This window comes from Electrophorus electricus, unplaced genomic scaffold (genome assembly GCF_041902795.1).
Source record: "Electrophorus electricus isolate QZ-2024a unplaced genomic scaffold, ASM4190279v1 Scaffold101, whole genome shotgun sequence".
Classification (NCBI taxonomy): Eukaryota; Metazoa; Chordata; class Actinopteri; order Gymnotiformes; family Gymnotidae; genus Electrophorus; species Electrophorus electricus.
The window spans coordinates 166998-311176 of NW_027658383.1; the positions used below are offsets into that span (position 1 = coordinate 166998).

Here is a 144179-nt window from a genome sequence, read left to right on the forward strand (position 1 = left end):
ATTTAGAGTTTGTTTTTGTCTTGTCATTAAAAGAGGAGCTCAGCAATGTTCAGTAACAGCATTACTACTGTAACTAAATCCAGCTCATCTACCTACAGCTTGATCCTGCCCCAACTCCTCTTCTTAAGTGTTCTTCTGCTATTTCTCCCATGTCTTCTCATTAATACTTCCCTTCGGATTCTGTCCCTACAGCTCTCAAAACCTCAGCTTTAACTGCCATTCTTTATAAAACAGGACTAAATGCTGCACTACTTGATAATTACTGACCCATTTCCAATCTCCCCTGTCTAATCAGGGTTCCAGCCTCTCAACTGCAATCTTTCTTAAATACTCAGGATCTATTTGAACCTTTCCAATCTGACTTCCATACTATGCACAACACTGAGAGAGCCCTGTTACATGGTTTCAATGATCCCCTTCTCTCTACTGACTCTGGTGCCCTGTGTGTTCTCCTCCTTCTAGATCTTCTAGATAGAAGTGCTGTGTTTGACACAATTAAACCATAACATACTTATCAGCTGCCTCTCAGACATTGGGATTACTAATACAGTTCTTGAATGGTTTATCTCCTATATCTCTAATAGATCACATTTTGTCACACTTGGTAAACACAAATCACACACTGTTATCGTTACCCAAGATGTTCTCTAGGGATCGGTGCCTGGTCCTCTCCTATTTAATCGATATGTTGCCCCTTGGTCAGATTATCCGCAGGCATGGTCTCCGTTTCCACTGTTATGCTGATGACACTCAGATTTATAGTAACACCAAAGGTAACACTACCTTACCACTTCCTGCTTTACTCTCTTGTATCAAAGATCTCAAACAGTGGATGAACATAAACTTCCTAGAGTTAAATCCTTACAAAATAAAATTTTAGTTATTGGTTCTAAATCCATAATCGCTAAATTAACTGATTTTAAACTCAGTCTAGATGGGTCTTGGTCAAATCATCAACTGCATTTTGGAACTTTGGTGTACTCCTTACTCTTTCAACCCCACATCATGTCAATGGTTAAAAATGCCTTTTTTTTTACAGTCACAATATCAGTAGACTTAGGCCCATGCTCTCCAGACAAGGTGCTGAAACTCTGGTTCATGCTTTCATCACATCCCATCTTGATTACTGCAACTCTCTCTTCATTTACATCCCAGAATTCTCTTAGATGTTAAAAAATGTCAGCCCACAACACCCCGATTCTACATCAGTTACACTGGCTCCCTGTCCCTCAACACATTCAGTATAAACTCGTCCTGCTTACATTCAAAGCTCTGCATGGTCTTGCACCTCCCTACTTAGCTGAACTCCTACATCCATACTGCTCCACCCATACACTTAGGTCTTCTGATGCAGGTCTTCTCTCTATCCATAAGTTAAGATTGGTCTCTGTAGGGGCAGATATTTTAGTGTCATGGCCTCAAAACTAAAACTATGGATGAACTGATGGAGCTCATGAAGGGCTTCATAATGAGCTGAGTGAGTTTGATCAGGTGGGATTGGGAGTGAGGAACACTGTCCTAAACCAGGAGATCATCAACTCTCATCAGAACACTCTCCCTCTCTGAAGTGTAAGTGGAGGACTCCATCTTACCTGAGCTCAGGAGAACAGTCACATTCCCTACATCATCCTAACCTGAGCTCAGTAGAACAGTCACATTCCCTACATCATCCTTACCTGAGCTCAGTAGAACAGTCACATTCCCTAAATCATGCTTACCTCAGCTCAGTAGAACAATCACATTCCCTACATCATCCTTACCTGAGCTCAGTAGAACAGTCACATTCCCTACATCATCCTTACCTGAGCTCAGTAGAACAATCACATTCCCTACATCATCCTTACCTGAGCTCAGTAGGACACACTCCCTCTCTGAACTGACGTTTAGGGTCCATCGACTTGTCACTCTTCATGGACACACAGCTGGGTTCCGGGGAGTCTGATCTCTTACCCTGCATCAGACTAACATACACAATTAAAAACATATTGTTGTAATGCCAAAATACTAATGTGTGTATAAATGGTGCAAATATAAATTAATATGTATTTATCTCTATCGATGGTCTATCAAGACCATCACCTCTCATCAGAACACGTTCCCTCTCTGAAGTGTAAGTAGAGGACTCCATCTTACCTGAGCTCTGGAGAACAGTCACATTCCCTACATCATCTTTACCTGAGCTCAGAAGGATACACTCCCTCTCTGAAGTGTAAGCGGAGGACTCACTCTTACCTGAGCTCAGTAGAACAGTCACATTCCCTACGTCATCCTTACCTGAGTTCAGTAGGATACACTCCCTCTCTGAACTGTAATGGAATGTCCATTGACTGGTCACTCTTCATGGATACACTGCTGGGTTCCGGGGAGTCTGATCTCTTACCCTGAATCAGACTAACATACACAATTAAAAATATATTATTTTAAGGCCAAAATACTAATGTGTGTATAAATGGTGCAAATATAAATTAATATGTATTTATGTCTATCGTTGCGATTTTTATTGAATGTTTTTTAAAGAATTCATACAAAGATGTTGAAAACACTAAATTCATTATTATGTTTCTTGTTATTTACTAAGTGATCTTCAAGTTGACCAGAGTTATACCAGAGAGCAACTTTACATTACATTAAGCTGGTCTTAAACTTTCTGAAGTTTATACTTATCTTTCATCTTTGTATTATGCATTGTGTCTCTGTCTCAGTAGAGACAACTGTTTCTGGCAGTATCTGATTTAAGATTGTTACCTGCTGGTACTATTCAAGGGTTTTGTGAATGGATATCAAAGCACTTTTAAGAGGTCTGTGTGGCTAAGAACATCTACTAAATGCAATAAATATAGATTTATTCAGATATCCCAAGTAAATAAGTGCACAAACCTATGCACTGCAAGTATGTTTATTTATGTTCTCTCACCTGTCTCTTTTCTGTGTGTGCTGTTCCCCAGAGACACGTATTTTGGAGGTCATGTCTCCTCCTACAGATTATAGCTGTACACCTGCAAACACGCACATGCAGATTAATAATCAGAACACATATCCAATTACAATATTTACATTTACTGCATATGGCAGACACCCTTGTCCAGAGAGACTTACAGAAGTGATTTGTTGTGTCGCTACAAAAAACATAAATAAAGCACCTTTGTAAGTCGCTCAGGATAAGAGTGTCTGCTAAATTTTATAAATGCAAATGTAAACATCCTCATGTGATCACAGAGAGGTTAGTGTCAAGATCACTACCAGGCTAAAGCCCTGGCTAAACTGCAAAAGAGGGCAGTAAAGATGTGTTTTTATAATAAGTGCATACTCCAAATCACTGTCACACAAATAAACAGCGCAGAACTTCATAAATTATTAGCTAGATTTACATGCGCACCGTTGGTACAATACTAGTCTGACACTGTTAGTTGAACTAACACACGATCGTATAAAATCACTGTCTTAGCCAGTTCAAAACACGTAGCCGAGTTGGACGTGTAAACACGTTCTGTCAGATCTACTGGTTCACAGTCCGAACTGCAGCCAAGATCTCCGTTTAACGAGTCACGACCAAGACATTCACGTGCCTATAAGTGAAACATTACAGTATTTTCTCGCTTAATGTTCTCAGAAGAGAAACAGTCATTCATGTTTTTGAAGAGCTTTGGTGTAGACAGGCACCTTTACTAACTTTATAAGTACAAAATATAGTTTATTAAAATGAGCAAATAATGCATAAAGTTTAAACTGTAATCTTACAGCACTAAAACAAACTCAAAAACGTGGGTGTAGTGAAGAGTATCACTGCAAAGTGGAAAAGAAGACAGAGGCAGGAAAAATGTGTTCTATAAGTGCATAGTGGGTCACAGACTAACTCAATCACTGTCATACAAAGAAACAGTGTCGAAATATCACTTAATAATATTACTAATAAATATTATAAATATTACTTCTTTAGTTACACTGACATGCACACTATTGGTACAATACTAACCTCACACTGTCAGTCTAATTACGACATGATCGTGTAAACAGCACGGTCTTAGCCTGATAAAACAACTAGTCTACATCTAGTTGGACACCTAAACACTTACTGTTAGATCTACTGGCTCACAGTCCGAGACATTTGTGACACTTCCTGCAGTACGACGCCTGTTCTATTTGCGCAGTTTGTTTCTGCGGAGAGGACAAAATAGAAATATATGAAGTATATAGTGCGTTTATTAGTACTTTTTATACAGTTCATGTAAACATGTTGATTCGGAACAATTTCTTAGATGAGCCTAGAACGACTTTAGTTTGGTTATTCTGAATCAGACGACCTCAGTTCTATTGCTCTATTTCGCGTAAACGAAGACACCTACTGCAACAGAATAGCGGCTAAAAGCTTTACGTTTTCAGACATTAACCTTGTTAATATTCAATTCTGTTAATATTAAATTTAAGAACTTGTTCTTTGAGTAATATAAGTTCATATAATTCTTGATTGACAGCTCAGATTCAGATACTCAACGGCTTTGTTTTCTAAAGATATTTGTATTCCGCTTCTTAAAATGGAGCACAAAAATTTCACTTTCGCGTTAAACCGGACTGAACCGGTTTTGTCAAGGATAATTGTTTTTTAGGGGCCGGACTGCTGTGACCAGTCACAACACTTTATCCAACCTTCTGCGGGAGAGAGAAATCAGAGCTACAGTATAGAACTGTATTTAAATAACACAGAATAGCGTAGAACAGTGACAGTAAATTACCAGTGGATTTTGACTGTGGGAGAATTTTATTTGTCATGGAGCTTATACAGCACAGCTGTTCTGAGCAGACGTTTACTTAGGTTTTCACACACACACTCACACACACACACACACACACACACACACACACACTCACACACACACACACACACACACACACACACACACACACACACACACACACACACACACACAGAGAGAGAGAGACAGGTTATTAGTTTGTGTGTAATACCTATTCTGTGCTCACAAACTCTATATAAAATGACTATTTTTTGTCATTAAGTTTCGTTTCTAGCATACACTCGCCTGAGATGACAGTTCAAACCATTTTGAGTGTTTGAATTAACCATTTTAAAATGGTATCTTGGGTCTCTCCTCTGCTGATCGCCATGTCCAGAGCATATGCCCAGTGATGTAGTGGTATAAGACAGTATGTGAACGTTTAGTTTGTGCCAAGACATGTATCTGAGAAGAAGACGACCCAAAGACGTTAATCAGGCAGATCTATTTACTAGTAGGTAACATCTAAGGTCAAGGTTATGATGGAGCTGTAGACATAAGTGAATGTTTTAAGGGACTTCAGACAAAAATTCTGAATAAAAGGTCAAAACACGACAAGGGACATAATCTGCATTAATTGGAAAAAGCGCAAAATCAAACATCTGTTTTGTTTTTTGTTTTTTTCACACAGTATTGACGTGTAACTCGCAGCATTCACGGATCTCCTTTGCTCGCATGCAAAATCTACATGTGCTCACTCATATTTGCTCTGCTCTCGCTTACATTTACTTTGCTCTGCTACAAAACTGCTTGCACGTGTTTAGATATATCCTGCTCTTACACAAACTTGCTCTTCTGCACACACAAACACATACTGTACGCTCGCGAATGTTTTTGTGTTCTTGCGCACAAGAACACAATTCTTTAATTTCATTATTATTAACTGTGAATGAAAAGGAAAGTCATTCATGATCATGATACAAATGTTATTATAAAACAGTTAGAACTTTAAAATAATTGCGGCACATTCATATACATAATATTATGTGCCATTTCACAAAACAAAAATATGAATGTATTTAACACATATTGTTCTTATACTGTATAATATGTATGACTGTGGAATTTGCTCAAATAGATAAAGAAATAATATGATTTGAACTTACAGTAATATGCTCTGCTATATAAAGGAAAATTACCAATCTGCTACCATTTAGTGTTAGTAACCAACTTTGGTAGAGTACAAATTCAGTCATTAGCCACATTATTTACCACTAATATCTGTAGCTCTGAAATTGACCACCTTGTGGTTTCCGTTACGTCTCCTTCCTGATCAGGTTTATCAGAGGCATGACAATGGTTTTACTGCTTGATAAAAGTCAGACACTTAAAGTCAAATTGCCACTGCTGGCGTTACTGCGTCAGTGAACTGTTCCACTAAGACGCATTAATGTAATTATGACATCACAACCTAAGGAAAGTGTAAGTTATTTAAAAGCGTTCCAACACACTAAATACCTACATGCTTTTCTGAAGGAGGACAAGGTGATTTTCAAGGTATAGTGCGACCAGAATTATTGCATATTCTAATAGTTTTCAGCAATAGTATCAATATTACTTGCATTATTTATTATATCATTAAATTAAGTGCGCCGTTAATTATAGAAATATCTAAAATATTTTATATTATCCGTGTATCCCCTGGATTCAGGAACGATCGTGAAAGGCCAAATTAAATCAATAGAGAAACATGATGAGTTTTCCTCAACATGGGAAATTGTTGACCAGGAACAAAACGTGGACACTAAAAGAAATGACGCAGGTATGCAATTTTACTGCCAAGCTGCCAAATAATATTTGTCTGTCTGAACATCCATCCGATCTGTTTGCTCTTTTTTTTAATCCAGACGATATCCGAGCTGCAGAAGGACAACTTTAACCTGCGCATGCGTATAAGCTTCCTCAAGTATGAGGGCGGCTCGCAGAAGTGCAGCAGTTGTACAGAACAGATTTACAACGCGGCAGAGGAGCGTTTCCCAGTGGCGACGCAGCAAAACTTAGACGTGAGGAGACCCGAGTCTAGTTTTTGTAATCAGAGCCGGTTAATTGAGCGGACGAGACTGGGGACACTTGTTAATCACACTCCGCACCTAGATAAAGGGAGGGCGCTAAAAAATCTAAATACAACTTGAAAAGGCAATAAATTGACCTTCTCAAATGCATAAATTATTCTGCCCAAGCCTCTTTATTCTCTTCCTTTTTAGAATAGTTTTAACTGCTACTGCAGTAGGAGGACCAGACACGTCTCTTGAATTGAATTATTTGTTCATTTCACGTAATGCTCTTCATCCACCTGTCAGGAGCTGAGCAGGTGCAGAGAGGAACTGGAGAAGATGGAAGCGCTTTTCCATCAAGAGAAGACTCTCCGCCTACAGCTAGAGAACCAGCTACAAGCCTACACATTACAAGACCCGCCCTCTGAGGATCAGAGCCAATCAAAGGAAACCTTTGAAGAGCTGCACAGGTCGGTACAGGCCTATATTTAATTCTGATAAGAAACATTGTTCATGGAAGATTTCCCAGTTAGAAACTCGGGCTGTTTCTCCAGGACAACCACATCAAAACAACAAAATTATTTGACATATTTCCATTTTAAATGCTAATTTCTGACCACTTAAGTTAAACCTTAGGGCCTTCATTAAACAATAATAATCCTTAGCTAGTAAATCGCTGTACTTTAATTATAGAAGAAATTATCCTTAGAAATGCTTTGTTTTTTATTCTTAGCAAAAGACAATTATATTATAGTACCTAGTCCTGAGCTGGCACACACCATTCTAATGTGACAGTGATTTCAGTGGAGTTTCTCCATGTAGTTCCATGTAATTGGAATGTAATTCCAAGATGAATCTGTGTGCAGAGAGTCCATCTCATAGCTCTAAATGAACATGTGAAATAAAATGTAGCCTAATCGAGTGTGTGTGTGATGGCTGTCAGGTACATAGAACAGCTGCAGGGGGAGCTCAAGGCTCAGAACACCATAATCAATCAGCTGAGGAACAGGAGCACCAATCAGAGCAGTGGACACCAGCCTGGCCACGCCCACAACTCCACACTCACCACCCTGAGAGAGGATGACATACGTGTGAGTGTGTATGTGTGTGCAGGTGCATGTTCCTGCATACATGTATGCTTATTAAACTGTTACTTTAAGACACTAAAAACTTTAATGTTTTAATTAGGCTATGAGAATACATTAAAAATTATAAATTGTATACTATATAGGGAAATCCATTTGTACTAAATGTTTAGTATATTTGTACTCTATGTATTCTCTCTCTCTCTATTTAGGATCTGAAGAACTTGTTGGAGTTGAAAGACTTTGAGCTGCAGGAGACCAAAATCAATCATGAGGCCAGTAAAAACGACCTCCAACAGGTCCTGATGGACAAAGAGAAACAGATTCAGGTGGGTGTCTCCAAACACATGGCAACCTACAGGTAAAAACAGGCGTCCAAAAATATGCTCTTAATACAAAAGACCTATAGAGCCTCATTTAACCCCTGCCTGAACTCTGACCCCTGCAAGAGAAGGACTCTGCACCAATATTCCTCATCACACCAGGGGGGTCAGCAGGGAGTAACACTGCAGCAGGGGTTGTGTGCATTTATGAGGGTGATTGTTGATGTGTGTGAGCAGGGGCTGCATGACATTCTGGAAGGTTACATCCAGGATCTAGCTGAGAAAGATGCTGCGCTAGCAGAGAGCAGGTCAGAGCTGAAGAATCTGGAGGCTGATGTGAGCAAACTCACTCTACAGCTTGAGAACAGAAAGCAGCAGTTCCAGGTAGCAACCCGACGTTTCATTCAGTCAGACCAGGTGCAGGGCGGAGTTTAGTGTTTTTAACATACTAAAAATACACCTGATTCACAACTCATCTGATATAATGGACCGGTACTCTAAAGATTAAGACTAGGTTTAGTCTGGATGCAAAGAATGGTTCCTTAAGTTGAATTGACTCTATTGAATCTCACACTCTGAATTTGATGTTTATTTACTTTGTTCATGTTTATATTCAGACTAAGGAGCTAAACTAAGGTTTAGAATCATCACAAAGGGAAGTGATGCAACTAGTGCTGTCCTAGACAATAAAATGTATAATATCATTTACCCAACATAAGACATTTCTGATTATTTCAGTATAAGGGCTCTGATCCTTGTTTGGAGTCATTATTTCTAATTACTGGTTTCTCTGTGTTTATGATTGCACACACACATACAAGGAAGAGGATCCAATTGCAAGAGGTTTTATTAGTGAAATCAAACAGATCAGAGGGGTCAGGCATGTATTCGTAGTCCTGTTGATTCAAGGTCCATAACATGGGGCAGAGTCCAGGGGTGTCCAGGGGTCAGGCAGAAGTCGAAAACCAGAAAGACAAAACCATAACTGAACCACTTGGTATGCAAAATAAGGTTGGCAATACTTCATGACGTGAGTGTGAGGGAGGGGAGCTTAAGTAAGGGAGCAGTGATGAGAGAAACAATGATCAGGTGTGTGCTAGTATTCCAGTAAACCAGATTGGAGGCATGTGTGGGAAGAGGTAGGCGTGGCAGTGCAGGGCTGAGCGTGATTCCTGGGGTTTGTAACACTCTGTCTCTCTGTGATGATCTTAGCTCATGTCTGGGCAGCTACAGGAGAGTGTGAGTGAAAGTCAGCTCCTGAAACAACGCCTGAGATACACAGAGGCCTTTACACATCCTACATACCAGATCCAAGGTGCACTCTGCACTGTGGGACTGATGGGGTCTTTCATTTTTGTCAAACTACTCTTGCTAAGTTATTTTCAAAGTGAAAAACCAAATATAGATGTAACATATATCTATAGCAACCTTGTAACCTGCTGCTAAAGATTTTTCTTATTTTAATACCCTGTACATAATTGTTTGCATTATAACTATTAAAAATGCTGTTGACAAAAATATAAGAAGCTCCTGATGTGGTTTTATCAGCAGTGGAGAAGCATATGTTGGAGATTCATCAACTGAAACCAACACTGCTGGGGACCATCAGGAGGACCCAGGACCTGTACAGACATCTGCAGGGCGCTGAGCGAGGTGCACACACCAGTTCTACAACACGAGGACACAATCCAGAATTAGCCAAGCTATCCTCATTTACTAAAAATGTTCTCTTGCGGAACCTGAAAAATCATGTCTTCCATTTCCACTTGAGAGTAGATGAAGATGGTGGTGAGTGTAATGATTTAATGAAGGTGTAACAAATGACTTCAGCAGAAAGATAATGACTTAATAGAATTTGTACAGTTACACCTGCAAGGTGTTTTAAGTGGCACCATTTAATGAAAGGTTGTCAGAAAACAGATGCACATTACAGAAATGACTGGAGGTGTGGAAGGTATACTTTTAATAACCTCTTTACCGTTGCTCATCGTTGTTTTGTTGTTTTGTGCTGTGTAATCATGTCACATTAATGCACTCTTGTTCATCTTGCTCTCGTAGCTTCAGTAAAGAAGGACCATTCTGGGAGGGACAGTGGCAGTGTGTGCAAGAGCAGCTTCAGATCAGTGATCAAAGCGTCGGTCTGCTGCTCAGATCCTGCCCAGCCCTGCCTCTCCTCCAGGGCCCATGTTCATGGCCTCCACGTCCTGGTTCCACGTGAGATCTATGACACGCTGCTGGAACAGATGTGTGAGGGGAGGGGTCTGATCAGTCATGCAAGCGAACTGATCCAGCATCGCCTGCAGACCCAAGGCCGACATCACATGCAGGTCCACGTGAGCCCAAGCACGCGACACACAGATTCAATTGGTTAATCGTCACATTTCATGGATAATTTTCACTGAGCTGATTTTCCTATTTCAAATGGACCATTTGTCACTGACTGTGAAGATTATTGAAGGATAAAGAGGCCCAGCGGAGGGCGAGTGGGGAATATTAATCCTTCATGTCTGTTTCAGCCAGTGGACCAGAACCTGCTCAGAAGCCTCTTAAACATCATCAATGTCACTCAGACAACTCTAGAAGAGGCCAGTAAACTGTTGACATCTTCATCAGATGTCTCTAAAGAACAGAACCACGACAGAGAAAGAGATGATGTAGGAGTTATTTACCACTTTTTGCATCTTTCATAAGTACCACACCAGTAAGAAGTGAAATTCATTTAGCTGTTAGCTAAGTCTATTTACTGGAAGAACTTCATATTGGACTAAATTATGTTTTTTTGATTGACACATACGAATAATATGATTATTTTGGATTTTTGCACATTTGTAAATTATTGATTTATTTATTTTTCTTTAGTTCTGCCATCCTCAAAACCTCAAAATGAAGAACAAGCTGAAGAAACCAAAAGTGGAGAAATCATATAAGATGAATAAGATGCTTTCAAAACACTACGGCGATTCAAACATTGAGCAACACTGACATTAAAATGATCTCCTGTGATTATTTTCTCTGTGATGGTCATATTCCACCCCTCTATCATCCATCAGTCTGTGCACCATCATACATTCACTCTTTCATTGTTGTTGTTTTTAGTAATTAAAATAAAATAAGTGTTGAAATAAAACTACATTCTGAGTATAGATTTTTTTCAGACTTATTGATGATTCTTCATTATGATTTAATTTTTTTACACCCTTACATACTAATAATTAAAAATTGGACAATTCCATGCAACATTTATTTATTAGAATGAATTTTGAATGTCCAAAAATAATAGCATTCTGCAGCAGTCAAGACAAACTTGCAAAAAGTCAGCAAGTTTATTTCTTTTAAAGATCCTTAAGAGACTCAAAATTATGCAAGTACAATAAAACTGTGCAAGTATAAAAGCAATGTAAGAAAAATAAATAAATTTAGCTAAATCAAAATAAATTCAACAATACCTCTTGATAGTTTTTCCTCATGTGAAACGCTTCTACATCACTAAATCAGGGTTTTGCAGTCTCAAAGTTGTAGCTACTATAATAGTTTGCTAAATGAGTAGAAATTAAATAATTTTCACACATCAGGCTACAATCTCTTATGTAGTGATTTAGATACAGTAAACTAAAATATGTAATAATAACACTAGGGAAGCTTAAAAGTGAAGGAACTGAACCAGTTAGGAAGACAAGCAAGACTGGTGTTAATAAGAAATGTTTTACCAGCCAAAGCATGTGCTTTTGTGAATATAAGGATGTGTATTTCACAGTGCAGGGTGAGGTAATAATATGATATTGTAGAATATGGATGGTTGGCTTCAGCATAAAGCCTCAGAAGGCCTCTTTGACAGGCCTCTAGGGGCCTCAGTTGGGGGATCCTTGGTTCAAGGATGGGACACCCCGGCCCAGCACCGGAAGAAAGAATATGGGCATCTGGTGCTATGAAAAAGGATCACCAGAAGAAGCAATATGGGCACCTGGCGGTAGGAAATAAGATTGCCTTTTTAAAAAAAATAGAAGTAGTTTAGGTTGAACATAATGATACCAAGAACCAGTTGGTGTAAGTATTGAATATCAATTTGCATATATTGAATAAAGTATGATTTGAACATAATAGTGTAAACCTGGAAAAGTATTATAAATGTCACGGGACGCCCCCCCCACCCCACACACACAAGTCACATGGTACGGCCTGCCGCGTGCAGGGGGTTTAATGTTTGTAACCATGCCCTTTGTAATTGTATGCACCTGTATGGGGCTTAATGTCTTGTGTCTTTTGTCTATTTAAATCTCTGATAGTGTGTGTACTGTGTTGGTCATTGTTAGTCTGCTGTTAAATGTAAAATGCGTATGTAATCTTCGTTCAATGTTACTAGAGTCTGTGTTTTGTTACGTGTATGATTCATGTCTTTCCTTCATGTTGTATATGAGTGCCACTATTGTTGTTTGTGTCTTTTGTTAATAAACGTGTCACTTCATCGAGGGAATCTGTGCATCCTGCTCCACGCCCATCAGCACTCAGGCCAGCAGATTCGTTACAATAAAAAAATTTAAATGGTTATGTAAGTGTCCTTGAAGAAAATATATAAAGGTCATGCCCACCTGACACTGTTAGACATTCTCCGGACAATGCCTCGTTTGTAACATTGAGCTCAGAATAAAGACGGGACCAGCTCTTCTCTTCAATTCATTCCAGAGTCTGCATCTTTATTTCTATTTAATGTGTATTGAGTAAACAGTCTTGAATTTAGGAAAATCTATGAACACCATTAATTGGTGGCTGTACCACAGGGATCAATTGGATTGACTGGCAACGGACCCACGCTGTCAGCAGGACAAAGCACCAGCTGACGGACAACCCAAAGCTGCACTGTTCTGTGAGTCTGAATCCACACGCGCACTACCAAAGGTACTTAAATCCCTGTTAAAACATTCTGCATAGGTGGTATTCAGACCTGGTCCACAGAGCTTTGTAGTCAGGTTTTGGGGGTCTTAAGGGTGCAGACTGGGAATTGAAGGAGTGAGAATTGTCTGCTAAAAATATAAAATAACAAAAAATGGAGTAACAGTTAGAAAATCAACCGGTAAAAGTGAAAACAGTTTCACAAAAACTTACTGTAAAGGGAAATAGTGAAAAAAAAAACAGTTGAATAAAGAAAGATAAAATAAAGAAAAATGTGCAGTGAATAAAGAGAATAAAGAGAAATAAATAGAGCTCCAGAGAAAAAAAGCGCTGAAGAGATGAATGTTAACAGGTATGTTTGTTCCAGTTGTTTCTGTATAAATGTGACCACAACAAGTGAAGTAAAGAAAATGTGCAGAATAAAGAGAATAAAAGAATAAAAGAGAATAAAGAGAATAAAATAATAAAAGAATAAAAAGAGAATAAAGAGATTAAAAGAATAAAGAGAAGAATAGTAGATCTCGTGAGTAAAGCAGCACTAAGAGAAAAGTGTTAAATGTTTTGTCTGTAAAAACTGTTTGTGTTGATGTGGCCAACGCGAGTTAACAGATTATCAACAATGACGTATTGCATGACGCATACCAGCATAACAGTTTTTTCTGGATTATAATTAAGATTATTTTGGTTTGGTCATTTAACAAAGGAAGTGAATGGATATGCAGACAGATCTGTCTAAACGTCATTATTAATATCTCATTATAAAATGCGTGCATGCAAAACATATAGACATTGTTTTAGTAATAAATATAAAGTAAATGATAGAGGTATCGTATACAAAACTGGTAACAGTTAAAGCAGTAGCGAGCATACATATGATGGACATTTTAAAATAGCAGCAATAGGAGAAGAGTAAAGTTAAAATATACAGGATAAGAAATTTAACCAGAGCGAGTGGCGGTTAATAGTATTTTTGGAACACTGAATATCTAATTTACCCAAGTAAGTTCTGGCTAAATCAATATTCAATAATCAATAAGCAGTTAAATCTAACAAAATAACTTAGAATCAAGTGAATAGATTTGCGACTAAAATAATCACATGGATAGCAATTTGTTAAATGAGATGCAGGGAGTGCAAATGCATTTTTGGCTTGAGAAAATATATAGAAACTCTGCAGGTGTGGCGTGTCGGAAATCGCTAGACTTAATACATTTTAAATTGTATCGGCTGACTAAGTGACATAAATTGGATGAATAAGGAATAAGGAGGATTTGGAAAAGTGCTCTGTTGGCTGCAGTTGTTGTTTAGCCAAGTGCCTGTAAGAGCAACAGATGGAGTGGAGCGTTTGCCATTGGGACCGTTTGAACCACGGCCAGTGCTGGATGATGGGAGGCGGTGTGTAGGGTTAAAGATTTGAATAATGACAGACAAGAGACAGGTTTACTGGGATAGAGGGCTGGCTACGTCCATATTGGTGAACAGAATTAACTCATTGAGCTCAGAGAATTGGAGGCAGACACCTGTGCAGAAAGCTACAACTGTAAGAAAAAAAGTATTACTGTGATGAATTCCACAGTGTGTCCTGATTGTTTTTATTGTACAGGAGGAAAAATGTGGGAAATTTCACAAGGAAATGTTGTAGGATTTGGATTATGGATTACACTGAACCTGTTATATTTCAACTTTTAACAATACCCATTATTTTGACAACTCCAATGGAACTTTTGTAGAACAAGACCTGGTTAATCATGCACGTCTCATGCAGAAATATGATGGTGTCGTAATTCCGGATGCTCATTGGGTATGTGGGGGTAAGAGTCATGTTGATTGTGTCATTTCCTATGGTTCCTGTACCTGAAGCTGTACTTCCCACACAACGATGCTTATCATTGTGTTCAGCAACGTGAGGCACCGAAGGGTAGTTTGGATGATAAAGTATCATTGATGCTATTGGAGTTCATAGGGGGGCTTCGGATTAATTTAAGGCTAGAAATCAAATTGCTGCGGGATCTGAATCAATTCTCTGGTGGTTTACTATAAACATAACTATTGATTGTATAAATTACATATACTATAATCAGCATCATTTTATTAATTATACTGATGCACTAATAGCAGTGGCGGTGCAATTGGAAGCTATGTCATTAATGACCTGGCAAAATCGTATAGCTCTGGATAAGTTTTTGGCCGAGAGGGGAGGTGTATGTGTTCTGTTCAGAGAATTCTGCTGGAATTTTATTCCAAATAACAGTATTAACATAATTTATAAACTGAAGTAACTGTATAACCTAAGATATTTGTGTGATAATATAAGAAACCTTCGCCATGCCCAATGGATGTTGGCCACATAAGTAAGAAAAGAATGTTACAGGGCACGCAGTTAAATTCAATAGTTCATATTAGAAATAATAAACTAAAGTCACAACATTGTTAACATTTATATAAAACAATGACACATTAAGTAGAGACAGCGGGACAATAGTTCATGACAAAATCGTGAAAGGGGGGAATGAGGTGATCAAATGTTTTGAGGCAAAGGAAAGGCCAAACGTTAATCTGTATTTTCATGAGACGATCTGTGATCTAATTAAAATAGGCTTTGAAGCTCCCTGTCACACGTGCAGAGTGGTGCAAGACTGTCTGAAAGCATAAAGATGAATAATGTTTCTGGGGTATCTTAAGGTCAGAGACCTTTTTGAGTCTATATGTGCAAAACAGAGGCTCTGATGCAGGTGGTTTCAAGGCCTCTGTATAAGTCTAAGGCAGATCACACTGGATTGTTCCCATGAGAAATAAATTCATTAGTGTTGGAAAAGATCTCTGTTTTTAAAAGACTAGAAAGCTTCCATAAACTGTAAAATATGGTCTTTAGCACTTTTCTTATAGATGATTTCAGTCTTACATCAAATAGTGAATTCCACTACATGCACAATGCTACATTTTCAGGGTGGGCGTGGCCTGGGGTGATGGGAAGGTGGAGCCCAGTGTCATATCTTTTCATGGGGCCCAAAATCCCTGACGGCGCCCCTGAGTCAGCTTCAAAAGCTTCCACAACCAGCATTGCTCTAAGGGATTATTAAGAGTACACCACCCACTTTAATTAAGAGAACACCACCCATTTTAATTAAGAGTACACAACCCACTTTAATTAAGGGAACACCACCCACCTTAATGAAGAGTACACATAATTCAGCCTCTTTATAACTGAGTGAATCTTAGCTCAACCAGCTGGAGTTTTGGACACACTATTTTGTCATCGATAAGATTTTATTGGGGTCCATTTTCCTGTTGAAGAGACTCTTGGTCAGAGTCAGATGGCTCAAACATGGAGCTAAACCACACTGATCCTGCCAGCTGTTTCTCTCACGCAGCAAGCAGGATCAGTGTGGTTTAGCCCAATGTCTGAGCCATCTCTCACTAACACTGGGATGTTTACATTGCCAGGGAGACACCACTATTAAACATTATGTGAACAATATGAATGTAAACATGTCACTAACATCTACACATGTGCACACAAACATATGCCTGTAGGGCACTATGCTTGTTCTCATCCTAATACCTTTTCACTTATGAGGTCATACTGACCTCAGCATGCAGAAACAACAGGCGATGACCCAGGTGTTCATTAATGCAAACCACAGGCTTTATAAAGCTAGGAGCCTCTCCCCTCTTTCTGTCCACAAATATCACACACCACAAGGCAGAGGAGCACTGCTGGGCATATACAGTGCCTGGCCAAAAAAAAGGTCACACACTCTAAAATTTCGTTGGACCGCCTTTAGCTTTGATTATGGCATGCATTCACTGTGGCATTGTTTCCACAAGCTTCTGCAATGTCACAACATTTATTTCTGGCCAGAGTTGTATTAATTTTTCCCCAAGATCTTGTATAGATGATGGGAGATTTGGACTACTGCACAAAGTCTTCTCCAGCACATCCCAAAGATTCTCAGTGGGGTTCAGGTCTGGACTCTGTGGTGGCCAATCCATGTGTGAAAATGATGTCTCATGCTCCCTGAACCACTCTCTCACAATTTGAGCCCGACGAATCCTGGAATTGTCCGTGCCGTCAGGTAAGAAAAAATCCATTGATGGAATACCCTGGTCGTTCAGTATATTCAGGTAGTCAGCTGACCTTATTCTTTGGGCACATAACATTGCTGAACCTAGACCTGACCAACGGTAGCAACCCCAGATCATAGCATTGCCCCCACAGGTTTGTACAGTAAGCACTAGGCATGATGGGTGCATCACTTCAGCCGCCTCTCTTCTTACCCTGATGCGCCCATCACTCTGGAAGAGGGTAAATGTGGACTCATCAGACCACATTACCTTCTTCCATTGCTCCAGAGTCCGATCTTTATGCTCCCTATCAAATTGAAGCTATTTTTGCCAGTTAGCCTCACTGATAAGTGGTTTTCTTAAGGCTACACAGCTGTTTAGTCCCAATCCCTTGAGTTCCCTTCACACTTATATTCAGCTTTTCTATTGTAACACGCCTAGCTCTACATGATTAGGTAACATTGACATCATCTAACACATTCAGAATTAAGACTTTATGAATGAAAGACCCAGCAGGAATAAGCAAAATGCTTTTTGCTTATTGCTTGTCACACTGAATAATGTTGCATTGCTCTTCATTTAACACAATAAATCCAAGCAATGACTAAGAATTTGCACATTATTACAAACTAATACATTTTTATTTATTGTATTTTTTGAGTTGAAGATTGTTCCATTAACTGCTCTGACCAGATGTAGCCATTTCATTATCATGAGCCCCCACCCTCTTCTTGTGCATATAATATAATCTCTGTTAATCCCCTCCTGTATAAACTGGTATTTTCAGAGACTTGCAAGTGTTTTTGGGAACTGTAGGCAGTGAGTGGAATTAGTTGAGGTTGCAGTTTCCTTGTACTTGGTTCTGCTGATGGTGTGAGGTGCTCTTTGTGCTTTGGGGGTGGAGCACCCTCTTCACACTAGGAGGGGCCACTGCTGTGCTGGTCTGGGTTTATGGACTCTTTAGACTTCTAATCTGAGACATCACATCATCCTGAGACATCAACTATAACCTTGAGTGGAACATATTTTTCCTAATAATGTAGCATCTAATAAATACAGAAACCGAGCAACATCTGTAAACAGGAAGGAGTCTGAGAAAAAAAAGGATCTGGTAAACAAAGACAGCAAAGAAGGTTTTCACGTGTCATCAGGATCTCATGAGGATATTACCTGTGTAAGGTTGTGATTATATGAGGATATTACCTGTGAAAGGTTGTGATCATACACATATATGAGGATATTACCTGTGTAAGGTTGTGATTATATGAGGATATTACCTGTGAAAGGTTGTGATCATACACATATATGAGGATATTACCTGTGTAAGGTTGTGATCATACACATATATGAGGATATTACCTGTGTAAGGTTGTGATCATACACATATATGAGGATATTACCTGTGAAAGGTTGTGATCAAACACATATATGAGGATATTACCTGTGTAAGGTTGTGATCATACACATATATGAGGATGTTACCTGTGTAAGGTTGTGATCATATGAGAGTATTACCTGTGAAAGGTTGTGATCATACACATATATGAGGATATTACCTGTGTAAGGTTGTGATCATATACATATATGAGGATATTACCTGTGAAAGGTTGTGATCAAACACATATATGAGGATATTACCTGTGTAAGGTTGTGATCATACACATATAGGAGGATATTACCTGTGTAAGGTTGTGATCATATGAGGGTATTACCTGTGAAAGGTTGTGATCATACACATATATGAGGATATTACCTGTGTAATGATGTGATCATACACATATATGAGGATATTACCTGTGACAGGTTGTGATCATACACATATATGAGGATATTACCTGTGAAAGGTTGTGATCATACACATATATGAGGATATTACCTGTGTAAGGTTGTGTTCATACACATATATGAGGATATTATCTGTGTAAGGTTGTGATCATATGAGGGTATTACCTGTGAAAGGTTGTGATCATACACAAATATGAGGATATTACTTATGTAAGGTTGTGATTATACACATATGAGGATATTACCTGTGTAAGGTTGTGATATGAGGGTATTACCTGTGAAAGGTTGTGATCATACACATATATGAGGATATTACCTGTGTAAGGTTGTGATCATACACATATATGAGGATATTATCTGTGTAAGTTTGTGATCATATGAGGGTATTACCTGTGAAAGGTTGTGATCATACACATACATGAGGATATTACCTGTGAAAGGTTGTGATCATACACATATATGAGGATATTACCTGTGTAATGATGTGATCATACACATATATGAGGATATTACTTATGTAAGTTTGTGAATATACACATATGAGGATATTACCTGTGTAAGGTTGTGATATGAGGGTATTACCTGTGAAAGGTTGTGATCATACACATATATGAGGATATTACCTGTGTAAGGTTGTGATCATACATATATATGAGGATATTACCTGTGTAAGGTTGTGATCATACACATATATGAGGATATTATCTGTGTAAGTTTGTGATCATATGAGGGTATTACCTGTGAAAGGTTATGATCATACACAAATATGAGGATATTACCTGTGTAAGGATGTGATCATACACATATATGAGGATGTTACCTGTGAAAGGTTGTGATCATACACATATATGAGGGTATTACCTGTGAAAGGTTATGATCATACACAAATATGAGGATATTACCTGTGTAAGGATGTGATCATACACATATATGAGGATGTTACCTGTGAAAGGTTGTGATTATACACATATATGAGGATATTACCTGTGAAAGGTTGTGATCATACACATATATGAGGATATTACCTGTGTAAGGTTGTGATCATACACATATATGAGGATATTACCTGTGTAAGGTTGTGATCATACACATATATGAGGATATTACCTGTGAAAGGTTGTGATCATACACATACATGAGTATATTACCTGTGAAAGGTTGTGATCATACACATATATGAGGATATTACCTGTGTAATGATGTGATCATACACATATATGAGGATATTCCCTGTGAAAGGTTGTGATCATACACATATATGAGGATATTACCTGTGTAAGGTTGTGTTCATACACATATATGAGGATATTATCTGTGTAAGGTTGTGATCATACACAAATATGATGATATTACCTGTGTAAGGATGTGATCATACACATATATGAGGATATTACCTGTGTAAGGTTGTGATCATACACATATATGAGGATATTACTTATGTAAGGTTGTGATTATACACATATGAGGATATTACCTGTGTAAGGTTGTGATATGAGGGTATTACCTGTGAAAGGTTGTGATCATACACATATATGAGGATATTACCTGTGTAAGGTTGTGATCATACATATATATGAGGATATTACCTGTGTAAGGTTGTGATCATACACATATATGAGGATATTATCTGTGTAAGTTTGTGATCATATGAGGGTATTACCTGTGAAAGGTTGTGATCATACACATACATGAGGATATTACCTGTGAAAGGTTGTGATCATACACATATATGAGGATATTACCTGTGTAATGATGTGATCATACACATATATGAGGATATTACCTGTGAAAGGTTGTGATCATACACATACATGAGGATATTACCTGTGAAAGGTTGTGATCATACACATATATGAGGATATTACCTGTGAAAGGTTGTGATCATACACATATATGAGGATATTACCTGTGTAAGGTTGTGTTCATACACATATATGAGGATATTATCTGTGTAATGATGTGATCATACACATATATGAGGATATTACCTGTGAAAGGTTGTGATCATATGAGGGTATTACCTGTGAAAGGTTATGATCATACACAAATATGAGGATATTACCTGTGTAAGGATGTGATCATACACATATATGAGGATGTTACCTGTGAAAGGTTGTGATCATACACATATATGAGGGTATTACCTGTGAAAGGTTATGATCATACACAAATATGAGGATATTACCTGTGTAAGGATGTGATCATACACATATATGAGGATGTTACCTGTGAAAGGTTGTGATTATACACATATATGAGGATATTACCTGTGAAAGGTTGTGATCATACACATATATGAGGATATTACCTGTGTAAGGTTGTGATCATACACATATATGAGGATATTACCTGTGTAAGGTTGTGATCATACACATATATGAGGATATTACCTGTGAAAGGTTGTGATCATACACATACATGAGTATATTACCTGTGAAAGGTTGTGATCATACACATATATGAGGATATTACCTGTGTAATGATGTGATCATACACATATATGAGGATATTCCCTGTGAAAGGTTGTGATCATACACATATATGAGGATATTACCTGTGTAAGGTTGTGTTCATACACATATATGAGGATATTATCTGTGTAAGGTTGTGATCATACACAAATATGATGATATTACCTGTGTAAGGATGTGATCATACACATATATGAGGATATTACCTGTGTAAGGTTGTGATCATACACATATATGAGGATATTACTTATGTAAGGTTGTGATTATACACATATGAGGATATTACCTGTGTAAGGTTGTGATATGAGGGTATTACCTGTGAAAGGTTGTGATCATACACATATATGAGGATATTACCTGTGTAAGGTTGTGATCATACATATATATGAGGATATTACCTGTGTAAGGTTGTGATCATACACATATATGAGGATATTATCTGTGTAAGTTTGTGATCATATGAGGGTATTACCTGTGAAAGGTTGTGATCATACACATACATGAGGATATTACATGTGAAAGGTTGTGATCATACACATATATGAGGATATTACCTGTGTAATGATGTGATCATACACATATATGAGGATATTACCTGTGAAAGGTTGTGATCATACACATACATGAGGATATTACCTGTGAAAGGTTGTGATCATACACATATATGAGGATATTACCTGTGAAAGGTTGTGATCATACACATATATGAGGATATTACCTGTGTAAGGTTGTGTTCATACACATATATGAGGATATTATCTGTGTAATGATGTGATCATACACATATATGAGGATATTACCTGTGAAAGGTTGTGATCATATGAGGGTATTACCTGTGAAAGGTTGTGATCATAAACATATATGAGGATATTACCTGTGTAAGGTTGTCACCAAACACATATATGAGGATATTACCTGGTTGTTGGTTAGTTCTCGTCGGTCTTTGTTTCGCTTTGTTTTGGTTAGAGTGTGTTTGTCTTTCATTGTGTTTGTGATAAGAACCTGTGATATACCTAGCTCCTTGCTCCTGTTTTGTTTGTTTACATCTCATTTGTGCTCTCCCTCTGTATTTGCCGTCTACGCTGCCTTTCCCGTAAATGCTTACCCGGTATTGCTGTCTGTCTTTGATTTTGTTCAGTGTTTGTTTGTTTATTAAAACTAAGTGTTTCTTTATCCTATTTGTCACGATCGTTTTGGTTTTACTTGTTAGTTCCATTTCACGTAACACGCAAGGTGTCGGCACTTCACACGTGTGTTCCTGTTGTTTTTCTATCCTTTATATTTCATTTTGTTAAAATCATGCTATATGGAGCTGTCTTTAATCGTATTAGCTTTTCAAAGCTTCAAATGTGAAGTTTTACATTCATTTTTGTAGACATTTGTTAATCCCAGTTATCTCACTCTTTCTTGCATTATGCACTGGCTCACCGTATCACTGTATGTGACAGTTTCTCTTTCGAAAGCTTGCCTGAACGTTGGCATATTTTGACAGTTTTCAGTCTGTTCTGCCTTGCTTTCCTTTATGCAGTTTTCCATGCTTGGTTAAATATGTGGGTTCAGAGCTGGAATAAATAATAACATACCCATTAAAGATGCTCCTACATGCTGCAGTGTGTCTTTCCATTTTTTATTTTGGTTTATTTATTTTTTTTGGCAACTAATAAGTTAAAAACAATTTGCAGACACTTCAATACTGAACAAAGCAGAATATCCCGATACATTTTACATCAGTGTCCAGGATACATTCCAAGAACAGATCTTAAGCTTTACAGCATTTGGCAGGCGCTCTTATTCAAAGCAAATTACATTTTAAAGCAAATTCTAGCTGGTTATTCATTAATAGGTCTTTGTTATTGCTGTACATCAAAAAAGCTGTAATACCAATAATATACAAGAATCTTTCTAAAAGAGCAAGAATTTGCCTCTCAAAAACAAGACATGCCTCTCTTGTCTGCATCAAAATTTCTGTTTGTCTTAAAAGTCAAATCCTAAAACCTTAGCCGGTTACTTGTGCACAACCAGAATTTTTGATGCACTTTGTTCCTCACTGCACTAGTGCTCTGCATATGTAAAAATGAAGACCCAGAACATGCAAAGATGTCATCAAAATATAGAATAGTTGTTTTGAGGAATCTAACATCTATGATTGTCAATATTTGTTTATCACAGCATAATCACAGCTGCTAGCTAGTGTAACTAGTTAAGAGTGCATTTTGACCAATATCTACCTAAAGTAAGCTACTTTGAGTGGTTAACTACCTAACCTAGCTATTTCCTTTACTTAGCTATTTTGTCTTGACATGTTTGAATCAAAACAAAATGAAAATCTATCCTGATTGTTTGCTAAATCAATTCTTGATGATTCAGGGTAGCTAGCTAACCTAGTGAATTTAGCCACCTGGTCAAAGTGTAAAAGCCATGATTATTAAGGTTGTCTGCCAGATTTAATTAAAAAAAAGAAAGAAACAAGTTCACATGAAATGGGCCTTAATGAAGACATTGCTTTAGCCAAAAAAACAAAAAGTATCAGGGAGATGAGGAAGAAAATATGTTACTTGCAGGTTTGTCAGCATGGGGAGATTTACATGTGGGTTCTTATAATGCGCCACATAAAAAAGTGAACAGAGCTCGAATGATCTGATATTGTTAAGGGACTGAGGGGGCAAAACATTCAATTAATATTAGAAATACAAGAAATTTTATACACATTTACCGTGTATATGTGAATGGTTTATACATTGAAAAAATGCATCAAAAACAAATAAGATGAACAGTTGCATAGCTGGATAGGCCTAATATATTAATGGACAGAACACCGGAGCTTTTTGCCGAAGCAACGTCTGCGCTTGAGAGGAAATAAGATATTTTAACTTACACTAACTATCAATCAAAAGGTCCAGTAATACACAGTCCAGAAGTACATTTTAGTAATGCTAAAACGAGACAGCCGTGTTTATGTCGTCACACCTGGTGTTTGTGACGTCACAGAAAAAGGCTTAACTGGCGTCATGGTTACCATTTTGACAGAGTGCGCACACTGGACAAATCAAACTACGAACTACAAGGAAATTCAACAATTGTTATTTCACATTTTCCTGTGGATAAATTGGATTATTGTCAGTTATAGATTTCTCCGATATCAAAGGTAGGCCTAACTATCCTCTTTAAGGCAAACTGGGAAACGTCTATATGAAAAGAATGCACAAAGGAAATAATTTCCATGTGTTATTTAGATTGAGACGTCGTGTGTTTATATACAAAGCGTATTATTTCTCTTGAAAAGTGCTGGGTTTTGGATTCGTTTCTGATTTCCCTTAAATTCGCAACCCTTTTATCATCGATGGCACGTGCGTTCACTTAAATCAGCGCTTGGTCTAAAAGGAAGAACATCCACATTTATGGCGTTTGTATACTTGTCGGCATCAAAAAGTATCAGCAATGTAGTTTAAGATATATTTGTAATACAACTTTTGTATTTTGATTAAAATTAATTTTCGTTTCACGAAATATCAGTTGCGCTGCGTTTTGACATTGTGTGAAATTATAGGAGTTTTCAGATTATAATCATGAACGTTTTCAGATTCTGTCATTAGAAACACGGTGACTAAAACATGCGCGTTACTTAAATTAACTAATAAATGAAGGAAAGATTGCTTGAAGATGAAACATTAACATTTTTACTTTCAAAAAGTGGTGTGGATAAAAATAGCCATTTAGGAATGTTACAATCTCATTTTCAACCGTAGTGACATGTAGCATCCCCATCATAATTTACGCATATGTCCGTGAACAAATTAAAATTGTTACTTGTGTGCTGATCATTTTAAGAGAATATTGAATAGATTAAGAAAAGTGTCATGGCCCGAGTCCTGCAGGGCAAGGAGCAGAACTCACAGACCTCTCTCGTCCCAGACAAACATTTATTAGACACGAAAGATTAGTAATCAACGGTAACTGCACTCATATGTAACAAACCATTGAATATAGGGACAGGCAGAAACACACACAACGAGTACAACCAGTAAACAATGAACAATAACACTAACACGAACCTGTACACATGTACGATGACCGACATCGAACGAAACACACACAGTTTATAGAGGTATAATTTAATATTTATCTGTAAAGTATTAAAAGATTTAATATATTTTCTGGTTTTCCCCAGTGAGATCATCATGAGGGGAACAGGAAGTACAAAGAAGAACTTCTTCCCTGATGTGAAGACCATCCCAGCTCCACAAAAAAGCCACAAAAAAGAGGCAATGGCCAACCCAAATATTTCTCCTTTTCATTTTGTTAATTCGCAAAGAGGAGGAAGCAGCCACTATTTCCCAGAAATTTCTGGAGTCCCCCAGAGGAAGCCATATAAACCTCAAGTCTCTCAAAACCTGAGAAAATCTGGCACGGGCACAACATTAGCGGCACTGCTGAAGGCCACCGATGGAAATAATGGTGGAAAGTCAATAGGCAGACTCCTGGATGAAGGTCAGCGATGCAGCAAATCCCGGTTCCCTTCTCTGGTTGTAGAGCCACACACCAAGAGCAGTGCTGTGAGTGTGAAGGCTGATCACACCCCACCAGCTCCATCCATCTCAAGGCTACCCGCCCTCCACCCAAAGCTGGCTGCTCTCAAACAAAAAAGCCCAAAGCCTGCTGTGACCCTGCATGTCCCCCACAAACATGTCAGGGAAGTCCCAGGAAAGGTGCAGGACAAGCACAGTGAGGTGAACTCCACATTTTACACCAGGCCAGAAGTGGGTGAGGTCCTCTACCAGGACCTGGAGAGGCTAACGTCAGCCCGTCAGTGTGCCTCCAAGGTCGAAGCTTCCCAGCACCAGTATGACCTGAGCTGCCACAAACCGCTGCTCATCAGGAGGGCGACCTTACATAAGGTAGAGAGCAGAGCTGCGCGCCCAGCTCCGCCTGCCCCCTCCCTGGTGCCACGTCGCAACCATGTGCCCCGGCCATGCAAGACTGAGGATAAAAACAAGAGGCAGGACAAGTGCCAGGATGGCCAGGCTGCCTCTACTTCCCCTGGAGCCAAAGAAACATCTGTCGTGAAGATTTATTTCTCTCTGTTGTTAACAGGGAGAAGGAACTGTGGGCTTGACCAGTTGGGACAACAGACAGGTGAGCATAGGGGCATCAATGGGTTAAAAAAAATGACTTCGTTTGACATTTATTTCACCATCGAATACTAGAGTATTGAGTATTGAGTCAGATTTGTTTTATTTGTCTGTTGTGTCTCAGCACCTGCACCAGTGCATGTGAAATGAATGGACTTCACCTGCTCTGTAGATGACCACGGTCAGTTGCCTTACAGCCTTTGTAAGCAACAGAAACCTTCAGGGCCATGTTTGCACATTTGCTCTCCCACCTGAGATTGTCTGACATCCAGAATTCCTGACACTTATTACTTCCTGAGAGAGAAAAAAATAAATAAAATCTTTAAATAAATGCAATTTTAAATGTATGCCGAGATGTTTTTCTGTGATATTTCTTTTTCAGTTATCTTGAGTGTGTTTAAAAATGGGTGTACGTTTGTTATCTTTCTTCACAACTGCTTCCTCTCCAACATACATATACTTGTGTTCTTCTTTCTACTGGACAAATACAACACACATTACATTTACTTTGACTTAAAGCACAAAGTTACACATCTGACTCTTGGTCTCTTCTGATTCAGCAAACACCAGTTCTCTTCTGCTGGTTGATAATCAGGGAAAAAAAAACTTTATCAGCTATGTAATGAGTTATGTTTTAGAAAGTCACAAATGACACCAAACATAATTACCCAAAGCTGATTTTAAAGACTGCATAGACCTATAGAACATTATGTAAATGACCACATTACTTAAAATAAGTAATTTATAGATAACTGTCTCTAAGCCCCATTAACCACATTAGTATTTTAATACTGGTTTTTGAAAAAAGAAAAAAAGAAAAAAAATAGTACAGTAGAAATTGCCAAATCTTACAGCTGTGAAAGTCAAAGGCTGTCACTCTTTGGTGGTAGTGGAACTGATTTGGCATTATGGGAAAATTCATAGATATAGTAATCATACGTTCTCTGTATGAGTGAGCATTTAAACCCCATTAAAAGTAGGACTTCAATATAAATAGATTTTTTTTAAAAAACTGGCACAGTAGAGTTTTTTCAAATTTGATCTGATAACCAAGTGCCTTCAAGCTGTATGATAAACCTCTGAGAAGCACTCTATAGGAAAATCATTTTGAGCCGTGCTTATTATGCTACTTTAACATATTTTTAATAGTGTTGATGCAATATCCATTCAAAGTATACATACCAGCAATGTGTACTTTCATGCAGCAGCATATCTTCCTACATTATACACATTATATATATATAACATCAGTATTCTGATGGCTAAGGGGAGCCTTGGAAGGGAGACAGATTAGAGGGGGAAAACTGGAGATGGGAAGGGATGCGTAAAAACACAGACACCATTGCAGCACAGAAGTGAGGTGTATCACAAGGGCTCACAGACCTCAATACCTGAAGGTAGCAGCTAGGAGCTTTGCTCAGAACTTTGGCAAAAACCCAGCACTGAGTGACTAGGTCACTGGGCTTATATAGGCCTAGCCCAGCTGTTGGGCGTTAAGTCTGATTAGTGGTATGACTAAGTCGAGGCCTCCCTCTGGTGGCCGGAGGGCCATCGGCCTGCACCGAGCCTTACAGATATTTATTGTTTGATTTATGTACAGGTACAGGTTCGATGACCATACTTGATATGCAGTTGCTTGGGTATGTTGTTTTATGTATGTTCTAAGAAAATGACACAAAGAGGTAAATTACAGCACTATAAGCAGGACACATAGAATATCAACAAATATATTCAACCACAAAGGCTAATTATTTACATTAATGGCATTTAGCTGATGCCTTTTGATTCTGTTATTTGCATGTATTATTTATTGTCACTTTGACAATTACAGCCTTGTCCATTAGGGATGTGCTTCAGAGATGACACTGCAATTTAGTTCCGCATTAGTCCAGGACTAGATTATTATCTAGGAAAACAACACTTGGTCAACCCGCAGAGAAGCCATTCATGAATCGCAGCAAAAGACTATAGAAAGAGTCTGAGTCCCATGTTATTTAAATAACATTGAAGTATTTAGTAAGTAAATTTTAGTGTATGTCCTATTCATTAATGTAACATTCAGATGGAACTTCATGCCTATATTCCTTGAAAGCATATATGAATAAATGAGAACATTAGATCCTTTTAAATGACCCATTGACTCACTGATTAATTGACACGCAGAGATGTCAAGGCGCAGTGTACATTTACTAACAAGTTGGTACTAACGCCACGATAACGACACTGCAGGAACCTGTTCTAATGGATCTACTCGACCAATCTCTTACAAAGAGACACCCTTCAGGTGTGTGTGCATACATGTGTGTACATATGTGTAAGAGTGCATGTGTATTTGGTGTACATCAGCCTCTCTTTCACTGTCTCTTCCTCTTTCTCTGTTTCTGTCTCTGTTTCTCTCCAGAGGAAGGCACCTGAACACCTGAAGCCATGCTGGCAGCCTTACCCAATCACATGGCCCATACACCAGTGAGCTCATCAGGCAGGATGAATTTACAGGTCAGTGCTGATGTCATATTCAACTGTTTATAACCAGTTCATGACAAGCTATAATCATTGTTTTTTCTTACACACACACACACACATTTATGAAAGTCTGTATGTATTATAGGCATGTATGTACTAAATTAGTATTGCTGTAATAAACTTTTTAAGCATATTGTCAATACATCAATTCATTTACTTAATACTCATCATAGACCTTATATGCACCAAATACTTAAATTCCATCTCCAACTCCCCCGGTCCAATTGAATTTGCTTCATTGTACTTCATTGAACTGTTACTAAAGCAGTGTTAAAGTGGCATTAATGCTATACTAAAGCTATTCTAAAACTATACTATAGTTATACTAAAAAAATACTAAAGCAGTAGTAAATTAGTACTGCAGTAGAATCAACATGTCCCATGTTTTCATAAAATGTTTACTTTCTGCTGCATTCTGTGTTTACTACGGACAAAGCATCATTATCACTTGTTTTAATGATGTATTGTTTGTTTGTTTAGCTCATGCCTTTGCATTGCTCTACTGGTGGCTGGGAACAGCATGGCACAGCCTGACCTCTGGAATCTCTCTGCTTGATGTTTTTCTGCTCAGCAGGTAAGTTTGTGTTTGTGCATATACTCTGTATTGTACTCTGCATTGCTATGTTCTCCCTCTGTCTCTCCACAGACACACTGCATATGTGAGGAAGGCTATCTTCCTCTTCCTCCTCTTGCTGCTTTTCGGTGAGTCTGCATTTCTGAGTCACTACATATCAAATCATCTCATGTCCGAGCTCCTGTGTGGGTAAAAAAACATTTGTACTCAATACACAAAAGACACAATGACAGAAATGCACATGTAACGATGCAGTGTAAGCTGACAGGTCTGCTGGTAGCAGTTAGGAAATGACAGCAGATATATTGGTAAGAAATGTTTTGATAACTGGCATGTTAGTGACATGTGTAGTTGACAGGGACTTTAGTGATGGGTGTGTTATTTTTTTTTACTGGAGCACGGGACTGGTTCTCCTTAGTCACTGATTGATTGCACACACGTTCACACACCTGTCCGAGCCCCTCTGGTTGTGAGTACTCTCACTGGCTGAAGAGTAAATGCAGGAATGAAACCATACACGTTTATTGGATGCCTCCTATGTGCTAGAACATAAACTGTTAATACTGGTAATAAACCCACTGTTTCAAAATTCTTCTCTCTCTCTCTCTCTCTCTCTCTCTCTCTCTCTCTCTCTCTCTCTCTCTCTCTCTCTCTCTCTCTCTCTCTCTCTCTCTCTCTCTCTCTCTCTCTCTCTCTCTCTCTCTCTCTCTCTCTCTCTCTCTCTCTCTGCAGCCTGGGACCTACCCTGTTAAGTGTTGGGCATTCCGTGGTCCCCAAAGATTACTCACATTACCTTGGAACACATCCCTCATAACTTGTCATCCACTGGACACATCAACATTGCTCCAAAGGACTTCACCGTTCATGTGAGTCGTGAAAAACACACACACACACACCCGCACACACACAACACCAAATTATTTAATTAATAAGTTGCCCTGTCATCTCGTGATAGAGCTGCTCCTTTTTAAGGGGTTCCAGGGTGTAATGTTTTCACATTTCAAGTTCAAGTTCAAGTTCAAGTTCGGTTTATTCGTCACATACATAGTCATACACAGTATAACACGCAGTGAAATGGTGGAGAGTGCTCTGTCTAAACTGAGCAAGAGAAACAGGGGTACATAGAGAAAAATATATATATATGCAGATAAATATATATATTCTATGTATGTACAAAAATATATTAACAATGTATGTACAATATATGTATATTATGATTATATACACAATGTACAATGTATATGGTTGGGTATATATGTACACAATCTACAGAATGTACAGATCCATTTTGTATAATACCATATCTACAGTTGTTGTGTAACAGGGTAATTGAGTATAAATCTAAATCTATATATACAGATGTACAGATATACAGTCATGTTACATGGTGGTGGTGGTGGTCCCCACAGTTTATCAGTTTCCCTGATTCAGGGCCCGAATGGCCTGTGGGAAGAAGCTCCTCTTCAGCCTCTCTGTCTTGGTCTTCAGGGAGCGGAAGCGCCTCCCTGACCTCGACAGAGAGAAGAGTGTATTGTTGGGATGGGTGGGGTCCATCACAATTTTCCTGGCCTTGGTCTGGCACCGCTTGTAGTAGATGGTCTGCAGGTCAGGAAGTTCCGAGTGAGTGATGCGCTCTGCTGAACGCGCTACCCTTTGGAGTGCTTGTCTGTCCTGCTTGGTGCTATTCCCAAACCAGACTGTGATGTTCCCCGTGAGGATGCTCTCGATAGTGCAGGTGTAGAAGTTCCACAGTACCTTGGAGGGCAGTCTGAAGTCCCTTAGGCGTCTGAGGTGGTAAAGACGCTGACGAGCCTTCTTTGCCAGGGAGCTGGTATGGCGGGACCAGGACAGGTCCTGCGAGATGTGAACACCAAGGTACCTGAAACTATCTACTCTCTCCACCGTGGTCCCACTGATCCTCACAGGTTGGTAGTGCCGCTCCTGCTTCTTGCTGCAATCCACGATCAGCTCCTTTGTCTAACTGACGTTTAGGAGGAGATTATTTTCCTGGCACCAGTTTTCCAGGTGTTTAATCTCCTCCAGGTAGGCCCTCTCGTCGTTGTCCGAGATCTGACCCACGACAACGGTGTCGTCAGCAAACTTGACAATGATGTTAGAGCTGGAAGTGGCTGTGCAGTCGTAGGTGTACAGTGAGTAGAGCAGGGGGCTTAGGACACAACCCTGAGGAGCTCCAGTGCTGAGGGTGAGGGTGGTTGAGGAGCAGTTGCCCACCCGTACTGATTGTGGTCTGTCTGTTAGGAAGTTGGAGATCCAGTCGCACAGGGATGTATGCAGTCCTAGATCTCCCAACTTAGTAGTGAGTAGGGAGGGGATGATAGTGTTGAATGCTGAACTGTAGTCGACAAATAGTATTTTAACATAATTTCCCCTCCCTTCGTCCAGGTGAGTCAGTGTAGTGTGGAGCAGATGTGCAATCGCATCGTCAGTGGAGCGGTTGTGGCGATATGCAAACTGCAGTGGGTCCATGGAGGCTGGCAATGAAGATGTGATGAAGTCTCTGACTAGCTTTTCAAAGCACTTCATCACGACTGATGTGAGGGCGACAGGGCGGTAGTCATTGAGGTCGGAGGAGGGTCAAGGTTTCTTCGGGACGGGGACGATGGTGGACCGCTTGAAGCTGGACGGGACAATACCGAGCGTCAGGGAGAGATTGAAGATGTCGGTGAATACCGGGGCTAGCTGATCTGCGCAGGCTTTGAGGACCCTCCCGCAGATACCGTCTGGTCCCATCGCCTTCCTGGTATTCACCCTTTTAAACACTCTCCTCACGTCACTCTCCGTGATGATGAGAGGGCGCTGTTCTATGGTGGGCCCCGCGCATGTGCCATTGGCTGCGCCGATAGTGCCATTAGCACTAGCGCCGTTAGCATTAGCGCTGTTAGCACTAGCGCTGTTAGCACTAGCGCCGTTAGCATTAGCGCTGTTAGCATTGGCGCTGTTAGCACTAGCGCTGTTAGCACTAGCGCCGTTAGCATTTGTGCTGCTACCATTAGCGCTGCTAGATGTAGCCTCGAAGCGAGCAAAGAATGTATTCAGCTCGTTCGCCAGAGACTCATCCGCACTCATCATTTTTATACACTCCTGCTCTTCCAGGCACTGACACATGAAAACGAGGAAGGAAAACCTCTTGGAACATTTACTTATGACCAAGATGGAGAACCCATCCAGACCTACCAACTTCCTGTAAGAAAGTTGTACAGTAACTCACCAAAATATAGAAAGATGGAAATATTTACACATCACTTTTTATTCCGATAATGTTAGCAGTGTTCATATTATTAATAATGTATTATTGGTGTTAGTGTATTGAATGTATTTATATATACTTTACTTTATATATACACTATAATCTTTTGTACTCAAGTTGATAACATTTATTGACACTTTGGCCCTTTAAAACATCTACAGTAATACATCTCCCTCTGGTGGACAAATTAATGTACCACATCTCAAATGCATCTCTAAAGAAAAAGTTCAACATTGTTTCACTGATCTTAGGCCAGTTTTGCTGTTGCTCCACTTAAGAATAAAAAAAAATTAGGGGCAAAAATTTGTACAACACTCGAAAAATAGAACATAAATGGTGCCACACTAAGCTTGTAGTCTTCCAGCTTGCATGGAAGGAGAGCCTTCCATAGAATAGCACTTATTAACACTCCAACATCTTATCTCTCAAACCTCATAGAAAATAACTAAAATAATGCTATATTTCTTTTTAGTACAATTGCACATCTACTAAGAAATATTCTGCTCTCACACGTTTCATAAGGAAATCCTACCCGAAGTAACTGAACCTTTACTAAAAATGTAGGCTTTCAGTCAGTGTTTAGGCCTAATCATAGTACAGAGACAGCACAAATTAAAGTAGTTAATAACCTGTTGTTGGCTTCTGACCAGGATTATGTCTCTTTGCTTGTATTACTTGATCTGAGTGCAGCATTTGACAATATAGATCACATCATTTTAGTACATAGACTCAAAAATGTTGGAAATCCTGGCAGTGGATCTAGAACACATACACATACACACACACACACACACACACACACACACACACACACACACACACACACACACACACACACACACACACACACACACCTTTCCGTAACACCCCTCCCCATACACAAACAACAAAACATGCCCAAAATTTCAACATCTGGAAAGAGCATCTGCCACTACATTTTCTGAACCCTTTTTATGTTTGATGTCAATATTAAACACTTGTTTAATCAGAGACCAACGCATTAAGCGTTGATTGGCATTAGCCATATTCTGCAAGAACACGAGCGGATTGTGATCAGTGTATATGGTAATGGGGCCCGGAAGACCACCAAGGTACACCTCAAAATGTTGTAACACTAGGAGGAGCGCAAGGGCCTCCTTCTCAATAGTGCTATAGGCCAGTTCAGAGAGAGAGAACTGGTGTTTGCTGAATCAGAAGAGACCAAGAGTCAAATGTGTAACTTTGTGCTTTAAGTCAAAGTAAATGTAATGTGTGTTGTATTTGTCCAGTAGAAAGAAGAACACAAGTATATGTATGTTGGAGAGGAAGCAGTTGTGAAGAAAGATAACAAACTTACACCCATTTTTACACACACTCAAGATAACTGAAACAGAAATATCACAGAAAAACATCTCTGCATACATTTAAAATTGCATTTATTTAAAGATTTTTTTATTTATTTTTTTCTCTCTCAGGAAGTAATAAGTGTCAGGAATGCTGGATGTCAGACAATCTCAGGTTGGAGAGCAAATGTGCGAACACGGCCCTGAAGGTTTCTGTTGCTTACAAAGGCTGTAAGGCAACTGACTGTGGTCATCTACAGAGCAGGTGAAGTCCATTCATTTCACATGCACTGGAGCAGGTGCTGAGACACAACAGACAAATAAAACAAATCTGACTCAATACTCAATACTCTAGTATTCGATGGTGAAATAAATGTCAAAAGAAGTCATTTTTTTTAACCCATTGATGCCCCTATGCTCACCTGTCTGTTGTCCCAACTGGTCAAGCCCACAGTTCCTTCTCCCTGTTAACAACAGAGAGAAATAAATCTTCACGACAGCTGTTTCTTTGGCTCCAGGGGAATTAGAGGCAGCCTGGCCATCCTGGCACTTGTCCTGCCTCTTGTTTTTATCCTCAGTCTTGCATGGCCGGGGCACACGGTTGCGACGTGGCACCAGGGAGGGGGCAGGCGGAGCTGGGCGCGCAGCTCTGCTCTCTACCTTATGTAAGGTCGCCCTCCTGATGAGCAGCGGTTTGTGGCAGCTCAGGTCATACTGGTGCTGGGAAGCTTCGACCTTGGAGGCACACTGACGGGCTGACGTTAGCCTCTCCAGGTCCTGGTAGAGGACCTCACCCACTTCTGGCCTGGTGTAAAATGTGGAGTTCACCTCACTGTGCTTGTCCTGCACCTTTCCTGGGACTTCCCTGACATGTTTGTGGGGGACATGCAGGGTCACAGCAGGCTTTGGGCTTTTTTGTTTGAGAGCAGCCAGCTTTGGGTGGAGGGCGGGTAGCCTTGAGATGGATGGAGCTGGTGGGGTGTGATCAGCCTTCACACTCACAGCACTGCTCTTGGTGTGTGGCTCTACAACCAGAGAAGGGAACCGGGATTTGCTGCATCGCTGACCTTCATCCAGGAGTCTGCCTATTGACTTTCCACCATTATTTCCATCGGTGGCCTTCAGCAGTGCCGCTAATGTTGTGCCCGTGCCAGATTTTCTCAGGTTTTGAGAGACTTGAGGTTTATATGGCTTCCTCTGGGGGACTCCAGAAATTTCTGGGAAATAGTGGCTGCTTCCTCCTCTTTGTGAATTAACAAAATGAAAAGGAGAAATATTTGGGTTGGCCATTGCCTCTGTAGGGCTTTTTTGTGGAGCTGGGATGGTCTTCACATCAGGGAAGAAGTTCTTCTTTGTACTTCCTGTTCCCCTCATGATGATCTCACTGTGGAAAACCAGAAAATATATTAAATCTTTTAATACTTTACAGATAAATATTAAATTATACCTCTATAAACTGTGTGTGTTTCGTTCGATGTCGGTCATCGTACATGTGTACACGTTCGTGTTAGTGTTATTGTTCATTGTTTACTGGTTGTACTCGTTGTGTGTGTTTCTGCCTGTCCCTATATTCAATGGTTTGTTACATATGAGTGCAGTTACCGTTGATTACTAATCTTTCGTGTCTAATAAATGTTTGTCTGGGACGAGAGAGGTCTGTGAGTTCTGCTCCTTGCCCTGCAGGACTCGGGCCATGACACTTTTCTTAATCTATTCAATATTCTCTTAAAATGATCAGCACACAAGTAACAATTTTAATTTGTTCACGGACATATGCGTAAATTATGATGGGGATGCTACATGTCACTACGGTTGAAAATGAGATTGTAACATTCCTAAATGGCTATTTTTATCCACACCACTTTTTGAAAGTAAAAATGTTAATGTTTCATCTACAAGCAATCTTTCCTTCATTTATTAGTTAATTTAAGTAACACGCATGTTTTAGTCACCGTGTTTCTAATGACAGAATCTGAAAACGTTCATGATTATAATCTTAAAACTCCTATAATTTCACACAATGTCAAAACGCAGCACAACTGATATTTCGTGAAACGAAAATTAATTTTAATCAAAATACAAAATAATACAAGTTGTATTACAAATATATCTTAAACTACATTGCTGATACTTTTTGATGCCGACAAGTATACAAACGCCATAAATGTGGATGTTCTTCCTTTTAGACCAAGCGCTGATTTAAGTGAACGCACGTGCCATCGATGATAAAAGGGTTGCGCATTTAAGGGAAATCAGAAACGAATCCAAAACCCAGCACTTTTCAAGAGAAATAATACGCTTTGTATATAAACACACGACGTCTCAATCTAAATAACACATGGAAACTATTTCCTTTGTGCATTCTTTTCATATAGACGTTTCCCAGTTTGCCTTAAAGAGGATAGTTAGGCCTACCTTTGATATCGGAGAAATCTATAACTGACAATAATCCAATTTATCCACAGGAAAATGTGAAATAACAATTGTTGAATATCCTTGTAGTTCGTAGTTTGATTTGTCCAGTGTGCGCACTCTGTCAAAATGGTAACCATGACGCCAGTTAAGCCTTTTTCTGTGACGTCACAAACACCAGGTGTGACGACATAAACACGGCTGTCTCGTTTTAGCATTACTAAAATGTACTTCTGGACTGTGTATTACTGGACCTTTTGATTGATAGTTAGTGTAAGTTAAAATATCTTATTTCCTCTCAAGCGCAGACGTTGCTTCGGCAAAAAGCTCCGGTGTTCTGTCCATTAATATATTAGGCCTATCCAGCTATGCAACTGTTCATCTTATTTGTTTTTGATGCATTTTTTCAATGTATAAACCATTCACATATACACGGTAAATGTGTATAAAATTTCTTGTATTTCTAATATTAATTGAATGTTTTGCCCCCTCAGTCCCTTAACAATATCAGATCATTCGAGCTCTGTTCACTTTTTTATGTGGCGCATTATAAGAACCCACATGTAAATCTCCCCATGCTGACAAACCTGCAAGTAACATATTTTCTTCCTCATCTCCCTGATACTTTTTGTTTCTTTGGCTAAAGCAATGTCTTCATTAAGGCCCATTTCATGTGAACTTGTTTCTTTCTTTTTTTTAATTAAATCTGGCAGACAACCTTAATAATCATGGCTTTTACACTTTGCCAGGTGGCTAAATTCACTAGGTTAGCTAGCTACCCTGAATCATCAAGAATTGATTTAGCAAACAATCAGGATAGATTTTCATTTTGTTTTGATTCAAACATGTCAAGACAAAATAGCTAAGTAAAGGAAATAGCTAGGTTAGGTAGTTAACCACTCAAAGTAGCTTACTTTAGGTAGATATTGGTCAAAATGCACTCTTAACTAGTTACACTAGCTAGCAGCTGTGATTATGCTGTGATAAACAAATATTGACAATCATAGATTTTAGATTCCTCAAAACAACTATTCTATATTTTGATGACATCTTTGCATGTTCTGGGTCTTCATTTTTACATATGCAGAGCACTAGTGCAGTGAGGAACAAAGTGCATCAAAAATTCTGGTTGTGCACAAGTAACCGGCTAAGGTTTTAGGATTTGACTTTTAAGACAAACAGAAATTTTGATGCAGACAAGAGAGGCATGTCTTGTTTTTGAGAGGCAAATTCTTGCTCTTTTAGAAAGATTCTTGTATATTATTGGTATTACAGCTTTTTTGATGTACAGCAATAACAAAGACCTATTAATGAATAACCAGCTAGAATTTGCTTTAAAATGTAATTTGCTTTGAATAAGAGCGCCTGCCAAATGCTGTAAAGCTTAAGATCTGTTCTTGGAATGTATCCTGGACACTGATGTAAACTATCAAAAAATGTATCGGGATATTCTGCTTTGTTCAGTATTGAAGTGTCTGCAAATTGTTTTTAACTTATTAGTTGCCAAAAAAAATAAATAAACCAAAATAAAAAATGGAAAGACACACTGCAGCTTGTAGGAGCATCTTTAATGGGTATGTTATTATTTATTCCAGCTCTGAACCCACATATTTAACCAAGCATGGAAAACTGCATAAAGGAAAGCAAGGCAGAACAGACTGAAAACTGTCAAAATATGTCAACGTTCAGGCAAGCTTTCGAAAGAGAAACTGTCACATACAGTGATACGGTGAGCCAGTGCATAATGCAAGAAAGAGTGAGATAACTGGGATTAACAAATGTCTACAAAAATGAATGTAAAACTTCACATTTGAAGCTTTGAAAAGCTAATACGATTAAAGACAGCTCCATATAGCATGATTTTAACAAAATGAAATATAAAGGATAGAAAAACAACAGGAACACACGTGTGAAGTGCCGACACCTTGCGTGTTACGTGAAATGGAACTAACAAGTAAAACCAAAACGATCGTGACAAATAGGATAAAGAAACACTTAGTTTTAATAAACAAACAAACACTGAACAAAATCAAAGACAGACAGCAATACCGGGTAAGCATTTACGGGAAAGGCAGCGTACACGGCAAACACAGAGGGAGAGCACAAATGAGATGTAAACAAACAAAACAGGAGCAAGGAGCTAGGTGTAACACAGGTTCTTATCACAAACACAATGAAAGACAAACACACTCTAACCAAAACAAAGCGAAACAAAGACCGACGAGAACTAACCAACAACCAAGAGAGACATATTATCAAACACATATCAACGAAGGCACAAGGAGAAACAAAAGCTAACCATAAGCGAGGAGAAACAATAACTGTCAAACAAGATACATAGGAACGTTTTTTTTTTGTATAAGACTATAATCAGGGATACATCAGAAACAGTTGGAGACAAAGGGGAGGAGACAGGCATCCATAGAGAATGACAAAACCCCAGAAGTTACTAGGTTGCCTGGGAAACGGGGAATGCTCCGGTCTGTAGACGTGACAGGCACACAGCATCATGGGAGTCACCTTGCTCCCCTCCACTCTCCTGACTGGATCCCACGTCAAAGATCAGAGCAGATGTCACATATATAAATATACACTGTCATGGCATGGCCCCCTCCTCCTAGACTCCTCGCTGTTTGTTTGACGTCACGTGTGTGTGTCTTCATTGCCACACCCCACCCATGTGTCATACCTGTCTCTGGTTATCTCCCTTGTTAATGTGAGAACTATGACAACAGTAGTCTCCGGTCAGACGTGGATTCCGATCGCTTTATGTACTCTTCAATGAAGGTGAAGGAGTCCCTCCACGAGGATCCCACTTTTGGGGTTGGAAATGGAATCAGGAAACTCCAATGACGATGAGCCCCTTGAGTCTAAGTCTTCACCCAGAGCACTCTCATCAGCAGTCTCATTCAGAAATACCTCACATTATTTTCAGACGTTTCCACTCGTACAACTGTCCTTCAGCATGACATTGATGTTGATTCTCATTCACCCATTAGACAACACCCATATCACACCAATCCCCAGAAATGTACATTGCTAAATCAAGAAACCAAGTATTTGTTAGAAAATCATCTTGCTATCCCTAGTGTTAGTGCCTGGTGTTCCCCATGCTTTCTGGTGCTAAAACCAGATGGCACATACCGCTTCTACACTGACTACAGAAAAATTAATGCAGTTATTGTTTCTGGTTCCTTCCCAATGCCTAGAATGGAGGATTGTGTGGATAAGGTGGGGTTCAGCTAGATTTGTAAGTAAGCTTGATTTACTTTAGGGATATTAGCAAGCTCCATTAACCTCTCATGCATCTGACATTTTGGCATTTGCTACCCCTGACTGTTTTCTACAATAGACGGTAATGCCTTTCAGTCTTAAAATGCCCTTCTACCTTTCAGCGTTTGATGATTATGATTTTAGATGACGTGCCTAACTGTGAAGTCTGTTTGGATGATGTGGTTGTGTATACCAAAACTTGGGAACAACATGTGCAGTTGCTTGATCTTGTTTTTAAGAAGCTATTGGATGCCTCCATTGTGCTTAATCTTGAAAAATGTGATTTTGGTAAGAGTGAGGTTGCCTACTTGGGGAAACTGGTGGGTTGTGGTAGTGTGCGTCCTATTGATGCCAAAGTACAAGCAATCAAGTCTTTTCCTGCCCCAGAGATGAAAAGACAACTCCGACGCTTTTTGGGCATGGCAGGTTTTTATCGTTGCTTTTGTAGGAACTTCTCTGATGTTGTTTAACCCCTCACAAATTTGCTTTGTGACACCACCCTTTTTGAATGGTCACAACCCTGTCAAGATGCATTTGACTCAGTGAAAGCTGATTCAGCACTCCTGTTCTAGCAACCGCTGATTTTACTCGTCCTTTTACACTTGAGGTAGATGCCAGTGGTAGTGGAGCCGGTGCTGTCCTCCTGCAAGAGGACTCACAAGGTCTAGATCACCCTATTTGTAATTTTTCTAGAAAGTTTGTGAAACATCAGCTGGCCTATAGCACTACTGAGAAGGAGGCCCTTGCGCTCCTCCTAGTGTTACAACATTTTGAGGTGTACCTTGGTGGTCGTCCGGGCCCCATTACCATATACACTGATCACAATCCGCTCGTGTTCTTGCAGAATATGGCTAATGCCAATCAACGCTTAATGCGTTGGTCTCTGATTAAACAAGTGTTTAATATTGACATCAAACATAAAAAGGGTTCAGAAAATGTAGTGGCAGATGCTCTTTCCAGATGTTGAAGTTTTGGGCATGTTTTGTTGTTTGTGTATGGGGAGGGGTGTTACGGAAAGGTGTGTGTGTGTGTCATTGAGAGAGGATAATGACTGTGTGTGTGTGTGTGAGAGGATTCTGATGGTATGTGTGTGTGCGCGCGCGTGTGTATGAGGATACTGACTGTGAGTGTGATGATATTGAGTGTGTGTGTGTGTGTGTGTGTGTGTGTGTGTGTGTGTGAGGATACTGACAGTGTGTGTGAGAGGATACTGACAACATCCTCTCATGCTGTGTATGTGTGTGTGCTTGCGTGTGAGAGTGAGAAGATATTGACTGTGTGTGTGTCTGTGTGTGCCTGTGTGTATGTGAGAGAGAGCAAGTCAGTAACTCACTGTAGTTTCTCCAGTTTACAGTGTGGATTCTCCAGTAGAGCAGAGAGCTGCTTCACTCCTGAGTCTCCTGGTTTATTGGAGTTCAGATTCAGCTCTCTCAGATGTGATGAGGGGTTTGACCTCAGAGCTGAAGCCAGAGCAGCACAACCTTTATCTGTAATACTGCAGTTAACCAGCCTGCAGAGAGAAGGAGAAAAATTCCTCACACTTACAGATCAGTACATATGTGCAAACACACACAATACATGTTGTGATAGTGATACAGTGATAGTGTGTATATAGAAAGAATGAGTGAGTGAGTGAGTGAGTGAGTAAATGTGAAGCTAATTAATACAATGATGGTATGTGTGTGTCAGAAAGAGGAAGGGGGTAAAAGCAATTATATGTGTTTGTGTGTGTGTGTGTGTGTGTGTGTGTGTGTGGGAGAGAGAGAGAGAGAGAGAGAGAGAGAGAGAGAGAGAGAGAGAAAGAGTATAATGACAATGTGTGTAGGGGGTGAGAGGATTCTGACTGTGTGTGTGTGTGTGTGTGTGTGTGTGTGGGTGTGTGTGTGTGTGTGTGTGTGTGTGTGTGCCTGTGTGTGAGTGAGAGAGGATAATGACTGTGTGTGTGAGGATACTGACAGCGTGTGTGTGTGTTTGTGAGAGAGAGTGAGAGGACACCCACTGTGTATGTGTGCGTGTGTGTATGTGAGAGAGAGCGAGTAAGTCAGTAACTCACTGTAGTTTCTCCAGTTTACAGTGTGGATCCTTCTGTAGAGCAGAAAGCTGCTTCACTCCTGAATCTCCTGGTTTATTGAGGTTCAGGTTCAGCTCTCTCAGGATTGATGAGGGGTTTGACCTCAGAGCTGAAGCCAGAGCAGCACAACCTTGATCTGTAATACTGCAGTTATACAGCCTGTAGAGAGAAGGAGAAATTCCTCACACTTACAGATCAGTATACATACACATGTTGTGATAGTGATGCAGTGATGGTGTGTGTGTATATAGAGAGAATGAGTGAGTGAGTGTGTGAGTGAGTAAATGTGAATCTAATTAATACAGTGATGGAATGTGTGTGTCAGAAAGAGGAAGAGGGTAATAGCAATTATATCTGTGTGTATGTATTTGTGTGTGTGGGGATATTGACTCCATGTTTGTGTGTGCATGTGTGTGTGTGTGGATACTGAATGTGTACACGTGAGAGGATACTGACTGTGTGTTTGTGTGTGTGAGAGAGAGAGGGAGAGAGAGAGCTTAATGACAGTGTGTATTTGTGCGTGTGTGTTTGAGGATACTGACTGATGATATTGAGTGTGCGCATATGTGTGCGAGGATATTGGGTTTGACTGTATGTGTATGTATGTGTGCTTGTGTGTGTGTGTGTGTGTGTGTGTGTGTGTATATAAAGAGACAGTAAATCAGTAACTCACTGTAGTTTCTCCAGTTTACAGTGTGGATCCTCCAGTAGAGCAGAGAGCTGCTTCACTCCTGAGTCACCTGGTTTATTGTGGTTCAGATTCAGCTCTCTCAGGTGTGATGAGGGGTTTGACCTCAGAGCTGAAGCCAGAGCAGCACAGCCTTCATCTGTAATACTGCAGTTATCCAGCCTGCAGAGAGAAGGAGAAAAACCCCTCACATTTACAGATCAGTACACGCACACACACCCTATGCTAATGAGCATGTGCGCACACACATGCTTACACAAATGCAAACACATAATCACAATCACACTGCCTCACCCCCACACAACCACACACACAAAAAGTTACAATGTGTGGTGTTGGGGGGGGGGGGGGGTGACACACTGTGTGTGAGGTGTGTTAATTCAGAGCACTGTTAACAAGAAAATAAACAAATTAAAACTGCTTCTTTGTTAGCTCCACTGCTCACTAAGTTTGGAAACAGTCCCACAAGTCAACAGGCAAACAATACATTGACAGTGCAAACTGATTTACTATAAACTGATCAAAGACACTAACAGTATAAACAGCCACTGATTCAGACACTAAAGTATTGGAGGACAGACAGAAGTGTCATGGTACAGCCCCTAACCCCTCAAATGTGTGCGTGTGCGTGTCTGTCCGTATTGCCACGCCCTCTTGTGTTGTGCACCTGATCCTTGTTGTGTGTAATTGTCATGAGTGTATATAAGTCTCGTGTCGTATCGTCAAGGTTGTCGGTGTTTGACATATGTAGTGTGTTTGTGTGTGTTGAGTTGTGCTTATGATTAAAATGTATGTTATGTTTAACGTGCCTCGTCCCCGCATCCTCCTTAACCTGTTAAACATCACAGAAGGGTGAATACAATTTTATAATCATGGAGTTCCATATTCCTGTGGAGGAAACTGAACAAAACTGTTAGTTTGTGTAACAGAGAAAGAAGCAGTGTGATGATATTGTGCAGAGATTAAGTGCAGGCAGTTCACACTGAGCAGTGGGGAGTGATATCCACACAAACCCCAGAAGAGGAGAAAGCCCTGGATATACTGGCTCATCAGTGTCTCTTAGGATAAGAGGAGGAACTGATGTGTGTGGAGAAGAATGTCCATCTCCATCCCCTCAGCCTGTCTCTCCACAGTACCCTTCACCTGCTCTAGTCCTGCTGCATCTGCTGGGTGTCTCAGGCAGGACCCAGCTGAAGATCACCACTTGAGCCTGAGAGAGCAGCATTTGTGGGTGCAGCCAGGAGCTTATATTAATAGAAGACGAGAAGCTACTCTTTAACAAAGTTGCTCTTTTAGAGACACACTATGCAAGGCCTTCAATATCAGTTTCAATAATCTTGAACAAGGGAAATGTAAAATATTACCATGTATTCACTGAATAAACATGGATCAAAGATAAATAAATAAAGATTTATTTATTTAGTAAAGACTTGCTTAGTAAACTATACTTATTTTCAGACACATCAGTGACTAGTCAGAGAGAAGACCTGTCATTTCTTTTTTTAAACAGTTTTAAGGGATTGCTTATATTTGCCAGGTGTCACGGTTGGCCGGGCATCCAGAAGGAGGGACACGCCCACTCCTGCTAGGGAGCGCACTACATCCCTGCCTTGTTCCCAGTCCCCTGCCTACTAATCACCTTCACTTGTCCCGTGTTCTCTCTCTCTATTTAAACTCACAGGTCCTGAGAGAAAGCGCTGCATATTAGTGGAACGCCGGACTACTCACTTCCACCCTGTACATCGCTACACAGAGTGTTAGGACTGAGTATCGTTGATTATTTGTTGTGGTTTTTCACGTATTGACAATGCAGAATAAAAAGCACTTTGGCTCAACCTTGCCTTTCGCTTCCTCTGTGCCGCCACCGTCACAACAGGTATTTATGTTTTCAGGTTTGTCCATCAGCTGGTTTGAATATGTGGACTATTATGGGTCATATACAGAAGACTGAACCCATTATTCTGAGTTGTAGTCCAAACTCTGGTCTATGTAGTTTTGTTCTCATCTCCCCCCACTGCTGTGCTCATCTTTGTTCTCACTGTCAGCGGGAGGGCAGGAGCAGAGTCCAGCGCTGGTTTGTATAAAATGGGAAAAAGTCTCATTTAAATACGAGGAACAACAACCAGTCCACAGTCCAAAAAGCAAACAGTGTTAACAGGCAAAGGTCAGCACTAGGAAGACCAAACAGCAGACTTTGGTAAAAAGGGCAGACACACAGAAACAGAAACATGTTCAGGAAAAGTGGGAAAAAAAACAAGACTACTTTGCATACACCAGCTCAGAAATACAACTCAGATGAGTAATTTTCTAAAGTTAGTTACACATTCTCACCTACACTGGGCTACACAACAGAATTTACTCTAATATCTTTGTAATTATAATTAATTCAGGTAAATTTATTATGTTTTACACATGTTACATCTTGGCCTGCATCTGTTTCCATAACTGGCTGTGAAAATGTGAAAGAGAATGTTAATGTGGGTAAAAGAGAGGTGTGTGTGTGTGTGTGTGCGTGTGTGTGTGTGTGTGTGTGTGTGTGTGTGTAAATTCTTTAGGATTAATGAGTGGTTCAGCTAACACCTTAAATAGTAATTAGGGTACATGATACATTAGTTACAAAGGGGTTTAGGAAACACTTACAAATTAACAAAAGTACCTTATGATGGAGATCATGATGTACTAACACCAGTGCAGTAATGAGTTTATGAATGAAAATACTCACACAGCTTTTCTGGATGCTGTGACCACTGGAAGCAGTCTCAGTAGACATTCCTCTGATGGGTCATATTTACTCAGGTCAAACTCATCCAGCTCCTCTTCTGAGTTCAGCAACACAAACACCAGAGCTGACCACTGAGCTGGAGAGAGACTGGCTCCATGGAGACAATGGTCACCTCCTCTGCTTAGGTATGTCTGGACTTCCTGTACTAGAGAATGATCCTTTAGTTCATTCAGACAGTGGAACAGATTGATGGATTTCTCTGGAGAGGGATTCTCCCTGATCTTCTCCTTGATGTAGTTGATTGTTTCCTCTTTGCTGTGAGAGCTTCTTTTCCTCTGTGTCAGTAGGCCTTGTAAGAGAGTCTGATTGGACTCCAGTGACAGACCCAGAAGGAAGCGGAGGAAAAGGTCCAGATGTTCGTTCTCACTCTGTAAGGCCTTGTCCACTGCATTCATAAGGAAGTCAGACATGGTTGATCTTTTAAAGAGACCTTTCTTTTGCTGTTTCAACACATTTTTTCTTTTTGGAGATGAAGGAGAGATATGCATATAAAGCAGCCAGAAACTCCTGAATGCTCAGATGCACAAAGCTGAACACCTTCCCCAGGTGAAGCCCAGACTCCTCTCTGAAGATTTGGGTACACACTCCTGAGTACAGTGACACTACTTTGACATCAATGCCACACTCTCTTAGGTCTTCCTCATAGAAGATCAGGTTGCCCTTTTCCAGCTGTTGGAAAGCCAGTTTTCCCAGTGCCAGAATTGTCTTTTTAGTCTGTTGAGGATCAGTGTCAGTGTTTCCATGGTACTTTCTATCCTTGTGTTTGATCTGAAAGATCAGAAAGTGTGTGAACATTTGAGTCAGAGTCTTGGAGATCTCTCCACTCTCTGCTTCACCCAACATTCTCTCTAGAACAGTGGCTGCAATCCAACAGAAGACTGGAATGTGACACATGATGTAGAGGCTTCTTGATGACTTCATGTGTGTGATGATTTTGTTGGCCAGGCTCTGATCACTGATTCTCTTCCTGAAGTACTCCTCTTTCTGAGGGTCACTGAACCCTCGTACCTCTGTTACCTGATCAACACACTCAGGAGGGATCTGATTGGCTGCTGCAGGTCGAGAGGTTATCCAGAAGAGAGCAGAGGGAAGCAGATTCCCCTTGATGAGGTTTGTCAGCAGCACATACACCGAGGTCGACTCTGTTACATTCCACAAGTTCTCATTGTTCTGGAAATCTAGAGGAAGTCGACACTCATCCAGACCATCAAAGATGAAAATGACTTTGTAAGCATCACAGTGTATTAATTGTAATTGTTTTGTTTCTGGGAAAAAGTGATGAAGCAGATCCATCAGACTGAACATTTTCTCCTTCATCAAATTCAGCTCCCTAAAAGGAAGTGGAAATATGAAGAGGACGTCCTGATTTGCTCTTCCTTCAGCCCAGTCCAGAATGAACTTCTGAACAGAGACCGTTTTCCCAATTCCAGCAACTCCTTTAGTCAGCACTCTTCTGATGGGTTTGTCTTTAAAGAGGTCATTGCATTTGATGGGTGTCTCCTGTGTTGCTGGTCTCCTGGATGCTGTCTCAATCTGTCTCACCTCGTGTTCATTATTGACCTCCCCACTCCCTCCCTCTGTGATGTAGAGCTCTGTGTAGATCTCATTCAGAAGAGTTGAGCTTCCTTGTTGGGAAATTCCTTCATTAATTCTTTTAAATGTATCCATTAGTTTGTGTTTGAGATTTCGTTGATATTCAGAGAATAGCTCTAATAAACAGAAGAACATGATCACAAATATTTTATTTTCTTGTTATCTTTGATGTTGAAGTTTATCAAAACCATTTATCAAAACCATGAAACACTTTGCACAAACACAGAGGACAAAATTTAGTTATAGTGATACTGTCATCATAAAGCCATGATCCAGAGCTCTTACTGGTCTGTAGTGTGTTAGCGAGGTCTGTCTGGTTCATGTTCCCCAGCACATGCAGTGTGATCTTCAGCGCCCCCTCTCTGGCACTGCTCTGATCCTCCTCATCCTCCATCTCTCTCTCAGAGCATGCTGGGTAATCTGGACTCAGCAGCTTCTTAAACTTCTTCAGCTCCTTCTTCACCAGAGAGACGACTTTGTGCTCCAGCTCCTGGTTAGGAATAAACAGCAACAGACAATCAAAAAAACACCACCATGTTACAGAGAGAGATCACTACATGATTTTGTTTCATGATGGAGAACATTCTGGCAGTGTTTGGGTAGTTACTTAAAAAAAGTAATGCATTACTCATCACTTATCTAAAATTGTAATGGGATTACTGTACTCATCACTTAATGGAAAAAGTAATCTTATTACTTCTGTTACATCCTAAAACCCAAATATACTAGAAATCACCCCCACACTTACATACCTTGAATATGGACTCCAATTGTTTTCTGTAGGTGAGTTCTGCTTTTTCTCTTTGTACACTGTGGACAAACACAACAGACCTTTATGGAGGAATATGTAGCACATTCATACCTGCACAACACATGATTATACAGACAAGTAGATATTATACAAGATTATATATTATCAACACTTGTGTTTCTGCATTTCATAATAGATCTGTGATGCTGCCTGGTGTGCGGCAGCAGAAAGGATCAGGATGCAGGTGTGAGTGTAGAAACTCAAAAAGGCATTTAATAGAAAGTGAAAGTAAAGCAAATGTGCTAAACACACTCAGCCACAAGAAAACAAAGGTCAACAAACAAGAACAGGAAGACAGGAAACAGGAGAAGTATATACATGGAGGAATCTGGGAAGAGAACAATGCAGAGACTAAGGACAAGTGGCTGAAATGGCAGGTGGAGTTAGGTCAGAAAGTGGCAGGAATGGTGGGTGGAATTAGGCTGGAAAGTGGCAGGAATGGTGGGAGGAGTTAGGCTGGGGAGTGGCAGGAATGGTGGGAGGAGTTAGGCTGGGGAGTGGCAGGAATGGTGGGAGGAGTTAGGCTGGGGATTGGCAGGAATGGTGGGTGGAGTTAGGCTGGAGAGTGGCAGGAATGGTAGGTGGAATTAGGCTGGGGAGTGGCAGGAATGGTGGGTGGAGTTAGGCTGGGATGTGGCAGGAATGGTGGGAGGAGTTAGGCTGGAAAGTGGCCGGAATGGTGGGAGGAGTTAGGCTGGGGCTTTGGCAGGAATGGTGGGTGGAGTTAGGCTGGGGAGTGGCAGGAATGGTGGGAGGAGCAGGGAGAAGGACAACACACAGATGCAACAATAAACAAAGGACACGGGAAAGCAAAACAGACAAAAGGGCTCCTTTACAAGATGATTTGTTAGAAAATAATTACATTTTATTTATAGAGCACATTTACCACAACAGCAATGATCAAAGTGCTGTGGAAAGTTAGGAAAAATATCTTAACAAAAACCTGTGAAATGTAAAACAAAAGGAAATGTGCCATCAAACATAAACATGGACAGAGAAATGAAAATGTCAGAGTAAAAAGAAGTGTTTGAAATCTGCACAAGAGGGAGCAGAGCTGATATTCAGAGAAGGACTGTTCCACAGCCTCAGTGCTGCAACTGAACAGACACAGTCACACTTCAGCTTCAGTCGAGACTGTGGAACAGACACAGTCACACTTCAGCTTCAGTCGAGACTGTGGAACAGATACAGTCACACTTCAGCTTCAGTCGAGACTGTAGAACAGACACAGTCACACTTCAGCTTCAGTCGAGAATGTAGAACAGACACAGTCACACTTCAGCTTCAGTCAAGACTGTGGAACAGACACAGTCACACTTCAGCTTCAGCCGAGATTTTAGAACAGCCAACAGCTGATCTGAACAACTCTGAGTGCCAGTGAGTAGATGACTTGTTCCTAAGCATGAACAAAGAATTTGATTTTGGGAAATTTCTCTGAACTTGTAAAAATTATTCCTAATAACAGAATTGATTTGCTGATCAAATCTGAGCTCTGGATCAAAGATAACACCAAGATTTTTGTATTTCTAGGAATAATACAAGCAGATTAATCAACTGTTACACAAGTGTTAACCCCTCACTATCTATGTTTACATGTACACCCATGATCTTATATTAGTCTACAACTGTCTTACTTAGATATGATCATGTTAATATTACAGTCTGATTGTTATAGTGTGACATAGTGTCTTAGTTGACCTAAGCTTAGGCTGATTAAAACATGTGTTCTAGAATAATATTAGCCAGACTATGTGCACATGTAAACACACACTGATCCACGGACTAAACATTTGTGCTACATGTCTGGCAAAGCCTGATAAACATATTATACATATATTGTACATACATTGTTTTATATATATATATATATATATATATATATATATATATATATATATATATATATATAGAGAGAGAGAGAGAGAGAGAGAGAGAGAGAGAGAGAGAGAGAGATATTTCCTTATGTACCCCTGTTTTTTTCCCTCAGTTTGGACAGAGCACTCTCAAACCATTTCACTGCGAGTTATCTATGTACATGACAAATAAACCAAACTTGAAACTTAAACTGTAATTTAGAGAGTTTGTTTTTGTCTTGTCATTAAAAGAGGAGCTCAGCAATGTTCAGTAACAGCATTACTACTGTAACTAAATCCAGCTCATCTACCTACAGCTTGATCCTGCCCCAACTCCTCTTCTTAAGTGTTCTTCTGCTATTTCTCCCATGTCTTCTCATTAATACTTCCCTTCGGATTCTGTCCCTACAGCTCTCAAAACCTCAGCTTTAACTGCCATTCTTTATAAAACAGGACTAAATGCTGCACTACTTGATAATTACTGACCCATTTCCAATCTCCCCTGTCTAATCAGGGTTCCAGCCTCTCAACTGCAATCTTTCTTAAATACTCAGGATCTATTTGAACCTTTCCAATCTGACTTCCATACTATGCACAACACTGAGAGAGCCCTGTTACATGGTTTCAATGATCCCCTTCTCTCTACTGACTCTGGTGCCCTGTGTGTTCTCCTCCTTCTAGATCTTCTAGATAGAAGTGCTGTGTTTGACACAATTAAACCATAACATACTTATCAGCTGCCTCTCAGACATTGGGATTACTAATACAGTTCTTGAATGGTTTATCTCCTATATCTCTAATAGATCACATTTTGTCACACTTGGTAAACACAAATCACACACTGTTATCGTTACCCAAGATGTTCTCTAGGGATCGGTGCCTGGTCCTCTCCTATTTAATCGATATGTTGCCCCTTGGTCAGATTATCCGCAGGCATGGTCTCCGTTTCCACTGTTATGCTGATGACACTCAGATTTATAGTAACACCAAAGGTAACACTACCTTACCACTTCCTGCTTTACTCTCTTGTATCAAAGATCTCAAACAGTGGATGAACATAAACTTCCTAGAGTTAAATCCTTACAAAATAAAATTTTAGTTATTGGTTCTAAATCCATAATCGCTAAATTAACTGATTTTAAACTCAGTCTAGATGGGTCTTGGTCAAATCATCAACTGCATTTTGGAACTTTGGTGTACTCCTTACTCTTTCAACCCCACATCATGTCAATGGTTAAAAATGCCTTTTTTTTTACAGTCACAATATCAGTAGACTTAGGCCCATGCTCTCCAGACAAGGTGCTGAAACTCTGGTTCATGCTTTCATCACATCCCATCTTGATTACTGCAACTCTCTCTTCATTTACATCCCAGAATTCTCTTAGATGTTAAAAAATGTCAGCCCACAACACCCCGATTCTACATCAGTTACACTGGCTCCCTGTCCCTCAACACATTCAGTATAAACTCGTCCTGCTTACATTCAAAGCTCTGCATGGTCTTGCACCTCCCTACTTAGCTGAACTCCTACATCCATACTGCTCCACCCATACACTTAGGTCTTCTGATGCAGGTCTTCTCTCTATCCATAAGTTAAGATTGGTCTCTGTAGGGGCAGATATTTTAGTGTCATGGCCTCAAAACTAAAACTATGGATGAACTGATGGAGCTCATGAAGGGCTTCATAATGAGCTGAGTGAGTTTGATCAGGTGGGATTGGGAGTGAGGAACACTGTCCTAAACCAGGAGATCATCAACTCTCATCAGAACACTCTCCCTCTCTGAAGTGTAAGTGGAGGACTCCATCTTACCTGAGCTCAGGAGAACAGTCACATTCCCTACATCATCCTAACCTGAGCTCAGTAGAACAGTCACATTCCCTACATCATCCTTACCTGAGCTCAGTAGAACAGTCACATTCCCTAAATCATGCTTACCTCAGCTCAGTAGAACAATCACATTCCCTACATCATCCTTACCTGAGCTCAGTAGAACAGTCACATTCCCTACATCATCCTTACCTGAGCTCAGTAGAACAATCACATTCCCTACATCATCCTTACCTGAGCTCAGTAGGACACACTCCCTCTCTGAACTGACGTTTAGGGTCCATCGACTTGTCACTCTTCATGGACACACAGCTGGGTTCCGGGGAGTCTGATCTCTTACCCTGCATCAGACTAACATACACAATTAAAAACATATTGTTGTAATGCCAAAATACTAATGTGTGTATAAATGGTGCAAATATAAATTAATATGTATTTATCTCTATCGATGGTCTATCAAGACCATCACCTCTCATCAGAACACGTTCCCTCTCTGAAGTGTAAGTAGAGGACTCCATCTTACCTGAGCTCTGGAGAACAGTCACATTCCCTACATCATCTTTACCTGAGCTCAGAAGGATACACTCCCTCTCTGAAGTGTAAGCGGAGGACTCACTCTTACCTGAGCTCAGTAGAACAGTCACATTCCCTACGTCATCCTTACCTGAGTTCAGTAGGATACACTCCCTCTCTGAACTGTAATGGAATGTCCATTGACTGGTCACTCTTCATGGATACACTGCTGGGTTCCGGGGAGTCTGATCTCTTACCCTGAATCAGACTAACATACACAATTAAAAATATATTATTTTAAGGCCAAAATACTAATGTGTGTATAAATGGTGCAAATATAAATTAATATGTATTTATGTCTATCGTTGCGATTTTTATTGAATGTTTTTTAAAGAATTCATACAAAGATGTTGAAAACACTAAATTCATTATTATGTTTCTTGTTATTTACTAAGTGATCTTCAAGTTGACCAGAGTTATACCAGAGAGCAACTTTACATTACATTAAGCTGGTCTTAAACTTTCTGAAGTTTATACTTATCTTTCATCTTTGTATTATGCATTGTGTCTCTGTCTCAGTAGAGACAACTGTTTCTGGCAGTATCTGATTTAAGATTGTTACCTGCTGGTACTATTCAAGGGTTTTGTGAATGGATATCAAAGCACTTTTAAGAGGTCTGTGTGGCTAAGAACATCTACTAAATGCAATAAATATAGATTTATTCAGATATCCCAAGTAAATAAGTGCACAAACCTATGCACTGCAAGTATGTTTATTTATGTTCTCTCACCTGTCTCTTTTCTGTGTGTGCTGTTCCCCAGAGACACGTATTTTGGAGGTCATGTCTCCTCCTACAGATTATAGCTGTACACCTGCAAACACGCACATGCAGATTAATAATCAGAACACATATCCAATTACAATATTTACATTTACTGCATATGGCAGACACCCTTGTCCAGAGAGACTTACAGAAGTGATTTGTTGTGTCGCTACAAAAAACATAAATAAAGCACCTTTGTAAGTCGCTCAGGATAAGAGTGTCTGCTAAATTTTATAAATGCAAATGTAAACATCCTCATGTGATCACAGAGAGGTTAGTGTCAAGATCACTACCAGGCTAAAGCCCTGGCTAAACTGCAAAAGAGGGCAGTAAAGATGTGTTTTTATAATAAGTGCATACTCCAAATCACTGTCACACAAATAAACAGCGCAGAACTTCATAAATTATTAGCTAGATTTACATGCGCACCGTTGGTACAATACTAGTCTGACACTGTTAGTTGAACTAACACACGATCGTATAAAATCACTGTCTTAGCCAGTTCAAAACACGTAGCCGAGTTGGACGTGTAAACACGTTCTGTCAGATCTACTGGTTCACAGTCCGAACTGCAGCCAAGATCTCCGTTTAACGAGTCACGACCAAGACATTCACGCGCTTTAATCAATCACGATCAAGACATTCACGCGCTTTAACGAAGCACGACCAAGACATTCACGCTTTAGCTCGGAATGTGCCTATAAGCGAAACATTACAGTATTTTCTCGCTTAATGTTCTCAGAAGAGAAACAGTCATTCATGTTTTTGAAGAGCTTTGGTGTAGACAGGCACCTTTACTAACTTTATAAGTACAAAATATAGTTTATTAAAATGAGCAAATAATGCATAAAGTTTAAACTGTAATCTTACAGCACTAAAACAAACTCAAAAACGTGGGTGTAGTGAACAGTATCACTGCAAAGTGGAAAAGAAGACAGAGGCAGGAAAAATGTGTTCTATAAGTGCATAGTGGGTCACAGACTAACTCAATCACTGTCATACAAAGAAACAGTGTCGAAATATCACTTAATAATATTACTAATAAATATTATAAATATTACTTCTTTAGTTACACTGACATGCACACTATTGGTACAATACTAACCTCACACTGTCAGTCTAATTACGACATGATCGTGTAAACAGCACGGTCTTAGCCTGATAAAACAACTAGTCTACATCTAGTTGGACACCTAAACACTTACTGTTAGATCTACTGGCTCACAGTCCGAGACATTTGTGACACTTCCTGCAGTACGACGCCTGTTCTATTTGCGCAGTTTGTTTCTGCGGAGAGGACAAAATAGAAATATATGAAGTATATAGTGCGTTTATTAGTACTTTTTATACAGTTCATGTAAACATGTTGATTCGGAACAATTTCTTAGATGAGCCTAGAACGACTTTAGTTTGGTTATTCTGAATCAGACGACCTCAGTTCTATTGCTGTATTTCGCGTAAACGAAGACACCTACTGTAACAGAATAGCGGCTAAAAGCTTTACGTTTTCAGACATTAACCTTGTTAAAATTCAATTCTGTTAATATTAAATTTAAGAACTTGTTCTTTGAGTAATATAAGTTCATATAATTCTTGATTGACAGCTCAGATTCAGATACTCAACGGCTTTGTTTTCTAAAGATATTTGTATTCCGCTTCTTAAAATGGAGCACAAAAATTTCACTTTCGCGTTAAACCGGACTGAACCGGTTTTGTCAAGGATAATTGTTTTTTAGGGGCCGGACTGCTGTGACCAGTCACAACACTTTATCCAACCTTCTGCGGGAGAGAGAAATCAGAGCTACAGTATAGAACTGTATTTAAATAACACAGAATAGCGTAGAACAGTGACAGTAAATTACCAGTGGATTTTGACTGTGGGAGAATTTTATTTGTCATGGAGCTTATACAGCACAGCTGTTCTGAGCAGACGTTTACTTAGGTTTTCACACACACACTCACACACACACACACACACACACACACACACACACACACAATCACACACACACACACACACACACACACACACACACACACACACACACACACACACACACACACACACAGAGAGAGAGAGACAGGTTATTAGTTTGTGTGTAATACCTATTCTGTGCTCACAAACTCTATATAAAATGACTATTTTTTGTCATTAAGTTTCGTTTCTAGCATACACTCGCCTGAGATGACAGTTCAAACCATTTTGAGTGTTTGAATTAACCATTTTAAAATGGTATCTTGGGTCTCTCCTCTGCTGATCGCCATGTCCAGAGCATATGCCCAGTGATGTAGTGGTATAAGACAGTATGTGAACGTTTAGTTTGTGCCAAGACATGTATCTGAGAAGAAGACGACCCAAAGACGTTAATCAGGCAGATCTATTTACTAGTAGGTAACATCTAAGGTCAAGGTTATGATGGAGCTGTAGACATAAGTGAATGTTTTAAGGGACTTCAGACAAAAATTCTGAATAAAAGGTCAAAACACGACAAGGGACATAATCTGCATTAATTGGAAAAAGCGCAAAATCAAACATCTGTTTTGTTTTTTGTTTTTTTCACACAGTATTGACGTGTAACTCGCAGCATTCACGGATCTCCTTTGCTCGCATGCAAAATCTACATGTGCGCACTCATATTTGCTCTGCTCTCGCTTACATTTACTTTGCTCTGCTACAAAACTGCTTGCACGTGTTTAGATATATCCTGCTCTTACACAAACTTGCTCTTCTGCACACACAAACACATACTGTACGCTCGCGAATGTTTTTGTGTTCTTGCGCACAAGAACACAATTCTTTAATTTCATTATTATTAACTGTGAATGAAAAGGAAAGTCATTCATGATCATGATACAAATGTTATTATAAAACAGTTAGAACTTTAAAATAATTGCGGCACATTCATATACATAATATTATGTGCCATTTCACAAAACAAAAATATGAATGTATTTAACACATATTGTTCTTATACTGTATAATATGTATGACTGTGGAATTTGCTCAAATAGATAAAGAAATAATATGATTTGAACTTACAGTAATATGCTCTGCTATATAAAGGAAAATTACCAATCTGCTACCATTTAGTGTTAGTAACCAACTTTGGTAGAGTACAAATTCAGTCATTAGCCACATTATTTACCACTAATATCTGTAGCTCTGAAATTGACCACCTTGTGGTTTCCGTTACGTCTCCTTCCTGATCAGGTTTATCAGAGGCATGACAATGGTTTTACTGCTTGATAAAAGTCAGACACTTAAAGTCAAATTGCCACTGCTGGCGTTACTGCGTCAGTGAACTGTTCCACTAAGACGCATTAATGTAATTATGACATCACAACCTAAGGAAAGTGTAAGTTATTTAAAAGCGTTCCAACACACTAAATACCTACATGCTTTTCTGAAGGAGGACAAGGTGATTTTCAAGGTATAGTCCGACCAGAATTATTGCATATTCTAATAGTTTTCAGCAATAGTATCAATATTACTTGCATTATTTATTATATCATTAAATTAAGTGCGCCGTTAATTATAGAAATATCTAAAATATTTTATATTATCCGTGTATCCCCTGGATTCAGGAACGATCGTGAAAGGCCAAATTAAATCAATAGAGAAACATGATGAGTTTTCCTCAACATGGGAAATTGTTGACCAGGAACAAAACGTGGACACTAAAAGAAATGACGCAGGTATGCAATTTTACTGCCAAGCTGCCAAATAATATTTGTCTGTCTGAACATCCATCCGATCTGTTTGCTCTTTTTTTTAATCCAGACGATATCCGAGCTGCAGAAGGACAACTTTAACCTGCGCATGCGTATATGCTTCCTCAAGTATGAGGGCGGCTCGCAGAAGTGCAGCAGTTGTACAGAACAGATTTACAACGCGGCAGAGGAGCGTTTCCCAGTGGCGACGCAGCAAAACTTAGACGTGAGGAGACCCGAGTCTAGTTTTTGTAATCAGAGCCGGTTAATTGAGCGGACGAGACTGGGGACACTTGTTAATCACACTCCGCACCTAGATAAAGGGAGGGCGCTAAAAAATCTAAATACAACTTGAAAAGGCAATAAATTGACCTTCTCAAATGCATAAATTATTCTGCCCAAGCCTCTTTATTCTCTTCCTTTTTAGAATAGTTTTAACTGCTACTGCAGTAGCAGGACCAGACACGTCTCTTGAATTGAATTATTTCTTCATTTCACGTAATGCTCTTCATCCACCTGTCAGGAGCTGAGCAGGTGCAGAGAGGAACTGGAGAAGATGGAAGCGCTTTTCCATCAAGAGAAGACTCTCCGCCTACAGCTAGAGAACCAGCTACAAGCCTACACATTACAAGACCCGCCCTCTGAGGATCAGAGCCAATCAAAGGAAACTTTTGAAGAGCTGCACAGGTCGGTACAGGCCTATATTTAATTCTGATAAGAAACATTGTTCATGGAAGATTTCCCAGTTAGAAACTCGGGCTGTTTCTCCAGGACAACCACATCAAAACAACAAAATTATTTGACATATTTCCATTTTAAATGCTAATTTCTGACCACTTAAGTTAAACCTTAGGGCCTTCATTAAACAATAATAATCCTTAGCTAGTAAATCGCTGTACTTTAATTATAGAAGAAATTATCCTTAGAAATGCTTTGTTTTTTATTCTTAGCAAAAGACAATTATATTATAGTACCTAGTCCTGAGCTGGCACACACCATTCTAATGTCACAGTGATTTCAGTGGAGTTTCTCCATGTAGTTCCATGTAATTGGAATGTAATTCCAAGATGAATCTGTGTGCAGAGAGTCCATCTCATAGCTCTAAATGAACATGTGAAATAAAATGTAGCCTAATCGAGTGTGTGTGTGATGGCTGTCAGGTACATAGAACAGCTGCAGGGGGAGCTCAAGGCTCAGAACACCATAATCAATCAGCTGAGGAACAGGAGCACCAATCAGAGCAGTGCACACCAGCCTGGCCACGCCCACAACTCCACACTCACCACCCTGAAAGAGGATGACATACGTGTGAGTGTGTATGTGTGTGCAGGTGCATGTTCCTGCATACATGTATGCTTATTAAACTGTTACTTTAAGACACTAAAAACTTTAATATAGGGAAATCCATTTGTACTAAATGTTTAGTATATTTGTACTCTATGTATTCTCTCTCTCTCTATTTAGGATCTGAAGAACTTGTTGGAGTTGAAAGACTTTGAGCTGCAGGAGACCAAAATCAATCATGAGGCCAGTAAAAACGACCTCCAACAGGTCCTGATGGACAAAGAGAAACAGATTCAGGTGGGTGTCTCCAAACACATCGCAACCTACAGGTAAAAACAGACGTCCAAAAATATGCTCTTAATACAAAAGACCTATAGAGCCTCATTTAACCCCTGCCTGAACTCTGACCCCTGCAAGAGAAGGACTCTGCACCAATATTCCTCATCACACCAGGGGGGTCAGCAGGGAGTAACACTGCAGCAGGGGGTGTGTGCATTTATGAGGGTGATTGTTGATGTGTGTGAGCAGGGGCTGCATGACATTCTGGAAGGTTACATCCAGGATCTAGCTGAGAAAGATGCTGCGCTAGCAGAGAGCAGGTCAGAGCTGAAGAATCTGGAGGCTGATGTGAGCAAACTCACTCTACAGCTTGAGAACAGAAAGCAGCAGCTCCAGGTAGCAACCCGACATTTCATTCAGTCAGACCAGGTGCAGGGCGGAGTTTAGTGTTTTTAACATACTAAAAATACACCTGATTCACAACTCATCTGATATAATGGACCGGTACTCTAAAGATTAAGACTAGGTTTAGTCTGGATGCAAAGAATGGTTCCTTAAGTTGAATTGACTCTATTGAATCTCACACTCTGAATTTGATGTTTATTTACTTTGTTCATGTTTATATTCAGACTAAGGAGCTAAACTAAGGTTTAGAATCATCACAAAGGGAAGTGATGCAACTAGTGCTGTCCTAGACAATAAAATGTATAATATCATTTACCCAACATAAGACATTTCTGATTATTTCAGTATAAGGGCTCTGATCCTTGTTTGGAGTCATTATTTCTAACTACTGGTTTCTCTGTGTTTATGATTGCACACACACATACAAGGAAGAGGATCCAATTGCAAGAGGTTTTATTAGTGAAATCAAACAGATCAGAGGGGTCAGGCATGTATTCGTAGTCCTGTTGATTCAAGGTCCATAACATGGGGCAGAGTCCAGGGGTGTCCAGGGGTGAGGCAGAAGTCGAAAACCAGAAAGACAAAACCATAACTGAACCACTTGGTATGCAAAATAAGGTTGGCAATACTTCATGACGTGAGTGTGAGGGAGGGGAGCTTAAGTAAGGGAGCAGTGATGAGAGAAACAATGATCAGGTGTGTGCTAGTATTCCAGTAAACCAGATTGGAGGCATTTGTGGGAAGAGGTAGGCGTGGCAGTGCAGGGCTGAGCGTGATTCCTGGGGTTTGTAACACTCTGTCTCTCTGTGATGATCTTAGCTCATGTCTGGGCAGCTACAGGAGAGTGTGAGTGAAAGTCAGCTCCTGAAACAACGCCTGAGATACACAGAGGCCTTTACACATCCTACATACCAGATCCAAGGTACACTCTGCACTGTGGGACTGATGGGGTCTTTCATTTTTGTCAAACTACTCTTGCTAAGTTATTTTCAAAGTGAAAAACCAAATATAGATGTAACATATATCTATAACAACCTTGTAACCTGCTGCTAAAGATTTTTCTTATTTTAATACCCTGTACATAATTGTTTGCATTATAACTATTAAAAATGCTGTTGACAAAAATATAAGAAGCTCCTGATGTGGTTTTATCAGCAGTGGAGAAGCATATGTTGCAGATTCATCAACTGAAACCAACACTGCTGGGGACCATCAGGAGGACCCAGGACCTGTACAGACATCTGCAGGGTGCTGAGCGAGGTGCACACACCAGTTCTACAACACGAGGACACAATCCAGAATTAGCCAAGCTATCCTCATTTACTAAAAATGTTCTCTTGCGGAACCTGAAAAATCATGTCTTCCATTTCCACTTGAGAGTAGATGAAGATGGTGGTGAGTGTAATGATTTAATGAAGGTGTAACAAATGACTTCAGCAGAAAGATAATGACTTAATAGAATTTGTACAGTTACACCTGCAAGGTGTTTTAAGTGGCACCATTTAATGAAAGGTTGTCAGAAAACAGATGCACATTACAGAAATGACTGGAGGTGTGGAAGGTATACTTTTAATAACCTCTTTACCGTTGCTCATCATTGTTTTGTTGTTTTGTGCTGTGTAATCATGTCACATTAATGCACTCTTGTTCATCTTGCTCTCGTAGCTTCAGTAAAGAAGGACCATTCTGGGAGGGACAGTGGCAGTGTGTGCAAGAGCAGCTTCAGATCAGTGATCAAAGCGTCGGTCTGCTGCTCAGATCCTGCCCAGCCCTGCCTCTCCTCCAGGGCCCATGTTCATGGCCTCCACGTCCTGGTTCCACGTGAGATCTATGACACGCTGCTGGAACAGATGTGTGAGGGGAGGGGTCTGATCAGTCATGCAAGCGAACTGATCCAGCAACGCCTGCAGACCCAAGGCCGACATCACATGCAGGTCCACGTGAGCCCAAGCACGCGACACACAGATTCAATTGGTTAATCGTCACATTTCATGGATAATTTTCACTGAGCTGATTTTCCTATTTCAAATGGACCATTTGTCACTGACTGTGAGGATTATTGAAGGATAAAGAGGCCCAGCGGAGGGCGAGTGGGGAATATTCATCCTTCATGTCTGTTTCAGTCAGTGGACCAGAACCTGCTCAGAAGCCTCTTAAACATCATCAATGTCACTCACACAACTCTAGAAGAGGCCAGTAAACTGTTGACATCTTCATCAGATGTCTCTAAAGAACAGAACCACGACAGAGAAAGAGATGATGTAGGAGTTATTTACCACTTTTTGCATCTTTCATAAGTACCACACCAGTAAGAAGTGAAATTCATTTAGCTGTTAGCTAAGTCTATTTACTGGAAGAACTTCATATTGGACTAAATTATGTTTTTTTGATTGACACATACGAATAATATGATTATTTTGGATTTTTGCACATTTGTAAATTATTGATTTATTTATTTTTCTTTAGTTCTGCCATCCTCAAAACCTCAAAATGAAGAACAAGCTGAAGAAACCAAAAGTGGAGAAATCATATAAGATGAATAAGATGCTTTCAAAACACTACGGCGATTCAAACATTGAGCAACACTGACATTAAAATGATCTCCTGTGATTATTTTCTCTGTGATGGTCATATTCCACCCCTCTATCATCCATCAGTCTGTGCACCATCATACATTCACTCTTTCATTGTTGTTGTTTTTAGTAATTAAAATAAAATAAGTGTTGAAATAAAACTACATTCTGAGTATAGATTTTTTTCAGACTTATTGATGATTCTTCATTATGATTTAATTTTTTTACACCCTTACATACTAATAATTAAAAATTGGACAATTCCATGCAACATTTATTTATTAGAATGAATTTTGAATGTCCAAAAATAATAGCATTCTGCAGCAGTCAAGACAAACTTGCAAAAAGTCAGCAAGTTTATTTCTTTTAAAGATCCTTAAGAGACTCAAAATTATGCAAGTACAACAAAACTGTGCAAGTATAAAAGCAATGTAAGAAAAATAAATAAATTTAGCTAAATCAAAATAAATTCAACAATACCTCTTGATAGTTTTTCCTCATGTGAAATGCTTCTACATCACTAAATCAGGGTTTTGCAGTCTCAAAGTTATAGCTACTATAATAGTTTGCTAAATGAGTAGAAATTAAATAATTTTCACACATCAGGGACGTTTATTGCTACGCTAAATTCAGTATCATAAGTATCAAAGTGATCACAAGTCATAGTTAGAAACCACAATGAGGAAATAGTTTATTTTATCCCTCTTACAACTGGGTTTAGGCTACAATTTATTATGTAGTGATTTAGATACAGTAAAATAAACAAGTGATAATATCAGGAGGGAAGCTTAAGCCTGACCAAGTATGTCTGGTTTAGTAAATGTGACTGTGTAGACCCGTAATATATTATTATTATTATTATTGTTATTATTAATTTAATTACCATCAAAGCAATTGCTTGGCATGTTTAAAAAGTATCTAGAATGCTAGTAAAGCTCTTCATTTGCTTGCTCACGTCTTTGCACAAAACACGTGTTCTTTTCATTCATAAAATAACAAAATATGCAAGCAAATGGATGTTACTCCTGTAGCAGGGGTGAATAAGGGACAAGACCCTCCTTTCTTAGAGTCCACAGATTCTGTTTGAAGAATGAAGAGTTAATGTCTTTGAGTGACAGCAATCCTCACCAAGGTGTGAAGGGGGAAGGGGAGGCGAAGCTATCAAATGACTTCACAACCAATGTCCAAGCACGAGCGGCGTGATTGGCAGCTGTTTCAACAAATAGAGGACGCTTAGATGAATACGCAGACACCTCACCTGCCTTATTTGTTTACCCACTACGTGAGTTTGAAATATGCGCACTGCTTTGTGTTCTAAGCCAGATGAAGTGTAGCACATGCGAGTGATGCTGTTTGGCAAAACTGATACAGTAATCCATATTGTTTTTACTTAATTTGATTACCAATACTAAGGGACATCATGGAAAGGAACAGGCTTATTTTAGCTGAAGTTTATGTGGAGTTCTTTGGGTGCAGTTATAAGATGGAAGCTGAGAGACGGTTCAGTGGCTTCTAGCATGGATTAGCTTCAATGTTTGCATTGCAAAGGACTGGATATTTCCATTCACTGCTGAAAATATTCACAATCCTCCTACAAAATGTAAGTATACATGAGAAAGCATACTATTTCTTTACAGTATTACAGCACTATCCCAGCATAATCATTTAACATAATAACAATGAAGAATTTAATATTGTCTTTTAATAAGTGCATTGTACATTGAGCATTGTTGTGATGTTTTAGCAAAAAGAATATTGCACACTGAATGTATAGTGACTGATGACTTTGTGTGCATTTAGATGTCTAGGACACTTAGTAGAAAATGCTGTGCAGCTACTTGGTAATTTCATGTATATACTCAAGTGTTCAATTTATTAGACAAGACCCTGGTGAATCAGAATATGTAGAGCATGACTGAAAATGAATCTCCAGCATCAAAATACACATTCTAAACCCGCAAAATAAAAGTCATTTTGGTTTTTTTGACATGTTCTTCTGTATTAGAGGAGCTCAACTAGAACCTAAATGAGGGATAAATAAGTCTGGATGTGAATGACTGTCATGTCCCAAGTGTTTACATCAATGTGACTCCTGAATCATTGTACTATGTGTACAATTTCTGATAACTAGTATTAAAGTGATCAAGTACAAATCATTTGAAAACTTAAATCACTTAAAACTGGAGGTGCATGTACAGGCTAAGTATCCACTTCCAGACTTATTCAAACATTGACCAACTCTGACATTAAAATGATCTCCTGTCATTATTTTCTCTACGATGTTCATATTCCACCCCTCTATCACCCATCAGTCTGTGCACCATCATACATTCACTCTTTCATTGTTGTTGTTCGTAGTAATTAAAATAAATAACTGTTGAAATAAAACTACATCTGGAATGTTAGTCTCTTCAGCCTTTATTGTCTATTATAAGTAGAGCTGGGTGATTAAAACTAGATGTCTTCAGACTCATGGATGATTCTCGATTATGATTTTATATATATATATCCTTATGTAATAATTTTAAGAAAATGTATTATTAATTTTTAGTTATATCCATTCAAAAATACCTTTATTGATGTTTTTTCCTCATGTGAAATGTCACTACATTGTGCATCACTACATCAGGGTTATAGCTACTATAACAGTTTATTAATTAGAAGAAATTAAATCATTTTCACAAATCAGATGTTTATATACACAAACCACAACAAAGAAATAGTCTGTGTTTTATCCCTCCTACTACTGGGTGCAGGCTACAATCTCTTATGTAGTGATTTAGATACAGTAAACTAAAATATGTAATAATAACACTAGGGAAGCTTAAAAGTGAAGGAACTGAACCAGTTAGGAAGACAAGCAAGACTGGTGTTAATAAGAAATGTTTTACCAGCCAAAGCATGTGCTTTTGTGAATATAAGGATGTGTATTTCACAGTGCAGGGTGAGGTAATAAAATGATATTGTAAGCAGAAGAATATGGATGGTTGGCTTCAGCATAAAGCCTCAGAAGGCCTCTTTGACAGGCCTCTAGGGGCCTCAGTTGGGGGATCCTTGGTTCAAGGATGGGACACCCCGGCCCAGCACCGGAAGAAAGAATATGGGCATCTGGTGCTATGAAAAAGGATCACCAGAAGAAGCAATATGGGCACCTGGCGGTAGGAAATAAGATCGCCTTTTTAAAAAAAATAGAAGTAGTTTAGGTTGAACATAATGATACCAAGAACCAGTTGGTGTAAGTATTGAATATCAATTTGCATATATTGAATAAAGTATGATTTGAACATAATAGTGTAAACCTGGAAAAGTATTATAAATGTCACGGGACGCCCCCACCCCCCACAAGTCACATGGTACGGCCTGCCGCGTGCAGGGGGTTTAATGTTTGTAACCATGCCCTTTGTAATTGTATGCACCTGTATGGGGCTTAATGTCTTGTGTCTTTTGTCTATTTAAATCTCTGATAGTGTGTGTACTGTGTTGGTCATTGTTAGTCTGCTGTTAAATGTAAAATGCGTATGTAATCTTCGTTCAATGTTACTAGAGTCTGTGTTTTGTTACGTGTATGAGTCATGTATTTCCTTCATGTTGTATATGAGTGCCACTATTGTTGTTTGTGTCTTTTGTTAATAAACGTGTCACTTCATCGAGGGAATCTGTGCATCCTGCTCCATGCCCATCAGCACTCAGGCCAGCAGATTCGTTACAATAAAAAAATTTAAATGGTTATGTAAGTGTCCTTGAAGAAAATATATAAAGGTCATGCCCACCTGACACTGTTAGACATTCTCCGGACAATGCCTCGTTTGTAACATTGAGCTCAGAATAAAGACGGGACCAGCTCTTCTCTTCAATTCATTCCAGAGTCTGCATCTTTATTTCTATTTAATGTGTATTGAGTAAACAGTCTTGAATTTAGGAAAATCTATGAACACCATTAATTGGTGGCTGTACCACAGGGATCAATTGGATTGACTGGCAACGGACCCACGCCGTCAGCAGGACAAAGCACCAGCTGACGGACAACCCAAAGCTGCACTGTTCTGTGGGTCTGAATCCACACGCGCACTACCAAAGGTACTTAAATCCCTGTTAAAACATTCTGCATAGATGGTATTCAGACCTGGTCCACAGAGCTTTGTAGTCAGGTTTTGGGGGTCTTAAGGGTGCAGACTGGGAATTGAAGGAGTGCGAATTGTCTGCTAAAAATATAAAATAACAAAAAATGGAGTAACAGTTAGAAAATCAACCGGTAAAAGTGAAAACAGTTTCACAAAAACTTACTGTAAAGGGAAATAGTGAAAAAAAAAACAGTTGAATAAAGAAAGATAAAATAAAGAAAAATGTGCAGTGAATAAAGAGAATAAAGAGAAATAAATAGAGCTCCAGAGAAAAAAAGCGCTGAAGAGATGAATGTTAACAGGTATGTTTGTTCCAGTTGTTTCTGTATAAATGTGACCACAACAAGTGAAGTAAAGAAAATGTGCAGAATAAAGAGAATAAAAGAATAAAAGAGAATAAAGAGAATAAAATAATAAAAGAATAAAAAGAGAATAAAGAGATTAAAAGAATAAAGAGAAGAATAGTAGATCTCGTGAGTAAAGCAGCACTAAGAGAAAAGTGTTAAATGTTTTGTCTGTAAAAACTGTTTGTGTTGATGTGGCCAACGCGAGTTAACAGATTATCAACAATGACGTATTGTACGACGCATACCAGCATAACAGTTTTTTCTGGGTTATAATTAAGATTATTTTGGTTTGGTCATTTAACAAAGGAAGTGAATGGATATGCAGACAGATCTGTCTAAACGTCATTAATAATATCTCATTATAAAATGCGTGCATGCAAAACATATAGACATTGTTTTAGTAATAAATATAAAGTAAATGATAGAGGTATCGTATATAAAACTGGTAACAGTTAAAGCAGTAGCGAGCATACATATGATGGACATTTTAAAATAGCAGCAATAGGAGAAGAGTAAAGTTAAAATATACAGGATAAGAAATTTAACCAGAGCGAGTGGCGGTTAATAGTATTTTTGGAACACTGAATATCTAATTTACCCAAGTAAGTTCTGGCTAAATCAATATTCAATAATCAATAAGCAGTTAAATCTAACAAAATAACTTAGAATCAAGTGAATAGATTTGCGACTAAAATAATCACATGGATAGCAATTTGTTAAATGAGATGCAGGGAGTGCAAATGCATTTTTGGCTTGAGAAAATATATAGAAACTCTGCAGGTGTGGCGTGTCGGAAATCGCTAGACTTAATACATTTTAAATTGTATCGGCTGACTAAGTGACATAAATTGGATGAATAAGGAATAAGGAGGATTTGGAAAAGGGCTCTGTTGGCTGCAGTTGTTGTTTAGCTAAGTGCCTGTAAGAGCAACAGTTGGAGTGGAGCGTTTGCCATTGGGACCGTTTGAACCACGGCCAGCGCTGGATGATGGGAGGCGGTGTGTAGGGTTAAAGATTTGAATAATGACAGACAAGAGACAGGTTTACTGGGATAGAGGGCTGGCTACGTCCATATTGGTGAACAGAATTAACTCATTGAGCTCAAAGAATTGGAGGCAGACACCTGTGCAGAAAGCTACAACTGTAAGAAAAAAAGTATTACTGTGATGAATTCCACAGTGTGTCCTGATTGTTTTTATTGTACAGGAGGAAAAATGTGGGAAATTTCACAAGGAAATGTTGTAGGATTTGGATTATGGATTACACTGAACCTGTTATATTTCAACTTTTAACAATACCCATTATTTTGACAACTCCAATGGAACTTTTGTAGAACAAGACCTGGTTAATCATGCACGTCTCATGCAGAAATATGATGGTGTCGTAATTCCGGATGCTCATTGGGTATGTGGGGGTAAGAGTCATGTTGATTGTGTCATTTCCTATGGTTCCTGTACCTGAAGCTGTACTTCCCACACAACGATGCTTATCATTGTGTTCAGCAACGTGAGGCACCGAAGGGTAGTTTGGATGATAAAGTATCATTGATGCTATTGGAGTTCATAGGGGGGCTTCGGATTAATTTAAGGCTAGAAATCAAATTGCTGCGGGATCTGAATCAATTCTCTGGTGGTTTACTATAAACAAAACTATTGATTGGATAAATTACATATACTATAATCAGCATCATTTTATTAATTATACTGATGCACTAATAGCAGTGGCGGTGCAATTGGAAGCTATGTCATTAATGACCTGGCAAAATCGTATAGCTCTGGATAAGTTTTTGGCCGAGAGGGGAGGTGTATGTGTTCTGTTCGGAGAATCCTGCTGTAATTTTATTCCAAATAACAGTATTAACATAATTTATAAACTGAAGTAACTGTATAACCTAAGATATTTGTGTGATAATATAAGAAACCTTCGCCATGCCCAATGGATGTTGGCCACATAAGTAAGAAAAGAATGTTACAGGGCACGCAGTTAAATTCAATAGTTCATATTAGAAATAATAAACTAAAGTCACAACATTGTTAACATTTATATAAAACAATGACACATTAAATAGAGACAGCGGGACAATAGTTCATGACAAAATCGTGAAAGGGGGGAATGAGGTGATCAAATGTTTTGAGGCAAAGGAAAGGCCAAACGTTAATCTGTATTTTCATGAGACGATCTGTGATCTAATTAAAATAGGCTTTGAAGCTCCCTGTCACACGTGCAGAGTGGTGCAAGACTGTCTGAAAGCATAAAGATGAATAATGTTTCTGGGGTATCTTAAGGTCAGAGACCTTTTTGAGTCTATATGTGCAAAACAGAGGCTCTGATGCAGGTGGTTTCAAGGCCTCTGTATAAGTCTAAGGCAGATCACACTGGATTGTTCCCATGAGAAATAAATTCATTAGTGTTGGAAAAGATCTCTGTTTTTAAAAGACTAGAAAGCTTCCATAAACTGTAAAATATGGTCTTTAGCACTTTTCTTATAGATGATTTCAGTCTTACATCAAATAGTGAATTCCACTACATGCACAATGCTACATTTTCAGGGTGGGCGTGGCCTGGGGTGATGGGAAGGTGGAGCCCAGTGTCATATCTTTTCATGGGGCCCAAAATCCCTGACGGCGCCCCTGAGTCAGCTTCAAAAGCTTCCACAACCAGCATTGCTCTAAGGGATTATTAAGAGTACACCACCCACTTTAATTAAGAGAACACCACCCATTTTAATTAAGAGTACACAACCCACTTTAATTAAGGGAACACCACCCACCTTAATGAAGAGTACACATAATTCAGCCTCTTTATAACTGAGTGAATCTTAGCTCAACCAGCTGGAGTTTTGGACACACTATTTTGTCATCGATAAGATTTTATTGGGGTCCATTTTCCTGTTGAAGAGACTCTTGGTCAGAGTCAGATGGCTCAAACATGGAGCTAAACCACACTGATCCTGCCAGCTGTTTCTCTCACGCAGCAAGCAGGATCAGTGTGGTTTAGCCCAATGTCTGAGCCATCTCTCACTAACACTGGGATGTTTACATTGCCAGGGAGACACCACTATTAAACATTATGTGAACAATATGAATGTAAACATGTCACTAACATCTACACATGTGCACACAAACATATGCCTGTAGGGCACTATGCTTGTTCTCATCCTAATACCTTTTCACTTATGAGGTCATACTGACCTCAGCATGCAGAAACAACAGGCGATGACCCAGGTGTTCATTAATGCAAACCACAGGCTTTATAAAGCTAGGAGCCTCTCCCCTCTTTCTGTCCACAAATATCACACACCACAAGGCAGAGGAGCACTGCTGGGCATATACAGTGCCTGGCCAAAAAAAAGGTCACACACTCTAAAATTTCGTTGGACCGCCTTTAGCTTTGATTATGGCATGCATTCACTGTGGCATTGTTTCCACAAGCTTCTGCAATGTCACAACATTTATTTCTGGCCAGAGTTGCATTAATTTTTCCCCAAGATCTTGTATAGATGATGGGAGATTTGGACTACTGCACAAAGTCTTCTCCAGCACATCCCAAAGATTCTCAGTGGGGTTCAGGTCTGGACTCTGTGGTGGCCAATCCATGTGTGAAAATGATGTCTCATGCTCCCTGAACCACTCTCTCACAATTTGAGCCCGACGAATCCTGGAATTGTCCGTGCCGTCAGGTAAGAAAAAATCCATTGATGGAATACCCTGGTCGTTCAGTATATTCAGGTAGTCAGCTGACCTTATTCTTTGGGCACATAACATTGCTGAACCTAGACCTGACCAACGGTAGCAACCCCAGATCATAGCATTGCCCCCACAGGTTTGTACAGTAAGCACTAGGCATGATGGGTGCATCACTTCAGCCGCCTCTCTTCTTACCCTGATGCGCCCATCACTCTGGAAGAGGGTAAATGTGGACTCATCAGACCACATTACCTTCTTCCATTGCTGCAGAGTCCGATCTTTATGCTCCCTATCAAATTGAAGCTATTTTTGCCAGTTAGCCTCACTGATAAGTGGTTTTCTTAAGGCTACACAGCTGTTTAGTCCCAATCCCTTGAGTTCCCTTCACACTTATATTCAGCTTTTCTATTGTAACACGCCTAGCTCTACATGATTAGGTAACATTGACATCATCTAACACATTCAGAATTAAGACTTTATGAATGAAAGACCCAGCAGGAATAAGCAAAATGCTTTTTGCTTATTGCTTGTCACACTGAATAATGTTGCATTGCTCTTCATTTAACACAATAAATCCAAGCAATGACTAAGAATTTGCACATTATTACAAACTAATACATTTTTATTTATTGTATTTTTTGAGTTGAAGATTGTTCCATTAACTGCTCTGACCAGATGTAGCCATTTCATTATCATGAGCCCCCACCCTCTTCTTGTGCATATAATATAATCTCTGTTAATCCCCTCCTGTATAAACTGGTATTTTCAGAGACTTGCAAGTGTTTTTGGGAACTGTAGGCAGTGAGTGGAATTAGTTGAGGTTGCAGTTTCCTTGTACTTGGTTCTGCTGATGGTGTGAGGTGCTCTTTGTGCTTTCTGGTGGGTTTGGCACGCTGTAAATCTGGGTCTGCAGGAGGGTGGAGCTCGGGTGCTGGAGGGTGGGGCCCGGATGTTTGGGGGTGGAGCACCCTCTTCACACTAGGAGGGGCCACTGCTGTGCTGGTCTGGGTTTATGGACTCTTTAGACTTCTAATCTGAGACATCACATCATCCTGAGACATCAACTATAACCTTGAGTGGAACGTATTTTTCCTAATAATGTAGCATCTAATAAATACAGAAACCGAGCAACATCTGTAAACAGGAAGGAGTCTGAGAAAAAAAAGGATCTGGTAAACAAAGACAGCAAAGAAGGTTTTCACGTGTCATCAGGATCTCATGAGGATATTACCTGTGTAAGGTTGTGATCATATGAGGGTATTACCTGTGAAAGGTTGTGATCATACACAAATATGAGGATATTACCTGTGTAAGGATGTGATCATACACATATATGAGGATATTACCTGTGTAAGGTTGTGATCATACACATATATGAGGATATTACTTATGTAAGGTTGTGAATATACACATATGAGGATATTACCTGTGTAAGGTTGTGATATGAGGGTATTACCTGTGAAAGGTTGTGATCATACACATATATGAGGATATTACCTGTGTAAGGTTGTGATCATACATATATATGAGGATATTACCTGTGTAAGGTTGTGATCATACACATATATGAGGATATTACCTGTGAAAGGTTGTGATCATACACATATATGAGGATATTACCTGTGTAAGGTTGTGATCATATGAGGGTATTACCTGTGAAAGGTTGTGATCATAAACATATATGAGGATATTACCTGTGTAAGGTTGTCACCAAACACATATATGAGGATATTACCTGGTTGTTGGTTAGTTCTCGTCGGTCTTTGTTTCGCTTTGTTTTGGTTAGAGTGTGTTTGTCTTTCATTGTGTTTGTGATAAGAACCTGTGATATACCTAGCTCCTTGCTCCTGTTTTGTTTGTTTACATCTCATTTGTGCTCTCCCTCTGTATTTGCCGTCTACGCTGCCTTTCCCGTAAATGCTTACCCGGTATTGCTGTCTGTCTTTGATTTTGTTCAGTGTTTGTTTGTTTATTAAAACTAAGTGTTTCTTTATCCTATTTGTCACGATCGTTTTGGTTTTACTTGTTAGTTCCATTTCACGTAACACGCAAGGTGTCGGCACTTCACACGTGTGTTCCTGTTGTTTTTCTATCCTTTATATTTCATTTTGTTAAAATCATGCTATATGGAGCTGTCTTTAATCGTATTAGCTTTTCAAAGCTTCAAATGTGAAGTTTTACATTCATTTTTGTAGACATTTGTTAATCCCAGTTATCTCACTCTTTCTTGCATTATGCACTGGCTCACCGTATCACTGTATGTGACAGTTTCTCTTTCGAAAGCTTGCCTGAACGTTGGCATATTTTGACAGTTTTCAGTCTGTTCTGCCTTGCTTTCCTATATGCAGTTTTCCATGCTTGGTTAAATATGTGGGTTCAGAGCTGGAATAAATAATAACATACCCATTAAAGATGCTCCTACATGCTGCAGTGTGTCTTTCCATTTTTTATTTTTGTTCATTCATTTTTTTTGGCAACTAATAAGTTAAAAACAATTTGCAGACACTTCAATACTGAACAAAGCAGAATATCCCGATACATGTTTTGATAGTTTACATCAGTTTACAGCATTTGGCAGGCGCTCTTATTCAAAGCAAATTACATTTTAAAGCAAATTCTAGCTGGTTATCAATTAATAGGTCTTTGTTATTGCTGTACATCAAAAAAGCTGTAATACCAATAATATACAAGAATCTTTCTAAAAGAGCAAGAATTTGCCTCTCAAAAACAAGACATGCCTCTCTTGTCTGCATCAAAATTTCTGTTTGTCTTAAAAGTCAAATCCCAAAACCTTAGCCGGTTACTTGTGCACAACCAGAATTTTTGATGCACTTTGTTCCTCACTGCACTAGTGCTCCGCATATGTAAAAATGAAGACCCAGAACATGCAAAGATGTCATCAAAATATAGAATAGTTGTTTTGAGGAATCTAAAATCTATGATTGTCAATATTTGTTTATCACAGCATAATCACAGCTGCTAGCTAGTGTAACTAGTTAAGAGTGCATTTTTACCAATATCTACCTAAAGTAAGCTACTTTGAGTGGTTAACTACCTAACCTAGCTATTTCCTTTACTTAGCTATTTTGTCTTGACATGTTTGAATCAAAACAAAATGAAAATCTATCCTGATTGTTTGCTAAATCAATTCTTGATGATTCAGGGTAGCTAGCTAACCTAGTGAATTTAGCCACCTGGTCAAAGTGTAAAAGCCATGATTATTAAGGTTGTCTGCCAGATTTAATAAAAAAAAAGAAAGAAACAAGTTCACATGAAATGGGCCTTAATGAAGACATTGCTTTAGCCAAAGAAACAAAAAGTATCAGGGAGATGAGGAAGAAAATATGTTACTTGCAGGTTTGTCAGCATGGGGAGATTTACATGTGGGTTCTTATAATGCGCCACATAAAAAAGTGAACAGAGCTCGAATGATCTGATATTGTTAAGGGACTGAGGGGGCAAAACATTCAATTAATATTAGAAATACAAGAAATTTTATACACATTTACCGTGTATATGTGAATGGTTTATACATTGAAAAAATGCATCAAAAACAAATAAGATGAACAGTTGCATAGCTGGATAGGCCTAATATATTAATGGACAGAACACCGGAGCTTTTTGCCGAAGCAACGTCTGCGCTTGAGAGGAAATAAGATATTTTAACTTACACTAACTATCAATCAAAAGGTCCAGTAATACACAGTCCAGAAGTACATTTTAGTAATGCTAAAACGAGACAGCCGTGTTTATGTCGTCACACCTGGTGTTTGTGACGTCACAGAAAAAGGTTTAACTGGCGTCATGGTTACCATTTTGACAGAGTGCGCACACTGGACAAACCAAACTACGAACTACAAGGATATTCAACAAGTGTTATTTCACATTTTCCTGTGGATAAATTGGATTATTGTCAGTTATAGATTTCTCCGATATCAAAGGTAGGCCTAACTATCCTCTTTAAGGCAAACTGGGAAACGTCTATATGAAAAGAATGCACAAAGGAAATAATTTCCATGTGTTATTTAGATTGAGACGTCGTGTGTTTATATACAAAGCGTATTATTTCTCTTGAAAAGTGCTGGGTTTTGGATTCGTTTCTGATTTCCCTTAAATTCGCAACCCTTTTATCATCGATGGCACGTGCGTTCACTTAAATCAGCGCTTGGTCTAAAAGGAAGAACATCCACATTTATGGCGTTTGTATACTTGTCGGCATCAAAAAGTATCAGCAATGTAGTTTAAGATATATTTGTAATACAACTTTTGTATTTTGATTAAAATTAATTTTCGTTTCACGAAATACCAGTTGTGCTGCGTTTTGACATTGTGTGAAATTATAGGAGTTTTCAGATTATAATCATGAACATTTTCAGATTCTGTCATTAGAAACACGGTGACTAAAACATGCGTGTTACTTAAATTAACTAATAAATGAAGGAAAGATTGCTTGTAGATGAAACATTAACATTTTTACTTTCAAAAAGTGTTGGGGATAAAAATAGCCATTTAGGAATGTTACAATCTCATTTTCAACCGTAGTGACATGTAGCATCCCCATCATAATTTATGCATATGTCCGTGAACAAATTAAAATTGTTACTTGTGTGCTGATCATTTTAAGAGAATATTGAATAGATTAAGAAAAGTGTCATGGCCCGAGTCCTGCAGGGCAAGGAGCAGAACTCACAGACCTCTCTCGTCCCAGACAAACATTTATTAGACACGAAAGATTAGTAATCAATGGTAACTGCACTCATATGTAACAAACCATTGAATATAGGGACAGGCAGAAACACACACAACGAGTACAACCAGTAAACAATGAACAATAACACTAACACGAACGTGTACACATGTACGATGACCGACATCGAACGAAACACACAGTTTAGAGGTATAATTTAATATTTATTTGTAAAGTATTTAAAGATTTTATATATTTTCTGGTTTTCCACAGTGAGATCATCATGAGGGGAACAGGAAGTACAAAGAAGAACTTCTTCCCTGATGTGAAGACCATCCCAGCTCCACAAAAAAGACCTACAGAGGCAATGGCCAACCCAAATATTTCTCCTTTTCATTTCGTTAATTCGCACAGAGGAGGAAGCAGCATCTATTTCCCAGAAATTTCTGGAGTGCCCCAGAGGAAGCAATATAAACCTCAAGTCTCTCAAAACCTGAGAAAATCTGGCACGGGCATAACATTAGCGGCACTGCTGAAGGCCACGGATGTAAAAAATGGTGGAAAGTCAACAGGCAGACTCCTGGATGAAGGTCAGCGATGCAGCAAATCTCGGTTCCCTTCTCTGGTTGTAGAGCCACACACCAAGAGCAGTGCTGTGAGTGTGAAGGCTGATCACACTCCACCAGCTCCATCCATCTCAAGGCTACCCGCCCTCCACCCAAAGCTGGCTGCTCTCAAACAAAAAAGCCCAAAGCCTGCTGTGACCCTGCATGTCCCCCACAAACATGTCAGGGAAGTCCCAGGAAAGGTGCAGGACAAGCACAGTGAGGTGAACTCCACATTTTACACCAGGCCAGAAGTGGGTGAGGTCCTCTACCAGGACCTGGAGAGGCTAACGTCAACCCGTCAGTGTGCCTCCAAGGTCGAAGCTTCCCAGCACCAGTATGACCTGAGCTGCCACAAACCGCTGCTCATCAGGAGGGCGACCTTACATAAGGTAGAGAGCAGAGCTGCGCGCCCAGCTCCGCCTGCCCCCTCCCTGGTGCCACGTCGCAACCGTGTGCCCCGGCCATGCAAGACTGAGGATAAAAACAAGAGGCAGGACAAGTGCCAGGATGGCCAGGCTGCCTCTACTTCCCCTGGAGCCAAAGAAACATCTGTCGTGAAGATTTATTTCTCTCTGTTGTTAACAGGGAGAAGGAACTGTGGGCTTGACCAATTGGGGCAACAGACAGGTGAGCATAGGGGACCTCGCATCAATGGGTTAAAAAAAATGACTTCTTTTGACATTTATTTCACCGTCGAATACTAGAGTATTGAGTATTGAGTCAGATTTGTTTTATTTGTCTGTTGTGTCTCAGCACCTGCTCCAGTGCATGTGAAATGAATGGACTTCACCTGTTCTGTAGATGACCACGATCAGTTGCCTTACAGCCTTTGTAAGCAACAGAAACCTTCAGGGCCGTGTTTGCACATTTGCTCTCCAACCTGAGATTGTCTGACATCCAGCATTCCTGACACTTATTACTTCCTGAGAAAAAAAAAAAATCTTTAAATAAATGCAATTTTAAATGTATGCAGAGATGTTTTTCTGTGATATTTCTGTTTCAGTTATCTTGAGTGTGTGTAAAAATGGGTGTACGTTTGTTATCTTTCTTCACAACTGCTTCCTCTCCAACATACATATACTTGTGTTCTTCTTTCTACTGGACAAATACAACACACATTACATTTACTTTGACTTAAAGCACAAAGTTACACATCTGACTCTTGGTCTCTTCTGATTCAGCAAACACCAGTTCTCTTCTGCTGGTTGATAATCAGGGAAAGAAAAACTTTATCAGCTATGTAATGAGTTATGTTTTAGAAAGTCACAAATGACACCAAACATAATTACCCAAAGCTGATTTTAAAGACTGCATAGACCTATAGAACATTATGTAAATGACCACATTACTTAAAATAAGTAATTTATAGATAACTGTCTCTAAGCCCCATTAACCACATTAGTATTTTAATACTGGTTTTTGAAAAAAGAAAAAAAGAAAAAAAATAGTACAGTAGAAATTGCCAAATCTTACAGCTGTGAAAGTCAAAGGCTGTCACTCTTTGGTGGTAGTGGAACTGATTTGGCATTATGGGAAAATTCATAGATATAGTAATCATACGTTCTCTGTATGAGTGAGCATTTAAACCCCATTAAAAGTAGGACTTCAATATAAATAGATTTTTTTTAAAAAACTGGCACAGTAGAGTTTTTTCAAATTTGATCTGATAACCAAGTGCCTTCAAGCTGTATGATAAACCTCTGAGAAGCACTCTATAGGAAAATCATTTTGAGCCGTGCTTATTATGCTACTTTAACATATTTTTAATAGTGTTGATGCAATATCCATTCAAAGTATACATACCAGCAATGTGTACTTTCATGCAGCAGCATATCTTCCTACATTATACACATTATATATATATAACATCAGTATTCTGATGGCTAAGGGGAGCCTTGGAAGGGAGACAGATTAGACGGGGAAAACTGGAGATGGGAAGGGATGCGTAAAAACACAGACACCGTTGCAGCACAGAAGTGAGGTGTATCACAAGGGCTCACAGACCTCAATACCTGAAGGTAGCAGCTAGGAGCTTTGCTCAGAACTTTGGCAAAGACCCAGCACTGAGTGACTAGGTCACTGGGCTTATATAGGCCTAGCCCAGCTGTTGGGCGTTAAGTCTGATTAGTGGTATGACTAAGTCGAGGGCTCCCTCTGGTGGCCGGAGGGCCATCGGCCTGCACCGAGCCTTACAGATATTTATTGTTTGATTTATGTACAGGTACAGGTTCGATGACCATACTTGATATGCAGTTGCTTGGGTATGTTGTTTTATGTATGTTCTAAGAAAATGACACAAAGAGGTAAATTACAACACTATAAGCAGGACACATAGAATATCAACAAATATATTCAACCACAAAGGCTAATTATTTACATTAATGGCATTTAGCTGATGCCTTTTGATTCTCTGTTATTTGCATGTATTATTTATTGTCACTTTGACAATTACAGCCTTGTCCATTAGGGATGTGCTTCAGAGATGACACTGCAATTTAGTTCCGCATTAGTCCAGGACTAGATTATTATCTAGGAAAACAACACTTGGTCAACCCGCAGAGAAGCCATTCATGAATCGCAGCAAAAGACTATAGAAAGAGTCTGAGTCCCATGTTATTTAAATAACATTGAAGTATTTAGTAAGTAAATTTTAGTGTATGTCCTATTCATTAATGTAACATTCAGATGGAACTTCATGCCTATATTCCTTGAAAGCATATATGAATAAATGAGAACATTAGATCCTTTTAAATGACCCATTGACTCACTGATTAATTGACACGCAGAGATGTCAAGGCGCAGTGTACATTTACTAACAAGTTGGTACTAACGCCACGATAACGACACTGCAGGAACCTGTTCTAATGGATCTACTCGACCAATCTCTTACAAAGAGACGCCCTTCAGGTGTGTGTGCATACATGTGTGTACATATGTGTAAGAGTGCATGTGTATTTGGTGTACATCAGCCTCTCTTTCACTGTCTCTTCCTCTTTCTCTGTTTCTGTCTCTGTTTCTCTCCAGAGGAAGGCACCTGAACACCTGAAGCCATGCTGGCAGCCTTACCCAATCACATGGCCCATACACCAGTGAGCTCATCAGGCAGGATGAATTTACAGGTCAGTGCTGATGTCATATTCAACTGTTTATAACCAGTTCATGACAAGCTATAATCATTGTTTTTTCTTACACACACACACACACACACACATTTATGAAAGTCTGTATGTATTATAGGCATGTATGTACTAAATTAGTATTGCTGTAATAAACTTTTTAAGCATATTGTCAATACATCAATTCATTTACTTAATACTCATCATAGACCTTATATGCACCAAATACTTAAATTCCATCTCCAACTCCCCCGGTCCAATTGAATTTGCTTCATTGTACTTCATTGAACTGTTACTAAAGCAGTGTTAAAGTGGCATTAATGCTATACTAAAGCTATTCTAAAACTATACTATAGTTATACTAAAAAAATACTAAAGCAGTAGTAAATTAGTACTGCAGTAGAATCAACATGTCCCATGTTTTCATAAAATGTTTACTTTCTGCTGCATTCTGTGTTTACTACGGACAAAGCATCATTATCACTTGTTTTAATGATGTATTGTTTGTTTGTTTAGCTCATGCCTTTGCATTGCTCTACTGGTGGCTGGGAACAGCATGGCACAGCCTGACCTCTGGAATCTCTCTGCTTGACGTTTTTCTGCTCAGCAGGTAAGTTTGTGTTTGTGCATATACTCTGTATTGTACTCTGCATTGCTATGTTCTCCCTCTGTCTCTCCACAGACACACTGCATATGTGAGGAAGGCTATCTTCCTCTTCCTCCTCTTGCTGCTTTTCGGTGAGTCTGCATTTCTGAGTCACTACATATCAAATCATCTCATGTCCGAGCTCCTGTGTGGGTAAAAAAACATTTGTACTCAATACACAAAAGACACAATGACAGAAATGCACATGTAACGATGCAGTGTAAGCTGACAGGTCTGCTGGTAGCAGTTAGGAAATGACAGCAGATATATTGGTAAGAAATGTTTTGATAACTGGCATGTTAGTGACATGTGTAGTTGACAGGGACTTTAGTGATGGGTGTGTTATTTTTTTTTACTGGAGCACGGGACTGGTTCTCCTTAGTCACTGATTGATTGCACACACGTTCACACACCTGTCCGAGCCCCTCTGGTTGTGAGTACTCTCACTGGCTGAAGAGTAAATGCAGGAATGAAACCATACACGTTTATTGGATGCCTCCTATGTGCTAGAACATAAACTGTTAATACTGGTAATAAACCCACTGTTTCAAAATTCTTCTCTCTCTCTCTCTCTCTCTCTCTCTCTCTCTCTCTCTCTCTCTCTCTCTCTCTCTCTCTCTCTCTCTCTCTCTCTCTCTCTCTCTCTCTCTCTCTCTCTCTCTCTCTCTCTCTCTCTCTCTCTCTCTCTGCAGCCTGGGGCCTACCCTGTTAAGTGTTGGGCATTCCGTGGTCCCCAAAGATTACTCACATTACCTTGGAACACATCCCTCATAACTTCTCATCCACTGGACACATCAACATTGCTCCAAAGGACTTCACCGTTCATGTGAGTCGTGAAAAACACACACACACACACCCGCACACACACACACACAACACCAAATTATTTAATTAATAAGTTGCCCTGTCATCTCGTGATAGAGCTGCTCCTTTTTAAGGGGTTCCAGGGTGTAATGTTTTCACATTTCAAGTTCAAGTTCAAGTTCAAGTTCGGTTTATTCGTCACATACATAGTCATACACAGTATAACACGCAGTGAAATGGTGGAGAGTGCTCTGTCTAAACTGAGCAAGAGAAACAGGGGTACATAGAGAAAAATATATATATATGCAGATAAATATATATATTCTATGTATGTACAAAAATATATTAACAATGTATGTACAATATATGTATATTATGATTATATACACAATGTACAATGTATATGGTTGGGTATATATGTACACAATCTACAGAATGTACAGATCCATTTTGTATAATACCATATCTACAGTTGTTGTGTAACAGGGTAATTGAGTATAAATCTAAATCTATATATACAGATGTACAGATATACAGTCATGTTACATGGTGGTGGTGGTGGTCCCCACAGTTTATCAGTTTCCCTGATTCAGGGCCCGAATGGCCTGTGGGAAGAAGCTCCTCTTCAGCCTCTCTGTCTTGGTCTTCAGGGAGCGGAAGCGCCTCCCTGACCTCAACAGAGAGAAGAGTGTATTGTTGGGATGGGTGGGGTCCTTCACAATTTTCCTGGCCTTGGTCTGGCACCGCTTGTAGTAGATGGTCTGCAGGTCAGGAAGTTCCGAGTGAGTGATGCGCTCTGCTGAACGCGCTACCCTTTGGAGTGCTTGTCTGTCCTGCTTGGTGCTATTCCCAAACCAGACTGTGATGTTCCCCGTGAGGATGCTCTCGATAGTGCAGGTGTAGAAGTTCCACAGTACCTTGGAGGGCAGTCTGAAGTCCCTTAGGCGTCTGAGGTGGTAAAGACGCTGACGAGCCTTCTTTGCCAGGGAGCTGGTATGGCGGGACCAGGACAGGTCCTGCGAGATGTGAACACCAAGGTACCTGAAACTATCTACTCTCTCCACCGTGGTCCCACTGATCCTCACAGGTTGGTAGTGCCGCTCCTGCTTCTTGCTGCAATCCACGATCAGCTCCTTTGTCTAACTGACGTTTAGGAGGAGATTATTTTCCTGGCACCAGTTTTCGAGGTGTTTAATCTCCTCCAGGTAGGCCCTCTCGTCGTTGTCCGAGATCTGACCCACGACAACGGTGTCGTCAGCAAACTTGACAATGATGTTAGAGCTGGAAGTGGCTGTGCAGTCATAGGTGTACAGTGAGTAGAGCAGGGGGCTTAGGACACAACCCTGAGGAGCTCCAGTGCTGAGGGTGAGGGTGGTTGAGGAGCAGTTGCCCACCCGTACTGATTGTGGTCTGTCTGTTAGGAAGTTGGAGATCCAGTCGCACAGGGATGTATGCAGTCTTAGATCTCCCAACTTAGTAGTGAGTAGGGAGGGGATGATAGTGTTGAATGCTGAACTGTAGTCGACAAATAGTATTTTAACATAATTTCCCCTCCCTTCGTCCAGGTGAGTCATTGTAGTGTGGAGCAGATGTGCAATCGCATCGTCAGTGGAGCGGTTGTGGCGATATGCAAACTGCAGTGGGTCCATGGAGGCTGGCAATGAAGATGTGATGAAGTCTCTGACTAGCTTTTCAAAGCACTTCATCACGACTGATGTGAGGGCGACAGGGCGGTAGTCATTGAGGTCGGAGGAGGGTCAAGGTTTCTTCGGGACGGGGACGATGGTGGACCGCTTGAAGCTGGACGGGACAATACCGAGCGTCAGGGAGAGATTGAAGATGTCGGTGAATACCGGGGCTAGCTGATCTGCGCAGGCTTTGAGGACCCTCCCGCAGATACCGTCTGGTCCCATCGCCTTCCTGGTATTCACCCTTTTAAACACTCTCCTCACGTCACTCTCCGTGATGATGAGAGGGCGCTGTTCTATGGTGGGCCCCGCGCATGTGCCATTGGCTGCGCCGATAGTGCCATTAGCACTAGCGCCGTTAGCATTAGCGCTGTTAGCACTAGCGCCGTTAGCATTAGCGCTGTTAGCACTAGCGCTGTTAGCACTAGCGCCGTTAGCATTAGCGCTGTTAGCATTGGCACTGTTAGCACTAGCGCCGTTAGCATTTGTGCTGCTACCATTAGCGCTGCTAGATGTAGCCTCGAAGCGAGCAAAGAATGTATTCAGCTCGTTCGCCAGAGACTCATCCGCACTCATCATTTTTATACACTCCTGCTCTTCCAGGCACTGACACATGAAAACGAGGAAGGAAAACCTCTTGGAACATTTACTTATGACCAAGATGGAGAACCCATCCAGACCTACCAACTTCCTGTAAGAAAGTTGTACAGTAACTCACCAAAATATAGAAAGATGGAAATATTTACACATCACTTTTTATTCCGATAATGTTAGCAGTGTTAATATTATTAATAATGTATTATTGGTGTTAGTGTATTTAATGTATTTATATATACTTTACTTTATATATACACTATAATCTTTTGTACTCAAGTTGATAACATTTATTGACACTTTGGCCCTTTAAAACATCTACAGTAATACATCTCCCTCTGGTGGACAAATTAATGTACCACATCTCAAATGCATCTCTAAAGAAAAAGTTCAACATTGTTTCACTGATCTTAGGCCAGTTTTGCTGTTGCTCCACTTAAGAATAAAAAAAAATTAGGGGCAAAAATTTGTACAACACTCGAAAAATAGAACATAAATGGTGCCACACTAAGCTTGTAGTCTTCCAGCTTGCATGGAAGGAGAGCCTTCCATAGAATAGCACTTATTAACACTCCAACATCTTATCTCTCAAACCTCATAGAAAATAACTAAAATAATGCTATATTTCTTTTTAGTACAATTGCACATCTACTAAGAAATATTCTGCTCTCACACGTTTCATAAGGAAATCCTACCCGAAGTAACTGAACCTTTACTAAAAATGTAGGCTTTCAGTCAGTGTTTAGGCCTAATCATAGTACAGAGACAGCACAAATTAAAGTAGTTAATAACCTGTTGTTGGCTTCTGACCAGGATTATGTCTCTTTGCTTGTATTACTTGATCTGAGTGCAGCATTTGACAATATAGATCACATCATTTTAGTACATAGACTCAAAAATGTTGGAAATCCTGGCAGTGGATCTAGAACACATACACATACACACACACACACACACACACACACACACACACACACACACATACACACACACACACACACACACACACACACACACACACACACACACACACACACACACACACACACACACCTTTCCGTAACACCCCTCCCCATACACAAACAACAAAACATGCCCAAAACTTCAACATCTGGAAAGAGCATCTGCCACTACATTTTCTGAACCCTTTTTATGTTTGATGTCAATATTAAACACTTGTTTAATCAGAGACCAATGCATTAAGCGTTGATTGGCATTAGCCATATTCTGCAAGAACACGAGCGGATTGTGATCAGTGTATATGGTAATGGAAGACCACCAAGGTACACCTCAAAATGTTGTAACACTAGGAGGAGCGCAAGGGCCTCCTTCTCAATAGTGCTATAGGCCAGTTCAGAGAGAGAGAACTGGTGTTTGCTGAATCAGAAGAGACCAAGAGTCAGATGTGTAACTTTGTGCTTTAAGTCAAAGTAAATGTAATGTGTGTTGTATTTGTCCAGTAGAAAGAAGAACACAAGTATATGTATGTTGGAGAGGAAGCAGTTGTGAAGAAAGATAACAAACGTACACCCATTTTTACACACACTCAAGATAACTGAAACAGAAATATCACAGAAAAACATCTCTGCATACATTTAAAATTGCATTTATTTAAAGATTTTTTTTTTTCTCAGGAAGTAATAAGTGTCAGGAATTCTGGATGTCAGACAATCTCAGGTTGGAGAGCAAATGTGCAAACACGGCCCTGAAGGTTTCTGTTGCTTACAAAGGCTGTAAGGCAACTGATCGTGGTCATCTACAGAACAGGTGAAGTCCATTCATTTCACATGCACTGGAGCAGGTGCTGAGACACAACAGACAAATAAAACAAATCTGACTCAATACTCAATACTCTAGTATTCGACGGTGAAATAAATGTCAAAAGAAGTCATTTTTTTTAACCCATTGATGCGAGGTCCCCTATGCTCACCTGTCTGTTGCCCCAATTGGTCAAGCCCACAGTTCCTTCTCCCTGTTAACAACAGAGAGAAATAAATCTTCACGACAGATGTTTCTTTGGCTCCAGGGGAAGTAGAGGCAGCCTGGCCATCCTGGCACTTGTCCTGCCTCTTGTTTTTATCCTCAGTCTTGCATGGCCGGGGCACACGGTTGCGACGTGGCACCAGGGAGGGGGCAGGCGGAGCTGGGCGCGCAGCTCTGCTCTCTAGCTTATGTAAGGTCGCCCTCCTGATGAGCAGCGGTTTGTGGCAGCTCAGGTCATACTGGTGCTGGGAAGCTTCGACCTTGGAGGCACACTGACTGGCTGACGTTAGCCTCTCCAGGTCCTGGTAGAGGACCTCACCCACTTCTGGCCTGGTGTAAAATGTGGAGTTCACCTCACTGTGCTTGTCCTGCACCTTTCCTGGGACTTCCCTGACATGTTTGTGGGGGACATGCAGGGTCACAGCAGGCTTTGGGCTTTTTTGTTTGAGAGCTGCCAGCTTTGGGTGGAGGGCGGGTAGCCTTGAGATGGATGGAGCTGGTGGAGTGTGATCAGCCTTCACACTCACAGCACTGCTCTTGGTGTGTGGCTCTACAACCAGAGAAGGGAACCGAGATTTGCTGCATCGCTGACCTTCATCCAGGAGTCTGCCTGTTGACTTTCCACCATTTTTTACATCCGTGGCCTTCAGCACTGCCGATAATGTTGTGCCCATGCCAGATTTTCTCAGGTTTTGAGGTTTATATTGCTTCCTCTGGGGCACTCCAGAAATGTCTGGGAAATAGATGCTGCTTCCTCCTCTGTGCGAATTAACGAAATGAAAAGGAGAAATTTTTGGGTTGGCCATTGCCTCTGTAGGGCTTTTTTCTGGAGCTGGGATGGTCTTCACATCAGGGAAGAAGTTCTTGTTTGTACTTCCTGTTCCCCTCATGATGATCTCACTGTGGAAAACCAGAAAATATATAAAATCTTGAAATACTTTACAAATAAATATTAAATTATACCTCTAAACTGTGTGTGTTTCGTTCGATGTCGGTCATCGTACATGTGTACACGTTCATGTTAGTGTTATTGTTCATTGTTTACTGGTTGTACTCGTTATGTGTGTTTCTGCCTGTCCCCATGTTCACGCTGCAATGGTTTGTTACATATGAGTGCAGTTACCGTTGATTACTAATCTTTTGTGTCTAATAAATGTTTTTCTGGGACGAGAGAGGTCTGTGAGTCCTGCTCCTTGCCCTGCAGCACGCGGGCCGTGACACTTTTCTTAATCTATTCAATATTCTCTTAAAATGATCAGCACAAAAGTAACTATTTTAATTTGTTCACGGGCATATGCGTAAATTATGATGAGGATGCTACATGTCACTACGGTTGAAAATCAGATTGTAACATTCCTAAATGGCTATTTTTATCCCCAACACTTTTTGAAAGTAAAAATGGTAATGTTTCATCTACAAGCAATCTTTCCTTCATTTATTAATTCATTTAAGTAACACACATGTTTTAGTCATCGTGTTTCTAATGACAGAATCTGAAAACGTTCATGATTATAATCTGAAAACTCCTATAATGTCACACAATGTCAAAACGCAGCGCAACTGATATTTCGTGAAACGAAAATGAATTTTAATCAAAATACAAAAGTTGTATTACAAATATATCTTAAACTACATTGCTGATACTTTTCGACGCCGACAAGTATACAAACGCCATAAATGTGGACGTTCTTCCTTTTAGTCCAAGCGCTGATTTAAGTGAACGCACGTGCCATCGATGATAAAAGGGATGCAAATTTAAGGGACATCAGAAACGAATCCAAAACCCAGCACTTTTCAAGAGAAATAATACGCTTTGTATATAAACACACGACGTCTCAATCTAAATAACACATGGAAATTATTTCCTTTATGCATTCTTTTCATATAGACGTTTCCCAGTTTGCCTTAAAGAGGATAGTTAGGCCTACCTTTGATATCGGAGAAATGTCTAACTGACAATAATCCAATTTATCCACAGGAAAATGTGAAAAAACAATTGTTGAATATCCTTGTAGTTCGTAGTTTGGTTTGTCCAGTTTGCGCACTCTGTCAAAATGGTAACCATGACGCCAGTTAAGCCTTTTTATATATCTGCTTCTGTGACGTCACAAACAGCAGGTGTGACGACATAAACACGGCTGTCTCGTTTTACCATTACTAAAATGTACTTCTGGACTGTGTATTACTGGACCTTTTGATTGATAGTTAGTGTAAGTTAAAATATCTTATTTCCTCTCAAGCGCAGACGTTGCTTCGGCAAAAAGCTCCGGTGTTCTGTCCATTAATATATTAGGCCTATCCAGCTATGCAACTGTTCATCTTATTTGTTTTTGATGCATTTTTTCAATGTATAAACCATTCACATATACACGGTAAATGTGTATAAAATTTGTTGTATTTGTAATATTAATTGAATGTTTTGCCCCCTCAGTCCCTTAACAATATCACATCATTCGAGCTCTGTTCACTTTTTTATGTGGCGCATTATAAGAACCCAAATGTAAATCTCCCGATGCTGACAAACCTGCAAGTAACATATTTTCTTCCTCATCTCCCTGATGCTTTTTGTTTAATCTTGCTACCTATTATTTTTATTATTATTATTATTATTATTATTATTATTATTATTATTATTATTATTATTATTATTAACATTTATATAGCACCTTTCTCAGACTCAAGAACACTTTACAAGCAGGTATCAGCTGTTATAGTCACTCACATGCCGATGATTAGTTAACATGTTACCTTAAACTTCAACCTAGATTTTGGTGTTTTTTCTCCTCCTGTAATGGTACATTGGAAATGATTAGATTTCTTTGGCTAAAGCAATGTCTTCATTAAGGCCCATTTCATGTGAACTTGTTTCTTTCTTTTTTTTAATTAAATCTGGCAGACAACCTTAATAATCATGGCTTTTACACTTTGACCAGGTGGCTAAATTCACTAGGTTAGCTAGCTACCCTGAATCATCAAGAATTGATTCAGCAAACAATCAGGATAGATTTTCATTTCGTTTTGATTCAAACATGTCAGGACAAAATAGTTAAGTAAAGGAAATAGCTAGGTTAGGTAGTTAATCACTCAAAGTAGCTTACTTTAGGTAGATATTGGTCAAAATGCACTCTTAACTAGTTACACTAGCTAGCAGCTGTGATTATGCTGTGATAAACAAATATTGACAATCATAGATTTTAGATTCCTCAAAACAACTATTCTATATTTTGATGACATCTTTGCATGTTCTGGGTCTTCATTTTTACATATGCAGAGCACTAGTGCAGTGAGGAACAAAGTGCATCAAAAATTCTGGTTGTGCACAAGTAACCGGCTAAGGTTTTAGGATTTGACTTTTAAGACAAACAGAAATTTTGATGCAGACAAGAGAGGCATGTCTTGTTTTTGAGAGGCAAATTCTTGCTCTTTTAGAAAGATTCTTGTATATTATTGGTATTACATCTTTTTTGATGTACAGCAATAACAAAGACCTATTAATGAATAACCAGCTAGAATTTGCTTTAAAATGTAATTTGCTTTGAATAAGAGCGCCTGCCAAATGCTGTAAAGCTTAAGATCTGTTCTTGGAATGTATCCTGGAAACTGATGTAAACTATCAAAAAATGTATCGGGATATTCTGCTTTGTTCAGTATTGAAGTGTCTGCAAATTGTTTTTAACTTATTAGTTGCCAAAAAAAATAAATGAACAAAAATAAAAAATGGAAAGACACACTGCAGCATGTAGGAGCATCTTTAATGGGTATGTTATTATTTATTCCAGCTCTGAACCCACATATTTAACCAAGCATGGAAAACTGCATAAAGGAAAGCAAGGCAGAACAGACTGAAAACTGTCAAAATATGCCAACGTTCAGGCAAGCTTTCGGAAGAGAAACTGTCACATACAGTGATATGGTGAGCCAGTGCATAATGCAAGAAAGAATGAGATAACTGGGATTAACAAATGTCTACAAAAATGAATGTAAAACTTCACATTTGAAGCTTTGAAAAGCTAATACGATTAAAGACAGCTCCATATAGCATGATTTTAACAAAATGAAATATAAAGGATAGAAAAACAACAGGAACACACGTGTGAAGTGCCGACACCTTGCGTGTTACGTGAAATGGAACTAACAAGTAAAACCAAAACGATTGTGACAAATAGGATAAAGAAACACTTAGTTTTAATAAACAAACAAACACTGAACAAAATCAAAGACAGACAGCAATACCGGGTAAGCATTTACGGGAAAGGCAGCGTACACGGCAAACACAGAGGGAGAGCACAAATGAGATGTAAACAAACAAAACAGGAGCAAGGAGCTAGGTGTAACACAGGTTCTTATCACAAACACAATGAAAGACAAACACACTCTAACCAAAACAAAGCGAAACAAAGACCGACGAGAACTAACCAACAACCAAGAGAGACATATTATCAAACACATATCAACGAAGGCACAAGGAGAAACAAAAGCTAACCATAAGCGAGGAGAAACAATAACTGTCAAACAAGATACATAGGAACGTTTTTTTTTTGTATAAGACTATAATCAGGGATACATCAGAAACAGTTGGAGACAAAGGGGAGGAGACAGGCATCCATAGAGAATGACAAAACCCCAGAAGTTACTAGGTTGCCTGGGAAACGGGGAATGCTCCGGTCTGTAGACGTGACAGGCACACAGCATCATGGGAGTCACCTTGCTCCCCTCCACTCTCCTGACTGGATCCCACGTCAAAGATCAGAGCAGATGTCACATATATAAATATACACTGTCATGGCATGGCCCCCTCCTCCTAGACTCCTCGCTGTTTGTTTGACGTCACGTGTGTGTGTCTTCATTGCCACACCCCACCCATGTGTCATACCTGTCTCTGGTTATCTCCCTTGTTAATGTGAGAACTATGACAACAGTAGTCTCCGGTCAGACGTGGATTCCGATCGCTTTATGTACTCTTCAATGAAGGTGAAGGAGTCCCTCCACGAGGATCCCACTTTTGGGGTTGGATAATCTTTGTTCTCACTGTCAGCGGGAGGGCAGGAGCAGAGTCCAGCGCTGGTTTGTATAAAATGGGGAAAAGTCTCATTTAAATACGAGGAACAACAACCAGTCCACAGTCCAAAAAGCAAACAGTGTTAACAGGCAAAGGTCAGCACTAGGAAGACCAAACAGCAGACTTTGGTAAAAAGGGCAGACACACAGAAACAGAAACATGTTCAGGAAAAGTGGAAAAAAAAACAAGACTACTTTGCATACACCAGCTCAGAAATACAACTCAGATGAGTAATTTTCTAAAGTTAGTTACACATTCTCACCTACACTGGGCTACACAACAGAATTTACTCTAATATCTTTGTAATTATAATTAATTCAGGTAAATTTATTATGTTTTACACATGTTACATCTTGGCCTGCATCTGTTTCCATAACTGGCTGTGAAAATGTGAAAGAGAATGTTAATGTGGGTAAAAGAGAGATGTGTGTGTGTGTGTGTGTGTGTGTGTGTGTGTGTGTGTGTGTGTGTGTGTGTGTGTGTGTGTGTGTGTGTGTGTGTGTGTGAAAGAGTGATAGGACACCCACTGTGTGTGGGGGGGGTGGGTGTGTGTGTGTGCTTGCATGTGAGAGTCAGAGGATATTGACTCTGCGTGTGTTTGTGTGTGTGTGTATGCATGTGAAAGGATACTGACTGTGTGTGTGTGTGTGTGTGTGTGTGTGTGTGTATGTGTGTGAGAGAGTGAGAGAGAGGATTCTGACTGTGTGTGTCTGTGTGTGAGTGAGAGGATAATGACTGTGTGTGAGAGGATACTGACAGCACGTGTGTGTGTGTGTGTTTGTGAGCGACGGTCAGAGAGTGAGAGGACACCCACTGTGTGTGTGTGTGTGTGTGTGTGTGTGTGTGTGTGTGTCTGAGTGTGAGTGAGAGAGGATACTTACAACATCCTCTCACACTGTGTGTGTGTGTGTGTATAAAGAGGCAGTAAGTCAGTAACTCACTGTAGTTTCTCCAGTTTACAGTGTGGATCCTCCAGTAGAGCAGAGAGCTGCTTCACTCCTGAGTCTCCTGGTTTATTGTGGTTCAGATTCAGCTCTCTCAGGTGTGATGAGGGGTTTGACCTCAGAGCTGAAGCCAGAGCAGCACAACCTTGATCTGTAATACTGCAGTTATACAGCCTGTAGAGAGAAGGAGAAATTCCTCACACTTACAGATCAGTATACATACACATGTTGTGATAGTGATGCAGTGATGGTGTGTGTGTATATAGAGAGAATGAGTGAGTGAGTGTGTGAGTGAGTAAATGTGAATCTAATTAATACAGTGATGGAATGTGTGTGTCAGAAAGAGGAAGAGGGTAATAGCAATTATATCTGTGTGTATGTATTTGTGTGTGTGGGGATATTGACTCCATGTTTGTGTGTGCATGTGTGTGTGTGTGGATACTGAATGTGTACACGTGAGAGGATACTGACTGTGTGTTTGTGTGTGTGAGAGAGAGAGGGAGAGAGAGAGCTTAATGACAGTATGTATTTGTGCGTGTGTGTTTGAGGATACTGACTGATGATATTGAGTGTGCGCATATGTGTGCGAGGATATTGGGTTTGACTGTATGTGTATGTATGTGTGCTTGTGTGTGTGTGTGTGTGTGTGTGTGTGTATATAAAGAGACAGTAAATCAGTAACTCACTGTAGTTTCTCCAGTTTACAGTGTGGATCCTCCAGTAGAGCAGAGAGCTGCTTCACTCCTGAGTCACCTGGTTTATTGAAGTTCAGATTCAGCTCTCTCAGGTGTGATGAGGGGTTTGACCTCAGAGCTGAAGCCAGAGCAGCACAGCCTTCATCTGTAATACTGCAGTTATCCAGCCTGCAGAGAGGAGAAAAACCCCTCACATTTACAGATCAGTACACGCACACACACCCTATGCTAATGAGCATGTGCGCACACACATGCTTACACAAATGCAAACACATAATCACAATCACACTGCCTCACCCCCACACAACCACACACACAAAAAGTTACAATGTGTGGTGTTGGGGGGGGGGGGTGACACACTGTGTGTGAGGTGTGTTAATTCAGAGCACTGTTAACAAGAAAATAAACAAATTAAAACTGCTTCTTTGTTAGCTCCACTGCTCACTAAGTTTGGAAACAGTCCCACAAGTCAACAGGCAAACAATACATTGACAGTGCAAACTGAATTACTATAAACTGATCAAAGACACTAACAGTATAAACAGCCACTGATTCAGACACTAAAGTATTGGAGGACAGACAGAAGTGTCATGGTACGGTGTTTGACATATGTAGTGTGTTTGTGTGTGTTGAGTTGTGCTTATGATTAAAATGTATGTTATGTTTAACGTGCCTTGTCCCCGCATCCTCCTTAACCTGTTAAACATCACAGAAGGGTGAATACAATTTTATAATCATGGAGTTCCATATTCCTGTGGAGGAAACTGAACAAAACTGTTAGTTTGTGTAACAGAGAAAGAAGCAGTGTGATGATATTGTGCAGAGATTAAGTGCAGGCAGTTCACACTGAGCAGTGGGGAGTGATATCCACACAAACCCCAGAAGAGGAGAAAGCCCTGGATATACTGGCTCATCAGTGTCTCTTAGGATAAGAGGAGGAACTGATGTGTGTGGAGAAGAATGTCCATCTCCATCCCCTCAGCCTGTCTCTCCACAGTACCCTTCACCTGCTCTAGTCCTGCTGCATCTGCTGGGTGTCTCAGGCAGGACCCAGCTGAAGATCACCACTTGAGCCTGAGAGAGCAGCATTTGTGGGTGCAGCCAGGAGCTTATATTAATAGAAGACGAGAAGCTACTCTTTAACAAAGTTGCTCTTTTAGAGACACACTATGCAAGGCCTTCAATATCAGTTTCAATAATCTTGAACAAGGGAAATGTAAAATATTACCATGTATTCACTGAATAAACATGGATCAAAGATAAATAAATAAAGATTTATTTATTTAGTAAAGACTTGCTTAGTAAACTATACTTATTTTCAGACACATCAGTGACTAGTCAGAGAGAAGACCTGTCATTTCTTTTTTTAAACAGTTTTAAGGGATTGCTTATATTTGCCAGGTGTCACGGTTGGCCGGGCATCCAGAAGGAGGGACACGCCCACTCCTGCTAGGGAGCGCACTACATCCCTGCCTTGTTCCCAGTCCCCTGCCTACTAATCACCTTCACCTGTCCCGTGTTCTCTCTCTCTATTTAAACTCACAGGTCCTGAGAGAAAGCGCTGCATATTAGTGGAACGCCGGACTACTCACTTCCACCCTGTACATCGCTACACAGAGTGTTAGGACTGAGTATCGTTGATTATTTGTTGTGGTTTTTCACGTATTGACAATGCAGAATAAAAAGCACTTTGGCTCAACCTTGCCTTTCGCTTCCTCTGTGCCGCCACCGTCACAACAGGTATTTATGTTTTCAGGTTTGTCCATCAGCTGGTTTGAATATGTGGACTATTATGGGTCATATACAGAAGACTGAACCCATTATTCTGAGTTGTAGTCCAAACTCTGGTCTATGTAGTTTTGTTCTCATCTCCCCCCACTGCTGTGCTCATCTTTGTTCTCACTGTCAGCGGGAGGGCAGGAGCAGAGTCCAGCGCTGGTTTGTATAAAATGGGAAAAAGTCTCATTTAAATACGAGGAACAACAACCAGTCCACAGTCCAAAAAGCAAACAGTGTTAACAGGCAAAGGTCAGCACTAGGAAGACCAAACAGCAGACTTTGGTAAAAAGGGCAGACACACAGAAACAGAAACATGTTCAGGAAAAGTGGGAAAAAAAACAAGACTACTTTGCATACACCAGCTCAGAAATACAACTCAGATGAGTAATTTTCTAAAGTTAGTTACACATTCTCACCTACACTGGGCTACACAATAATAATAGCTAGCAAGATTAAACAAAAAGCATCAGGGAGATGAGGAAGAAAATATGTTACTTGCAGGTTTGTCAGCATGAGGAGATTTACATGTGGGTTCTTATAATGCACCACATAAAAAAGTGAACAGAGCTCGAATGATGTGATATTGTTAAGGGACTGAGGGGGCAAAACATTCAATTAATATTACAAATACAAGAAATTTTATACACATTTACCATGTATATGTGAATGGTTTATACATTGAAAAAATGCATCAAAAACAAATAAGATGAACAGTTGCATAGCTGGATAGGCCTAATATATTAATGGACAGAACACCGGAGCTTTTTGCCGAAGCAACTTCTGCGCTTGAGAGGAAATAAGATATTTTAACTTACACTAACTATCAATCAAAAGGTCCAGTAATACACAGTCCAGAAGTACATTTTAGTAATGCTAAAACGAGACAGCCGTGTTTATGTCGTCACACCTGGTGTTTGTGACGTCACAAAAGCAGATATATAAAAAGGCTTAACTGGCGTCATGGTTACCATTTTGACAGATTGCGCAAACTGGACAAACCAAACTACGAACTACAAGGATATTCAACAATTGTTATTTCACATTTTCCTGTGGATAAATTGGATTATTGTCAGTTATAGATTTCTCCGATATCAAAGGTAGGCCTAACTATCCTCTTTAAGGCAAACTGGGAAACGTCTATATGAAAAGAATGCATAAAGGAAATAATTTCCATGTGTTATTTAGATTGAGACGTCGTGTGTTTATATACAAAGCGAATTATTTCTCTTGAAAAGTGCTGGGTTTTGGATTCGTTTCTGATGTCCCTTAAATTCGCATCCCTTTTATCATCCATGGCACGTGCGTTCACTTAAATCAGCGCTTGGTCTAAAAGGAAGAACGTCCACATTTATGGCGTTTGTATACTTTTCGGCGTCGAAAAGTATCAGCAATGTAGTTTAAGATATATTTGTAATACAACTTTTGTATTTTGATTAAAATTCATTTTCGTTTCACGAAATATCAGTTGCGCTGCGTTTTGACATTGTGTGAAATTATAAGAGTTTTCAGATTATAATCATGAACGTTTTCAGATTCTGTCATTAGAAACATGATGACTAAAACATGTTTGTTACTTACATTAATTAATAAATGAAGGAAAGATTGCTTGTAGATGAAACATTAACATTTTTACTTTCAAAAAGTGTTGGGGATAAAAATAGCCATTTAGGAATGTTACAATCTGATTTTCAACCGTAGTGACATGTAGCATCCTCATCATAATTTACGCATATGCCCGTGAACAAATTAAAATTGTTACTTTTGTGCTGATCATCTTAAGAGAATATTGAATAGATTAAGAAAAGTGTCACGGCCCGCGTCCTGCAGGGCAAGGAGCAGGACTCACAGACCTCTCTCGTCCCAGAAAAACATTTATTAGACACAAAAGATTAGTAATCAACGGTAACTGCACTCATATGTAACAAACCATTGCAGCGTGAACATAGGGACAGGCAGAAACACACATAACGAGTACAACCAGTAAACAATGAACAATAACACTAACACGAACGTGTACACATGTACGATGACCGACATTGAACGAAACACACAGTTTAGTGGTATAATTTAATATTTATTTGTAAAGTATTTAAAGATTTTATATATTTTCTGGTTTTCCACAGTGAGATCATCATGAGGGGAACAGGAAGTACAAACAAGAACTTCTTCCCTGATTTGAAGACCATCCAGGCTCCACAAAAAAGCCCTACAGAGGCAATGGCCAACCCAAAAATTTCTCCTTTTCATTTCGTTAATTCGCACAGAGGAGGAAGCAGCATCTATTTCCCAGAAATTTCTGGAGTGCCCCAGAGGAAGCAATATAAACCTCTAAACCTGAGAAAATCTGGCACGGGCACAACATTATCGGCAGTGCTGAAGGCCACGGATGTAAAAAATGGTGGAAAGTCAACAGGCAGACTCCTGGATGAAGGTCAGCGATGCAGCAAATCTCGGTTCCCTTCTCTGGTTGTAGAGCCACACACCAAGAGCAGTGCTATGAGTGTGAAGGCTGATCACACTCCACCAGCTCCATCCATCTCAAGGCTACCCGCCCTCCACCCAAAGCTGGCTGCTCTCAAACAAAAAAGCCCAAAGCCTGCTGTGACCCTGCATGTGCCCCACAAACATGTCAGGGAAGTCCCAGGAAAGGTGCAGGACAAGCACAGTGAGGTGAACTCCACATTTTACACCAGGCCAGAAGTGGGTGAGGTCCTCTACCAGGACCTGGAGAGGCTAACGTCAGCCCGTCAGTGTGCCTCCAAGGTCGAAGCTTCCCAGCACCAGTATGACCTGAGCTGCCACAAACCGCTGCTCATCAGGAGGGCGACCTTACATAAGGTAGAGAGCAGAGCTGCGCGCCCAGCTCCGGCTGTCCCCTCCCTGGTGCCACGTCGCAACCGCGTGCCCCGGCCATGCAAGACTGAGGATAAAAACAAGAGGCAGGACAAGTGCCAGGATGGCCAGGCTGCCTCTACTTCCCCTGGAGCCAAAGAAACATCTGTCGTGAAGATTTTTTGTTGGTAGGCAAAAGCAATGTTTACAATTTTAGGAAAAGCATCCATGAGCTATGTAACATGACTCCTAGAGTTGGAGATAACACGTGTTCACTGAAATGGCCTGGGTTGGCTCTTACCTTCAACGTGATAGCGGACCTGGCGTGTGTGACAAAATAAATTGCGCACTTCCGCAAAGGTAGTTATCAAGCCGTGGGTGCAGACACTGAGACCGGGGGTGGCATAAAGCGAATGGCTCCCTTTTGGGGTAGAAAGGGAAGCCAAATCTGAACAGCTTGTTTTAGTTCATGTTTTCTGACATAGGCAGCCCACTAAAATGCTGACTGATGTGGTGGAATTTTGAACAAACAGCAAGTCACACGTGATTAAGAGAGTCATTTAATAACGAAAATAGGACACACAAAAGGACACACAGCTGTGTGAGGGCTAATGCTCGAAAGCGAAAGCTCTAAAGGGGTAGACTGACTACTCCTTATATCTAAACTTCAACCCCCTCCCCAGGGAGGTGGTGCTCTGTGATCTTGTTCACGCACTCCCTGCTCCATTTGGTGATGAACATTCCTGCATATGCCAGGACACTTCAAAGGACAGACACCATTTGCAAGAAAACAAAAGCCTAATCCCTCTTTACGACCCCTGCAGGTCACAACACAATCATTTGTTCACACAATATACAGAGACAGAGTATGCAGACTAAACCATTCATATAGGATTATATGATGGAAAGGATTAACATAATTATATAGGAATCATCACATATGAATCACATGATAATACATGATCAAATAATATTTTCCATCACACTGAGTTGTCTTATTTCACAGTTGGTGTGTTGGTAGGCACTCAAGATAGCCAAATATATGTGCACAAGCACTTAAAAGGTTAATTTTTCATATGTGCCCTTTAAATAATGAATACACGCATGCATGAATCAGAAAGAATGACTGAATAGCACTGTTATTCAGTCTTTATGACTTTTTCTACTTTTGTGCCAAATGTGGCCTGCAGATGAATATCAAAGTAATAATGAAAACGTTTTAGCAAATTAGCCTTAAAAATAGAGACAACATATTTTTTGTGGCGTTTTTTTAGGCTGTTACTCTGTATCGGGTAATTCCTCTTTTGCCAACATTTGCCTATTTTTTTTTAAATGTTTTCTCTCACGTTGCTACGTGTAATTTTGCATATTGTAGTCTGGGAAAACAAGATGTTTTGACATAAATTTAGATCACCAAGGTGATCGAATGTTATGTGGAACGGTGACGAAGCCAAAACCCTAAAACCATTCAGTCGTATACCGACCCTCAAACTAACAAGGCGCTTTCCTACATTACACTTAAACAGAATCCTCTGCTATGAATATGAAGTTTCTTCTGCGTGTCCTTAGTATCCGGCTTCGACCGGCGGTCCTTTGTGCCGCTGGCATTTCAGCCGTAGCTGTCACTTCTTTTCTTGTTTACAGGTGGCGTGTCCGGGATCGGCAGCAGGCGGTGGAAGAAGCTGCGACCCACACTGAGCCCAGCGACCGTGAGTTAGCTAACTAACCAAGCTAGCGAAGAACGGACTATTGTATTTGAAAGTCAGGCCAGCTAACTACATAAGTTATCTAGCTAACTAGCTGCCGTAGCTTGATTCCTCGCAGAACTAACTACTATATGACGCTGGCTAGTTGCTTAGCTTAGCTTAGCTAACGCTAGCTTGTTCGTGTTTTAATCACACTCTTCTACGACTTTTGTAACATCACCTTCCGCCGTCATGGATACAACATAGTGTTTCTCTTCGGTCAGACCCCGTCTATTTAATAACTAAATTTAGCATAAAGGGTTTTTTTTGTTTGCATTTTATTGTTTCTAAGGCAACGGATTGCTGCAGTAACAAAAAAGAAATTCAGCTTCTTAGCTAGCGCTAACTAATTTACCCTTTTAACGGCTAATATTTAGCTAAGGCTATGTTGTAGCTAGCTAGCCACATTCTTTTTGTTAAATATTTCACTGGTTATTTAAACATCTTTCGCAGAACTGGAGGATCGGGAGCCTTTTCCGTTGGATCAGGACAAGTTTGATGCGACCTGTACTCTGATCCTAAAGGTACCTGGCGACATAGCTAGCTAGTTAGCTGGCTAATTGCTCATACTTGAGAACTCTAGCTAGCTTCATTCAGTTTATACTCGCGTTTGTCTGTTATCACTGCTGCAGGAGGAGGTTTCTGTGCAGAACAGCTAACTTCCACTGCGTCTTTTTTCGCGACGCTATGGTCATAGTTATTGTAAAATATAGATCTTGCACATTCTTCTTAAATGCAATGTAACAAGTTTTTGTTTTGCTTTCCCTTCATAGTTGCAATCTTGCCTAAACAATGTATTTTCTTTTTTTTTACTGACCATGTATCAGCCTCTCCAAACTCTGCACAACGCAAACAGGATGTTTGCCTACACCTTATCGCAGATGTTTTCTGCAGATACAAAGGTTCCCTTGAATTTTTAATCATTTTATAATAGGCCTTTTGGCACAGAGAAACATTTTGTTAGCTGAGAGTTTCCACTAGCCGGTGTCGTGGTAACGTTGATTGAGATGCTTTTTTTCTGCATGATTGTAGATGGTAGAGGTGAAGCTCCAGCACAAATCCATCTACAGTGGGCTGGAGAGCGAGCACTGGTGGGTGCTCAGCAATACATTTTACCACGTGTGTGCAGAGGTGAGACTAAGTCATGGGAACAAGTTCCCAATTTCAGTGAGAATGGACATGACGGTTGTTTCCCTCACCTAACCTTTTTATTGCTTTTGCAGCTTACCCTCCAGAACTTTGCCAGCGTTAATGCTGTGGCCTGCATCAAGGTAAATATCTGTCTCAACTAAAAGCATTTTAACTAGCTTGTCCCATTTTGAGTCACATTAATCAGGATCTACTCCGTTAATTCAGCGCAGAGGAACCGGCATCACTGGGGCGACCTTCTACCTGTGCGCCGAGTCAACAGAGTCATCGGTGCAGAATATTTTTCTGGTTAGTGCTTTCTCCTGCCTGAATGCATCTGTTTGAATTAGACTTGCTTGAGATGTGGGCATTTTAAGAAAATTATATTTTGTGACATTTTTACTCTGTGTGTATTTTGCAGCAAACCATGGTGTCCATGACGTTTAAGGGTGTTTCCATCGATTCAGATGGCCTTTTCAGGTCATCTGAGTACAGTCACACCCAGACCGTCGAGACGCTGCACCCCGCTGTGTTTTCTAACGGACCATGATCACCAAGAGGACCCCCTCCACCTCCTCCTCCAGGCGTTTAATAACCCACAGAACACTTTGATTGACATTATACACATTTAGGATTTATTATATGCTATGTATCATACAATTTCTTTTACCCTCAATGCTCTTGTATGCATGTGGGTGTTTTTCAGATGCAGTCTGTTTTCACATAGCCATGTGAGGCCTAGGTCTTGACCTGTTGGCGCAAGAAGCTTGAGCATCACATGGACTGATCACCAAACTGGAGCAGTTTAGGTCTGTACCTTTCTTCTCTTTTCCCTTTACCCCCTACACCTGTTTAATTTTCCATCTTTTTAGGTTTGTGTCACCCTAAAACATCTCCCAGATTTCTCAGTAAAACATCTAACCATGTTTGGTGAGTCTTTTTCCTGCTTTTCCATCATGCAGGTCTCCAGTGCAGGCTTTTTCCTGGATTACAGACAACTGGACAACCTGAAACTCACCAAGAAACCCACCAGGACAAGAGGCCAACATCAGTTTTTGGACCAGGCCAGAACAACAAGGCTTTACAAGATGTTCTTCAGGATAATTTGAGACTTTGTGGTCTACACCAGACTACAAAGACAAGGCCAATCAGCGGACCGATCGCCATAGAGAATTGATCCTTCAGGATTATTAGTGCCATCACCATCGTCGAAGAGTTGGACAAAATCACCATCCATGGAGTGGTCATCACCAGATCATCACCACTGCAGTCGTCCTCATCATGTTTTGTACATTTTGTAAATAATGTTTGTTACAGCTTTATAAATATTTATCAATAAATGATTTTCTTTCATTGTAAGGGAGTCACATTTTCTTGTTTTCACCTTCAGTGTTTGTTGTATGCATCATTAGTGAGTTACAGGCTAACATGTTTTACGTTGAATGTATCCAGAAATGGCATTTGAGTGATTCAGTATTTTCCTCATTAACTCTTATGCGTGGTCCAACCAGTTAATCAGTCAAGTAATATGCATAAACAAAAGTAGCTTTTGTTAATCTAAACTATGACTGAAAATAAGATGGGGGAATAAATCTGGGATATATCTCCTTATTCCATCATCAGGAGGGGCTTATGTTTTGTTGAATAACCTACAAGCACTCACTTTACAATTTAAGTTGAGAGCCAGTATAATGAAGTGGGTGTGTCTAGGGGCAGAATCCTTTCCAAACTCCAGTCGACAAATATGCATTCAAGGTGTAGATCTACACTGCGTTCTAAGACCCACCTAACTACAAAGACATGACCATCACCTGATGGATAGAAAGCTCAGAGATCCACATTGATCTCTGATCCTGTACTGGTCAGTCCCCACAGGATTTGATCCAGAGATGGAATAAGAACAAATAAACTATGAAGAACATCCCAAGGCCGTTATCATAGAGGTAGGTTTGGTTGAGACACCCAAACTATAAGAAGAAATAGACAGACAGCTGGGAGAAGAATGAATTTGTTTACTGCTGTTGAGCAGTTTTGGGAAGTAATATCCACCTGTCTTATGCTACCACATGAATCCAAGGCAAAACGTGAATGTCCTTAATTTCCTAAAGCTCAGCATGATCAGAAACAACAAATATGCAGTAGATTGTGCTGAGAAAAGCACATTAAGATGGGAGTTGAATTAGTAGTGACCTGATACAATTAGACATTATTCATTTATGTTTATTTTTTGTTGGTAGGCAAAAGCAATGTTTACAATTTTAGGAAAAGCATCCATGAGCTATGTAACATGACTCCTAGAGTTGGAGATAACACGTGTTCACTGAAATGGCCTGGGTTGGCTCTTACCTTCAACGTGATAGCGGACCTGGCGTGTGTGACAAAATAAATTGCGCACTTCCGCAAAGGTAGTTATCAAGCCGTGGGTGCAGACACTGAGACCGGGGGTGGCATAAAGCGAATGGCTCCCTTTTGGGGTAGAAAGGGAAGCCAAATCTGAACAGCTTGTTTTAGTTCATGTTTTCTGACATAGGCAGCCCACTAAAATGCTGACTGATGTGGTGGAATTTTGAACAAACAGCAAGTCACACGTGATTAAGAGAGTCATTTAATAACGAAAATAGGACACACAAAAGGACACACAGCTGTGTGAGGGCTAATGCTCGAAAGCGAAAGCTCTAAAGGGGTAGACTGACTACTCCTTATATCTAAACTTCAACCCCCTCCCCAGGGAGGTGGTGCTCTGTGATCTTGTTCACGCACTCCCTGCTCCATTTGGTGATGAACATTCCTGCATATGCCAGGACACTTCAAAGGACAGACACCATTTGCAAGAAAACAAAAGCCTAATCCCTCTTTACGACCCCTGCAGGTCACAACACAATCATTTGTTCACACAATATACAGAGACAGAGTATGCAGACTAAACCATTCATATAGGATTATATGATGGAAAGGATTAACATAATTATATAGGAATCATCACATATGAATCACATGATAATACATGATCAAATAATATTTTCCATCACACTGAGTTGTCTTATTTCACAGTTGGTGTGTTGGTAGGCACTCAAGATAGCCAAATATATGTGCACAAGCACTTAAAAGGTTAATTTTTCATATGTGCCCTTTAAATAATGAATACACGCATGCATGAATCAGAAAGAATGACTGAATAGCACTGTTATTCAGTCTTTATGACTTTTTCTACTTTTGTGCCAAATGTGGCCTGCAGATGAATATCAAAGTAATAATGAAAACGTTTTAGCAAATTAGCCTTAAAAATAGAGACAACATATTTTTTGTGGCGTTTTTTTAGGCTGTTACTCTGTATCGGGTAATTCCTCTTTTGCCAACATTTGCCTATTTTTTTTTAAATGTTTTCTCTCACGTTGCTACGTGTAATTTTGCATATTGTAGTCTGGGAAAACAAGATGTTTTGACATAAATTTAGATCACCAAGGTGATCGAATGTTATGTGGAACGGTGACGAAGCCAAAACCCTAAAACCATTCAGTCGTATACCGACCCTCAAACTAACAAGGCGCTTTCCTACATTACACTTAAACAGAATCCTCTGCTATGAATATGAAGTTTCTTCTGCGTGTCCTTTTCCTAAGTGCGGGCAGTTTGAGACGAACAGCTCTACTTAGCAGAGAAGAGTCGATCCACAGTAGCGCCCCTCTCTCTGCGTCTACCTCTGTTCACTCACTAGAGAGAATCTGCTTAATATAAACAATTTAATTTGATAATTTTGACCATTAACACTTTGTGCGCTGTGTGAGCGAAAACAATGTATGTATTCGGTGCTTTCTAACTTTCACAGTAGTTGTCGGTTATGTGTTGATTCTGTCAGATGCCCTCACGGTTATAAAATCATTTTAGCGGTGCCGAGCCACAGGTTGAATATTTGGAAGTGACTGTTGGTTAACACGTAAGCTAGTGTTAATGGGTGCATTTCAGTCGCTGTCATACTCGTCCCGTTGTCTGAAACGGAAAAAAAAATATATGTAATAGAATTATCAAAAAAAAAAAAGGACTTATTGCTTGAAGCAGTGAAGCGAAAACGTGTTTTATGTTATGAGCAAATCTTTTGGCCCTTAACTCAAAAGAGAGTTCCATTTGAGAGTTCCAAAGTCTAGAGTTTAAAAGTACCTTGTTAATGGCTATAAATGAACAGTTTAAATGCGTAAAAAGAGCAGCTGACCTGTTGCTTGCCATATGGGCTAGTTAGCTCACCTTCATATGTACCGCTAACCTGACTGGTTACTTATCTTAGTTTGTCTTCTCCAACAGTCACCATTACGTGGGGTCAGATATTTGTTAGCTAATAAGTTACTTCCATATACCCACCAACACATTCTACAGCTCAACACATTCCTGCTGCCCCTTTTGTGTATGTGTCATGACTGTTTACTTAATGATGTTTAAGTTGTTTGTGACCTAATTATTAACCACTAATAAAATCAGTTTAAACCATTCATAAACTTTTTGTATTCAATGCAGTAAGATTTAGCCTTTGGAACTAATGGTTTAGGGATATGCATACCCAGCTGCTTGCCTGTTGAAATTTGCCTGTAAAGGTGTGCTGCCATTCTGATTGCTTTCTTGCCTGTTTTCTGTCCTCCATGAGTGTTGGCCTGCATACTGACAGTCTTTCTGAACTGACTGCCATTCACATGTATAACTGTCTGCCTTCTGATCCTCAAGCCTGCCTGCTTACATGTTAGATTGCTGTCTGTCCACCAAACTGTAAAAATGATTTATGCTTTTGACTTCATATCGCCTTTTCAGAACAAAGTATTCCAGGAGAGTCCTAAGAAAACTTGGACCAGGACAAATGGAGAAACAGAAGCGTCTTTTTGGCAGGAAGATGTAAGGCCTTTGCACTACAATGTTAAAAAATCTTAGAATAACAATATTAATTTAAAATGATTCTTATTTATATAGCATATTCCTTATAGAACCCAAAATCTCAAGGTGCTTTACACTGCAATGAACGAACAGTATTCAGTAATAAAACATTGATCAAATAAAACAGTTAAAAGTCACAAAATATAAATGTAGAAAATGAAATTAATTGAAACAGAATTTAAATTAAACTGGCTAAACAAGCTGAACAATTAGACCAAGCTAAACAAGCCACTCTTTAATCTGTATTAAACACCAATAGAGCTTGCACTCTAAATACTTTCTGGACTATTCCAAAGTATCGGAACGATGAAACATGAAACAGATGAAACATGTTTCATCAGCCTTGTTATTTTAAAAGATTAGGAAGTAATGTTAAAGGAATTAGTCTTATTTTCCTTATAATGTGCTAAAGTAGAATAAAATAATTTTGATTGTATTGTGCAATTAACAAAATACAACATGGACCTGAGCTCTATGAGTGATTCATCCATTAAATAGAGAATAAGAATAACAATCTATAAACTTAGACACAAGCTCTCTCAAAATAATTTGATCATGGATTTTAGTTCAGGCTGTTGATGTTTGAAGAATGACAAACGAACAACATTTCCTTATATATTTTTGTTGTTTCCATAGTAAAATTCCTTCACCTCCAAAAGTGGCATGGGCTTCTTCAGTATTTAAAAAGGTGAGTTTAAAATGGCCAAATTTGTTATTCATCAGAAAATCGAATTGTTGCTAATAAGTGAGATGTCAGCACAGTTGTTATGTTATCCTGATATTTAATTTCTTTTTATTCAACCTCTTCTATGGTTCTCAAAACAAGAGCAAGTCAAAAAGCGCAAGACAAGACGAGAATAAACCTGTGAGGAATGACAGCAAAATGCTCCTTGATAGAGCCAAAAAAATCATCCCAGACTTGGAGAAGCTTGATATTGCACCAATCTTGACCCATTTTGTGATGGATCTGACTAATGAGTATGCCATTTTTAAACCTTTCCTTCTTCTTCTTCTTCTTCTTCTTCTTCTTCTTCTTCTTCTTCTTCTTCTTCTTCTTCTTCTTCTTCTTCTGCTTTTTCAATTTATCATTTTTATTTTTGGTATACTTTTGAATGTATGAGATTTTTAGAATAAATATTAATTATAGTTCTAAAGAATGCTTTTATTCACATTCTTTTAGGCAGTGGACATCTATCCGGAAAGCAATCCCTAGTCCAGTAAGTCATACTACATTGCTTACACATCAACATATTTTAAATGGGATTCATATTAATTCTAAACCAAACAACCAAAACCATTTTGGAGCAATTTTCAATGTTCGCCTTTCTATGTTATCTCTCCTTTCTTTCACAGGAGACAAAGGTCATGATCTCTCATATGGGTTCATTCATTGCCGACATTGTCAATGAAGTAACTGTGATGGGTCTTCTTTCATCTCTGGAAGAAATGTTAGATGTTGATCTAAGATCAGTGTTGCTTGCAAATTCCAAGAAGGAAACTGCAGATTTGCTGAATGCTTTCCGTACCAGATCTTGTGAGATAAATCATTCAGCTTCAGTCCACGTGAAGGAGGGGACAGCTCATATAGACTCTCTAAGCAGAGATGTTAGGACTGCAGTTATTGATACGCATCACAGTTGCCTGGATGACCATGAGAGAGACCAAATTGTGATGAAATTCCACTCGACCATGGAAGATACAAATTCAGAAGCAATGAGTGAGCTTCTGATAGGAGATACTGAGAGTTTGACATCGTTATCCTCAGATGTCCATGACGATGGTACATCTAGACCTATAAGTACCATTCCTATAGCTGGCTCTCCGGTTTCGGATATGCTTCAGCGCTTTGATGATGAGATGGAGGAATTTGCTGAACTGTCGCAAGACATCAATCCCCACATAAAAGGAAGGACACATTTTTTGTCCCATCATTTAATAAATCCTGACCTTGAAGGGGTCTCATCTTGTGAGCTCTGTGGTATGGTCATGCCAATCTACCTAGAGCAGGATGACTTGAAATCATCACAGGCATCATCAGAGCTATGCACAGATAGTAGGAACACCTCCTCCGACGTCATGGCAAGCCAAGTTATGGAGTTGGTTGTCCCACCCTCTGTGAAGAAGGCTCAAGAGTCCCCCAGTGTACACAATGACTGGTCTTCCCTGTTCAGCATCGATATACATAGCTCTCCATCACTACAGTCTGAGATGTCTGCTAGGTCACCATGTACTGAGCCTGCTCTGGACAATCAGAGCAAAACCATGAAAGCCCAGAAGGGGAGATTGCATTTCCTATTCCCCTTCAGTAAGGTCTCAAAGGACTTAAAGGTAAAACATTTGACTTATTTCTTATTTAGATTTTGTTACATTATTCATTTTTAAAGTAGTGCATATTTGAATTTCCTTTCACACTGAATGTGTATATATCATTTTGCATAAATGACATAATTTGTTCTAAATTATATTCTGTTGCATTATTACTGGTTTGTATCTGTACTTTTAGTTATAAATTTACTTATGCTCTGATATTTTTCTACTAAATCATTGTTTTGTTTTTGTTAGAAACTCAAAAAGAAAAGCAAGGAGCACCCTAACACTGTAGCTGCTGCTGCAACTACAGGTAAGAACATATTGCTAGAAACACATATGACAATTTAGTTGTTAGACAGAATATCACAGTTATATCCATTTTTTAAAAATCAATAACTTTTTTGTCTTATGATAGGTAGTGAAGATGTTTCCCCCATCTCGTCACGTTTCACGAGGATGTTATCGTTCTTTACAAGGCAACGCTCAAATCATCAATAAAGCCTGAAACATCAATTTGCTGAAAATGTGCAAAAATGGCTGGTTTTTGATTACATTTACATTTACATTTACAGCATTTAGCAGATGCTCTTATCCAGAGCGTCTTACAAAAGTGCTTTGTCCTTTACTCATAGAATATCTTAGTACAGTACAGTAGGTTAGAGTCCCACATACCAATGAACTAGAATACTGTAGAATACAGGGATCAATGCTGATACCTAGAAGTACAAAATACATAAGGTCTATCTTAAACAATGATAAGTGCAATAAACAATAAGTGCTAGAGTTTTTTAAACAACATAAACAATACTCTACAATAAGTACAAATTTAGTCAGTCAATATGGGAGCAGTGTCAGTTGTCCTTTAACTAGTCTGCAAATAGATGGGTCTTCAGTCTGCATTTGAAAACTGCAAGGGACTCTGCTGACTGGACAGCAAGTGGGAGTTCATTTCACCATCTTGGAGCCAGGACAGAAAATAGTCTCGATGCTTGTCGTCAATGAGAACTGAAGCAAGGAATTTCAAGCCGAGCCGTACTTGAGGTTCAAAGTGCTCAAGCAACGGATCAGGCTTTGACCATTGACTTCATGTATGAAGGGGATGATTCATTTTTGGCTTTTGTAGGCAAGCATCAAGGTTTTAAATCTGATGTGTGCAGCTACTGGGAGCCAGTGAAGGGAGTGCAGCAGTGGAGTAACGTGTAAACTTCGGAAGATTGAAGACCAGTCGTGCTGCTGCATTCTGGACAAGTTGTAGAGGGCTCTTAGAGGAAGACCAGCAAGTAGCGAGTTGCAGTAGTCTAGCTTTGAGATCACAAAAGACTACACAAGCACCTGGGTAGCGTCCTGCGAGAGATAGGGCAGAATCTTTCATATGTTACAAAGGAGAAATCTGCAAGACCGTGTTAGATTAGAGAAGAATGTCAAAGGCTGCTGAAAGGACTAGAAGAATCAAAACAGATGACTGTTTGGCAGCTTTACCAGCATGAAGTTTTTTCGTCACATGCTATGAGGGCCGTTTCTGTAGAATATGCCGGTTTGTAGCCAGACCGATTGATCACTTTATGCAAGTGCATGTACAACCAATGTTTCAGGAACTTCTTACTTCTTAGGTTTCATACCTCAAATGTTAATCAAAATGAAGATTTTGAGGAAAATAAGTTTAATATGTAACTTTTCTCCAAAATATACCCACCACTTTACTGGATATTATTGATCCTGATTTGTTCACAAACAGTAAATGTCATGCTTTACAGTACAAATCTTTGTAAATTTTGCAGATAATTAATCTCTTATTAGTATTCTTTAAGTCTTTGGTTTGGTCTTTTTTGGGGCATATTTTGTTTGAAATTGGATGTTTGACAAATCACATTATTTTTTTGTTACACATAAAAGGGTCTCTTTACATGAAGAAAAAAAAATTGAAAGTCATATAAGGGTTCTTTTGAAGAAAGATGCACCCATCTACCAGTACCCATCTATCAGCTACTTACTCGGCTGCTGCTAAAAATAGGGATTTCAAATATTTTTTGAACTATTGACTTATTTTCCCAATAACCAAAATGTCAGTGCAGCATTCTAGAAATGTCACAATGCATATGACATCACAACATCTTTGACGTCACTACAAGTATATAAAGGTGAGCGCAAGCATTTATATGTCATTTCACTTGACAGATTTCAGCAGTTATAAAGTTGGAAGACAATAGAGTGAATTAAACCTAATCATAGGTGAACTTTACTGAACAAGGTACGGTTGAATAAGTCAATTTTGTAATTACAGAAGGCTATTTTCCATCTAATTGTATGTGTATGTATCTGCGTTGGCGCATATAGGGGTTAATTGGCATTACTGATTTGTTACAATTTTTAATTATTTTTTTTATCAACTTAGAGTTCATTTGATGACTTTATTGGCAAGAGATCAGCCTGCTGTTTAAAAAGGAGCTGTCCAAGGTGTAAGGTATCACTCAGGGTTCAAAAATATGTAAAATGACTAAAATGCATTTCTTTTCCAAATTCAAAGAGAAATTTTGCAATATTTCAAGAAACGGGTATTATTCCTCATCTTTGATTTAAGACTAGAATCAATGCTAAACATGCTTGCAATGCACTGAATTTGTTTTATGAGAATGTTTCAGTTTTCAAAGACGATTCAACGTCACGCCAGTGGATCATTGAAGGGTAAGGAATAGGCTTTATGCAAGTTCAGAGGACTGTCATTAAGAGTTTTATAGTGTTTTGAAATATATCCACTTGTGGGAACCACACACAGTAACTCTGTGCTAAAATTTTGACTATTCAAATAACATGATAGCCTTACCCTCACAAAGGTTTTTCCAGAACATGTGCATTGATAAGAATTGTTGATGATTTATGTCGTAGCCATGGCCGAGAGGACAATGGACTAGAAATCCATTGGGGTTTCCCTGTGCAGTTTTGAGTCCTGCTGACTATGTGAGTGTGCTCTACTGTTCATGATCTGTGAGTCTGCACTCAAAACTCACTTTGTCTGTGAGGGAATCCAAGCCATCTTCTCATTGTGACCTTCTACGTGCTGAGCTGTTTTATTTGGCCATCAAAGGTGTGGTGGAAAAATGAGAACACATCAAACACGGACAGCCGTATGCATTGAGTAGTAATAAGTTTATTGAGTTCTGTCCCCTGTATAACAGAGAAAGAGAACTGACTCACAGTACAAGTCCCTCTCCCCTTGTACACAGAGAAGAAAAGAAAGAAAAAACAGCTCCTACAACGTATCTGAACTTTATGTTTTGGTTAGCCTGAGCGCAGGTGGGGTCTTCTATCTCTACGGTTAGAACAGTCTTCTTCTAGCTCTCTTGGTAGAACAGCATGTTAGCCGCTGATGTCCTTGGCTCTCACGCCTAGGTACGGACTGTTATGCTGTGACTATAGAAACACAAAGCAAAGTAAAGCGAAGCAAAGTACATTTCCACAACAAAAGGTATGATAATTTCCATTATTAGAAATCCAATGGGGTTTCCCCACGCAGGTTTGAGTCCTGCTGACTATGTGAGTGTGCTCTACTGTTCATGATCTGTGAGTCTGCACACAAAACCCATTTTGCTATTTGTGAAGGAATCCAAGCCATCTTCTCATTGTGACCTTCCACGTGCTGAGCTGTCTTATTTGGCTATCAAAGGCATGATAATTTCAGGCTTTTTTTATGCCTTTGGCTATGCTGTGTTTCCACCATAGCTGGCTTTCTTACTTCACCCAAATGTTACGAAGAGGTGTATCTGTAATAGGTACCGAAAGACAACCCATTTCTGGCCCTGTAGTTCTTCCACCCTACAGAGCCTAGTTGCAAGCCAAATATAACTTGACTGTTACATTATAGCCAGTCCTTCGATATCATCTTTACATAGCCTTTGAAAAGAACACTCCTAAGGCCTGCACACTAGTGCTTTGACCTATCGACACCAAACTTGCTGGTTCTAATCTAAGCCTTGACCAGATGGTGCACGGATATTTTCTTGGCGCTGCATCATTCGGCCTCAACGTGTTTAGCCTGTGAAATACACATTGGAAATGACAGGGCAAAATGCACTTAAAAAAAAAAAAAAAACATGACCGTGAGGCTTGTGCATCAATGATTTCATTTAGCCACATGAAATTCAATGGCTTTAATCTAGGCCTTGGACAGAGGGAAGTCACCGACTTTTAAAGCGCTAGCTTTAATGTTGTTCCTAGGGCGACCCATTTATCTCTAGACATAGACATTGCTTTAAGGTGAGGGTTGCCATTGTAAATTCCTAAAAACATAACAAGCCAATTTTGGACCCAGAGAGTTTATTTCTAAACCCAAGGTAACACAAGTGTTAGAGTTAATGCACTCTTTCATTTATTTTAGAGTAAACAGTACAAAATGTATTCTCTGTGGGACACTGGATCACCAGGAAAGGACGTGGGCACCATTGCTTTGTCTGAAGCTGAACTTCACTTACCAAAATTAAACACAAACCTAAATGCTCTCACAGCAACCAGTGTTTCAAGGTCAAGGTGGGCTTTTGGGCCAGTTGAACATAGGAACTCTTGCACCCAAAGCTACTATCGCAAGCCTAGAATAACAAGCCTCTTAGTAGGGCAATCTAGTGCCATTTTTACTGGACATTCGTAAGAAGCAGAAGTCATTTATTTTGCTCATTTCATAAGGAGACAATGACGCATGGTGCAGTGCAACTATGTATCAGAAGTAAAGATGAAAGGCTCATCAACCAATTGAACCTGGGACCACTCACACCCTAAGCAAAAATCAGACACCTAGACCAACGAGCCCATTTCCTGCAGCTAGTTTTGTTAGTGTTTCGACTTTTGGCTCTTGTCCACATTCTGGTCAGTTGGTATTATTGATTTGTTACAATTTTCCTTTTATCAATTTAGAGTTCATTCAATGAATTTATTGGCAAGAGATCAGCATGCTGTTTAAAAAGGAGCTGTCCCAGAGAAAGGTCTCACTCATTTTGCAAAATATATACCATTTTCTTTTTTCCTTTTTTTTCCTGTTGAAATCGAAAGCTAATCAGACGCTGGTATAAAAATTTGACAACATAGCGCACTATGTAAATATGAGTAAATAGCATTGCTTATCCAAATTCAAAGACAAATTTTGCAATATTTCAAGAAACGGGTATTATTTCTCATCTTTGATTTAACACTAGAATCGATGCAAAACATGCTTGCAATGCACTGAATTTGTTTTGTGAGAATGTTTCAGTTTTCAAAGACAATTCAACATCACACCGGTGCATCATTGAAGGGTTGGAAAAGGCTTTATTCAAGTTCACAGGACTGTCATAAAGAGCTTTATAGTGTTTTGAAATATATCCACTTGTGGGAACCACACACAGTAACTCTGTGCTAAAATTCTGACTATTTAAATAACATGATAGCCTTTCCCTCACATAAGTTTTTTCCAGAACATGTGCATTGATAAGAATTGTTGATAACTCCTTCTTGATGTCCTCTTTCTCCAGGTACTCTTGCAGGTTAGCAATCTCTGCCAACCGCCTGAGGGCAGAAGAGACGTGGTGTGAAGCGTAGCCTGCTGTTAAAGGCTACAGATATAGTACATCTCTGAAGCTAACAGAGCTTATTATATGAAGCCTTATAGAGGTAATTTGGAATGATCTCTTTCTCTTAAGCATCTGAGGTGGTAAAGACGCTGACGAGCCTTCTTTGCCAGGCAGTTGGTGTGGCGGGACCAGGACAGGTCCTGCGAGATGTGAACTCCAAGGTACCTGAAACTGTCTACTCTCTCCACCGTGGTTCCATTGATCCTCACAGGTTGGTAGTGCCGCTCCTGCTTCTTGCTGCAGTCCACAATCAGCTCCTTTGTCTGGCTGATGTTAAGGAGGAGATTATTTTCCTGGCACCAGCTCTCCAGGTGTTTAATCTCCTCCAGGTAGGCCCTCTTGTCATATGGATGCAATCCTGGATCCTCCAACTTAGTAGTGAGTCTGGAGGGGATGAGGGTATTAAATGCTGAACTGTAGTTGACAAACAGCATTTTAACATAATTACCTTTGTCCAGGTGGGTCAGTGTGGTGTGGAGCAGATGTGCAATTGCATCATCAGTGGAGCGGTTGTGGCGGTATGCAAACTGCAGTGGGTCCATGGAGGCTGGCAGTGAAGAGGTGATGAAGTCTCTGACTACCTTTTCAAAACACTTCATCACGACTGATGTGAGGGCAATGGGGTGGTAGTCATTGAGGCCAGAGGGTCGAGCTTTCTTTGGGACGTGGACAATGGTGGATCACTTGAAGCTGGATGGGACGATACCGAGCATCAGGGAGAGGTTGAAGATGTTAGTGAATACCGGGGCTAGCTGGTCTGCGCAGGCTTTGAGGACTCTACCGCCGCCTTCCTGGTATTCACCCTTTTAAATACTCTCCTCACGTCACTCTCCATGATGATGAGAGGGCGCTGGCTTATGGTGGGCTCTGCGCATGTTGGCTGCTCCGATAGCACCATTAGCGTTGTTAGCGCTAGCGCTGTTAGCATTAGCACTGCTAGATGTAGCCTCGAAGCAAGCGAAGGACGTGTTTAGCTCATTCACCAGAGACTCATCTGCACTCATCAGTCCGCAGGGTGGGCTTCTGTAGTCCGTGATGGTCCATATTCCCTGCCACAGGGATCTAGAGCCACTCTGCTGGAACTATGTCTCTAGTTTCCTCCCATAGCGCCGCTTCACCTCCCTCACTGCCCTGCGCACTCTGTATGCCACAGACTTGTACTCCTCCATGCTCCCACTGATGATCCCCGCGTTGCAGGTGGCAGTGTGAGAGTTCAGAGCCTCGTGGATGGTTTTGTCCACCCAGGGCTTCAGGTTGGGAAACTTCTTGATAGTGGCTCTTGGAATCCCAATAAACCCTACTACTACCTCCATAAATTCGCTGGCATCATCATTGCTGCACTGAAACATGTCCCAGTCCGTGTCATCCAGAGCATCCTGCAGAGTAGCCAGCAATTGGTCTGTCCAGCGTGTGACCTTCCTCTGAATTGGAGTTTCCCGTTTCAGCTCAGTACCGTTGAGTTCAGCCACGACTCGGTGAAGCAGAGGAGGTTGCAGTCCCGAATGTCCCTCTGGAACTTTATACTGGCCCGGAGGTCGTCAAGCTTGTTGTCCAGAGACTGGACATTTGCTAGCAGGATGCTAGGTAAGGGAGCTTGGTGTGCCTGAGCCCTCAGCCTGTTCCTGACGGTAGCTCGTTTTCCTCGAGGCCTTTTCCTAATGTCGCGTCTTTTGTTCTCCTTCAGGATCTCCGTCGGCCATCTTGGGTCTGGGGTTAGAGACGGCTTGAGGTGAGTGCTATGTAGACTAAGAGAAATAAGAGCATCTCTGCTGTATGAGATGCATATCGTGGTGAAGAAAGAAAGAAGGGCTTTATAGATGTCAGGAATAGCAGGAAGAACAAAAAGGGCAAAGAAGATAGCGAAAAGTGACAGGTGTGGATGGAGCAGTCGTGACGGCAGCCGACTTCACTGGTGCCATCTTGAAATAAATATATATTGTACATACGCGTTTACATCCTCATTTCAGTATAAGGCTCAACCTGTTTTGCTTTCTTAGGAAAGAGAAGTTACAGGGACCATGAACCAGGTTACAAGAAACAAGTGGAAACATCATTCACACAGATCAACAATAAAGACAAGGAGAAAACAGGGACTGTAGATCCTGCACTTCATGTTGAACACAGCCTCAGCCAGCTCTTTAACCAGGTTTCATAAAGCATGTGTTTTTTTAAAAATCTGACTTATCTATTTGATTAATTTAATGATTTAAGTTTGTGCCCCCAACCTCTTCCTTCAACAAATGTTTTTAGAAAAGAAAAAAAAAAAGTTTCTCAAGAAAGGAAGACTTTGTAGTGTTCTTTAAGAGGATGTTCACCTTCTTTCAAAATCACCCTCTTCTAAAAATGACTGGGTGGTGTCTCAGCACCTCACGCAATTTTTACATAAGTGATTTATGTGTTAAACCAAGTTCAACTAAAACTGCATTGCTCCTTCAGCCTCAATAGAATCACTACAGAGGAACCAACCAACTAAACGAAAACACTTCCCATACACCTTAAAGTGAACACCATTTAGGTAAACATGAGCCAGTTTTAAACAACCCTCAATTCAGAATGAGGCCTTCCACACAGTTGTCAATGTACTTTACAGGTCCCATTTCAAATACAGTCTTATGAAGGTTCATGTGAAAATGTGAACTGTAAACAGTCAGAGTGAACTCTGCTGAACATGCACTAAACCCACACAGCTTTAGACCTCAAGCAGTTTGGACATCCTCATTCTAACTAGTGTAATTGTGGCATACAAGAAAAAGGGGGCCAAAAAAACAAACAAACCAAAAAGCCACCTCACTACAGAGTCCCCTGTTTGTCTAGTGTCCCCTTCAAATTTCACACAGCATTGTTTAACCAACAGAAACCAAGCAGACAGCAGTGTTGCCAACACATTTTATTTAAGAAAGCAGGATTAAGAAGAACCAAGAATAGTTTCAGCATCATTTTGTTGAACAGCATTAGCCTGAGCCTAGTGCTTGACCATCCCACTGAACTGAGTAGGAGGCAGTTGGGGTTTACTGTGGTGGTAGTTGGAGTGACTAGGCAAGTCCTGAGTGAAGCTGTAGCTGCTAGAACCACTGGACACACTTGATGGGGAACCAGTGTAGGGTAACTGCACGTCAGAAGATTGTTGGTCCACATTAAAATCTACAGCAGATACTGGCTGTCTTCCACCTGCCTGCATCACAGCATTCTGTCCCCACCCACTAGAGTACCTGCCAAGATGCCCTTTGGACAACCCATTCATGCTGGATGGGGTCTGACTTGCTGGGTTGTATTGGTTGAAGGTTACTGTGCGGGAGGCAGTTTGGGGAGGATTTGGGACCCCCTTCTGGGACTGGTCAGTGTGCAATGCAGTCTGGTGGCTCCAAGTTTGGCCCATGCTCCCAACCTGTGAAGGGGAGGCCCTACATGAGCTGCTGCTTTGAGCAGCATCATTGGATCGCTGGCTGGGGGAGGTCATGGCAGAACTTGTACCGGAACCCTGCAACTGGGCCTGGGCAGACTGGTGGCTTCCTGTCTGCCATGTACTCCCAACCTGAGAATGGAGGAACCTACAGGAGCTGCTTTTTTGTGGAGCATCACTGGCAGACTGTTGGCTACTAGATGTCACACCAGAACCAGCACTGGAGCCCTGCATTTGGGACTGGGCAGTCTGTAGTGCAGACTGTTGGCTAGTGGACTGCCACATACCTGTACCCAGCACAGGTCCAGTCTGTATTGAAGCATGATCATAACTAGAGGGCTGGGTTCCTACACTGTGGGTAAGCACAGGTGCATAATAACTGCTGCTTTTTTGCACATCACCAGCTGACTGCTGGTGGGTGGAGCTCAACCTCTGCATTTGAGACTGACCAGCTTGCTGTGCAGACTGCCAGCCAGTGTTCTGCTCTGTGCCTGCACCCTGGACTGGCAGAGGCCCATAGTAGCTGCTTTTTTGTGGAGCATCACTGGCAGACTGTTGGCTAGTAAAGACATTTGAACTCACACTGGAGCCCCGTGTCTGTGATGCAAATGGTTTGCTCGATGTCAGCCATCTACTTGCAGTCTGAGAAGGACCAGACCCACGACAGCTGCCATGTTGCGCTGCATTCTTGACAGGCTGTTGGCTAGTAGAGGTCAAGCCAGAATCCACACAGGAGCCCTGCATTTGGAACTGGGCAGGTTGCATTGCAGACTGCCAGCCAGTGGTCTGCCCTGTACCTGCACCCTGGGCTGGCAGAGGCCCATAGTAGCTGCTTTTTTGTGGAGCATCACTGGCAGACTGTTGGCTTGTAGAGGCAATAGAAGAACCAGCACTGGAGCCCTGCATCTGCAACTGGCTAGTCTGCCCTCTCCATGTCTGCCATCCATTTGCAAACCGAAAAGGAACAGCCCCGCGAGAGCTGCCATGTTGTTCAGTATCCTTGACGGGCTGTTGGCTAGTAGAGGTTACACCAGAACTCCCACTGGCACTTTGGCTAGCTAAGAGTCTGGATTTCAGCTGTGTGTAGCTTTGAGATTGAGGGGAAGGAACACGAGAAGGTTGGACCTTCTTTGAAGGATGGTATGTTGGGTGGCCTGAGGATGGAGCCCTGTAGTCTCCCTGATGGGTAGGAGCAGATTGAACAGACACAGTGTGCATTGTTGAACCAGTATACCGAGTTGGGAAACCTTGAGCACTGGATATAGAGTCCAAGCTGCCAGCAGACCCCTGATGCCAGACACCTTGTTGAAACAGACCACTAGAAGTCTGGGGGGTGCCAAAGACACGATTAGCACTCTGCCCCTGAAACTGAATTTCACCATTACCAGAAGAATCCTGCAGTTGAGCTTTGGCTACAAGTCCAGGGAATTGCTGGCCACCTTGGAACACAGACTGGTAATACCCAGCAGAGCCACTTGCAGTCTGTGCACTTGAATCCATTTGACTTCTGGAACCGCTCCTTAAACATCCACCCGCAGTCTGACTGGGTTCCAGGCCTTGCTGAGGGAACACAGAGCTACTTTGCTTAGATGCAACACTGGAAGGAGAGCCCTCCATCTTGGTCAGATAAGGTAGGTAGCCAACTTCTTGGGGCTGAGCCACAGAAGCTGATGTTGCTACACCATACCAATGTGGTGCAGATTTGTTCCACACTTGAAGGGGATGAACAGAGCAGAGATTGCTTAAATTCCTGAATATAGACACAAAGCATCACCATTTGTGATTTGATCTGAACAGTTTCTTACCACCAAGCCCCTCTGCATCCCTCAGCTGAAATATGACAAGGAGTAACCAGAGCCTACAAGACAAAAAGGCATTTAAACATGAAAATCAACTCTCTTAAACACATACAAGGTAACGCCATAACATAAGCACAGGATATGACTACCTTCTGCTCCACCACATTGTACTGCTAGACAGGGGAAACCCCAATACTCAGTTTCATACACCAACCCTTCCCCCTGGGAGAAGCACAGACAGACACAAGTTCCCAGTTTGTCTGCATTCCTTTTAAGCCTCTCATTAAAGTTAGCTCATAAGAATCACCTGTTCAAACTCTTTTCAGCCATTATCTAACCAATTCAAGGAACCTACGAGTGAGTACCAAGAGCTAGAAATGATAATGGGCTGATATTAAGCATAACAGTAATATTGCGGTAGTACCAGAGGCTGCATTAATTGTACAGGCCTTAATGTTCACTTCTGGTTTGTTTGTTTCCTTCTCACATGGGTGGAATTGAGTTTGGCTGTTTGTTTGTTGAGCATTTGAATCCATCAAATATCCATGTTTCACTTTATTTTTGTTTAGAAATATTTTGGAGCCATTGTTATTCCTTTCATACATCTAGTCTTGATGAAGGTTAGATGTAGGCTGGAGTTGTGAGGAATACAAAATTATCTTTCAGACACAGAATTATGATCAAAATTATAACAACATGAAGGTTGTTTCTCAAAACGTCCTAACATCCTTTTCAGATAAAATTTTATTTTTCCTTTCCATGAAAATGTATTACATTGATCTTATTAATGTCAGATGGACATGCTTAAACAGAGACACTGCATGGACGTGTCTCTTCACTTTAAACAGAGATAAACATGTAGAAGTGTTCTGTATATTTTACGGGACCTGATAGAGATCTGGTGGGGGAGGGATGTACTGTACAGTTCTGGGTTTGTGGTGGTCCATGCAGAATCCAACAACGCTCACCGTCATATCCAACTAACAATGCTTTGATATTTAGTTATATATATTAGAAATCCCACATGAAGTCTAATGCGTCAGTCATTGTAGTGATGCATGTGAACATGTAGAGTAGCAGTTTTAATGTATTGTATGCTCATATAATATCCTGTGTAGCTGTACCTGTTTATGATAAATGGCTTTATTGGTGTTACTTTTAAAAAGTGAAAGATTCTCATTAGTCAGCTTTCATTCACAGCAAGGCATGCACAAGAGGAAGAGTGGCAATAACATTTTCAGAAAAAAAAAAAATTTCACCGTGAGAAAATGAATACTAGTCAGATACAAATGTTGAAGAGAGTCCTCAGTCTTTCCTGACAACTACCAATCAGATAAATCACCAATAATCCATTCCTCATTGTTTACTGCTGTTTTTCATGGTCATGCTTTCATTCAAAGGAGAGTGTATGAGGATACCGGTAGGTGAAGGAGAGAGATAGAGCCCATAATGCCATTACACTCGTCTCATCCTGCTGTACACACTCATATAGGCTTCATAGATGTACCGAGAGGCTGTCACTTGTTGACTAAAATATATTTTTCCTGTCCAATCTGGTTCATTGAGAGTAAAAAGGAGGGTATGAAGCCACTAAACAGGACAGGGACAAGTGACAATTTAAGAGATGCCTTAGATGATAATGGACTTTAAAAAATTAATAAAATCTCCACACATCATTAAGAATAGTAAAGTACTCCCCAGCATGTGGAGGTGTGGTCATTCAAACAAATACATAACTAAAAAGAAACGAGAGAAGCACCAGAGGAGGGGGGAGACGGTGGGAGAGCAGAGACAACTGGGAAGGAGATTAGTAGACAGAACGAGAAGAGAGGGGGCTGGAGAGAAGTGGAGAGGTTAAAGTGAGAAGAGGTCCTTGATGCACACCCAAATGTACTTGTACATCACTTCCTAAACCTCGGTCACAATATCTGGACTCGTCTTCATACAAATGCATAGATTTCTGAGCATTAGTATACTTTGCCCCTCAATTCTCTTATGAGGGAGTGAATTCCCTGTGACCTGTTCAGTTTATGATTATGGCCTTGCTCTGCATGGCAAGTTTTAAAATTATGCTGAGTGGCAATACAGCATCAGATGAGGGAACACTGGTGAAGAGTGAAGAGTAGAGAAAGAAAAGAGACAAGGCATTTGTACACTGCACAAGAGAATTTCATTTCAATACAACTAAATAACCGAGTAATTACAGAACAGTCACCCAGTAGCATTAGATCTGATTTACACTTCAGGTAAAAGGACAGATTCTCATGGTACAATGCAGTACAACGTGGCCAACATTAGTGCAGGCAGCAGGTCACGTAGTCTACAGTTTGTTACATGGAGACGTGTATTCTGTAACGGCCACATCACCTACAGGAGAGAATAAAGGAAAACAGGTTCTTATTCATGCTACACAGGAGGACATTATAGCACATTTAGTGTAATTATAATTCAGTTCATATGATCTTGTTCCTTAATTACATATTGAAGAGTGACGTGAAATAAGGTTGGTCATTTCTACTTCCAAAAATGACTCATGTAACATCTGTCCCAACCCTCATCTTCCATTATGGAATCTGAGGATAATGGGACTGGTTCTTACTGGGCTGGTAGTAGTCGTAGATCTTCAGCTGGCTTCAGGTTCTGCACCACTATATCCTGCTGGATAACCAGAGTGTAGGTCTCTCCCTTCTTCAGCTCGGGGAAGGGAGACAGCTGCGTCACCATACAAAATCACGTAGACCATTGTTAATGTTTGTCCCAACATACAACATACTGTTCATCTTGCAAGCAAGTTGATCTGAAACTGTTGAACTAGTAAAAGCCTGTTCTTACCCCATTCAAATACATGATGACGTTTCTCTCCGTTTGATCCACATGCTTTACAGTGGCATTCTCCTGTAGACAGATTATTTATAAGCAGACCAGCTAATGCATGATGGGTATTTTCAGTGAGGTCAAAGTTACCGCTATAGAGCCAGATACTGGTATCAATGACCCCTCAACCAGACTGAACCCAGACAGCAGCTTGACCTCAATGTCCGTCTCAGTCCTGTTATCATTATACCCGAAAGACAAATTAAAGCAAAGTCAAAGGGTTACATGGGCAAAGCCATTCTTTCCTCTTGTTCTCTAGTAGAGCTCAGCTGACAGTCACAGTGACCCCCACAGACAGGTTTGGGGTACTGCAGTTTGATGTTGTGTTGAATGAGATACTGAAGGAGGAGAAGTCATTGGGAGGAGGGATGTTGTAGTGCTGGGTGAACTGGAAGAGAAATATTAGTAGCATACAGGATCCCTAGAGTCATTTACACACCCAAGAAACTATTCAAAATGGTCTTCAAGCATATCCACACCATGATCAACACAGGAAGTGGCACCAGACTAACCTGCACAAACACAAAGCCTTGGCCTGATGCCCTGACATTGTAAACCCCAGTCACTTCCTGCAGCTGGATCTGCTGGTACAGTAGTCTTTTATTCCGGTACACCATGAACTGGGTCTTCAAGCCGTGCGGCGACGTCACAGTCACCGCAATGGTGTCTGTTGTACTGTAGGTTGCAGTGCTATATGTTGCCAGAGCCTGAAGAGCCACTACAGTGTCCTGGGCAGAGAAAAGGATTAAAAACAGAGATACAATATTGAGTGGGTTTTAAGAACAGGAGCTGACCCTGCTCCTATACTGACCAAATTGGTACTTATTGTAGGGTATTGTTTTACACTGGTGTTGTCTAACAAACAATAAGGACTAGAGCTTAAGATAGACATTTTGTATTTTGTACTTCTAGGCATCAGCATTGACCCCTGTACATTATTTGAGTTCATTGGTATCTTGGTCCAACCTACTGTACTGGCTAGGATGTATTCTATGAGGAAATGAAAGCACATTTACCTGACACTTTTATCCAAAGCAACTTACAATTATGACTGAGTACAACTTGAGCAATTGAGAATTAAGGGCCTTGCTCAGGGGCCCAACAGTGGCAGGGTTTGAACCCAGACTCTAACAAATATCAAGTACCTTAACCAGTGAGCTACCACTGCCATGAGCGCATTTGCAAGTTGCTCTGGATAAGAGAATCTGGATGGAAAGAGAAGGAAGGGAGAGAGAGAAGGATAGAAAGTGATGGTCCGAGAGGTGGAGGGGGGTGACTGATGTCCGATGTTGTGGTGGTACGGGTGAAGATCAGGTCCAGAACATTGGCCGCTTTGTGAGTCGGAGGAGAGTGGTTGAGAGTGAGGTCAAATGCTGTCAACAGTGGAAGGATGCAGGAGGAATGTAGCTTGTCTGATGGATACACACACACACACACACACACACACACACACAAACACACCAAACGAACACAGGACGCAACACTTGAAAAAATATGCTTTTTTCTCTTATGGTTAGTGTTTTTCAGTAATACTCACATGAATGCTTTATTGTCCAAGACAGGAGACATTATGCACTGTCTGCATTGAAAAACCTTTAAATATAATTTATTTGAATATCAGTTGACCTTCAGTCTGGCAATGGTCATTTTCATGTGTCTTACTTGTCCATTTTATGCTTATTCATATCCCCCAAAAGTCTGTTTAGACAAGCGGTAACTTTAAGCTCTTTCGTGGTGCTCTGTGGTATCTTTACGCACCCCATGTCTTGTCTTAAACTGGTTGTTTTTCCAGAGCCAATAGTTTGATGCTTTATCATGGACGTTGAGCCAAAGCCATCATTTAGGCCCAGCCGACAATTATCTGTCCAAAACGGTATCTGGAAAGAGAGTCTAGCTAACTGGAAGATGTCCACTCTCTTGAAGAAAAATCATGGACAACAAGAAGATGGAAACAGACGGCGGAAAATAAATCATATTATATATATACACACATGTACATATACATAAAAGGAATCATATACATGTACATATACATAAAAGGAATCACATACATATACATAGTATACATATACATATACACATACACATCATACACATATACATATATCTGCTTATATACACGCAGTGCCCCCCCCCCAAAAAAAATCCAACAACTCTACACCAGTTAGATGAAGGAAAACAACACAAGCATTAAGTAAGTATCCATGACAAATCATTGTGTGGGCAACGAATGGAGCGAAAGGTGTTTCCTAGTTGTCTCTGGTTTTGTGATTGTTAATAAATTAATAGCAGCAGACTTCCAGGCCCAAGAGGTCACAAAGTCATGCCCAGCAAAGAAGCTCTAGGGCTAGGCACACTTCAGGCCATTTGACACCTTAATAAATTGAAAAACCAGACTTCCAGGCCCAAGAGGACACACAAGCATGCCCAGCAAAGTAGCTTTAAACCTGGGCACACTTCATGCAGTTTGACCCTTTAAATAATACTACAAGCAGACTTCTAGGTTCAAGAGGTCACACAATCATGCTCAGCAAAGAAACTCTATGCCTGGGCACATTTCAGACCATTTGACCCTTTCTGTCATTCAAAGCACCAGACTTCCAGGCCTCTAAATCACAACCACATGCCCAGCAAAGTGGCTTTAAACTTGAGCAAACTTCAGACCATTTGACGCTTTAAATCATTCAAAGCACCAGACTTCCAGGCCCAAGAGGTCATACAGTCATGCCCAGCAAAGTTGCTTTAAACCTGGGCACTCTTCAGGCCATTTGACCCTTTAAATGATTCAAAGCACTGGACTTCCAGGCCCAAGAGGTCACACAGTCCTGCCCAGCAAAGTACCTTTAAACCTGGGCACAAATCAGACCCTTTCTGTCATTCAAAGCACCAGACCTCCAGGCCTCTTACTCACAAGCACATGACCAGCGAAGCACCCCCTCGTCCAGCCACACTATACCACCTTGCCCATCCTGGAACAACCACACCTCCAGGGCACCACATGCCCATCACTCATTCCCACCAAACTGCACCCTCACCTGGCCACGCCACACCCTGTCTCCCCTTTTACCCTCCAGGTATGCACACCTCCACAAACCTGGCGCACCAGCCGAACCTTTTGGGCCCAGACTTAAGCACCCCTCCTCATACTAAACCCTTTACACCTGCCCCTCTCGAGCTCCAGGCCACTGGTGCATTTCCAAAGAGTCCGGCCACTGCTTCATTTTGGGTTCTGGCAGGTAGAGGGTAACTTGGAGGAGATCAAACCTGAAGGACTGGTCACTTTAAACCAGTTTCTAACAGTCCCCTTGGTTGTGATAGGTTGTGGATCAGTGTGTATTCTGGATCAGCAGGCCTGGGACAAAATAGTTTTTAAAAAGCGAGTTTTAGTTTTTTAAAGACTGCGTGGTACGTATTCGTTTAAGACTGATAACTTTTATTTACTTTAATCACTTGATTATTTCGCAATTAAAAATCTTTTTTTTTAAGTCATTAAAACTATTTTGAGGATCCCTCATTGTGTTTAATTTCATTTTCATATATTATGTCACATCATATCATATATAATAAGAATAATATATATATATATATATATATATATATATATATATATACATATATATACATATATATATATATATATATATATATATATATATATATATATATATATATATATATATTTATAAATATAAAATATATGGGGGGAGCGGTCGGGGTGGTGTGGGGGGGGGCTGACTGACAGCTGTCAAATCAATCAATCAATTTAAGCAATAAATCTTTTTCACCATTAGTATATACTATCTCTCTCTCTTATACACAGTCATGCACGCACGCACTCATACACACACACACACACACACACACACACACACACACACACACTCATACACACACACACTGTTTTTGTATCGGAATAGTTGCTGAAGTCAAATTTCACACACATATATGCACTTCTTTTGCACTCTTGCACATCCTTCCTACTTGCTACTAGAGTACTGTACTATATCAGCACTGTACTCTGAATTGTTCTGGCTGCTACAAGTGACTGCTATGTTCAGTATAGCGTGTCACTGACTCCTATGCACAACCCATTTTACGTATTCCCAATACTGCCTACTGGTAAAAATAAATGCACTGTCTGTTCTTTGTGTATTGGTCCTGTCCTGTATTTATTTATTGTATGACATTATTGCACTGTATTGTATTGTTTGCACTCGTGTAGAGTGCTATCTGTTGCACTTGTTTTGTTTTATGTTGGATCCATGGTCCGGGAGGAATATTGTTTCGTTTTTGCTGTGTACTTGTACATATCTGAAATGACAATAAAAGCCTTTTGAACTTTGAACTTGAACTAATTGGTGGGAACATTTTTATCACACTAATTTCACCTGAGCACTTAGTCTGCATATTTCTAAATGAAAAGAAAAAGTTCTTACAAACAATATAAAGCACACACCTAATTTTTCATATATAAAGTGGCTTCTCCTACTACTAATTCAGTAGTACTTTGCTTGCACAGCTGAAGGACCTCAAATACCTTTCATTACTCAAACACAAAACATTAGAGAATATTCAAGGGAAACAGACAATGTTTAAATATGACTACTCAATTTTTTAAACATCTATGTGCAAATGATTTATTTCAAAGCTTAAGGTTTTGATCACACCATCAAAATCAGGAGTGAAAGACAAGTCAGAGAAAATGTGTATTTGACGATATGCTATTTATTTTGGGAAATTCATTGTGGGAGAACATTCTGGCCTGAGGGCTTGTAATCACCAGCGTGAAAGGGTCCAAGCATCTCTCTCACTTTGGGTGAGGCATCCTTGTGCAGGTAGTGATGGGGCTTTTTGCCACTGTTGTCACGTATGTTGCAGTTGGCACCATGATCACACACCAGAACACTCAGGACCGATTCGTGGCAGTGAAAAGCAGCGATGTGTAGTGGGGTGTAGCCGTCGTAGCTCTTGGTGTTTACGTCAACCCCTGGCCCACCTTGCCGTGATAGAAGAAGGATCTTGCTCATCATTTCGCTGTTTCCTTGTTTAGCAGCCCAGTGAAGTGCTGTGAAACCAGACATGAAGTTTCTCCTCTCTGCCAGCATGATGTCCTGGAGCAGAAGCTGGCAGATTTGATCCTGCTGTCCTGCTGGACACTTCACAAGCCAGTCGTGCTCTCTTGGACCTAGGGGGAAGAAGGCTGACTGCTTTGCACCCAAACCTGGTTTGGTGTCTTTGTTGATGTTTTTCAGGGCTGGTGAAGCAGGTGCCATAGAGTGACTCTGCTTGGTCATGGCTGATCTGTACAGGTCATATCCATCGTTCATTTCAATCAGACATTCTATCGCAGTCCTTTCAGTCCGTTCACGGACCATCTTAAAATCTACCAGAGAAAGTAACATTACTGCTGGATATATATGAAACACATATTGTATGTATTACATACAGCCTGACAAGAATCTACAAACTTGTAAAAAATTAATAATGCCCTAATATTTCAAGCGCTGTTGCATATTTTAAATGAGAGTTTTAGTCATTGCTGATCAGAGGATAAAAGCATTTTCAATAAGTCAGTTTTTGTCCCTTATTGCAAAGATGATTTAGTTTACTGTGTTTTTTTATACATGTGGTTTAAATTCATCCATTTAGAAAGGCAAGTCAAAAAGCAGAAAAAAAAAATCAAACATCCATACCAACAGTAGGAGGTTTTTTCCAATCTATCTTCGTTTTCTTTAGATGCCACTTCTGCTTTCTGCTATTGGTTTGCTTTATTAGTTCTCTCCTGGATCCCACCTCCTTTGTATCTACATTCTCATTCTCTATGCCTCCAGCACACCAGCTCCAGAAATGCCTCATTTTTCGATCTGTCCTCTTCAGTGCCCTTCCAAAGACTGATCTGTAAAGGCATTGTGCATGGAACTCCCCGCGTGTGTGACATGCCCAGCAAAGTAGCTCTGGGCCTGTGCACACTTCATGCAGTTTGACCCTATAAATGAAACTAGAAACAGAGTTCCAGGCCCAAGAGGTCACCCAATCATGCCAAACAAAGCAGCTCTGGGCCTGGGCACACTTCATCACATTTGACCCTTTAAATAACCAATGCTCCAGACTTCCAGGCTCAAGAGGTCACACAGTCATGCCCAATAAAGTAGCTTTGAGCCTGGGCACACTTCATCACATTTGACACTTTAAATAATACTACTACCAGATATTTTATTTACAGAGCAGCTCCTCATTGGTTCAGCTCAGAAGCTTCTTTTTGATGTCCTCTTTCTCCAGGTAATCCTGCAGAATTTGTACATAAGATTATTATGAGATTATTTATAATCAAACGACTACACTATACAATCACATCTTCCTTTTATTTACATATTATACAGATATTTACAGATATTTATATTTTACTTACAGAGCAGCTCCTCATTGGTTTGGCTTAGAAGCTTCTTTTCAATGTCCTCTTTCTCCAGGTACCTCTGCAGTTTAGGCATCTCATCTGCCAACCGACATGGTGTGAAGCTTAGCCTGCTGTTAAAGGCTACAGATATAGTACATCTGTGAGGTTAAAAGCGCTTATTATATGAAGCCTTATAGAGGTCATTTGGAATCATCTCTTTCAATCAACCCTAATGTAACCCTTAAAAACTTTCATGAACTAATTTGAATAACACTACCATAGCCCTTAAGAACTTTCCTAAAATTTTTTAGGATGTTCTGAACAGATTATCTCTTAAAGGTTAAATCCCTTAAAGGTCTTAGTCCTGCTCATCCCACATGCTGATGTGTGAGTGAAACAGTGCATAGGTGTAGAGACCTGGACTTCGCGAGATGCAGGCCTATCCTCGCAGTCTGGTGCTATTCTGTTGCTAGAGGACCTGAACACGCTTCTCCAACAGTATGTTCTTCTGGGCCTGATGACAACGCACACACACACATGCACACGCACACACACGGGCACAAATACAGACATACAGATACTATTTAATTTCTTCACATCTGTAGATACACTAGCATAAGTTGATATATACGTTTATGAGTATGATTATGAGCTGATTTCAACTTGACACGTACAGAGTACATAATATACATAGAGTGCGCATAGTTTTACCAGATTGAGTGCTACAGATTCTTGTGATGAGAGGTAACAAACCCAACGAAATGATGAAAACAAGTACTGGGTTAATCCCTTAAAGGTTTAAAGGAGTCTCCCTTAAATGTCTTAGTCCTGCTCATACCACATGCTGATGTGTGAGTGAAACAGTGCAGAGGTGTAGAGACCTGGACTTGGCGACATGCAGGTCTTTCCTCACAATTAGTGCTGCATTCTGATGCAGGAGAACCAGAACATGCTACTCCACACACACACGCGCACGTGCACACGCGCACGCACACGCACACGCACACACACACGCACACACACACATGCATCATCACTATAGCCAGTACAGTGGAAAGGTGGGAATGTGTACTGAATGTGTACTGCTGCTATAAGTGAAAGGTGGAGGTACTGGTGGATGTGTACTGACACTATAAGGGATCTCTACCTGCAGTGACAGTCTGAGCTTCTCAAGTTCTTCCTCCAGAGATTTCGTCTCCTGTTCACAGGCCATTTTCATATCTGCCAGAGCAAGTATCATTACTGCTGGATATATATAGAACACAGATTGTATATACTGCATAATTACTACTGGATATATAAAATATACTATATATAGTACTATACATATATTAGTATCACTTTTATTGGAGCCTAAAGGCTAACATTCATTATTAGTTATGTTAGTATTATTGCATCTCCATAGTACTTACTCTTGATGGACCTGTTATGCTCCTCCTCCTCCTCCTGCTGTTTCTGCAGGAGCTCTGTCTCCTCCTGCTGCTCGTGTTTCAGCATCTTCTGAAGTACCTGGAGCTCCTTCTGCTTCTGCAACCTCAAATCCTTCAGCTGCTCCAACAAACTGTTCTCCAACTCCTGCTTGTCACGCCGCAAACACTCCAATCGGGCCACAGGCCCCACTACTGACACAGAACCACACACACACACACACACACACACACACACACACACACACACACACACACACAGAGAGACAAACAGAAACAGAGACAGACATATGAAATTAGAAAATGATATAGTGTAGAATTAGATTGATGTTATTCAGGGACCTCATTTATAAATCTTTGTGGATTCCAAAGTGAAAGTGTGTGTATTCTGCACAAATAACAGGAAATGGCATATACCCCCCAAAAAATGAGATTTCTAAAGACTCGAGTATGAATTATTGGGAGATAGAGGCGACAATGCAACGCTAAAGACAAAAAAGGAATTTTAACCGCGGTTATGAGTGGAGGCACCAGCAACCGCAGGTGTGAGTGGCATTATATTTACATTTACCTTCCACATCCTTTGTGTCTATATATTCCTCCTCGATGCGTCCAGTACACCATCTCCAGAAACGCCTCATTTTTTCTCTGTCCTCTTCAGTGTCTTTCCACAGACTGATCTGTAAAGGTGTTGATGGGATTCCCCTCACGTGTGACATCAGGCCACAGGACATATGGGGTTCTAAAGTTCCAAGAGTGTAGATGAGTTGTTTTTCTTTGAATTTCCTAATTTCATTGCTGCCATAGCAACAACTGGCAATGCAAACAGATGTGTCATTAATGCAGTGACTCTACCTCAACCTGGATTGATTAACCATGTACGGCTCACCGGAGACTGTGATACATATAACATCCCAAAGTGTACTTCATTCTGAGCAAAATCTAACTAGCCTCATTACTGCTGAACTATGAGGGGCCATTTAGGGAGAAACCAGGGAAACACTACTTGTACATACATATGAAACATTTTCACATAAATAGCCTACTACTTACATTTGTGTATAATAATTTAAACTTGCATATACACGCACTTACTTACACTGTAGCTTAACTCACTGAAAAGCAACACTGTTCTGTCCTGAGTTTAGAAACTTCCATTTTTTGTGGTTACTTGTAATTAAGAAGCACACGATGTCAGTAGCAGTGAGTCGATTGATGTGTATAGCGATTGGAGAGCGAAAGAACAAGGAGTTATAGTTCATTGTATCTGTGCGAGTCCAGTTGTCTGCATGCCATTTGAAAGTGTTGCAAGTATGTATGTCTTATTTTATTGTTATTTGTAATCACAGATTATTTTGTGGATAACAATTCTCTGTGAAATTTGGTGCATTGTGTATTTCGGTACGAGTTGTGCCGGGTGTGTTGCTGATTGTCTTGATGGGTTTAATTTCACCTTTCCTCATGACGTCAGTAAACCTGTGGACAAGAACTGATCTTTTTCAGTTTTGCTGTCAGCAGAACGTTTCTCTGCCTGTCAACTTGTGTATCGTACACGTACAGAGAACAGAACTTCTACAGCCAAGGCAAGAACAGAAGCATTGCTGAAGCAGAAACGCTAGAAGCTTACTTGCAAGTTAAGCTTAAATTCTGTTTCCTTGAAAACCACACAACGTACTGAACAGTATGTGATAGAGCAGGCAATAGCACAAGCGACAGAACTCCATTTAAGAAAGGATGGTGTTTCAGCAAAACCAGAAACAACCTCTAGCAACAGGTTTCCACCCTCAGCTTTCAAACCTAAAGCCAATTTCAAATCAACACTACTTCCCATTTTAACTCACAGCACCCTTTTCTTGGTGAAGATGGATAAGTCCATGAACCACATGGAGTTAGGTTTGAGAACAACTACGCCCTGCCAATGCAATATTTCACGCCCCAAAATGGCATCCTACTCCCTCATTCAATCCTATGTTTTCAAACACCCATGATAGCAACACAGACGTGAATGACTTTGAGATATCTTACTCATTGTTAGCTTGTGGCTACAGGTTTACTTCAATTTAATGACAAACCTCAGAACTACAGAGCCTGGAAAGATTCCTTTCAGACTGCTACCAGCGGTTTAAAAGTGGTTTAACTCTACCGCCAAATGAGGAGATGGATTGTCTTCTCAAGTGGTTAGGCAAAGAGTCAGCAGACCATGTTGAACAGATAAGAGCAATACACATCAATCATCCAGAAGCAGGACTGGCTATGATATGGAACAGACTGAAACAATCTTATGGCTCAGCAGAAGCAATAGAAGATGCTATGTTCGATTGCACTGATGCCTTTTTTCTAAATTAACAAAGTTGAGTGATCTGCTACTGGAACTACAGTCAGCCAAGGCTGAAGGTGACTTGCCTGACCTCTCTTTTCTCAACACCACAAGAGGTGTAAACCTCAATGTACAGAAGCTTGTGTTTAAGAGGACCAAAGAGAATAATAAGATGGCTCTTTCAATCCAGGATGCATCCTTCATGAAAATAATGAACGAAGGACTACAGAAAAATTCAAATAATAGTTGGACCGTTACCCTTTGAATGTCCATGGCAACGGCTCCCGAACCACAGGCCTCAAGCACTTGAAGCATCTCATGTCTCTCGGGCACACTGTGACTTAGATCATCAGACCACTGTTACGGCCTTGACTAGGCAGCAAAGCTGTAAAAGAGTGATGAGAAAACCAGACAACAAAAGTGAATGTAGAAAGAAGGGAAACACAAGGAAAGACCATGGTAGTTTAAATGTTGCTGGTGTATTATAACACACACACACACACACACGCACGCACACGCACGCACACGCACGCACACACGCGCACACACGCGCACACACACACACACACACACACACACACACACACACACACACACACACACACCTATGGGAAAAAAAATAAGACCACTACAAAATTATCAGTTTCTCTAATTTTACAATTGATGGGTATATGTTTGACCAGGCTGAGCAGATGTGTTTTATTCTATAAACTACTAGCAACATTTCTGCCAAAATCCAGATAAAAATATTGTGTTTTAGAGCATGTTTTTTATGAAAATGACTAATGATCAAAATAACAAAACACTTACAGAAATTTCAGACCACAAATGTGATCTGAGTATGTGTCACTAAGAACAGCTGGTATATAAAAAACGTAAAGACTTTTTAAGTTGCTTTTCAGTTCATTTAAATCATTAGTCAAGCTAATCAAACCCAACCAAGAGAGAATCCAACACTACCTGCACTCAGATGAGCTACAGGTCTCTCCAGGTTTGTCCTCAATTAAACCTCTATTAAAAGTGTTAACTGTAGTGTATTTTAAGTGTGACAGTGTAACCACTGTCTTTGGTGAAACGGGGAAGACTGTAGTCTTCCTTTATTGTGCAGACACCTGCATAGTCCTTTTTGTGAGACTGTATTACTTCACAAAATACTACCGCAATCATCATCATCACCGCCTCTGTGAGTGAGTGTGTGTTGGTGAGAGAATGTGTTGCCACCTCCATGCCATAGTTGCTTTGTGGGTTTAGCACCATGGGGATGTCTCTCCACATGTTGGTCATGGGGTCACAGGCCTCTACACTCTGCAAGTGATCAGCACTATCAAACCCACCCACCTACAAATGCAGAAAAGAGGAGAAAGATTCATCTGGAAGTGTTACTTTGGGGATGAAGTTACATCCATTACTTCACATCTGGGAACTGCAGATCCTGTTATGGTTGGTAAATTCTGCAGTCTTGACAATAGCAGACATTTTGCATATCCTATTACTGTGCATTATACAAACATACGCTAAGCGTGTGTGTGTGTGTGTGTACAATTGTGGCCAAAGGTTTTGAGATTGACAAATTTTGGGTTTTACAAGTTTTTAGATCCTTTTGTCAGATGTTTATATGGCATAGTGAAGTAATTTCATAATATTTTTTTACTTTTTATTGACAAATACATCCAGTTTAAGCAGACTTAATATTTACAATGTTGACCCTTCTGCAATTCACCTTGGCATGCTGGATATCATCTTCTGGGCAAAGTCTTAACTGATGGCAACCCAATCTTGCCTAATCAGTGCTTGGAGTTGATCAGTTTTTCTTTTTCTACCATCTTTTGAGGAGAGACCACAGGTTCTCAATGGGATTGAGATCTGGGGAGTTTCCTGACCATGGACCAAAAATATCAATGTTTTGTTCACCGAGCCACTTGGTTATCATCATTTTGGCCTTGTGACATGGTGCTCCGTCATGCTGGAAAAAGCATCCCACTAGCAAGTCTGGGTTTGACATCCTAAGACGGCGGCTTCGTAGCTAGCAAGCTATAGCGCCAACTAGCTACTGAAACTGTATTTCCATACAATTATGTCGCTATTAACAAGAAAGCGAAGATTAATTAGCTACTTTGTTTCATTCTTTGGAAAGGTGCCATTTATAGTGATATAGATGGCTACTTATGTGGTGTTGCTTAAACGTATAGGTTTGATGGTATAGATTGACGTTTGCTAGCTAATATAGAGCTAACTAGCGAGCTAATAGAAATAGCTAGCTAGCAGCAAACGTTCGCCATTAGCGATCACAAAACCAGGTACAACTAGGAAACTCATTGCGCTCCATTGGTTGCCCGAACAGTTACATTTCTAACAGTGATTTGACATCGTTACTTACTTAATACTTTTGTTGTTTTTATTAATTTAACTGGTGTAGTTTCTGTCAGCCGCGACCCTCATGTTTCTCCAGTGGTGGTGTTCATCTCTGCCCATCTGAATTATTGCATTTAACTACTTGTTGTTTCACGTTGACATTTTTTTTTTATCGGGGACACTGCGTGTATATAAGCAGATATGATTTCTTTTCCGCCGTCTGTTTCCATCTTCTTGTCCATGATTTTTCTTCAAGAGTGGACATCTTCCAGTTAGCTAGACTCTCTCTCCAGATACCGTTTTAGACAGATAAAAGTCGGCTGGCCCTAAATGATGGCTTTGGCTCAACGTCCACGATAAAGCTGTGGAAAAACAACCAGTTTAAGACAAGACATGCGGTGCGTAAAGATACCACAGAGCACCACGAAAGAGCTTAAACGTACCGCTTGTCTAAACAGACTTTTGGGGGATATGAATAAGCATAAAACGGACAAGTAAGACACATGAAAATGACCATTGCCAGAGTGAAGGACAACTGATATTCAAGTAAATTATATTTAAAGGTATTTCAACGCGGACATCACTCCCGTGTGGTGATCTGTGTTAACTCTGAGCATGTTAATAGAGTTATGGTCACTGCACAATATTTTATTTTTTAACCTATCTTCCCTCCTTTTTTAAACAAAGTAAAAGCCAATATGAAAAATATAAATATGTTTTATATATATATATATATATATATATATATATATTGTGTGTGTGTGTGTGTATAGGCTCATAAAAAGAATAACGAGTAAATTATACTGGATGTGGAAGCATGTTCTGGTTCTCCTGCAGCAGAATGCAGCACTAATTGCCAGGAAAGACCTGCATGCCGCCAAGTCCAGGTCTCTACACCTCTGCACTTTTTCACTCACACATCAGCATGTGGGATGAGCAGGACTAAGACCTTTGAGGGATTTAACCTTTAAGAGATAATCTGTTCAGAACATCCTAAAAAAATTTAGGAAAGTTCTTAAGGGCTATGGTAGTGTTATTCAAATGAGTTCATGAAAGTTTGTAAGGGTTACATTAGGGTTGATCGAAAGAGATCATTCCAAATGACCTCTATAAGGTTTCATATAATAATTGCTTTTAGCCTCATAGATGTACTATATCTGTAGCCTTTAAGAGCAGGCTAAACTTCACACCACGTCTCTTCTGCCCTCAGGCGGTTGGCAGATGAGATGCCTAAACTGCAGGAGTACCTGGAGAAAGAGGACATTGAAAAGAAGCTTCTGAGCCAAACAATGAGGAGCTGCTCTGTACGTAAAATATAAATATCTGTAAATATCTGTATAATATGTAAATAAAAGGAAGATGTGGTTGTATAGTGTAGTCGTTTGATTATAAATAATCTCATAATAATCTTATCTACAAATTCTGCAGGAGTACCTGGAGAAAGAGGACATCAAAAAGAAGCTTCTGAGCTGAACCAATGAGCAGCTGCTCTGTAAATAAAATATCTGTATAATATGTAAATAAAAGGAAGATGTGGTTGTATAATGTAGTCGTTTGATTATAAATAATCTCATAATAATCTTATCCACAAATTCTTACACATTTACATAGTAACATTCACTCATATACTCAAATTCCATATCATACTTAGAAAACGTCCACCTCATCTATTTTAAAGTTTTTTCCTGATCAATAATACAAAAAGAAAATAGAAAAAAGTGAACAGCACCCTCTAGCGATGCACCTCAATTATTTCAAGATAACTGTAAAACATGGCTAGGTTAAATCGGCGTTAGCTTGCAGCTAGAACAAAAAAAAAAATGCTCAGATTAACTTGTGTCTCATGGCACGCAGCTGACTTTAAAATTAAACACAATTAAATCAAATTAAATTGACCCAGCTGCAACAAGCTCAGCAGCCACATTTAATTTCACTGATTGGTCAGTTAGCCAGGCTATACAAAACAGGCTATTGTTAGAAATTCTGCACATGTGATTCGCTTAGCTTCACATCTCACACTGCTTATAATTATAAGATAACGTATCCACGTTCGTAATAACGTGGTGAAATCTGCCAAAAATGCTGAGACTGAGCATAATAAATAATAAGACAATCTGAGCACTTAGTGAACATATTTCTAAATGAGAAGAAAAAGTTCTTCCAAACAATATAAAGCACACAATTCTATATGGGAAAACAGTTACATTTGTCATTAAGAGAAGCACTACTTATTACACAAATGTCAATAACTGTCGTAATATTAATAGTTCAACAGTCTTCCTCTGTCTATTATACGCACTGTACACATGTTAAATATTTGCCTTGAAGTTACAATGAAATGACTTCCAGGCGCCCAGAAAATTGTTATATACAAACAGACACCCCATACCAACATAAGCATAGTGCAACTCTATGTTTACGCACCAGGGATTGAGTGGGCAAGTGTGTGTATATGCAAGTTTAAATTATTATACACAAATGTAAGTAGTAGGCTATTTATGTGAAAATGTTTCATATGTATGTACAAGTAGTGTTTCCATGATTTGTCCCTAAATGGCCCCTCATAGTTCAGCAGTAATGAGGCTAGTTAGATTTTGCTCAGAATGAAGTACACTTTGGGATGTTATATGTATCACAGTCTCCGGTGAGCCGTACATGGTTAATCAATCCAGGTTGAGGTAGAGTCACTGCATTAATGACACATCTGTTTGCATTGCCAGTTGTTGCTATGGCAGCAATGAAATTAGGAAATTCAAAGAAAAACGACTCATCTACACTCTTGGAACTTTAGAACCCCATATGTCCTGTGGCCTGATGTCACATGTGAGGGGAATCCCATGAACACCTTTACAGATCAGTCTGTGGAAAGACACTGAAGAGGACAGAGAAAAAATGAGGCGTTTCTGGAGATGGTGTACTGGACGCATCGAGGACGAATATACAGACACAAAGGATGTGGACGGTAAATGTAAATATAATGCCACTCACACCTGCGGTTGCTGGTGCTGCCACTCATAACTGCGGTTAAAATTCCTTTTTTGTCTTTAGCGCTGCATTGTTGCCTCTATCTCCCAATAATTCATACTCGAGTCTTTAGAAATCAAATTTTTTGGGGAATATATGCCATTTCCTGTTATTTGTGCAGAATACACACACTTTCACTTTGGAATCCACAAAGCTTTATAAATGAGGTCCCTGAATAACATCAATCTATTTCTACCCTATATCGCTTTCTAATTTCATATGTCTGTCTCTCTTTCTGTTTGTCTCTCTGTGTTTGTGTGTGTGTGTGGTTCTGTGTCAGTAGTGGGGCCTGTGGCCCGATTGGAGTGTTTGCGGTGTGAGAAGGAGGAGTTGGAGAACATTTTGTTGGAGCAGCTGAAGGAGTTGAGGTTGCAGAAGCAGAAGGAGCTCCAGGTTCTTCAGGAGATGCTGAAACACGAGCAGCAGGAGGAGACAGAGCTCCTGCAGAAACAGCAGGAGGAGGAGGAGCATAAAAGGTCCATCAAGAGTAAGTACTATGGAAATGCAATAATACTAACATAACTAATAATGAATGTTAGCCTTTAGGCTCCAATAAAAGTGATACTAATATATGTATAGTACTATATATAGTATATTTTATATATCCAGTAGTAATTATGCAGTATATAAAATCTGTGTTCTATATATATACAGCAGCAATGATACTTGCTCTGGCAGATATGAAAATGGCCTGTGAACTGGAGAAGAAATCTCTGGAGGAAGAACATGAGAAGCTCAGACTGTCACTGCAGGTAGAGATCCCTTATAGTGTCAGTACACATCCACCAGGACCTCCACCTTTCACTTATAGCAGCAGTACACATTCAGTACACATTCCCACCTTTCCATTGTACTGGCTGTAGTAATGATTCGTGTGTGCGTGTGTGTGTGCGCGTTTGTGTGTGTGTGTGTGTATGCGTGTGTGTGTGTGCGCGTGTGTGTCAGCACGTGTGTGTGTGCGCGCGTGTGTGTGGGTGTGTGCGTGCGTACGCGTGTGCGTATGTGTGTGTTATACCAGCCCATAGAGGAGGACATTATGAGCCTGAAAGTGGCGCTGGAGATGAAGAACCAGGAGATCAAAGATCAGCACGATCATCTGGTAAAACTATATACTCTGTATATATACTATACACTCTGTATGTACTACCTGGTTTAACACTATACCCTCTGTATATATACTATATACTGTTTATGTAGTACCTGGTTTAACACTATACCCTCTGTATATATACTATATACTGTTTATGTAGTACCTGGTTTAACACTATACCCTCAGCTTACTCTAGTCTGCAGATGTGAAGAAATTAAACAGAATGTGTATCTGTGTATATTTGCGCAACTGTGTGTGTGTGTGTGTGTGTGTGTGTGTGTGTGTGTGTGTGTGTGTGTGTGTGTGTGTGTGTGTGTGTCTGTTTGTGTGTGGAGTAGCATGTTCTGGTTCTCCTGCAGCAGAATGTAGCATTAATTGCAAGGAAAGACCTGCATGTCGCCAAGTCCAGGTCTCTACACCTCTGCACTGTTTCACTCACACATCAGCATGTGGTATGAGCAGGACTAAGACCTTTAAGGCAGACTTCTTTAAACCTTTAAGGGATTAACCCTGTACTTGTTTTCTTCATATGGCTGGGTTTGTCACCTTTCATTACAAGAATCTGTAGCACTCAATCTGGTAAAACTATGCACTCTCTATGTATATTATATACTCTGTACGTGTCAAGTTGAAATCAGCTCATAATCAAACTCATAAACGTATATATCAACTTATGCTAGTGTATCTACAGATGTGAAGAAATTAAACAGTATCTGTATGTCTGTTTGTGTGCCCGAGTGTGTGCGTGTTCATGTGTGTGTGCGTTGTCATCAGGCCCAGAAGAACGTACTGTTGGAGAAGCGTGTTCAGGTCCTCTAGTAACAGAATAGCACCAGACTGCGAGGATAGGCCTGCATCTCGCCAAGTCCAGGTCTCTACACCTATGCACTGTTTCACTCACACATCAGCATGTGGGATGAGCAGGACTAAGACCTTTAAGGGATTTAACCTTTAAGAGATCATCTGTTTCACTGCCCGGGCACTGCACAGCCCCCCACATTGTCTCTTTGGGCTGATCCTCTCATACTTCTCATACTTTTGATCATAAGGGTGTTAATGGCTTGTGTTTGTCTAGTCGCCACCTCAGACCTGGTTGCCATGGGAGACCCTACCAGGAGCTAACACTCCTGAGAACGTAACCCTGGAAATCATTAGACCTCCCAAGCACTTCCTTCTTGACAATTCTCCAATCTAGGGAGGAAATGAGACTTAACATCTTAGTCATACTACACTGACCATGTAGCTTCCAATACAATTAAAGGCATATTTTGTGAGAACCAGGAACTGATGAGTATGTAGCCTAAACAATGGATTAAAGTCACTTTCATTAACAGTAAAGTTGCAGAAAACACTTAGTGCTAGAAGGAAATGCTTAGTTAGGGGTAAATATACAAACTAGCACTTATTGTTTATATCACTTATCGTTGTTTAAGATAGACCTTATGTATTTTGCACTTCTAGGTATCAGCATTTATCTCTGTATTCCACAGTATTCTAGTTCAATGGTATGTTTAATTCTAACCTACTACACTGAACTTGGATATATTCTATGAGTAAATGACAAAGCACTTTTGTAAGTCGTTCTGGATGAGCGCGTCTGCTAAATGCTGTAAATGTAAATATACATGTAATCCTGCTGAGTTTGTTTGGTTTTTTTCTGTGTACTTAGGGACAAGATTAGGACCTCTAGAAAGTTAGACTAGAAATTAATTGCTTTTTTTTTCCTCTTAAAATTGTCATTATTGTGGTGACCGTTGTTGGCCAGAGAAGCATGGGCCCCCCTTTGAGTCTTGGTTCCTCTCAAGGTTTCTTCCTCATGTTCTAGGGAGTTTTTCCTTGCCACTGTTGCCTTTGTCTTGCTCACTGGAGGCTTGGACTTGGACATTTGTAAAGCTGCTTTGTGACAACTGTTGTAAAAAGCGCTATACAAATAAATTTTGATTTTGATTTGATTGACTTAGTTGAAGTGATATGGAAGTTGACAGGAAAGAGGATAAGCTATTGCACCACTAAACTATTTTCTGTAAAGAGAACCATGTTTACTGCTGAACTATGAGGGGCCATTTAGGGACAAATCAGGGAAACACTACTTGTACATACATATGAAACATTTTCACATAAGTAGCCTACTACTTACATTTGTGTATAATAATTTAAACTTGCATATACACGCACTTGCCCACTCAATCCCTGGTGCGTAAACATAGAGTTGCACTATGCTTATGTTGGTATGGGGGTGTCTGTGTGTATATAACAATTTTCTGGGCGCCTGGAAGTCATTTCATTGTAACTTCAAGGCAGATATTTAACATGTGTACAGTGCGTATAATAGACAGAGGAAGACTGTTGAACTATTAATATTACGACAGTTATTGACATTTGTGTAATAAGTAGTGCTTCTCTTAATGACAAATGTAACTGTTTTCCCATATAGAATTGTGTGCTTTATATTGTTTGGAAGAACTTTTTCTTCTCATTTAGAAATATGTTCACTAAGTGCTCAGATTGTCTTATTATTTATTATGCTCAGTCTCAGCATTTTTGGCAGATTTCACCACGTTATTACGAACGTGGATACGTTATCTTATAATTATAAGCAGTGTGAGATGTGAAGCTAAGCGAATCACATGTGCAGAATTTCTAACAATAGCCTGTTTTGTATAGCCTGGCTAACTGACCAATCAGTGAAATTAAATGTGGTTCCTGAGCTTGTTGCAGCTGGGTCGATTTAATTTGATTTAATTGAGTTTAATTTTAAACTCAGCTGCGTGCCATTAGACACAAGTTAATCTGAGCATTTTTTTTTGTTTTGTTCTAGCTGCAAGCTAACGCCGACTTAACCTAGCCATGCTTTACAGTTATCTTGAAATAATTGAGGTTGAGGTTCATCGCTAGAGGGTGGTGTTCACTTTTTTCTATTTTCTTTTTGTATTATTGATCAGTGTGTGTGTGTGTGTGTGTGTGTGTGTGTGTGTGTGTGTGTGTGTGTGTGTGTGTGTGTGTGTGTGTGTGTTATACCAGCCCATAGAGGAGGACATTATGAGCCTGAAAGTGGCACTGGAGATGAAGAACCAGGAGATCAAAGATCACCACGATCATCTGGTAAAACTATATACTCTGTATGTAGTACCTGGTTTAACACTATACCCTCAGCTTACTCTAGTCTGCAGATTTAAAGAAATTAAACAGAATGTGTGTCTGTATATTTGTGCCCTTCTGTGTCACATGTGGAGTGACACAGAAGTAAGTGGCATATTTACTGATAGCATATGAGAATACTTCAGTGTAGTAGCCCAGTGATAACCAGTCAGAAGAGAATCTGCCACACTGAAGTGTCGTTAGAAGAACTTCAGGTAAAGCCAACATGTTAGAGCTAAAAAAATGAAATACATGTGTTTTGAAAGCCAGTTCTGAGCAAAGCAGTAAGGGTACAACCTGTACTGTCTTGCCTAACATGTCTCTACCACACACACACACACACAAAAAAAAAAAAAAGATTAATTATTAGAAAATTATTGTAATTATGGGCACAGGAAAATTCAAAAGGCTAAAACCCAGAGAAGTCACCACTGCACTGGCACACTCATGTCCATGTCCAGAATTAAGCTTCCAGCAAGACAGTAAAGGGGACTTTACACAGAAAAAAAGTAATATTGTCTGAAATTAAGTGCGACAATAGACAGCAGTGGTGGGTGTTATAACATAAAATGTCTCACCAACAGCAGCTGACACAACTAGTGTGTGCAATATTTTAATTTATTACCTCGTTATATGGGGGACATTTTGAGCATATCTGAATATCTGGGGGTAATGTGTCTCTCACAATATAGACTGTGCCTATAGTCTAACATTAGTTTCTTTGCTATAATACGCTCGCCGTGATAGCAGCTAATTAGCGTGCAGACTCGCCCCCATTAAACGAGCCACAAAAACCAGCTAGCTAGCAAGCTAAAGAGTAAACCTAGCTAGCTAGTTCTGCTTCATACTGGCTCATTTGACATACGAGTTTATCTTTCGCTCATAATGCATTAATGACATTTACCATCTCCAGTTAACAATTTACTTCAGGTTTTGGTCTTTTTACACAGGTTTTTACCATAGCGTTTGTGTACTCAGTTTCGTCGAATAGTTAGCTAGCTAACCTAGTGCCTGTGTGTGATAGGTAGGACAATTCTTGATTTCTTCGATATCAAAGGTAGACCTAAAATTCTTCTTTATGTCTTTCTGTGTGCATCTATGTACGTTTGTATGTTTGTATGTATCTATCTCTCTATAGGTATGTATTGTTATGTATGTATCTGTGTATCCACCTACAGGTATGTATCGGTAAGTATGTATCTATGTATTTATCTATCTGCACGTATGTATCGGTAGGTATGTATCTATCTATCTCTCTTTAGGTATGTATAGTTGTTTATGTATCTGTCTATACATCTATAGGTACGTATCGGTAGGTATGTATCTATCTATCTGTCTATAGGTATGTATAGTTCTGTATATATCTGTCTGTCCATCTGCAGGTATGTATCTATGTATTTATCTATCTGCACGTATGTATCGGTAGGTATGTATCTATATATCTCTCTGTAGGTATGTATAGTTATGTATGTATCCGCAGGTACGTATAGATAGACAGTGAGGGAAGCACATTGTAGGTATGTGACCTACAACCTTCACCTGTCTGTCTTTAAGTGGGTTTCCCCTAAGGCTGGATTTTAAGGCCCTGTTTTGGGTCTACACTGAACACCATCAGTCCATCCAATAGTCCATCATCTTAGCCATTCATCTCCCCACCTCTGTCCTGAAGTCATTCCCCTCAGTCCTAGCTTAGCTAGGTCCTCCCTCCTTGTTTGATCAATCTCCCTCTCTTTTTCTATCTAGCTCTTTGTTTTTTCACATTGCACAAGAAACGTTTGTGCGCAATTAGACACATGCACGCACAAACACTCACGCACACACACTTGTGCTCACGCGCACACGCACACACTCGCGCACACATGCACGTGTACACACACACACATATGCTGTACTGACTCTGTAGTCTAACTCAGAGCATTTTAAATTGAAAAAATTCCATTGAGATTAAGATGCAAAACCACATCTTTAATTTGAGAAATTAACATCAATAATGGATGAACTATACAGTAATAACTGCTCAGTTTGTTCTGAATCCTCTTATTTAAAGGGACCATGAGTAACTGGCCCCATGTCTGCTTGTTTCTCAGCTAGCTGTTTGTCATTACGTTATTAGATCCTGCACTAGAGAGCTAGCAAAGGTCTAGAACAAACCCATTTAATACACAAAAAGGTCTGGAGTAAATGCCTTCACGTCACTTAGAGTGTGGCCTCCTTACAGACTGTCTCGTAGGTGTAGTGATGGATGGAGAGAGAGTACCAAACTCCCTCTCATTAACTGTAAACCTGGAATATATTTATGATGGCCAGTAACCTGAATTTCCAACACCCTAGACAATGCAGACTCAGTACGGTATGCTGCCTTCTCTATTCAATTGCCGTTAAGGGTTCTTATTGATGGGTTGGGATTATAGAATTATGGTGTATTAACAGATTATTGCTTCTGTGTGCTTTGGATGGCATGCCCAAATCCACCTGAATATGTCAAAGCCAATCCAGGTGGTGTTTATATGAGTAAGGTTTATATGAGTAATCTTCATCACTGCCCACTGGTTCTCTGGCAGCTCCAAGCGCAGACATGACGAGCATGAAGAAGTGGGCGCCTTCGCCTCTCCGGGTCCTACACCTGTCCGCCAGGCTCTTCTCACACCCACGCGCTTCCAGTCAGTGGGGGCGGCCTCCCACGACCCCCGCCCACAGCACTTCTCGCGGACGTGCAATGCTGTGCACTTCCTGTGTCAAATGTATGGGTTCGGCGTGCCATTCTACAACGTGCGCTATCATACCAACACCAATGGCTTACTCTGTGTCAACTACAGCGTGCTGGTACCAGGGTTATCCGAACCGTTCTGCGGTGCTGCCGAAGTTCTCCCCTGCCCCAACAACAACAACATGGAGGAGGAGGCCCACCACACCGCTGCCGAACAGGTCCTCAAGGCCATGGGTCATGCCTAGAGTTACTGCTGTTACTTCTCAATTTGAATAAGCTTGGTTCATTTTGTTGTTTGAATTCTCATATTTACCGATGTTTTATGTTTTATGTTATGTTTTTTCTTAAGTTGTATAATGTTTTAATTATGCAGTAAGAGTTTCCAGTTTGTAAAGGCTTTTTGTGGTTTTTGCATGTAGATGAGTTCACAATTTTGACTGTGTTGCACATTAAAAAAGAAAGTTGTTGGATACATGTCTCCCTCTTTTCCCACAGATATTAAAAATGTTTTCATTGACTGGGGGGGGGGGGGAGCTTTACACCTGTCAAAGCGTAATGCAAGTGTCCTAATGTGAGCTCGGGCAGGACAGAAACCTCCCATGGAGCAGAACAGCAAAAGCTTGTTTAATTTTCATTTTCAGTACGTATACAGACCGTGAAAATGGGGTTTCTGGCTTTTTGAGTTTTAAGCAGGAAGTGTCAGAAAAGTTACCACAGGGATAACTGACTTGTGGCGGCCAAGCGTTTATAGCGACGTCGCTTTTTGATCCTTCGATGTCGGCTCTTCCCATGATTGTGAAGCAGAATTCACCAAGCGTTGGGTTGTTCACTCACTAACAGGGAACGAGAGGTGGGTTTCGACCGTCATGAGACAGGTTAGTTTTACCCTACTGATGATGTGGTGTTGCAACAGTAATCCTGCTCAGTATGAGAGGAACCGCAGGTTCAGACATTTGGTGCGTGTGGGATTATGACTGAAGGCCTCCAAATCAGAATCCTCCCGGACCCCAGTGAGCAAAGACACGTGTGAACGGACCAGGGATTCAGCTGCAAAGCATGTTTGTGGAGAACCTGGTGCTAATTGACCTTAAATGACCTGATTCTGGGCCAGGTTCTTGTGAGTGGCAGAGCAGCTACGTTGCTGCGATCCATTGAAAATTAGCCCTTGATCCAATCTAAGAGATTTAGCCCGAGGATGGGGGCTTAAGTGTGGTCCCTAAAGGGTCGGCTGGTGCGCTGCATTCCTGGAGGTCTGGAGCTCCGGAATGTAGCGTGGGACATGGTGAGGAGTGTGTCCAGGTGAGTATGTGCTGTGCTGGGCATGAGTGATGGAGCGTAGTGCCCTGGAGGTATGGATGTTCCATAAGGGGAAATGATGTGGAGTGTGTCCAGGTGAGGATGCACTTAGTCGAAGCTTTCTCTCTCCTCCTGCCGTATACTCCCCAACTTGTTGCAGTGCCGACGTAGAGCATGTGGCCGCACGTTTGCTTGCAGCGTCCAGTATTAGTATATCCTATACACACAAACCCCATTCAACCGCCCAGCACGGCTGTCAGAGGGGGTGTGTGACTGTCAATCTACAACAGGTGGTAGTAACACTGAAAGAACTTTTTTAAAGCCAGAATTTACCGAATTTATTTTTTCACATTACATTCTATATTACATAAAGTCATTTACTTCAGATCTCAAGGCAGAGCTGTATGGCAAATAGTAAATTGTTAATACAGATTTTTTTTTGTATTATTAATAGGTTAATAATATTAGTTTATTCGATCAAGTAGGCTAACGCTGGGTATTGTTAACACCATCAACTACAATGTGTTTATTTCCTTACCTTTATTTACATTCTGAGTGTAAAATCTCATATTTACGTAAACATTCACATAAAAGATTCACAATCTTTTCATCATGACTGGGCATACAGAGAAACCGCTTTCCCAACGCGTCAGTCCGGCGGGATCCCAGAGTTTAGAGCATGGACCCCTTCAGTGCACTGGTAGCCTTTACCAGAGCTGAGCTCAAGACCTGCACCACTGGGTTGAGCTCCGGTCCCGGTGACCAGAACAATTTAATCAAATGTGTTGTGTTTTTTGTTCCTCTCCAAGATGTTTCAGACGCGGATATTCAGATTTGAGTCTGAGCAAGTTGAGAAACCCACTATGAGGGTTTCTGGGTGCTCTGGAGGAGCATTCAGAAGTACTTGTGACTAGAGAAACACAGCCAATCACATAAACAAGAAATAATGTCAGTAATGTTTGCGGCAGGTGTTTCAAATGTGCCCAGACTCATATTCAAAAATATCCATGTTTCAAAAGTTTGAAGGAGGCCAAGACACTAACAGTCTGGTGGAAATTCCACAAGATATCAAACTCCACACTCACACAAACTAGTCATTCTCCCATTTGGAACAGTCCAAACTTTACCATGAACAAAAATATTAAACTTTACCTCTTGGATAGAAAAAGGCATTACACACCTTAAACATATTTATCATAAGACTTCTTTCATGTCACGCCCACAACTAGCCCCAAAATATGGTATAGAAAGCCCCAGTTCCTACAATACCATCAGCTAAGATCATGTGTTCAAAAATCAATTCCGATACCTACATCCATATCAGATTTTATAAACAAACATTCTTAATACAAAAAACCTATTATCTAAGATATACAAAATAATAGTGAAATCAAATCTCACAGTTACTCTCCCATCGAGACAATGGGAGGAAGATTTATTACTAGCCCCCGATGCCACAGTTTGGATTAAAATGTGTAATAATAATTACCACATGACAGCAACACTAACCCACAATGCATTCAGTACAAAATAATACAGAGTACATTATACTACACATTGGATGTTTAAAATTGGTTTCACAAGCTCAGCAATCTGTACATATTTTACTCAAAACACAGCTGACGATTACATTCACGCCACGTGGCAGAGCACACCTATCAAGCAATTTTGGCAAGTCATCATCACCAACATATCCCATGCTTTAAATAACCATATCCATCCAACACCATCTTTATTTCTCCTAGGAGGTATATCATCAACCAATATGACAGGATACTATGTATAACATTATTATATTAATATAATAAAAATATTATTGCAAAAAACAACGAACAAAAAAAACATACTCATGAACTGGAAAACAAAAAATAATATTAGTGTCACCCATTAGAAAAATCTATTGATAGACTATGTATCAATAGAATAATTCTATTAATTATTAATCAATAACAGAACCAATCATC

General features: G+C 40.1%; 2 protein-coding genes and 2 pseudogenes across 2 annotated transcripts; 1 reads left to right on the top strand and 3 right to left on the bottom strand.

Annotated features, from left to right (window-relative positions):
• The window catches only part of LOC145653986 (NLR family CARD domain-containing protein 3-like), a 10685-nt pseudogene extending 6070 nt beyond the window's left edge, over window positions 1–4615 (bottom strand).
• Window positions 4616–25665: 21050 nt separating this feature from the next.
• Window positions 25666–26817, top strand: LOC145653989 (uncharacterized). The gene is made up of 2 exons (XM_081708666.1): window positions 25666–26533; window positions 26654–26817. The coding sequence occupies exons 1-2, from the start codon at window positions 25666–25668 to the stop codon at window positions 26677–26679; spliced, it is 894 nt and encodes a 297-aa protein (XP_081564792.1). The 3' UTR covers window positions 26680–26817.
• An 11382-nt stretch (window positions 26818–38199) lies between these two features.
• On the bottom strand, window positions 38200–90292 carry LOC145653983 (ribonuclease inhibitor-like; the record flags this gene model as incomplete). Its single annotated transcript, XM_081708665.1, has 5 exons — window positions 38200–41411; window positions 41955–42131; window positions 42646–42822; window positions 89398–89574; window positions 90087–90292. Coding segments are annotated over 5 exons (918 nt in total), but the record flags the coding sequence as incomplete, so codon positions are not given.
• On the bottom strand, window positions 44368–54612 carry LOC145653985 (NLR family CARD domain-containing protein 3-like; annotated as a pseudogene).
• Window positions 90293–144179: the final 53887 nt, after the last annotated feature.

Coding starts and splice junctions, on each gene's coding strand:
- LOC145653989 (XM_081708666.1), top strand. CDS start 25,666: ATGGCCAACCCAAATATTTCTCCTTTTCATTTTGTTAATTCGCAAAGA. Junction 26,534..26,653: donor CCAGTTGGGACAACAGACAG/GTGAGCATAGGG, acceptor GTTGTGTCTCAG/CACCTGCACCAGTGCATGTG.